Source organism: Copidosoma floridanum, unplaced genomic scaffold (assembly GCF_036245765.1).
Source record: "Copidosoma floridanum isolate Cflo_tuat_1 unplaced genomic scaffold, Cflo_Japanese_pri ptg000030l, whole genome shotgun sequence".
In the NCBI taxonomy this organism is placed as follows: domain Eukaryota; kingdom Metazoa; phylum Arthropoda; class Insecta; order Hymenoptera; family Encyrtidae; genus Copidosoma; species Copidosoma floridanum.
Genome location: NW_028321907.1, coordinates 10,187,148 through 10,331,326, shown reverse-complemented (window position 1 = coordinate 10,331,326; position 144,179 = coordinate 10,187,148). Strand labels below are relative to the sequence as shown.

The window sequence follows — 144,179 nt, the reverse complement described above, 5'->3', positions numbered from 1 at the left end:
AGCAAAAGATAGATTGTTAACTTGCCGCCAAAAACACATGTATCGTTATTTTTTCATTTTATAGCTTTGTCATTAGTTGCGGCTGGTTTATAATTGACTAAATGACTCTAATCCTGAATGCTCTGGTTGAGAATTTTAGGAGCCACTTTTGGCCAAAAAATAAAGACCGCTAGATGGCGCTGATCCAAATAACCACTACTACTTATAGTAGAGCCACGTAATCAATTATAAACCAGCCGCAACTTATTTTGTTACATACAAAATAAAAAGTTAACGTTGTTGATGCTGTTTGCGGCAAGTTTATAATCTATCTTTTATCTGAAAATCTACCTCTCAAAGTATAAATATTCTACTTGTCTTATATGGCTTATAAAATCGACCATACGGCACTACTTGTGATAAAAACTTATGATTACTACAAAATGATAAAATCCAAAGTAAATATATATGTGTAAAGTCTCTTGAACAAATCTCTTTCCCACGTAACGATGTAACAATTATAAGCTGTACTTAAGTAAATGAAATAAAAATTGTCTGCTTTGCAACTTGTTGTGTGCGCGCTTTCGTGCACTCGTACTTGTTTTTGATCGCGCTTATGCGTTTTTATTGCAGATGTCATGATTGTGCTCACGTAGATTTGCCACTCCGAGCTCGTCAGCCTTTTTCATGCTTTTGGTGTTTAAGTATACGTTTGTGTCTCCGGTTGCACAAATCGTAACAGATACACATAGGTACCAAAACAAAGATGTCCTGATTAATTTAGCGAATCCTCCGTGGATCCAAGACATCGATTATTAGCGTCCAAACTCCCGAGTTTCATGGGTACAGCACATTTATTACCGTCTCCAAGCGAGTTGAATGTACGCGCGTAAGGAGGTCGGTTCGACGAGACGTGTACGTATACGTATTCGAAGTCTTGATTTCCAGATAATAGTTAACGACGGCGGGGACCGAGCGAGAGCCGTAAACCGTAAATCGCTTGTATATGTTCCCGCGCTCGCTGGCCGCAAAAAGGAGTTCCGAGAGCGCGTGTGATGAATACGCCCACACACGCCATTGTTCATCGGGGGTTTGTATTTGATCTTGTGTGGAAAATCCTTGTATTCAATGAGAAATTGTAATGCTCGCGCGAGAGTCTCCATATGGGCCCGATGATCGCGATTTAAAACCGATAAAAGTTCCAAATATCATCGGTTGTGGTGTTGGGCCGCACATATCGTCCCTGTGATTGTCCGATCCCGAGGCAGCCGCAACAAGTTGGAAAGTCAACTCATTTAAATTTCAACGAGCTCCGGTCCGACGAAAGACTCGACGAGAAAACAACGGCTGCGACAATGCCGCGTTCACGAGATGTGCATGTGTAAGTACGCGCGGTGAGTCAAAATCCAAAAGAAGAGATGGGCCGACTCCTTGGGGATGACTCTCCCGGTCCTCCGGGCGACAACAGCCGTGTATGGCCGTACTCGGGAACCCATTGTCACCACCGCAGCGCGTGTTTATTCTCCCGTAAAAGAAAGAACGGGGCACAAAAGAAGGGAGCACAAAAGTCTTGCCGCCACGCACCCATGCGAGAGACTATTGGCTGATAGCTGGCCGTAAGAGAGCACACACGGGCCGTGGGTGGATTCGTCGCATTCCATTATAGGCCGTGAATAATTCGGGAAAGCTCGGAGCTGCCACCTCGGCTCACGAAAATTATACGCCCTACGTGCCCTTTGGCGCGCGCGATGGGTCTATGCATTTTTAATGCAGGATGCGGGGGCGGGGGAGGCGAGAGAAAGAGATACAAGAATCGACGATGGAGTGCGCGTGACACATTGTGAGTGTTGATGGCTGAGAGAGAGGACTAAGAATTTCGAGTGACTTTTGGAATGCTTGTCGGGGTGGGTGTGCGCGGAGATATTTAAAAAGCCGAGTATAGGCACACATGGTAAACGGTCGAGTGATGCGCGGAGTGTTTATTTTGTACCGTTGTGTACATAATTATATGTAAAGTGCGGGATGTCGACTGTTCTTGCCCAACTATTCTAATACATGTGTGTTCGTTTGATCGAAGTAATGGTTCATCTTGTAGATCATTGGTGCATCCGAATGAAACTTGACAAAATTTTCCATTCCCGTAACTTGACAATCGTGGGGCCTTTCCAAACAATAACCCCGATAAACCGACCGCTCGTATCGCAGACGAGCTCGAACGGCATCCGAAGCACAATCATCATCATCCCCAATGCAACACAGACATCCCTTATACATAGATCTCAGGGACTATTAACCCGATCGTCAAAGCTCTCATCGCCGGTTTCTCTTCCCGATGGCAGCGCACTCGGGAAAAGCAATTTCATCACATGCACATCATCTCGTAAAACCCGATCACCGCTCCGAAAACTCCCGGTGCAGCATGTGCGCACTTTCTACCTCTGTCTCTCTTTATGTTTCTCGGTATCGGTATCGGTATCGGTAATGTATGGTATATATACGCGTGTACACTACATTATCTATAGCCAGCTGCACGAAATTCTTGCGAGATCGATCATCACGTTTCTCTGTACGTTTACACACACACATACACACAATCGATGCCGATCGGTAAACTGTTAGAGATGCAGAGCCTCCTCCTCCTCCTCGAGTTCTCCCTTTCGAGCAGCGCCTGCTCTCGTATACAGTATGGGTACACAGTGGCTCTCAGCAGCAATAACAGCGGATGCTGAGCGCGTACAACACACACACACACACACACACACGAGTAAAAGAGAGAGAGGGAAAGATATCTTATAGCTCGCGCGGAAGGCTGTTCGGTCGGCTGCGGCTGGTCGGTGGGCTGCACTGGAGGCTAAAGCTGCTGCTCGAGCAGTACTTACCTATACGTATACCTATACGCCGCGGTTCTCTCGCTCGTTCGCTCGCTCGCCCGTAGAGGTGAGTGGCCGCTCTCCTCTCTCCTTGGAATGTTGCGTCGTTGCGTTGCCAGCCTCCTCGCTCTTTTTCCCTATATCTTTTCTCGATGAGTAACCTGCGTATATATGTACAAAACGAGTATACCTCGGGTTTAAGTGTTGCTAGCTGGCACTTGGGTTTAAGCGTATACAAGTGAACTTTGTGTCTGCCCACACGCGGTACTTACTACCGATTTTTTGGATTACAATGCGCGACTCTTGTAATATTCAGTTGAATGAACGTGATTTGCAAGATGCTGTTTTTAAATAAATTTATCGCTGAAACTTTGCTTTCATTTACAATTTTACAGTCACGGTGTGGTCACTCCCGTGGGGTGTAGCTTTGATCGTTGCGCTCGATGAAATCGTTATTCTCGAACTTGAGTGTTGATGTGTTGATGCTTCATTGATGCGGTGAGACGAGAGAAAGTATAGGAGTACTCATTTTTTTATCGTCTCACTATGTTGTAGGTATACGGCCTACGCTTGTGTAAATGACGATCATCAAAGCTTACCTACTTACATCTTTGCTTCTAATAGCTGCTCACTCTCGCAGTCGAGTATGAATCATCGACTGTCATTGTTTTTATATTATTACCTTTGTTGTTGTCTCGACAACCTTTTTTTTTTTTTTGTATAATATACATGTACATGTAATTCATATCTTAATGAGAAAGTGATATTTTTTTATAATTGAGTCTGCTGTACGAGCCAAGGTAGAAAATAATGATTCAAAAGATTATATGCTTCTGATTCATCACATCAAGTACAAAGTATAAAAGAAATGGAACTGACTCGAGAAATAACTTTTGACACAAATCATAGCAGTTTATTGTAGTTAGGTACTCGTTAGCTGTACTTAAAAAATAATCATTAGCTGATTGGGAACACGTTGGTAATTTCACCAAATTAATTATCCAATTAATTTTTCATATGATTTGTACAAAATGTCGATCGATTTGTATACTCTGTTATGTTCTCAGGGTAAGTTGAGAGCTAAGATTTTAAATAGAGTAATGGTACTCTTGAAAAGTTGTACAATTGGTTGGAGCAACGTTTTAGGTTGAACATGAACTTTTAAAGACTCACTTTATTGACTGACAGCATACATAAAAAAAGACCATAAAAATACAAAAGTGAGAATAAAATGATACACGGACTAAAATAGAAATCAACTATTTTCATACCATATCTTTATGCATGATATATTACCTATTTGGTGTATTTGTCTGTATTTTTTGTGAGCGTCGTAAATTCCTATTTCGCCGATATACTAACTAAAACAGACTCACACAAATATCATAGTTCTGAATGGGCCAATAGAAAGCATTGCTCATTTACTTCGACAACTATACACGAAATGCGATCCGATTTTCGGCTCTCTTTTAACGAGTGTACGTAAAATTTCCTCCCCACTATTTCTTTTTTTTTCTCCAGTCGTCACTCAAGCCATCGACTACTGTACAGTATACTTTGACACGTCGAGCGTTGCGTTGAGGGTTCTGTGTCATAATTTTACTTGAATTATTTTTTTCGCATAAGCTGAACGTAACAGTTGCTCAAATATGACAGGACAAGACCCCCCCAATATTTCGTTTGTTCCTCTGGAACACATGAGACCGCAGCCTTCTGCAAGTGGTAACTCAACCAACAGACCAGCAAGTGCACAAGGAGCCAATGCGCCCGATAGACGCGGTGCAGGTCAAGGCTCTGGAGGACGTCCGTTCGCCAATCAATAGTTTTTTGGAGAGATGGTATACACCGAGGAATTGTTTTCAAAGAATTAAAAAAAAAAATTGTTACTCATAACCGTCAGTATGTAACAGAATAAATTTCTTACTCATAAAACTATTTTTGTCGTGTATTTTTTTTATCATTGCCATCGTTCATTATGTAACGGTAACATCTTTGTTTTTATTTAGTATTTGTCACCTACGGTACTTTAAAATAAATATTTTAAACAAGTTTTTTACACGCAAAAGTAGCTAATGTTTTAAACAAGAATTACTTTTCAATTATAATCGTATGACCTGCAGATAACAACTAACGATCAGAGTTTTTCAATTTGTATTGATAAAATGCACATTAGATGTATCGAAAGTAACCAAGTCCGTTGTCTATGTATTTTATAAAACACGCACCACTAAGTACGTATACAATGCATGTGTAAAAGATAGCTAAATAATCTCGACTGCAACACAGAGATAAGTTTTCAAATTAATTCTTGATTTCTGTGAGAAAAATTTGCTTTGTCCATACAGCGGGAAATATACTTTACTAACAATTTGTCCGTTGTAAATTATGAAGGAACTTTTTACCTAATTCATCGTATCATTGATAAAACTTTTAATATTTTTAAACATGACACATGGGCTCTGGATTTTTTAACCACTAAAAAAACATTAATGCTCAAATAAAAGATGTTTTACAGTATAAGTAAAAACTTTAATCACTAAAAAAGTAGATATAAATATTTTTTATTAAAACAAGTACGAGCGAAAAGATTATCGGAAAAAACGTGTCACCACGACTAATACTTGAGATAAGAGCTTCGAACCCCAAAGATTTCCGTACGTTTCCCAAAGTTTTAACTTGCTCATGCGGGCTGGCGTTCGATTTTCTTACAGTCAACATGATCATCTTACCTGGGAGCCAACGCGGCATTTCCGATTGCACTTCTAATTTTTCGTTCAATAAATCGGTAGTAATTATTTTTAACTATAAAAAAGAAAACAATGGCATCCGATTTATCCATTTAATTAAAATGAAAGCTAATTAATAAGGGAAAAAAAATGTAATTATCAATTAACTCACTAACGACGTTTCACAAAAAATCGAGTCCCAACTTTTTGCATATTAAAACTTTGGTACATAAAAACTGCCTTATCGCTTTATTACAATTAGAACCTATACTTACTGCATGAAATGCAGTACAAAAGAAATATTCATAAAGATAGCCTTCGAGTGGCTACCATTATCAAGAATAACAAAACATTTGGAGTAATTCCTCGATTGAGTTAATATAATTTACCCCATGGTATATTATTAGGCGTACTTCCCGTTACTCATCTTCTCTCTCTTTCTTTGTTACATCCAAACTTTGCTTCTGCAGGCTATAGACACCGTCCTAATGTAATAGGAGTGAAATACTTATGTATAAAAATAATAATTAGCACTGTATCATTTTACTTACGTTTGATTTAAATTGAACACTGATAAGCATTCTACAAGTTTATCAGATGGGAGACGAACGCAAGTTCGCAGCCCTAAGGTCCCTATCGTTAATTTAAAAAATTACAGTTTGTGGCCTGCCAACTCGGCGCCTTAAATTCTTTACCGACCAGCCCCGCATTCACGGGGGGCTGCACCGTTACGAAGCCAGGGGACCCCAGACCCCCCTTCCTGGCTCCGACACTACCAACTCGGGTTGTGATGAATCATCAACCCCCCCCGCAGGGGATCCACTCGCAGTCACCCTCTACCTGCATAGTATGCGTTGAGGGATGTACTCTGGAATGTGGAGAGTTAAACCGAGGGTGGTGGATAAATCGTACTTATAAAGTTTAGACGAAGTAAGTACTTGTGGGTTGTACGTAGAACACGTGGCGCCACGTAGCGGTGAAAATCGGTACCGAGCTGTACAACCCCTCTCCCGGTGGGAGGCTCCCACTCCTCCGACGAGCACAGTGAACTGTGCGAACGACTTGCATCCAGCAAAAAAAAAAAAATACCAAAAATTGCGGAATCGTTTGCAGGTTTTGCAATTGCTATGCAAAAAATTGTCAGAGTGTTATTTTTTTGTAAAAAAAATAAAATGTAGTACGTCCTGCGAGAATCTAATAAAACTATTATTTCGCCTCAACGGTAGAGTTTCTACTATTAAAATTATCACCAGTCGTTTGCAATTTAATTTCCAGTGCGTGTAAGGATCGCAAAATAGTCGAATTAGTTATATTTATTAAATAAATAATTATATTTATATACGAGAGTAAGTCAAGTCATCTTACTCCCACCCCAGGCCAGGGCGCATGCGCACTACACTCGAAATACCAGCGATGGGATATAGACTGACGTATTTCGAGTGTAGTGCGCATGCGCCCTGGCCTGGGGTGGGAGTAAGATGACTCGACTTACTCTCGTATATAAATATAATTATTTATTCAATAAATATAACTAATTCGACTATTTTGGGATCCTTACACGCACTGGAAATTAAATTGCAAACGACTGGTGATAATTTTAATAGTAGAAACTCTACCGTTGAGGCGAAATAATAATTTTATTAGATTCTCGCAGGACGTACTACATTTTATTTTTTTTACAAAAAAATAATACTCTGACAATTTTTTGCATGGCAATTGCAAAACCTGCAAACGATTCCGCAATTTTTGGTATTTTTTTTTTTTTTCTGGATGCAAGTCGTTCGCACAGTTCACTGTGCTCCTCCGACGACTCTGAAATCCGAAATAGTGTGTGTATATCTATACCTATCAAAAAAGAATTCTATGCATACTTACTCTTATGCCTTGCTCGCTTGTATTTCTTGTTTTTGACCATTACAATGACGTGTATGATAATGATGTGATCGTCTTTGCATGTGATTTCTAAAAAAAAAAGGGATGGATTAATTCGGTCTGTATAAAGGGTTATATTTATCGTGCGATATACGTATATTTATGTACTTAAGTAAAACAACTGCAGTGATCGCCGATCGATTCGACATACCCCCGTACAAGGAAGGAGCGTCGAGATTTATCACACACTCTGTACATCCATGCGATACACGCACACCACCCACTCTTCTTCTCTTCGGGCTCGATATAATTTGCGATTTGTCATAATATTTTCGCGCATCGCGCAGATAAACAGTAAAACGGAAACGCAGATCGATAAGCAGAGGCAAACGCGTTTCGCGCTTCCTTTCCATATATTTATACCATTCCGTTTTCCTCTTATCGTCTACACGCTTATGACCTTCTTTTTTTTCCCATTTCTCTTCGCGGGCATAATGGTTATTGGCTTCACTGCACGGTATTATTTATGGTCACGTGTATACGAGTGTATGCGTGTTTAACACACACGGAATGAGAGAGTAAGTATAGACGAACGATCGGGCGGAAGGATGGTGGTGCGCGCTAACGTGCGCTCGTAAGTATAACGCATCGGAGGAAAAAGTGTATAGTTTCCCTCTCTATGAAGGTTCTTGGCCTGTGCCGTGCTTATTCTTTTGCTTTTCCGTGTGTGCACGTGCACGCGGTTGCAATTACTATTACACGTACCACCGAGAACACGCATTATGCAAATAGCGCAACATTTTACAAGTACATCTTTTAAAAGTCTTATCTTTCCAGCGATAATTGCTTCTTTTTTTGTTACGTCGCTGTTTTTGTTATTGTTGTTGTTGTGGTGATCATGGGAGTTTGTTTTTTTTCTCTGTGCTTACAGTTGCAGAGTGTCTGATTCCGGTCTCGCGAGAATCATAAATTTTACCGGTTACGATAAGTACTAACACACACAAGTATTTAATCTTATCGCTTGGCTCCGCTTTGGAATGGAACTTTGAGAAATACCCAATGGATACGCGATCGGCATTGCGAGCTCATTTTTATAATAAGCTATGGTACAATTCTTTGTATATTTGTACTTGTTTTATTTCATGGGGAATGCATTGCGTCGACGAGCCAGTGATACTTGATTTTATTTTGATAGATAAAAAGTACAGGTGCATACCGAATAAAAATTAATAAAACTTGTAGTAATTTTAAATGGATCAACGAACACAAAGAACCACAAAATAAATGGATGTATGTACAAATGTACCTGTTGCTTCAGAAAAGTACAGGTGTACAATTGAGATCGGTATACTATAATGTACAAGAGGTGACTTTTCCACTGGACAATAAAAAAAAAAAAAAAAAGGGTTAACTCGATTCAACGAGGGAACCGGATAAACCTCCAGGTGAAAAAGAGACAAGTCCAGTCTTTGGGATTATTAAATAAAAACAAACAGTTGTACTCGAACCCATTCATTTATTTTCCAAAATGCTGTCATCGTAACATTACGTGATACAATCGCTATGTTTACCCTATAGGTATATCTTTCGTACGCACCGGTTATCGACTGCTCCGAAAGTTATCACGTACAAAAGAAGGTACACAGAGACCAGAGCTCCGCTCGCGACTGGCTCAGCTTTCCTCCTCGTTCTTTTGAAAGGACCGCGCGAGATACGGACGCAATCTTCCGGACGTGTCGCCCGGCGGAAGTGGATCGTTAAACGTCGCAAAAAGCAGCAGCGACGCGTTCCACTGGGTTGACGGGAAAAGTCAAGAGAGAGAGAGAGAGAGGGGACAAACAGCTCCGGCGTAATGCGAGGGAAAATTGAGGGGTGTGCAGTAACAACGAAGGCGCTGTGTCCCTATGCACGCTCGAAGTAGACTCAAAGGACGAGTTAGGATCTCTCCCGAGGCTCATCCGTTCGTGTCGCAAGCGTCTGTTAAATCGGCTTGCGTTTTCTACTTACGGCATCGCGCGAGGGGTGGTCCCCTTGATTGCACACTCGCGGGTACCTCCTCTCTGGTGATGATGCCGCGAGTTTTCTTCCTCCTCTCGACTCTTTTCCGTCGACCGGACGCGGTTGAGTGTACATCTGTTTCATTTTTTTTACCTGTTTTGATCTGACCGTCGTCACGATCTTTCACTAGAATCTCAAAATGTTTTCTCTGGTTAGTTTTAGTCAGCGGCTTTCCTAAAATTCAATTTTGTGTCTTTGTAGAGTAGGTTCCTTCAATCGTTACGCTCATCTTACTGTATACTAAGCTAGCCTCTTTATTTTACAAGCTTTATTGCGTGTATTATTATGCATACAGTTGGGAACGAGAGATAATCTTTTTAACGACCCGAAAAAACTCATCCTTTCGGACTTGATGACAATTTTTTATGGTTTAATACATGGTAAAAAAAAAAAAAAAAAAAAAGAGATGCCGAACAAAGAAAGTAGTGCCCCGGGCAGGGGAAGTAAATTGAAGCTCCGACGAAGGTATTATCATGCACACAGGGAGTTGCGTGCGCGCGGGACCGGTTCTTGATCACGGGGCATTAATCGGATTTCTGCCCGCGCGCGAGAGAATCTCGTACAGTTCATTGCTGCGTCGATTGCTCATTCACGCTTTGACTTTCCTTTCATTGAGAGGAAAAAACTGCCATTACGATCAGTACTTGTTGTACGTATATTTGTTTTTTTGTTTTGTTTTTTTTCTTAAAAAACCGACATGATGAGGGTACAACTCTGTCTGAATTTTTCTAAAAGTTTGAGTACAAAAAGTTAATAGATATGAGTAGTCGATTATACTCTGTGATATATTTTGAAGTAGCCGTTATTCGACGCCACGAAAAAAAGATACAACCATCCCATTCACTAACTGTTTTTTCTTTGGGAAAATCTGTGATTGAATAAGTTACTTGGAATCGAAGATGTTGTGCACTTTAATTTCAGGCAAAAATCTACATAGCGAATTTATATTTTCATTAAAAATCGACATAGTACCTTCTTGCAATAATTTTATTGCATCTTGAAACAAATGAAAATAAATGTATCCATAAGCATTATACATGCAAATGTCTAAAACATTGCGCAATTCACGCGTCGCGCTAAATACATCATTATTATAATAGACGCGACGAAGGAAAATCAGCAAACTTGAGTGACGTGAGAACCCACACGAGAGTTCCCGCATACACACTCTCTCGCTGTCTCTCTGTGTTTATCCTGTCTCTTTCTCTGAACCAGAGCATCAACTTTACGCTAACGACCGCAAAGTACATACATGCAACTGTACGGTGGATACTAACAAAGAGACACAAGAATATAAATAATGGTTACCGCGTCGTGCACGTATAGTAATATATATATATTTCATCATCCTCGGCAAATCGCGAAATCTCCCTTGCGACTCGCTCAGCAAGTACTCGATCATTTCAACTATTTCAAGAGATATTTCCGTGTCTAATGCGCGCGTTGCGACTCGAACCCTTCCATCATTATTATTTATCCCGTACGAAGTGTACGTGCGTAGTTCTCATTGCTGGTTAAAAGTAAAATTTAACACAGAGAGCGTTTTGTCCTTCAGAAATGGCAAAACCTTGGGCTTTGTTGCATTGCACATATTGTACAGGTTTACATTTATCGAATTTCTCAAGCACGCAACTGGTAATCGGTTTTCCTCCTCGGAATCGAACCTCATACGATTTTCTCGAGTGTAAATTAGTATTATTTAAGTGCCAACTTTTTTTTTAAAGCGAACTATCATCTGGGACTGGTTGGACCGAGAAAATCTTTACGTTTCGCCAAGGTGAGAATTCTCTGAGTCAAAAGTTAAGGGTTGTCCTTTGACATTGTTATGATATTGAAAAAACAAATTTTACGACAAAGTTTCCTCAAGGAAAATGCAAGTTATGCTTACTTCAGATTTAAGATACACTTTCCAGTATTTTTTTTTTCTCTCAGCAAAACGGACGTTTACTTTTTATTTGTCCTCTGTGCAAGCTGACAACGGACCAGCAACGCTCAACTCGAGAGAGACGTAGTTGCGATCTTGAATTGTAAATACGCACTCTCCCCGACTCATAATATATGTGCCTAAGCGTCAAAACGGCGCGCGTACTTATGTGAGTAAAACCTTTGTATCCTTATGCCACGCTCTCGACCATCTAGAGCTTTATACCACGTATAAGCTTTTGGGAGACGCCTTTGTGCTGCGATACACGGATCGTGTTTTCTTTACTTTCAGTTTTAACGAGTGAATACTTTTTTACCTTCCATCTGATAAAAGCTCCTCCCTGTTCATTACAAATAATAGCACTTTACATATCGATCCCGTATGGATGAATGTCATGATTAAATAATATGATATTGATTTCATTGGAGTTCATGAGAAATTTTTTTCATCCCCTGTCTTTGCTGTTGTTAATACTTTATAAAAGTTACTTAAAAATAATTTCATGTGGTTTAATGTATAGTGTGAGCCGTACCAAACATCTTCATACGGCATTATGTGTACTAGGTATAATGCAATTTAAAAAAAAAAAGTGCAAAAAACAGTATACTTATGCACATACGCCTCACTTTGAAGTGCGAGCTAATGAATGAATCGATCCTTGGTTTATACACCAAAAAAAAAAAAAAAAAAAGGGAAGGAAAAAGGTTAAAAAAGTTATTTATTCCCCTGTGCGCGAGTTTGCAAGAAATAAAAGTCGACCGAGAGCAAAAGAAACAAGAGAGAAGCGGTACGGTGGCAGTAGCTTCGAGCCCCAACATCCGGCGCGTTTCCGGTGCACGCGGGACGAAAAAAGACTCCAAAGCCGCACTCATAATCTTTTGAAAGAAGCAAAGTAAAGCCAGTGGCTGATGGGTCCCCGGCGCAAAAAGGAAAAAGCAGCGCGACCGCATTAACACTGGTAAAGAAATGGTCGCGGTGAGGCAAGTTCTCTGGGAGTCGAGGGCAAATTGTAAATAAATCCAACGTGCAAATTAACGTTGTTGGGGAGTACCACCTGGTTTGCCAAGGGGGCACGCAGAAACTTTAATTTCCTTGCTTTTAACGGCACCGCTTACACATGTTACAAGTGTGAGTGTCTGCACATGTGGCCGAAATGTGAAGCTGCAGCTCTCGAGTGCGATTCGAGAGTAATTAAAAGAAAAAAGAAATTTTAATTAATTCACTTGGAGATGCTCTTAGCTTTTATAAGTTTTAATAATAATGTAGAATAGCGTGTAAAAATAAAAAAAAATAAAAAAAAACTGGAGTAAAACGAAATACTTTGGTGTTTCTATTGGAGAATCAATAACTCATGTAACTTTTCTGGAAAACCAAGTTATGTGCCAAGGAGGATGATGCTATTTCTATGAAGATTATAAACCAGCATTTATTACATACTATTGGCTGAAAATGTTTTTCCAACCACGTACAGCTTCGTAAAAATTTTTCTGTGACCAAATATTTTAATGGCGAGTAGTAGTGAATTGAAAAAAAGGCTCATTTCACCCAAACTCTAAACATCACGTCTTTTCTCGTGATATCAGTTTTATCTTTTTTTCTTTACTCTACGATCACGAAGAACATGTATATAACGGATAAAAGATAAGATACGAAGACTTCATAGCTCCGAGCCGCATTTACTTTGCAGCCCCCACCCCCTTGGTATTGCCCTTTTGATAAACATTATAGTGTGTAACTAATCTCTGGCCTGTAAGGCACTTAGTATCTGTTTCGTTACCGACGCTCAAATAAAAGTTTTTTGACACAGTGTTTTTTCCAATCAACCACCGTTCGAGCGATAGTGCAAAGATAATCGATAAAAAAAACCCCAAGTGTGCACCGCACCCATTCAACATTGATTGTGAGCAAAAGCGTACAATTGCTTCTTTGCATTTTAAGTAACCGCACAGAAATTGCACGTAAGTACCAAATTAAACCGACTCTTCAATAAAGTGAGTCGTGACGTCATTGTACACACACTCGGTTGCGTGTATCCTTTCACTCTCATGGATCCTCCCACCGCGGCTAATTTCAATTGCGCAATGAAAATTCGGACGAGGTCCAAAAAAAAGGCATCTTGAAGTTGGGCATGTTTCAAATTCGGTACTGATAATAGTGTGACAAAAAAAAAAAAAAAAAAGAAAAATCTCGTCCAACTCATTGGAGAAGGGAGTCAAGGGACAGTGTCCCCTTTTTCCCTCCTCCCATGTATAGACAACAGCAGCAATGCTTTCTTTCTCTCAACGAACCGGAAATCCACAACGTATACTTATAGCACGCAACGAGGGGGGTCTAGACAACCACGGCAGTGTATGGGGTAGGAGGGGGCAAAAAATCGACGATAAAGTTCATGACACGTTATACCCACCATGCAGTGCGTGGATATTCACGGGAGATAAGCTATCCCAGCGGCAGCTCGCCGGGCAAGCTCAACTAGAAAAGCGAGACAAGGATACACTCCCTGGGAGTCGAAAAAATACAAATACACGTGTAAAGTCACGTATGTAACACACACCCTCTCTCCATACCACTTTTAGCTCTTGCGTTTGCTAATTTGTTCCCTAGCTCGTTTTTATCTAGTTTAACGCTGATTTGCTCTCGATCCTGCCACAGTGTGCGTGGCTTTTCCTACAGGTAGTCGATTTTTATCCTCTTGCCTCCGACCCCCCCTTGGTGCTCTGGATCTGGATTTTATCGAGTGTACAGTTTTCTCATCGATTACGGTTGGATTGGGAGGTAAAACTGAATTGATTTTCATACAATATTTTCATCCCAGTCAAAGTACATGTGAGCATCTACACCGTGCATCGCGTAAGCCACTTGTTAGTAAATATGTCGAGGACGTTCACGAATTATACATTTAAGGTTTTTCTGTTTTTCCTACTACTTTGTGCCATTGCACACGAGTCTATTTTTGGATTTCTTAACGCGACGTTGCGCAACTATACTTTCGAAAAAACTTGTCATCCTTCCAACACTCGTTTCAAGAGTCCATCCATTCAAATCATACTTCGATGTATGTACGTGAAAAGTTGTTTCAACGATAATGAATGCAGAATAACAGGCAGAGCTATTTCATACTCTCTTCGACAACTCATAAAACGATCTATGCAGATTTTATATCCCGGATTGGCGTTTGCAATCCTCACACATTGCACCGGCGATCCCGAAAATAACGGCGCCAAATGATATTGCCGTCAAAAAGGATCTTATCTCTTCTTTTTGCAAGCCCTCCGCTATTGCATCGTTCGATCAAAGGAGCGCGTAATCCATCAAAAAGACCCCTGGTCCCCAAATATTGGAGCATAAAAAACAAGAGGAGAGAGCTTCGTTTCTATATGCGTCCAAAGTACAAAAAAAGAGCGCTCGTCTCGCGTGCGTCTCCCTTTGACTCCGTCCATCGTCTTTGTATCTCATCTTCCTCCTTCGACTTCCTCTCTCTCTCTCTCAACCCAACGACATGTACGTACACGAGTGTACATGGGGAGGAGGACGAGTATAACCAGACATGTGTTCCCTCGGCTCCTCCACTGTACCACACACGCATGTTGCATACATACATACACACACTTACTCCAAAGAAGAACCAAGAGCATTAGCCATCATCGGTCCGTCTGGCTCCTCCGGGAGTTGTTTCTTCTTCTATATACTCCTCCTTTCCGTCCCTCTCTCTTCATCAAACGTATATACGTACATCCACGTATAACGTGCATGCTCGACTCTCCATGTGGCCTCGGCTTACGCACGAGCTGTCGCGGATCAGTAGGCTTTCGAACTCGCACGCGGCCAGCCGGCGTATTATAACCGTCGTCTCCGGTAAATGCGGACTCTGGCCGCGAGTGCGCGTACTCGTGGGTAATACATGTCGCGTACGTGCCCGGAAAACTCGAGGAGTCGCGCCTCTCTTGCGCAGTGCAACTTTTCCCCCCACGACTCGGTTACTATACAAATATATATGTGTTACGCAATGTGCGATAACGATCCTTCTTGGTAATGTATCGAGGTGGGGTGGCTCTTTTGCCTTACCTTTGTTTTCGAGATTTTCGGCTGGACGAGTACCGATTTTTCCATACCGATCGCCAGTGGCGTGATTTGAAGCTGACTTTCCGAGAATCACATTCGCAAACGTCTGTATGTACGTAATCGACTAGAACATCATTGGCTGCGTTTCGTGTGCCAACAGTACTTCCTCTGTGCGAAGCAACGCATACGATATTACGTGTGCGCGTATCCAAGTTGCCGAAACTATCGGTATAGTGATGAGCCAACGATCTCTGATAAAGAAAAGTAATGATAATAAATCCACCTCGTACCGGTCATGAAGTGATGATTTTTTTTTTCCTCCTTACCGATCTCCCGATAGAAAGAAGTTACATCGGTTGTACTTGCGAAAATTCGATCCTGCAATTACCCGTGTGGTAAGTAAGTAGTGTACATCGTGAGATCGGTATACGAGCCGAGGAAAGAGGAGCCGGTGGACGATGTATTTCGTTAATCCCTCGATTCCTAAGAAGGATCGTTTCAGCGGAAACGACTGAAAGACTATATGTGTTCACACACGTGCGCCGGGGGATAAAAAAAAAGCAGCATCTCTCTGTTTCTTGTGCATCAGCTAAAGTTCCAGGGCAAGTGTGTGTATAGCTCTGAAACTGCAACAGTCGCGTGTTTTTACGACGGACAAAAAAAAAAGATAGAGTATCCCGTCGTCCCGTCTGTGTTTGTGAGTGCTTGAGAGCTCTGCGGTGTACTGTCTTACTCATTTTTTTTTGCTCATTGAAAAGTGTTGAAACAACTGTTTTTGCTCCGAAGCTAGTGGTGGAAGTGATTTCGTGACAGTGATTACGATGATGATGCATTGACGATCGGTCGTCGAGATCGAATTTTCAAATCGAGTTTTTCAACGCGATACCGATCGCATGGAAAGCACTTTAGGTATCAAAAAATCGCGTCACAACTCCCAACTCCATGGAGTTGATTAATTCTCATACATAGCATAATATATGCATCTAAACGCATCGCATTGCACGCCGATTCGCATCCGATTTTAATACACAACGATTATCCTTCCAAGAGAAGAGGAGCCGTCTCTCCTCGTGGTTACAACACGCGTGACGGATGTTGAAAAAAAAAAAAAAATAGTGATTTCACAAACGAATAAGTAAAAAGCTCCCGGTTGAGTTACCAGGACAAACTGAACGAGACAGAGCCAACGAAAATCCGATCTCGACAGTATCGGAAGCGAGTAGACGGGACAAATTATTTCTCCATCAGTGACAACGGCCGCGCGCTAAAAGCGCACCACCACAGCGGCCCTTGAAAGCTGCATCAATCATGAGCCGCTGCCAGCAACGGGGACACTAAAAGTGAATCCAAAAAACAAAAAAAAAAGAATAAGTACTCAGCTCCCGAGAAACTCTGGCGAAGGGCGGCTAATAATAGACGGGATGCCCAACTGCTGCGGCGGCGGGTGCCGCGAGTTGCGCGCCAGCGCCGGCTGCGAGGCTTACCAGCCGCTCCAGCAGCACCGGCCGTCTTTGTTGCAGCAGCAACTGCCGGGACTCGGGGGCTACGGGGGCAGCAGCCTCTGGCTGTTGAGGCAGGAGGCCAGGCCTCGCACGCCCAAGGATCACGTGCGCAAGCTCAGCGTGCGATACGACGCTGTGAGGCCTGCCGGGGCTAAGGAAAGGTACTTTACGTATATAATTTATTGATGACCGGGGGAAGTCTTTGGTGGGTTTTTTATTTTTGGAATCGGGAGAGGGGATTGATGGATGAACTTGTCGGGTGGGTGACGACCGGCGTTGTGATTAGTTCCGCTTTTGAATTGATTGACCCGTGTTGTGTATAGGCACTTACGGCGATGTAAATAAAGGTCCGTGACACTTGGTTATTTTTGTCTCCCGCGTTTGTATATATTTGTAGCTATATGGAGGAGGTGATCAAGGCGCTTAACTGGATGATTTGTCTCGAAACGCGTTCAGCTGTTGTGTATATATTTTTGTGTGCCCGCATTTGACAATATTATGAGGGAAGCTACGGATTTCATTGATCCCCCTTCTTGTACAAGAGTTATCGGAGTATCCGTACTTATCTTGACGGAGAAAATAAACATTACTTTTAACGCTGAAGAAAAAATTAATTACGCTTGATAATTAAGTAATTTTATACCGTAAAGTTAAATTAGTCCGTTCAATACACTGTTGGACTTTTCATTGAAGGTTCATCAAGTTCGAGACAAGGGAATGATAACCAAATACCCTTCGTAAGGGACGGTAATAGCTCTCACAAGTGCGCAAACTTTCAACCAAACAAGTTGGTAACTACGTTTAATCCAATTTTTTTTTTGGTGCAGGTGAGTTTGGCTATAACTGGCGTACAAGCACTTTCGAGTGATAAGCAAAATCATTGATTTACTGAATATTCTGAACTTGACGAAAGGATCTTTTATGTTGAAAATTTAGTGCTAGCTATTCAAACAACTAAATAACCAAGCTTCTCTCGTACACACATATGTAAATACCTGGTTGGTGGTAAATGGCTGTCTAGTCATGCTCGATAAAGTAAAAGTTCGGAGGGAAAGGCAGAAACAAAAGAGACGAAAAGTTCGCTTGTTTTGGCAGCTGCTGTCCTCCGGCCGGAGTTTCTCAAGCGTTTGCTCGACATTTGGGACACGCGCGACTCCTGGGTAAACTTAAAATCGAGAAATTAACTCTCCGAGCTCGAGAAACAGTAGCAAAGCTTAGCTGTTAAACTTACTTTTTTTTTGAGGACACCCGATTTTCAAAGAATGTCACTTCTATCGAAATTTTATGTGGTTTTGGGAAACAGTGTGTGTTGGTATATTGGGTGATTAACCAAAAATACCAGCAACAGAAAAAAAAAATTGCACAGTTTTACGTTTCATTCATCCCAAGGAAAATACTCTGCACTGGAAATGAAAGCGTGTCATTTGCAAAATGTATCATCATAGCGATGTTAATAAGTACTTAAAAAATAATGGCATTCATCTATAATTAACTATTTCACCAGACCTGTCGAAGCCAACATTTTTTCACAAAAAAAAAAAAAAAAAAAAAAAATTATAACAATAATAAATACACTAAGGCCACAGGATGTGAAATATCCTGTCATAAATCGTAAAACTGTGATGGATCTGTTTTGCACTTCATATTCTTACTTTGTCAACTATGAAGAAAAAACTTTTTCCTGTTTATACAGCTGGTTGAGTATTTGGTAATGTATTTTTCATGGTGCCTTAAAAACTCTTTATTACCTACCTCTAACGATCGCATAAACCTATCAACACTTTCATCTGCTCCCCGTATCTGCATCTGTAGAGTGCAATGATTGCTTTGCAACAACAATTCATCTGGATTTTTATTTTTCAATACATTTATTCCCGTGTATACACTTCATATAGTATGTATATTTGTTTGTTACCGATCTCATCGTAATAAAAATTCCTTGCTCCCCCAAGGATTGCGATTCTTGGATTAATGTTTGATAAACAAAAGTCGTCGAGCAAAACGAGACCGAAACATCTCGTTTCATAATTCACCTACTCATTAATTAGCGCACCGACATATACGGACACACGTCGCACCGCATAGGATTAACAAGCGGACCACGCGCTCTAATCAAACTGTAATTATCGTGTTCCGTTCTCCTCTTCCTACCCACCATCCACGCCTGGTCATAATTTATTCTTTGCGTTTGCTCTTCGATATGGCTCGCGGGGGCCCATTTAACTTTTACAGCGCGCCTCCTTCTCAGCTTCCTTTCTGTTTTGTACTTGCCGTGGATAAAATCCCGGCTAAATCCAATCACCGTGAAGCATCTTTCGGAAAATCGAAAATCGATGTACGAGCTCGACGATGCGGCAAACTACTGTTACGTCCTTTCTCTCTTGCCCTCTCGTGTGTGTTGGTGTATATGTTCATGCATGACCACTTGTGCTCCGGAAATGCATTGAAAAAGCGAGAAAAACAGAAATACCGGGAATAAAATCTCTTAAAAAGGTTGAGAGTGCCGGAGAGGGCTAGAAAAAAAAGGAGAACTGTACCGTATGAGCGGCTGCACCGCGAGTTTAAGATAAGACACGTGAACTAGCGTTTTTGGTTTTGGAGTTTGTAGGTGGTGCATTAGTACACGTGCTAGCGACCCGTTGCTTGCTCGTGAATCTATTAGTAATGCATGGAATGCATTTGTATAGATAAATACCTACATGACACATTTTCTTCCAAATGTATCAGATAATTCTCTCGTAAATTTTTTCATTCCTCGCAAGTTCGTGACAAGGATAGCCTATTGATGTAACTTTTTTTTTTAAGATTTAGATATATTTAATAGATAAACATACGGATGACATGGATCTACGCATTTTTCACTTGGTTCTAGAATTGATTGATTAAAAAAAAAAATTTTAACTCTACTACGTAGTGTCTCGGATTTACTGCACGTTTCTTGTCATACATTTCAAGCCGAAAGTTTACTCAGGATTGCCAAAAGTTCAATAAGTCCATCACCTGTTTATACATTACCGTAAATTGATGCATTTGATATTAAAAAATTTTTAATTTCTTACCATATTTTAATAATATTGAAAAACCTGAATCAGCTGTCACTTTCGTGTAATGCAAAAAATGTTGAACTGTTAATTAAAAATTCAATCTGTTGATATATTGTTGTTTCAAAATTAAACGATAAAAAATTTTTAAAATACAAGTAGGTTTTACGATCAAACTGACGCGAAATTTTCTTTTTTTTTTTAGATAACACCATTTTTATTTTAATTCCCAAACAAACGAAAGGCGAAACTCATTGGCTCATTCCGGCCTGAATCCTTTCCGCAAACTCAATGCTATCGCGAAACCCAGTCATCCCAATTAGCTCGTTCACTCGAAAACTAACAAACCCCCCTTTCGCCTCAACTGGCCGCTACAAAAGCTACCTGGCTACTAGTGCCGAGCACTACCGGATCCCTTACAATACCTAAGCTCGCGAAAAATCGGTATCTTTCCTTCCCAAAGACCTACAAAGCCTTTTCTCGGATCCAAAATCCAATGCAGCCAAAATCAACCCTCGCAATCTGCAAAAGCCTCACGTGCGTTCCCACAGCCAACTAATATCGATCTGCGGCAAATCAGCGCATACATACCTATCAGGGAGTCACGAGCGACCGCGATTTTTTTTTTCCTCCCAGCTAGTATTTAAACAACCGACTTCCTCCCACGAGTGTGTATACATACCTGGCCATCGGTATAGCGATTCCATTGACAAATAATTGCACGACAAATACGCCAGGAGGTAAGGAAGGTACAGGGAAGCGATCTCTCTCAAAAATCTCAATTTTAGGCCATAGATATATATATATACCTGTAGAGGGACTCTGGCAGATCCTCAGATTCTAAATTGGAACAACGAAAGCGTAACGTGGATTCCCTTTGGTTGACTCAACCGGTGATGTTTTATTAGTTTTTTCAATCTGGATTATTTTTTATTAAAATTTTTCTCCCTCCCTTTAAATAAAAAAATACAGAAGCGCGTGTCTTAACTGACCTTGAAACACCATTAGCCTCCACTTAAAAACGACTTGTCGTATGTACCGGAAGGTGTGAACAACAGTGACGTACATAGCTGCTTACGTGCCGGAATTGAAAGTGCGAACAAAACAAAACTCGGTTAATTTACCATCACGAGGTGCAGGAAAGAAAGAGGAGGTTGGCGTGCATGCAGCAAACGAGGGAATAGGTATACGCGGTGCAGAGGAAGAGGAGAAAAGATTACGGTGGCACATGCGCTCTTTTTACGAATACCTACTCCGTTGCGTGGTGCTAGCCGCCGGTCGACCTTCAGTCGCGGCTAGGCTGCCGCACCGCGATTTCGAGAGTGTCCGGAGGTGGGCGCCTCATTTTTTTTTTTCCACGGCAAGATCACGCGAGTGAGCGTTTGTAGACTCGTGATTATTTATCTGGTGCTTACAGTCAACTGTGTAGGCAAGTGACTTTGGAGATGATGCACGCGTGGGATGAGGCAGGCTCGCGTTGCTCATCGAATCAATTGTCATGAATTGTGCGAATGAATAATGTATTACAATCCAAACTTAGGATCGACACGATTTTTCAAAATACGCGTGGCAATTAAAATCCAAGTGAATTACGTTGTGTAATTGGAGCGAATTTTTTTTTTTCCCCCTTTTGAAATAATCCAAGTTCGACGGAAGAAATTATTACAAATTACGTCGTCGCAACTTATTCGCGTCGCAATTTCTAAATCCCAGCAATTTCAAAGCGAAAGTTTTAATAAGAAACGTTAAACGCAATGTTATATCAAAATAACCTACCACGTCGGTTTTTGCCATCATTTTCCACATGTACGTGTGTATACTGGAGTTACCGAAATCGCACATTTTTTTGTTTCGTAAAAAGAAAATTATCCGTCAATTTTTTTTTTGCTCAAGTACAATTATCTGCGATAATTAGTTTAGGATCGCAACGAAGATAATAATGATACCTTGTAAATTCGCCGATCCCCTCGGCCTAAGTATATACCTAATAGGAGCAGAGTTTCCAAACTTTCCCAATCCCTCCCTTCAGTCTAAGAGTAAACGAGTTACTCCCATCCTGAAACTACCCTCATTTATATGATAAATAGGAAATCGCATCTGCCGGAAGTCTCAAGTCAATTAAAAAATAAAAAAAGTGAGAAAGAGAGCTCGCTTCATCCCAATTTCCCTACGTATGGTGTATGCATGTCATTAGCCCACACGCGCGCGCATCGAACGGCACAACAATAAGGAACCCATCCACGCGAGCACATTGTATCAGACAAGGCCTGCAATGTACAATGTAACACTCTCTTACCAGTGAAAGTGAGGGATAATTGCCTCCCACGCGCCAGAGATCCGTATCCGGGGCAATAATTAAGCAGCGAAGCAACCCTCCGTGGAATTGTACTTTTCGTGAGATTGTAAAAGACACGTACGCGTCTGTGTGCTCGTTGTTGATACGTGTGTAAAAGTGCAAGTGGTATATATTATACCCACGGAGTTTACGTTCATACGCGCATGCACGTGTCTCTGACCGGTACTGGAATAATTCGCGTGTCACGCGCGATCGATCGGCAGAGATCGGTATCTATCTTCGCTGCTATATACGCTGGATACCAAGCCTAGGTAAGGTGTTTTGATGTAGTTTTTTTTTTTTTTTCATCCGCACCGATATATTCTAGTAGACTTTTTTTCTGTCTTTTTCTAATGCGGATTGTAAATTTCACGCAGCACTTCTCGAAATGGTTGGGAGATCGGTAAGATGAAACAACGCGTTGTGCCGAGTTTAAGTAGCTCTGCTTCTTGGATACTGAAGAACTCGTGTTTTTTTTTTTTTTTTCACATCTTCCACGTAACTTTTCCAACTTTTTTGCTGAGACGGAAGATCAGCTAGAATTTCTTGAAACTCTAATTAAACTCCCATCAGCGTCAACGTGTAAGTTTTTTTTTATAAACGACTTGCATCAGCATTTTTTTTTTTTTTTTACCACTCCTTTTGTAAACACTCTATTGCACGTGTACGGTACACAAAATTTTTCACATACTCTAACAGCTGGGAATGTTCTTTGAAAAAAAAAAAAAAAAAAAAAAAAAAAAGAAGCGACCGAGTCTATGAAAAATTAGGTGCATTCCGCGGTGTGTATAAATATATATCCGTGTAATGGTCTCGCGAGAGGCGGCGCGCCACTCCTGGCATTTTTCTTCCAGAAATTATGTGGCACCGTGAAAACTTGGCACTTTATCTCTAGCTTGCGGACACACGAGCCCACCGGGGCTCGATTAATCATCCTCCAAAGACCACCTTTCAATTAGACGGCAAACTTTTGTCACTGTAGGTTGGCTAGTTTTTCCCCGGCCACAATTTATTTTTGATAAAGAATTGAGAGAGATTACAAGTAAGGTTATCATCACTGATGCAGGGCCTTATCCATTTCTTCGTGTGTTTTTTTTCCTTCTTTTTTTCAATATCAATTATAAAACCATAGTACGCTATTTGATGGAAGTTTCTTCATATAATTTGATTTATGATTGGATTAAATGGTTACGAAAGCCGAAGATCAAAGATTTATTGAAACTGTTCATTCTTTGTGCATCGCTGGCATAATTGAATCAATAAATCTGATCAGGAGCCGAGTTACAATAGGGGGGGGGGGTGAAAAAAAAGTATCGATGCCAAGTCCTACTGAAGATTATCTGTGGCTCACGACGGGAGCTATTTATGATTGAATGCATCACTGTATACGAGAAATTTTTCCATTGTAAAATTTCACACCAGCTGATATTATGCACGAAGTTATTCTTGCAAAGAAATGATTTTCAGAGAGAGAGAGAGAGCTATTGTATATAAAAGGGGTATTATTATCCAGCTCCATGCTTGTGCTGATTAAAAATAAGTGGCTAAATTTATGCCAAAGACCAAGCTTTTGCACGTATGGCGCGTTTCCTTGTACTTTTGTATCGGAAAAGCAAAATATATTGTTCTAAAAATTGAGGACTCTTATCATGGTACTTTTTATTTTTTTTCGTTGATATATTTATTACAGTAAATGATAAATTAAAAATAGTTATTTCAAATAATTAGAAAATACATTTTAAAAAACAATGCTTTCCTGCACATTGGTTTGACGAATCATTATTCGGTTTGAGCCATGCGTAAGTACCAAATTTTAGTGGTAATCGATAAAAATTTTACCTATCCACATAATTATCTTTTTTTGTATATACATGCACAAATTCAATCGTTTCGATAAATCTTCACAATAATCAAACTGTTTTGGCTAAGAAAGCTCACTAGGATCGTTTTGAATGCCAAGATACGAAAAAAAAAAAAAAAAAAAAAAAAAAGTAAAACTGGGAGTCAAGGTTTGAACACACCACGTATACGTACACATATATGTACATGATATGTAACAAACTAGTGACCCGATTGCACTTTGAATTGACATCCTTTCGGAGACGACGTGGGACCTCACTTGCTGCCGATCCTGAGATATTCGCTGAACTTTCGAGCTTTCGGCCGCTACATCTCTGCTTCTACACTCGGCTCGACTCGACAAGCCACCACCTACTTTCTCTCTTTGGCTGCGGAAAAGTCCGTGTGGTCCCTTCGATGAAAAGTTTTGTCGCGTCAGTAGGGATGAGAGATCGATAGCGAGTGGGGATTTCGAAAGATTCCTGTTTGTTTGTTCGTCTGGAAAATAGTGTTCGTCCACCGTGAGAAAAGATTAAGAACCGATTTTTACCGATACCTTAAACGCTTCGTGTGTATACAAAGATCACGAGTCGGTAATGAATCGTTCCTCATATTTCATGGAAAGCTGTAATTTGATGACAGGCAGCGAGTAGACGTCAGTTTGTTTCAATCTCGGTAACGATCGACCGAACGGGTCGGCGCGAGCTGTTGATTCATCAACTCGCCGAGCTAACGCAATCAAAGAGCGGGTAGCCGAGCCAATGAATTGCGACGGGGTTTTAAATAATTGATTGTCACGGTGCGTTTCAAGTACATGTAAAGGCACCGACAGCCAGAAAATCTGTTGGCTGCTGCCACTGCCGGCGACTTGGCGCATTGCCTTGGACAAGCAGTATCACGTGTACGTGCATGACATGTGTCGTGTGTTTATTGTGATGGGGAGAAAAAAAGAAAGGGCTTCGCCACTTGTGATGTGAATCGCGATTACAAGGGGATAGTTTGCAGGAGTAAAATTCGAGGTTTGAAATTTACCATTATTCCTGTTGAAATGCGATGAGAGACAATATTTTAACGCCACGTAAAGCAGAGTATACTTTTGTGTAAAATTATCTCTCATAGCAGATAGAATTTTTACATCACGTGCTATCGAGCGATACATATCATGAAATCGGTATCGTGTACCGGATTATACACTTTGATGTTGGAAGCAGTTCCACTCCTCAACCAAATACTAGATAGAGGTAGCTACTGTTAACACTAAATGTCAAAGTTCTGCCTACGTTTATGATCTTAGTATCGAATCAAAAAATCACGAAAAACCACACGCTATCTTCACACTGTACCCACTTAGACATCCGAATTGTTTACTGAGCAATCATTAGCTACAACAAGCATCGTTGCGCAACACGAAAATTCGCAACGCTGGTCCCTTCCCACACGCGCGAAAGTCGCGAACATTCAACTGTAAACAAAGAGCGAATATCCCACCGGTGCGAAAGCCTCGATGGGCCATTGTTGTTTCGACTCCGAAAATTTTCGTAACGAGGAATAAAGGCGAGAACTCGGTAATTCAACGCGTCTTGAAAATGGTAAAAAAGTTTCGAGGGAGACTAATAAGGTTACAGAAAAGAAAAGGGTATTGGGCGATTATACTCTCCCCCCCCCTCCACCCACACCTGTGTATAGAAACAGTGAGCTGAAAAAACTGCGAAAACACCTCATTTCCCTGCTATTGCGCGAAAAAGTCACGTGAAAACGAGCACACGACGAAACGAATGACCGTGAGCCGCTTGGCGAGAGAAGAAGATTTGCACAGTGGTAATTTTAAGTGCTCGCCAGACCGTGTGTATGCGCTTCTCTCCTCCTTTTTTTCCCCGTGAACGATCTTTGACGTCGAGAGGAAAAAAAAATTACTTTCACACACAGACACGTGACGAAAGGAAAACTGTAGCGGTTCGAAACTCTCGTGGTCTGACGTCGCAGTGCAGCGGTAATGGAGTAGTATCGTATAGAGTTATTTTTAAGAGTAGGTACGTCGAGAGCGGTGTGTCTTTCAAGTTTTTCTTTTTCTAAGCACCAATTTTTTTTTTTTTTTTTTTTTTAACGCTCATGAGGAAATTTCCAAGTTGAGGTAAATTTGTTCTTTCGGAATAAAAGTTGCCATTGTGATTAATGGAGTGCGCCTTTGGTACTTTTGGTACATTTTTTGGCTGTCAAACTGTAGGGTTGTTTCTTTTTTTTTCTTACCATATATACAGTGGCACGAAAGACTGGATGGAATTGTGTTGGTTTGGTCGTACGGATTTAGTAAATGTGTCGTTACTTTGTCAAATATCAAACTCTTCTTAAACTCTGTTGTCTCATTATTAACGTTGTGTTCCTCTTGTCACACTTAAATTAAAACTCTCGTAATTTCATTGAAGGTGTTTTAGTTGAAAAAAAAAAAAAAAAAAAAAAAAAAAAAAAACTCAATTAAAAATTCCACTCGCGAATTTTTAATCACAACTCTGATTATTTCATCCCCATGATTGGCGTGCTTCAATTGTTCTTGTAACGAAGTCTTTTTTTGTTGCGCATAGTTACAGCATACTATGCAACAAAGCAACAAAAAAAATTGCGTACACGTGAAATGAAATGAAAAATATATGGGAGGAATAAAATTTATTCTCGTCGCATTCAATCTGCAATCAACGATATCTCTCGTCTCCCTCTCTATACGAACAAACGGCTCTCTTTTTTTCTCCCCTACTAGCATACAAGAAAAAATCCCATCCACTCCCCTGCCCGCGAATCTCCAATCCCCTCATTAAGATGCGCTCCACTGACCGCGAACTACATACGTACGCGCACTGCACCAGACCCCCACTGCACCTATAACGCAGTAGGTACACCCACGCGTATCCACACTAAAGAAGAAGTGTACGTCGAGGTGAGGTCAGTAACAAAACAGCCCGACTCTTTGGCCTGTGCGAAGCGACCTTGCACACTCCGGAGCTACTACACCTTAACCCATTGACGAAAGAGGTTGTGCCAACACGAGGCAAAAAGACGACTCATCTAGCTTTCACCTGCAATGCTACGGCAAAATATTCCCTCCGCGCCATCACGGTCTCTTCGTCTTCTTACATCCGCTACTTATACACCCATTCCCTGGAGTAAGCCTCATGCTCGCAGTGTACACGTGCCCTCGAAAAACGGCACATGTGCTATGAGATGAGACACGGCAACGAGTGTATGTCCGTGTGCTCATACTCGGAGGTGTTTGCATCCCTCTTTCCGCGCGCATCGTTTTCCTTACTCTCCGTTTTTTTCCCCCATTTTCCAAAGCTCATGCATCACAGGTACGTCGAGCGATTTTGTTTGGCCGTGCCCAACACGAGGAGCGAAAGAGGACGAACACGTCCTCGGGGGGGGGGGGGGGGAAGAATTTAAAATTTATGATGCTGCTTGAGTCTCCGCCGGCCCCTTTTCATTAACCCTTTCTCCCTTTGTCCACCCCTACCCCGCGTGTGTGACGGATGTACTCGTTTTTGGATTATTTATAGAAAAACGACGAGCTTCCCTCTCTGATCGACGTGGCTTTGGATTTCTATGATTACATATATACGTTGTTCTAGTTGCAAGTGGATTGATATTGATTGCCCAACAATCTAGCCCTGTGACCTCCGGAATGAGCTAATTGGTGTACGGTATATTTACCCACCCCCGAGGATTGCACAGGGTTTTCATCCTTATAAGATCAAAGATGAATGTAAACAAAGGGGAACAATTCGCCTCCCGGAAACTTGGCGGCCAGGTGTATCGAATTCCAGAGGGAGCACAGGCCTTGCCTCTAGACGCAATTATAAGGGCTACGCCTGCGAGAAGAGCCTGTCTATACATGGGCTGCACAGCGTTGTCCTACGAAAGCTAATTGTAGAATAGGGTAATTTCGCCCGGGTGCATTGACAATACGTCTTTTGGTTTGACAGAGTTATTGTTGTTTGATACGAGCCACTGTTGTCCAAAGTATATATTTGAATAAGAGGGTATGTAAAGGATACGAGAGTTTTTTTTTTTTTTTTTTTTTTTTTAATTATAATGGAGTTACTTTGTAACGTTTGAGCCAACAGTGTTTCCGGTTACCGCAAACATTACGATATCTTTGGAACACGTCAGGAAAGTTGAAATGGAGTGTAACGTATAAGGAAGAGGAAAGGCAGGAGGAAGGGATCTCGGGAAAGAGAAGCAGTGAAAATGTACGAAGGTAAATGAGAAGAAAAGAATATGAGAGATTAAAATGGTCTTTTGTTGAAAAGAGAGTGCCCCTCCACCTCTGGGTCTCCTTTAACGGTCGACTTGAGCCTATATATGTACATAGGAAAACCCAAGGAGGAAAGATAAGAAAAGTCCAGTTATATCCTGTGGTATCTATCTCCCTCTGTCTCTCCTCTTTCTTCTCGTTTTCCCTTTATATACGCAGTCCCTAATAATGAATCCCTAAGACTTCTTGAGCTCAAGCTAAAGCTGGTTCAATCAATCTGTTATTTCGGCATCAAAAAAGTGTTTAACTTCATTAAATGTTGTCCTATTTGAAGGTGCTTGCGTGACACATGCGACACACTATAAATATATGCACATGAGAAAATAAGCATTTTATCATCATTTTTTAATTATGTGCTCTATAAAAAAGCACACATATTACATCACAACGATCCGACCACTCGGAGACATCCAATGCATTTCGATCGATCCCCACTTTTTTTTTTTTTTTTCATCTCCACTTTTGCTAAATCAAATCAACAATATAGTACACTGTATAAATACACACACACGTGCACGCGATCGGAACTACATAGTTAAGCCGACGATTGAACGTCTTAACTGCCATTGCAGCTACAACAATTGGATCACTTCAAGCCCAGCGATTCCGCATCTGTATAAAATAGAGTCTCGTATTCCGGCGCACAACCAAAGGATTTATCGAAAGTCACATTTATATAGGTGTACACGGATTATATATACGTATACAGGGAGAAAGAAAGACAGAGAAGCGTCAGAACGAAGTGATGCGTGCAGCAAAGTTTCCGCCTGGGGGAGCAGCAACGCCGGCACCAGAGAGTGAGAGGGGCCCAGCCCCGCGGAAGCCCGACGTAAACGTCAAGCTAGAGAGAAGAGGCAATGGGATGGGGGACGGGGGAAATTCTATGCCGTGGCAGTGGTGATGAGGGCACTGGAGGAAGCTATATAAATGAGCGAGGTGGGCACAAGGTGCCCAGAGGATTTGCGGCTGGATGGTCAAACGCGGGGCTGTGTGTCCCCCGCTGCCTGCACAGGGATTTTCCTTCTTCCCCCACCTCTGTATATATACATATACGTATTTGTCCCTGTCTGTCTGTTTGCCTGTGTACCGAAGAGAATGAGCGTATTGTTTATAGATATACACATGTACGCATGGCGTCTCGAGTGCGAGTGAGTCGATGAGTGTTGGCATTGTTCACCGGCTGGCCTTTGAATTCGACGCGTGTGGCTATCTCGACCTGTCCGCTCGTTTATCACGGCCGAGTGTTTGATACGATACCCCCAATTGTTTCGCGGTTTTTGTTATTTCAAGTATTTTACCAGCTGTGAGGGCCAAGGGTTGAGTAATATCCGGAGATGGAAAAGGAAGAAAAAAGGTTGATGAAGGATATATATATTAAAGAGGCGACCGTTGGATTACAAAGTCGCGTAAAGAGCCGTACAACTTGAGAATCGAATTTTCCTAATTTTCAACTTAATTTACGTTTATACAGAGTTCAATTAGAAAGGAAAAAAAAAAGTTTAATCCCAAGTCAAACGAAACTTGTAATTCGATTTCACGGTATTTGACGAGGAGTCGTGACTTTTAATTTCGTTTCCTTCGTAAGCTCAACTGCGTCGACTTAAATGAGGTACTAAGGAAAAAAGAAAACAAAAAAAAAAAAAAAATAAACAACTTCACTTCCACTTTTATTGTTTAACAGGTGAATAAACGAAACCGCACTACAAAGTTACAACCTCAATACTGATCTCGCATTGCCGTTTTGCTAAAATCGTATTACATACTGATTCTGAATTCACACTGGCCGAAAAAGGGAATCCCTTTAGAATAGACTAGTCAAAGGACACGCAACAACTATCGTTAGGAAAAAAATAGTGGGAGAGAATTTAAAATACAAAAAAAAAAAAAATTTTCTTATATCTTGTTTGTAATCAATATCATAGTAAAACAAGTAGCAAAAAAAAAGATAAATTGTTCATCTAACGAAGCACAAGTAAACATACGTAGATAGTTTAAATACCCACAGCCTCTCCAGCTCACTTTCTTATGTAGAGCTTCTGAATCGGTTGTTGGACCACCTCCCGGATTTTTGTCTGTTCGACTGGTCCATAACAGCAGTATCTCGTGGTTAACGATAGGAAGTTCAAGATCCCTCTGGCGCACTCATCCCTCGAACTATTGTCGCATAACTAAGGGCAATAATCAAAGTTCTCGAGCGCTCGTTTTCCTATATATACGTGATGGCGCAGAACTCAAGTGGAAGTTATATTACACAGCACCACCTTATCGTTGGATGGTTTTTAAAGAGATACACTGTTCGGGATATGGCGATAGTTTTTACGATGCCAGAGGGAAAGAGTGTCCGTATTTGTGCAACAAATAAATGGTCGGATAAGAAAGGACCTACCTTGAACCCAACATTCTTTAAATTGCTATCTTTATCAAACGTACCCATGTTGTGGTTGGTCTTTAAACGTTTTAGAAACAACCGTAAACAGATTTATGATTGATTGTATTCCTTCAACTCAGCTAAACTGCATTGGGCACAAAAAGGCCGTATATAAGATTTCATTAAAACTATTAAGTATTGCAGAGTTTTCTTTTCTGTAATAAATAAAATGGTTTTTTTTTGTTTGTTCCAGGTACGTCGACAATACCACTACTCCGACAACGTAAGTAAAATGTCTAACCATCACACACGAAGGCACCAATTAATTATTTTAAAAAACACTAACGCGCCGCTCGGCGCAATAACCGCGCGCAAAATTGCCTGGTTAAAGCTGTCCTCGGCTGGTCCACGTTCCCCCTCACTTGGGCCATTCCAACCCCGACCAGAAGAGCGGAAATGGCCAAAACGTCCGAGCGGATATTGCGTGCATAAATTTAGCTTGCGAAGAGACCTGAAGAATCCGGTAATTTATTATCGGCACTCGAGTACCCGGGAGAATAATGTACGCCGAGTTATTGTCCCCTTCCCTCCGGTACTTCTACCGAAACGAATAATATACGTTGCACTTTCGATATTTCGCACACTCATGCCCCTCATGTGACGATACTTGCAATTTTTCATCACTTTTCGCACACGCATGTATACACACGCAACGAATCAATCAATGAAGGCTTGTAACTTTATCAAGATGGAAACAAATCTGAACGCATGTGCCACCGGGGGCGTGATTCTTCTTTTTTTTTTCCCCCAACCCGTATTGTGTACGACGATGACGATCAGAAAAAAAAAACGGGCCACGCGATATTAAATTGTTCTGGCGCAAGGCCAATTGCCCCGCGGGCCGGCGAGTGCAATTAAAGCACCTTACACTTTTTCGCGCTCGCGCTTCTCAAACTTCTCTACCACACCGCGTATTCTTTATCCTTTTTTTCAACCAAAGAGCCAGAGGGGGGGGGGCAAAAAAACCGCAGCTTCTCGTATTGATTGGGTCCATCTACAGGACTAGGAGAGCAAGGTATAATCCGTCCATGTAAACACGAGTCCCAATCCCTGGGAAATAGCGAGCTTTCGATACGCGCGCGAGCGTCGTCTACTTCCATGCTAATTGCGGATAAGCCTCCAAGGGTGGGGGGTGGGGGCTATTTGCAATTCATATTCGCGAGGCTGCGTCTTGAGCGACGACAATTAGACTCGGTGTTTCGCGAAAGGGACGAAAACCGGGAGGAGTGACGGGGGCGTTAAAGCGGCTCTGCTATGGCTTGCGAGTAAACTGGGGCGTCGATGGGTTATATTGACGTGGAAAATACTGCTTGTTCAATCGATAAAAGAAATTACTTTTACGTAAAATGCGATGGAAAAAAACAAAAAAAGATTTTTCCCAACCGATCCATCAGTGACACTCGATGTACCAAAGATATTCTAGGTACACTCTATTGCTACGATCCCATCACGCTAATGACAAAAAGCTGCGCCAGGAAAGCAGTGCACCTCGTCGCTTTTCCCCGAGTGAGCCACAGGCGGACAAAAAAAACCCATCGGAGTACACATAAAGTCTCCCCGATCGTACGGGGGCGGGTGTTGTATATGTACATACATAGGTATAGCGACGTCAGCGTGAATCCATTTCCTAATAGCTCCGATGCCTCCTCCTCGCGTTCCAGATCTACATGTGCCGATGTATATGAGTTTTAGAGGCTCTTTCTCCTCCTCTTTGACTCTTTGGTTACAAGGGGTAAGGGGCACGGAGTGGCAGGTCCAGAAACGTCCAGCGCGTGTATGTGTCTCCGTCCTCCCTTCCTCTTGTCTCTGGCTTTCGACTCGTGACCCGCTTGCTGGACGCAAACGCGAGCTGCATACGTAATGCCCTGAAATGCATTTGTCTCCTTCTCTCTCTCTGGGGGTTTTCTATACATGTATATGCTCTTCTTTTCTCCCAACGTGATCCTGGGAATTGCTCGGAGGAGCTGAACCGGTCTGGCTCTTGAAAGCGAAAATGGTGCTTACCTCGGGATATCGGGGGTGGGGAGGTGGGGCGGGAAGGATGTAGGGATTTTGGGGTGTTTTTTCGAGCTTGCGTCTGGTGGTCGACGACATTCGGGAAGAAATACTCGAACACGACTTTGGCCAAACATTTTGTCTTTTCGACTTTTTGGTGATGCATATCGAACATACATGTATGTACGTCGATTCATAATTTGGACGATATGACTATACAGGTCGTAGTTGCTTTTTATTCGTAAATTAACGACAACTTTGTTAGCTGATTGCGAAGAAAGTGGGACGGCTGTGGGTGTACAAATATATATTTTAAAAAGTTGGCAGTTCTTGACTGTTAGTGTTGAGGTTGCGACGATTAATTAAGCTTCTACAACATTATTTTTCAAAGGATTACTTTTGAACACTATCATATGATTAATTATCGTCATTCCAAAATCATACGGAAATTGCAAAATTGTCAATTTGATTTTGTACACCTGCAGATGAAAATAAAACTCAAACAACCAGTGACTTCTACAAGTATAATTTGAACGCAAATTTAACACACCAAATTACAATATTACGTAATGAAATTCCAAAAAGTCAATAAACTACTGCACGGGTCTCGCGATTCTAACGATGTTATTACATTCCTCAAACTTGAAACTTCTTTTTTTTTCTCCGACTATCATTTGAATACCAATGAGAAGGAGGAACTGAGAGCTAAGAACGAATGGTGCCTTACATCGGATTCGGGAGGTTTGATTTTAAAAAGAATCTGTGAAGAGACTTTACGAATTAAAGTGCAAATTGGCCGGAAGAGTTGGGGAAAAAATTGTCTAAGAAAAATGCCTAGAATATAGTAAAAGGAAATGTTGAACTGACAAGCTAAAGAAAACTTTAAAAACGACTGTCAAGAAACGTATTCATGTAAGACTCTTTCTCGAAATTTTTTCGTATTTTTAATGAGACTGTTGAATCTGAGAACCAAAATTTTTGTACAAAAAAAAAAAAAAAAAAATCATTAATTTGATTACTGTAAAGGAAAAAATGACAGCTCTCGCCAGGAGTGCCTATTTTATTTTATGGACGCGTATCAAAATTTCACTACGTCACACGGTACATAAGTTATTCATATTAACACCCATGTGGATGACCTGAAGCTATCGAACAATAAACGCCGAGGTAATAACTTCGCGCTTGTTCAACACAGCTGGTTTTTTTTTCACATAAATTAAAGATTAACTGTCACGTAATTAAAGCTTTTGTAGCCGTCGTGAAGTGATTTATTGAAAGTCATCAATGCAATTATTTACGAGCAGAGTTTTTTAAATTAAAAACTTGAATGTCTCGTTAGGGAAACTAAAATCCATGTTAGCAGTTGCCATTAAGCAACATTTTTTTTTGTATTCTACCTTATAAATACAAAATATCGAAAAAAAAGGTCATGTAATTGGTGTTACAACAATTTTGTGGATCATCTATAATACGATGTAACGTTTGCTGAAACGCAAAACAACCGGTATTAACAATGAGAGGGCACGAAGCGCATATCTTATCCAAAGTCATGGGGTTATTTCTGATTGAAAAAGAAAATCTCTCTGTGCGGGTGGAGAGATAGGCCTTGCACTGGCAGGGGACGAGGACATGGAAGGCGAAAGATTAAAGGAGGAGAGAGACTCGCAAGGGAGAAGGAAGCTTTCGAGAGTTTCGCGAGGCACGGGAAGCGGATGTTCAATGGGAAAACTTTACGCCCCCGATAAATTCTCACGAGGCTCTGGCTCAACGTCGCCGACCTAACGCAATACCTACCAGTGTGTGGAGAGCTATTCGAGAGGAAGGAAGTTGAAGGGTTGGTGGTAAGCTGAACGAGAAAACTTACAGATATCAAAGAAGACGCCCTGTTTTTTTCTTTTCTGAAGAGTCTGTGTTAATCTATGATTTTTTTTTTTTTTTTTTTTTCTAATCACCTGTAGAAAAGAAATAGATGTGAAAAAGTATTTTTAGCCAAGAAAGCCTGATTCTTACACATATTTTGCAAAGGATATGTATGTACTGTGTAAAGGTATTTTTTCTTTTTATGAACGTTTTAATTGCTTGCTCCGCTTCTTTCAAGGCTTACAGTTAAATTCTTTTAATTTGTTTCCCCAATTTATCCATGAATACCTATAGCACTTATCCAAGATAATAATACTTATGGACATTTTTTCATGTATCCATGGCTAAATTTGTAACAGGCCATTGAATGTGACAGTTACACGCAATTGGATCGAAACAATTGTACTTTATTCGACGAGAGAATGTAATTTTTTGACAATTACACATTTTGAAAAACCACAAACTTCGATAAATTCACGATTAGGGAAGTCACTCGACGAATCGGGATAAATTATACCGAAAGCTCGTGAAAATTTGAAAATTCCGGTATTCCTCGTTTTGATTAAAATTGAGCGACATTAAAAAAGAAATAAACCAAAGTGAAAAATGCGAAATAACGCGGCAATGAAAAATCCATGAAATTGCCGTGATGCACAAAGTTACGGGAGAAAAAGGTGCGGCAACAAGCGCGAGAAATTTTTCAATTTCAAATACCCATATATACCCCGGGCAGTCCGTCTCTTCTTTCTCCTGGCGCAACATCCGTCATCCATACGTATATATATTATATGTACACGGCACAGCGCCCAGGAGAGCGAAAAAATGTATTCAATAAAGGTTGAAGCAAAAATTCCGCAGGACAGCCTATTCTACCGCGAGTAACCGGCTTTCTCGCGCGAGGGAGGATCGACTACCTATTGTTGACGGCGTCGCCCATATTTTTCGTCGATTCGAGGATTCCTTCTTTTCATTGATTTCGCACCAAACTGTCGCTTATTTCGGTGATACGAGGAGTAATTTCATGCTGACGCTGTCGTTCGATTCTCGTATACACTGTATCTCGTAAAATGTGTATTTATCATCAACACTTGTCGGTTAAAATATGGGTATTGTTTGGTTGGTTAATTGGGTGCTCAATTTGGGGGTGCCAACGAACGTCCACTATATCAATTATTACGGCCAGTACGTATGGCCTATAATAATCAATTAGTGCCTATCTACACTCAAAAAGAGGAAGCACATGTCCGTACAAAGAACTGAAAATTTTTCACCCGCATTTACCTACGTATTGATCCAAAATCGTTCGATCCTATACTTGCTCTCCCAGGCCGAGATCTCAAAAGGAGCGCGCGAAAAGTTTATGCTAAAGACGGGCCGATGTACAGCTGATGCTGTTTTTCTTTTCGGCAAAACTTTCTTGGCGTACATATACGTATGGATCTGCTCACAGTTAAGCGCCTCTATCGAGAACTGGGCCGCGAAAAAATTCTCTTCGTCCTTGGACCCGCGTTAACTTGGCTTTTCCTTTAAACTCCTTTCCTCCAACGTGTACTTGTACCAAAACTTTTGATGCCTGACGAAATTTGCCCGTGTAATCTAACTTTTAATGATTGCCCGGTTATAATCACATTTCTCTAAAATTTCTACTCAGAGAGCATTCAAATTTTTTTTCTCTCGCTATCACCATCCCCAGTTACTTTTTGCATCCACGACTTGTACGATAAAGATTATATATCCTATAAAAATAACGCAAGAAAAGAGCGTCGAACGATATCTAGCGGAAGATAATAGTATGGGGAGGGAGGAAGCGCACATGGACGGGAGTTCGAAATGATAAAAATTGGGTGGCAGCTGCGTCGTACGGAGGAGGAAAAAGCAGCGGCACAGTGCACGCACGTATATATATATACGTACGAGACCTCCGTCACTTTTCATGGCTCGCGCGGGATTCGTAAAAAATCGTCCCTCGTAAATCATAGAGCTTGATAATGCCGCGATTCGTTGCACAAGCCGTACAGCGTTTTCTCCGTCTACTTACCGATTCATCATAGTTTTTATTTTTTAACGCGTACGTAAAGGTATATTTCAACAATTTTTATTCCTGATACAAAACCAGCAAACCGAACACACACCCCACGCTTCAAATGGATCATGAAATATTTTTTTTCCTCACCTCAGCTCGATTGTTGATACCAGTTTACTTTTATTCTCTTTACCGATACGGACAATTTTTACACGCCTCTTCCTCACAGCTAGCGAGGAAAAAAAATAAAGTTAGCTATCGCATTGCCTTGCAGAACGAGCGAGTGATTCATGTTTTTTTTTGTTCCAAAAAATTAATTGGCCATCTCGTCTTGGGCTAATTTGTCGTTGAGTAATTAGTCCGACGTCGCAACTCGATTCTCAAAAGAGACGCGTTTGACGACACTCGATAGATTAAAACCGTTTAACAGAGTAAGTACTAGCTACTGAAAAACTACAATTGAATGAATCGTTAGAGACAATAGTATTACTATTTTACAGTTTCGAGTCAAAATACCATAATCGTTGAATCCACTGCAGGTGTACACTTCAAGTAAGAAAAAAAAAGACACCCCTGTATAACGAGTATCTGCATTAAAACGCGAACAAAGAAGAAAAAACATTTCTCTAACAGGTGTAAGAACAAAGTTTCCAAAACATCCTGCAACACCAAAAATACAGTTCACGAGGTATCGCTGCACACCCCGAGAGCTTTTCCTTAATCCTTTTTCAAGCACCTCTTGGCACAGTTTCCCACCGCACACGCCACACCGCGAGTCTTTACGATAAGACCCTATAATAGGATACGCAGCTAAGTTTGCATGGAGGAATTAAAAAAAAAAAAAAAAAAAACTCTCCTACGCGTGGACGTAATCTATCCTGCAGTAGACTATATATGGTTAACAGGAGTGCCCTATGAACGTTTATTCTGCTGCACCTCTGACTCTCTTTCTTTTAAGCAGCTTACCATGCTGTACATACTATATCACCTTCGCTCGACGAGTCGCCTTTGAGGTGGTACCTTCATCACCATTCCCCCTCGGCTTCCCTTTCTTTTCTTTCATCTCGTCTCTGTACATTATACATATATATACGCGTCTTTTATTTCGCACTTTTCGTTTTACTGGGCACTTTTGCATTTATTTCCCCTCCAGGGTTCCGCGCTCTCGAATTTTCTCCTATCCGAGAGAGGTGATGATACCTTTTCTTTTTCCGATACCTTTCCCCAAAAACGACTCGAATGTCCCACCCTTAATCGAGCACACGTGAGGGATCTTTCAACGCCGACGAGGGGTAAAATTTTCTAATTTCCCAATTCCAAAAAATTTAGATTCTTTTGTTCCCTAATTTCCTGCAGCCGGTGGCGATAAATCCCCCCCTCCCCCCCGTGCGCTTCGTTTTTTCTCCCCCATGCGCGCAACTTTTGCATTGTACAACCCGGCTGGGTTTGGGGAAGTGCTGGGAAACTCCGTAGCCACGAACTTTTTATTAAAATCCTTTCACGAGGAAAGTTCGTCCATCGCTCGAGGACGTGTATTATATATATACATATACTTGTAGATGCATCGCACTTTAATTAAATAATAAAAGTTTACTTGCTCGCTCGCACGCGATTTTCACCGAGAGCGACCGAGTGTATATTATCATATACAGCTTTGACCCCAGGGATGTTGAAAAATCGCGTCGGATTCTCGTGCAAAACTCCATTAGGTCCAAAACCATCGCGGCCCATGTCCCGTTGTTATCCCTAATACTGCACGTAAAGGAGGTTCATAAATGTACCTTATACGTATCGGACAAAAGAGGTCCCTTTCAAGCTCTTTGTGCGTATCCGCATTTCAATGCGCGTAAGACCCAAAATGAAGTAACAGGAGAAAAAAGATTCACTGGCTGTATGTAGCTTATGCGAGTATAGTCCCCGTCTCTTTTCCGGCTTAGCTACTCTTGGAATCGGCAGTGATGGTCTTGCGGGACCTGTTTCTCTGTAACGTATGTACGGTGTGCACGTGACACTATAGTATAGATTTTTTTGTGTTGAAAGAAAGGAGGAGGGATAAAGACGTGTGGAGATTCTCGAAGAGTCAATGCCAGTGTGTACCGGGACAATGGCTAAATATGTGTGTTTCTTCGGACTCGATTGAAGAAAGGGTGCGGCTGTGAGTCCACTACTCGATGACCCACGTGATGTTGGGGATTTCTCGTGTATTATATATACGTTAAGTGATTCAATTAAATTTGATTTAATTACACGTACCACTTGCCTTTTGCCTCCGACCGCAGAAACGTGAGATCCGCGGACTGCTATTACGAGAGAGCTCACATTGTGCGTCGTATGGAAAATACACCTAAAGGCTTTGTAAACAATAGGTCGAGATTACTCGAGCACATATATATGTATAGGTACGTGTGTATTCAATGTACCTATACCTATTCCTCTAAAGCATCTGTATTCATCGAGCCGCGAACAAAATTTTGTCCCCCCTATTTCGCCTGTGATGATAAATAATAATGATTCAGTCGTAAAGCCAATAAAAAAATTCAACCAAAGAAACAACGGACGCCTCCAAGGTACAAAGGAGCCGAAAAAAAGTGCACCCGAGAAGTTGTATCACGCTCCTTAGCTCCGCGGGTGATGGCACCTCGGGTGCACTTTTCTCTCGAGTTTTCTCGCTCTCCTGTAGGTCCCTATTGTTTTTCACAATGCGGCCCCCGGACAGCGGTGTAGCGCCACTTTGGCGTCAAGAAGTAGCCGGCAATTTGCTATCCCCCTCTCTCCCGCCGTGTACGGTATAATATATATACGAGTCTCGGGAGGAATAAGCCAGACACGAGTAGTATATATAGATCGGAGTTGGAAAAGGGCAGATGCAGGCGCATCTGTGTACATACCTGGGCTTGAGAGTCATTGGGTGTGAACACCCTCAAAGTGAGGAAGATCGAGGACGAGTGATGGGAGAGGAAGGGACGACTATAGGTGTGTGCACAAGGAATGGAGATCAAAGTTTAGCGATGGCTGTATATATACCTGAGCTCAAAAATCGCCTGCACAGCATTCCGAGTCTTATCTCGCCTTCTGTTTGCGTATGGTTACGCGTAGAGAGATTAGATTAACGCGGGGGAACGAAACATCGAACGAAAGTTTATACTTGTAGATTTTTCAACGACTCTCCTGTGCAAGTGAAAAAAAATAGAGACACGAGCATCGTCTTATACAAAGAAAGCGCATTGTTACGGCAAAGAGAGAGAGAGAGAGAGAAAAAAAGGGCACGTTCCAGGAGATGTGAGGAGGTGCACACGAAGGTCCCCCGGCAATTATACCTACGCTTAGAAAAGGCCGTGTAAGAGCAAAAGAGAGGGAGGGAAGATGGTTGTTTGGCTCACCTGTTCGAAAGCCCCGTCTCTCTCGAGGGACCATCTCGGACGCAACCTATCCTTCGCCCCGATTTTATTTTCTCTTTTTCTCCGAAGGTGTATATTTTGATGTACGAGGCGCATTTTTGGACATACCATACTTAAACGCCTGAAAATGAGAGCAATTTTGGACCACAAAAAGCTGCTGCTGCCCCAGCGTTTATTCAAATGCGAGTCTAACTATATATGATTGCGTATACCCTTTTTCTTATTTCTTTTGGATACCGAAATATTAACGTAGAGAGAGAGAGAGAGAGGACGCTAAAAACAGGTTCTAAGGCCCGAGTCCGTTTGTACAAAGTGGTGATATCCGCGCTACCAAATTATGACGTCCCGGACGCTTGTGTTGCTATGTACACTGTACTAGTGGATTTTTTCACTTGATGAACTATATGCATACAAAGGAAAGAAGGAGAGAGAAAGAGTTCCAACACGTAATTGAATGGTACGTGCACGCTCGCTTCTCTTTTTTTCTTTTTTTTTTTTTTTTTTTTTGGTACTCTTTTCGGTTTGGCCAATCGAGGCGATTGCAGGAAACGGCCACTCGAGTGCCATTAATATATCAAGCTTGGTGCTTTGAAGCAACGATTTCGAGACGATTTGTTTTTTAATAAAAATAAAATGAATAACTCGAGAGTTAGGGGGTGTGAGCGAGAATTGGAAAAACACACCCTCGTGTCTTTATAGACCGAGGACCAAAACTTTCGCGAGTGGTGCTCAAATAACCCAACACCTGTTGCAAGGTATGTCGAAATCGGTACCACCTTGAATTTATGAAAAAATCGGGGCTAAAATAAACAAACGAACCGAAAAATCGGTAAGTCCTGAAGCAAAAAACCGATCAGGCTAGGAGGAAAGGAAAAAAAAGGGTCCCCATAAGCAACGATATCTTCATACACGCATTCCAGTACGAAGGCACCACGTAGCCGTAATAACATGATCCATCGTCGACTAGCCACCATATACACATGCCATAAAGCTACCGCTGCAGTATCTATACTCATCCTCTCGAAACGAGCCGGAGTCTAGCAGTAGAGGGGATGGCCGGAGCAAGGCGCACATATACACACACAGGCAAACCCAGTGCGTTCCTCCGGCGCGCGGCGCAGCCAAGAGCATCCACGGCGAACGTTCGCCGAGCAGTCGGTGCGGAAACACGCGTCTAGCCGGATGCGTCTACCGGGGCTTTACCTGTCGTTACACACACGCATATGGCGTGTTTGCGGTGACCGGTCCCGAAAAACTTAATCTATTGTTTTTCAACGCTGATGCCCATGAAAATTATTTCACCCAAATTGGTGTTTGTTGTATTATATATACCCAAGTGTACGTGGTTTTTGGTGCATCTCACTGTGGTGTGTGTGTGATAGAGTGTGGTTACAAAGCTGATCGCGATCGAGCGATGATCGGTAATTCATTCATCCCGTGGATACACGCATGCGAGTGGATCTGCCAAAGAGCCAACGGGTTTGCAGCTGCTTACTGATTGAGAGATGGTCAGCTTCAAGACCAACAATGTCCCAAGGTACACATCGCCGAGTTTGTGTTTATCAATTGAGGGGTTCATGAATTCTTTCTCGATTGCTGTTGAGATCGACGATCATTCATATCGATTTTTTTTTTTTTTTTTTTTTTTTTTTTTTTTTTTTTCTATAAAAAACAATTGCAAGTGACCGATCGGCGATTAATCCATTCGTATGTAATATTTTCGATGGTATAGGCTCCACATGGAGTACGAGTAACAATTGTGCTCTTCACAAAGTTAAAAGTGCCCCCAAAGGACAACCAACTCGCTCTCGTTTCCCCAGCATTAACCCGCAAAGTATACAAACACAGCGCGTCTAATTAACGATCAGGCCGATACAATAATAGCCGCTAAAGGGCGCGGGACGCGTTTGTGCCTCCGTCCCGGGGATTATCTCCCTGTCCCGTTGATCTCCTAAATCGAGAGAGAGAGTCCCATGAGCTGGCCATAAATTATTGTACAAAAGCTCACCTGTCTCGGTTTTTCCCCCCTTTTTTTTCTCCTTCGGACAAATTCCTGCACGCGCGAAGATGCAACAGAGCCAGGGACCGTTTCGCACTTCGCGCAAGATAAAACACCCAAACGATTCGTCCCGAGCGACAAACACGTGTCGTCTTCACCGCACACGCGCCCCTCCGATCCTTTGGCACGGCTACGTCCATCTGTTCCCGCAGCTAATGTCCAACGCGATACGCCGTCCGGATACACATCGGTGGGTATACTGCTCTCTCGATCTTCTCCACACTTTTTTCCGCTACGTGTGTGTGAGTTTGTATACGCATGTGGGCACGCCGTACAATAGTCGCCCAAAGTGCAAAGTCTGCTCTCTCTTTTCTCATTCCTTCGGCTTCTCGCTTCTTCTTCTTCTTCTTCTTCTTCTTTTGTCTCGTCTTCATCACGTGTTTCAGAGATTTTTCCTCTCCTCGACCATCGAAAGCCATCGCTATACACACCAGGCACTGCCTTTCTCCGTCTACGGATCGAATTTCCATCAGAGCTCTATGCTATGGTATTTTTCTCTTGTCCTTTAACCTTGTAATTAAATTTCTTCAAAAGAGCGACGTAATCCTCGTATACGATCTTGGCCACTGAATCAATGGCGAGAGAGAGAGTCTCGATATAATTGTGCTTTTAAAATTTCCATCGCAATTACTACTTCCACCCTGCGAATAGGTACCATTAATACGAAAAAATGGCCTTTTTGTGTTGGCTGCCCTGCTTGAGTTTAACGACACGAGGATAGTGCCGGAGTCCGTGCGAAGCTATGGAAGCAATGCAGGGTTAGCGTTGTTTTCGAGAACGGCTAAATGGCCCGGGTATGATTGGAGTTGATGTTGCGTGCGCTGCTTGAAACTTTCTGGGTATACGATGTGTTCTGATATTGTGCCGTTTAGGGGCGTTTTTATGGATGGTCGCTGGTTATTGGCTAACCAATTTTTAGTTTATTCCATGCAAAGTGTCACGAGGCAAGAATATTGATAAAAAGAAGCTTAGGTACTGTATGGTCTAACGCTTTGTTGTTCCTCAGTTGTGACGGCGAATAGACATTTAGGGAATGTACTTGTAGAGCTTGCACCTCGACCAAACGTATTTGAAAAGCGATAAAGAAAGTATTTTGTATTTTGAAGCATCTGTTAGAACTGTGAGCGATAATCATAGTTTCCAAATACTTATTATTCATTTTCTAAATAAATAAATAAAAAAAAAAAAAGGTCTAGACTTTTTTCCCTCATGTCCATCCAACTCCATTCAAAATAGCCCACGAAATGTACAGACGCACATGTGCATAGGTACAGATGAGCCATTACTCCCCGACCCAGCGTACGTTTATAATTAAATAAGCCCCTCCCGTGAACACAGTACTTGCATGTATAACCTCCTTGCACGCGGGTAGTGCGGGTACACATATTATACAAGTGCCTGTATACAAGGATCGTACATGCACATCGGCCCCGTTCGCAAGACCGCCAGCTCGTAAAATTGCGGTTACGTGTTTGGCCTCCGTATATACCACCTCCGCCTCATTCGCAATTTTACCCCGTACTCGCTCTTCTCGTACACGCGTATCCTCATTTGTTCGCGTAGCCATTCCTCCTCTGCCTATAAGTATTTTTTTTTCTATCAATCCCTTCTTTAATTTTTTTTTTTTTTTTTTTCCTCCCAAAGTGGCAAAGTAGATTTGATGCTTCAAAAGGATTCCTCTTTGGGCCTTGTATCGGCTCGTGGGTGAGGCTCGAACGAACAATGCGCTGCGGGTGAGAATGGACGGAACCGGAACGCGTGTCTCATGACTCACGATGCCCATACAGTATACATCAGTTTTTCTCGTCTGACTAGTTTTTTTCTTCCATTCTTCTACCATTGTTTTGGCTATCTGTATTTCTTGCTCGCACACTCCTGTTTTTTTTTTTTTTTTTTTTTTTTCAACCAAGAAACCTTTAAAAACCACTTTCCTTAATATTCCAAGCGATGCGTGAACTCGACGACCAAATCGATCGATCGATCAAAATATAGCTAAATTTCAACAATTGACAAATATATTATCAGCATCGTATATATATATATATATATATATATATATATATTTTTTTTTTCCGGAAAAACTCGCTTACGCCCACCCTATGCCTTACCAATACACTCTTCCTCTCTTTCGTACTGCACCAGCAAAAACTTCCCAGCGTGTCATCCATCACTTTTGTCTCTCACCCGCGACGGCACTGCAGCGTCAGCCTCCTCCTTATCTCCCTGTCCGAGGCAACAACGGAGAGGAGTTTCTTGGGCCACATCGCACCCTTTTCTCCCTCCCCCCCTCTTTGTAAATAATTTTGTGTGACCCTGGTAAAAAAAATATACGCCATAAAACCCAAAGACGGTGAGCAAGTGCCAAAATCATATATTTTTTTTTTTTTTTTTTAATACAGTCGCGCGTAGGCGAACAAGTCCAAGGTCGTGAGACCGGAAGAGCCGAGCAGCCGGGCATGTCCGATTCCGATGTTACAAGTAGACTGCCACGTGTGCAGTTTGTATCATTTTCGTTGTCGCACATCAAGTGCGGCCGATCCCTGGTTTCTCGCGGCAATAAAAACTATTATCAGCGTGCACCGCGATGCCGAGTAAAAATAATTTAATGCATCGAGGAGGCCGGCCCTGTGTAATACCGTAACGGTTGCACCTCTATTTTCTCGGTCATCCGGTTTATTGTTGACGGTCCTCGGGGCATAACCGAACAACGACTAAAAAAATATAAGAATCATTTTTCTTTCTTTTTTTTTCTTTTATTTATTTATTTTTTTTTTTAATCTACGCAACTTATGTATACACACGACATGCGGTGGCTCTTGCCAGAGACAAACAGTTCGTTGGGCACTTATCTTTCAGCCGTACACTATACATGGAGTGGCAAGCGATTCGAGGCGACGGAGCTTCTTTTGCAATTGTTGCGATAAGAACTGCGAGTCATCGCCCTTTATTTGTGCTTTTTTTTTTTTTTTTTTTTTTTTTTTTTTTTCGTCTTTATTACAACTATACCAAGATTACAACACGTCACAAGCGAGGGTGCGAGTATATACACAAATTGTTTGTACATTGGAAAAAAATTCCTTTCTTCCGAGATGCAATTACTACAGCCAACAGCCGAAGCGCAACACTTGGCGAGCTTTTGCATAAATTTACACCAAATCACAGCCATGGAATACTGCAGAGCGCGCAATAAGCTACACGTGTACGTACACTCGAGTGGATTTTATTAAATAACATGTACGTACAAACGAGCTTCGAAACAAAAAGTTCGTTGGTATACCAGGGCTCCTCAACCATACTATCTGGATTTCAGGGGAGAAAGAGGGACTGATGTATATAAATGTGTACAGTTCTTGTTATTGTATAGAAAGGGAAGTTATAGCAGTGGTAGTTTGGGGCTCGCCTTCCGAGTTCGGAGGCGCGTTGCATTTCCCGTCACGTTCGACGACTCCTATATGGTTTTATACATATATACGGATGTATCGAGCTTACCGAAGCGAAGACTCGACGGCCTTTTCGTGCCTGGCGTTGTAGATACATGTATATACTATACCTCGTGTCTCATCGCAGGTAGCAACTCGGCACCATCGCTGCAATACTTACTTCATGGGCGCAATTTTCATTTTCCACGTTCCACATGTACACTGGGATATATGTATATATACCTGTACGTAATTTTTCCTTCGCTTCGCTCTCCGTCGTGTATATGTATATGGGTGCGCGTACGTATGTACAAGAGGGGCAAGAGAGGCCGGGACCGATAGTTCATCGCACCAAGGAGGAAATGCCGTAATCGCACTTTTCTTTTTTACTCGACGGCTCGCTCGGCTATTCGCTGCTTATTTACGCGTTCGCGTTTTTCGATCGAGTTCTCGTGCTTCCTCGGCCATCTGTTAATTACAGGTGTTTCGAGCGAATGGTTTTTCTCCCCCCCCCCCTCGTTGCATAAACGAGTGGACGGCCCGACACGTGAGGCATGCGAGCGATTGCCGGTTGGGTCGTTGCTGCTGACGAGAGATGGGAGAATCTTCGAGGTTGATGGATCAATCGCCCCGGCTCGAGTGACATTCCTCCGAGTCTTTTGCGCCGGTGTCATCGTTAAGTTTTTTCATCGCTATGTCGATGCTTTGGACACTTACTTGCACATCTTTACTTTTTTCTTTTTGACCGTCACTTTGGCCATACCATCTATGTATGACTGGGGTGACACTGAAAACTAGTATCAGTCGCCACGAAAGGAGTTATCTGTGAAGCTGCTTGAGGTCTCGTTGAAACAAAGTACTCATACAGACTACTACTTTATTTTGGTACAAATTGTATCTTATGAACTGCTGAATTTACTGACACAACGTGTTACACTTTTTTGGTCTATACGGGCACAACTGCACATAGAGATCCTTTTTATTCAACAACGCAATTCGATCTTCTATATACAATTGAACGCGTTTCTCACATTCGTCTTCGACCGATACAAAGCTATACCCCTACGAAAAGGAAAAACTGCACGATTTCTCAATGCTTTGACGATCCCCCGTATTTTTCACGTAAAACGAGATAGGACGAAACGAACGAGCAATGATTAACTCTTTAGGGTTGAAAAAAAAAAAAAGAAACGCAATAAGCGACAGTATGGCTCATTCCTTGCAAAAAAAAAAACACACCCAACGAGACCCAGACCCCACAAGTACTCTGCACTATAAATCCACATCGCGCGATAATCCTCGAATCTAGCTGGAAAAAAAAATACACGAGAAAGGTGGGAGTGAGTGGAGGGGCGTGCAATTTTCAAGCGAACGCGTATCCTCTGAGACGAGCTCTTCCCAGGGATATTTCGCGAACGGCAGATCGATAAAATCGTCGAAGGCGAGCAGTCTCACGAAGCTTATCCGCTTACACTTCCGCGTGGAATTTTTTTTTTTTTTTTTTTTTATCATCATCGCAGTTGTTGTTATTACTACGTAACTGGTGCCACATCGCGTGGGGAGTACAATGAGGGGAGGAGAAAGGAAAGGAAGGCTATACAAAAACGGTTTTTCAGCGCCAGTAGCAGCTGCTATGGGACGCCAGGCCGGAAGTATAATGCAGGTACAAAGCCGGCGTTCTTTCGCATGGTTTGGTAATTGGTAGCAGGTGAACGAGCGATGGCTCGAGGAAAAAAAAAAAAAAAATACAAATATTACATCTATACCCACTCTGGCACTATCGACTTTTCTAGAGGGAAAGAGAGAAAGGGTGAAGGGGGTAATTTTTGCGCCCGTAGGGATATAACGGAAGCCTGAGAACATTCGGACTAAAAGTGGTACTTGGGAGGGAGTATTTTTTAATTTTTATTTTTATTTTTTATTTGCCAAAGTTTACCCAAAACTCCCTCCACTCTCCCTTGGAGCAAAGTAGTTTGTAGTTAGGTAATTATAATTTTACGCATGTCGAGTTTTCTTTTTACACTCTCGTAAAAGTTCAAATTAAAAGTGAAGGGGTATACATACCTTCGTAAATTTTTTTTTTTTTTTTCATTCCATCCAGCTAGATTAGCGCTCTCGGAAAACTACCATCCTACCTTTTTTCCGTGGTGCCTTTGAGGGTTTTTCGAATTTCATAAAAATTTGCATTACGCAGCGAACATACTTCGAAACACGCGTTAATACCACCAAACTCTGGATGCTTCAGCCCTTCGGTCGAGGACATTAGGCCACTCGTCGAGTACTACCACGTTTGATCTTTCAGTTGGAGAAAGTATTAATTTCAACCCCCTGCTCCGAAAGAGCTAATTTTGTTTGTCCATACTTTTTCAATAGCCACATCACATGTATTGATGTTATACGCATTACAATTAAATTAATCAACACTTGGTTGGATAAATCAACATAAACATACACACATTTATATCTCATACCATGCAATCAAAGAAATAAACATACATCTCTTGAGACTATTGCTACAAGATCCGACAAAAAAACACTCGATGGCTCTCAATACAATTAAAGTAAAAAAAAAAAAAAAAAAAAAAAAAAAAAAGAACCTGTACATTTACACCCTTAATAATGTCCAAAATATCCGCAGCGAGCAGTTGACGCCACATCGCCATCTGCCAGGAAGTCTGCGCAGCTCGTTGCAGTTGACGCACAGCGGCGGCGGCAGTGCAGGCCAGCATCGTCACCACCAGTTGCAGCAGCAAGCCGGCGAGCATCCCCACAGACATGAGCCAACGGCCTTGTGCTGCCAGGCGCCACCCCCGACGACCAACAACTGCAACACTGTGCCGCGCGGCTGTGCCCTACATCCGCGGTGAGTAAAGTCACTATCCGACTTATCCTATCCTCCTATGCGCTATTACGTGCTCCGAGCTTTCGAGAGCTTGCGGCGAAGCTCTGGTGTGCGCTCGATGGACGTATACATTTCTTTTTCATTAAATTCCTGCCTTTCGGTCAAGTGTAGCGAAAAATTGTTTTTACGCCAGTGGAACAGGATTTCGGGCAAAGAGATACCATCATCACATTCCGATGCACAGGCCAGGGCTGTATGAATTATTTTTTTGACCAATAATTTTACTTTGCTGAAGTATACTTTGAAAACGGACAGCGATGATGCATTTTACATATCAAGTGAACTTTTCAAATCTGTGAGCTTTCGATTCTGTATGTTGAAATTAACTAGACAAAAGTTTTTTTAGTTCAAAAAGTAAATTATTTGTAATCGAAGGACTGCAGGGTGTGAAAAACATTGGAGCTAACTTACTTGTTAATGGATGAATTTTATTATTTTTAACTAATTTTTACTGCATTATCCTCCAAACACGTCGTTTTTCTACAACTTTTTTTATTTAATCTTCTAGTAAGACATCCTTTATACAACTGGTTGCTTTCCTTTCCTCGCAATTCTACCCTTTTTTTTTGTTTTTTACCTTTTCGACCATTTGTCAGAGCATAATCAACATAAAAGTCGCAAGAAAAATATAAAACAACAGCAGGCAGAGCAAGAAAGAGGAAAACACAAAGTTCAACGACTCCATCGCCTTACAGCTTGACCGCGTTACTTGAAAGTTTTCCCTCGTATATATACAATCAAGTCCGTCAATCGACGCAAGTGCTCGAACGGTGTTTTTTTTTTTTTTTTTTTTTTTCGTAAGCTTATGCCAAGTAGGTAACGATGTGTCCCGTTAACGACTACGAGTGTGTCGGACTCTCGGACAATAAAGTGTCATCATAAAATTATCCAGTTTACCGGCTCTTTGCACGGAAAAAGTACAAACGGAAGCAGCATACAACTACCGTTCCAAGTGCGCGTGTACTCAAGCTCGGGATTTCTTATACATGTAAACTTTGCGCAAAACAGCCGAAACCCAAAGTCAACGAGTCTCCGCAATTAATTGCACCCCGGAACTCTCAACTCAGGCAACAAAGTCCCTGTGTCTCGCGACAGGGTATAACTTGCAGCCCAGTACACGCGAAGGAGGAATCGGCCCGAGGGTTGGCGCTTCTTTGCCTCATATTTCCGAAGCGCCCGGGAGCGTGACGACGACGGCTCTCGCGTGCGAGGCATTGCGACGCTCGTAAATAACTCCTCGTTTGCTCGCTCCTTCGTCTTGTACTTGTTCCGACCGCGCGGGGGGTTGAAATTTTCTTTGGGAGCTGATGTAGATGCGTCTCGTTAAAGTTCACGTGTTTCCGTGGTGGTGTACCTATCGGGAAAAAAAAGAGCTGCGGATGTTGGACGAGTACTCAGGGAAAGTGCGTGTTCGTGTAGTGTACGCGAAAAAGGGATGGGTGCCGGAGAAAAGTTGGAAAGAATTTTTTTCTACGTGGTTGCTTGTGCTCGGGGTGTGAGGTTTTTCATAATTTTCTTGTGGCCCTCTTGCCACGTGTGATTACCCAACGTGATTCATTCATCGTGCCTGTCATGCAGTTGACATTCAAGGAATTTTTTCCACACTTTTTTTTAACCAGACTTTTAATTTGCCATTTTGTGTAAATCGTAAAACTTAATTTTCTTTTCCTTCCACGTAGGTATAGACTTTAATTTTTTTCCCTTGAATTTCATAGAATCAACTTTAAAAATTTGATTTAAAAAATCATACGTTTGATATCCGTATTATTGATAAAATTACCAATAATCAAACGTTGAGTACAACTGTTATACACTTCATGATTTCTCGTTTTGATAAAGAAACATGTTTTTTAAGAGTACTCGTACTGTTCCTAAAAAGTATACGATATGTATCATCGGGTGCTCAATAACAACGAAAAATAAAACTACAAAATTTGTAGAAGCAAAACAGAGCAACCTCGGTTTCACCATTCCAATTTATAATGTCTTTATCCAGAATTTCGTCCCTTACTTCGTCACACCATGTCGTATACGTATAATGACACGTACGGTCAACCCGGCCTTATCCCTGACTTTGATCTTCGGCGCTTGGGCGGAGGAAAGAAGCCGGTGCTTTGGGGTTTAATTTCAAACGGCGCAGCCAGCCACGAAAGACCGATAAGCTCACCGATGGCTACTGTTGTGGCCTTTTTTTTTGTTATAACCTGTAGAATCGTGGAACTATTTGTACTTTGAAGAAATTCGCGTTGGCTCTCCGGCACAGGGTTCTGTGTGTTCCAATGTTTGATCGTACCAAAAAACGCTAAAACGAGTATCCTTACATTAAATTATGTATGATTTATTTAACCATTGTTTTAAGGCACTCACCTGCTTTGGATCTATAGTTTTACCAGAGAAAACATTCCAACGACTCATACGTACACAATGAATATTTAGCAGTTGAAACAAATTTAAAAAATTTGCTTATCAAAATTTTTTTTTTTTCTTTAAAAGAAGTTGTGTAATAAACGTTAAAAAATATAAAAATCAGCCAGTCCAACCTTATCATACAAAGGCGTAGTGTTATTCTTCAATATTAATTTTCAAAACTACATTCGCTTAAAAAAAAAAAAAAAAGGAATAGTTTATCATCCACGCAACTAGCTCAAATAAATCTAATAGTAAACCTTATCCAACGCAAGTAAGGCGCTCAGAGTGAAAATTTGCGCGAGCGGCGTAGGGGTGCTAACCGAGTTCGCATTAATCGAATAGCGGGGAGCCTTCCCAGCTTGCGAGCTCTCGAATGTATATACACATACACGTACACGTATTTTACAGAGGGGCCATACTAGAAAGTCCGTATACGGACTATTACCGTCAACTGCAGGGGAGGATATAATTATGATCGAGATGAGTTTTCGGCAATATAGCCCGACGCATCTGGATGACTCACGTATTACGATGTTTTAAATTGAGTTTGGGCTTATACCCCGTAAATATTTTTAACCTTATCCCGTGACATTTATTGTGAAAAAATAATAATTTTGCATGAGTAAGAAAAACAAATCTTTGCAAAACGAAGCCTATAATTTTCAAACACCCTTATACTTACGAGATACATTTGCATTCGGTACGTTATGCAGTCACTTTCCAATCTCAACGGAAGCCGCAGCGTCCGAGGAACCCACCATTCCCATACCTATACCTACTGGTGCACTACGGACTTTAATTAAGCCATTATCGATATCCATCTGCGGAGAATTTCGGGGACCATTTCCTCAGAAATGGCATAGCATCGAGTCCACTGGGACGCGTAAGTTATCTCTGCACGCTTCGGCTGTTATATGATTCATATCTGCGTGCGAGCGGAGGTTCGCAGGTGTAGGGGACCGTTTTTGCGAGTTGCCGTTTGATTTATCACGGTAATACTCGGGGTTTTATTTCTTTTCGAAGGATTTGCCATTAAAGTATCGATTGTGGATGATGCTATTTAGTTTCGAGGTTTATATACCTACGTGTATATTAAAAAAAAAAAAAAAAAAAACTGTTATTTCCCATCTACGAGACAAAAGAGTTTGACCACGTGAAAAACAGAGCTAAGCACATCTAGTCCCTTTCAAATCAACGCCAATCTAATTTCGACTCGATCAAAGACCTCGAAAGGGCAAAGAACGCACAAAAGTGCCAACCAAGCGAAACAAACGCGAAAGGATAGGGGGTGTAATGTGGGTCGCGAAAATCCGCGACTAACCAAGAAAGAACGAGAGCTCAGCGGCTGCAGTGGGGTGGTTGGTGGTAACTAGCGATAACAAAATTGTAAAAGATAGCGATGGTGAAAAAGAAGCACTATAGAGTGAGGAGGGAGTGGGGCTGTACGTGTGGGTAGCAGCGAGGTAGAGAGGCTCCGAATAGTTGTTGGAAGCGCACCAAATGTAAAAGCTTCTTAGCTAAACCCCTCCCGGCAAGCTGCGTGTGACCCCTTTTTCTTACTCACGTGTGTTGCGTTGACGTCGTTTTTTCAGATTTCTCGAGCCAGTGGCGTTGTAAGACTCGGGTTTTCCTGATGCACCGAGACAACGACGTACGACTGCGCCTTTTGTACGTGTCTCGCGGAAATATACTGGGTAGGTACGTTCCACCTGCGATGGTTTTTTTTCCCTCTACACGTACACACGAGAGGGATCCTTTTCACTTCTGGGCTTAACGCGCCGCGTTAGGTTTTACCTTTGACTTGGAGAAAATCTAGGGATTCTAAGCGAGGATTTACGTACTTATCGTTCTGTTGATAAGTTATTTTATATCCGGGACTCCTCTTTCACGGGAATTCTCCGTGCAGGGCTAACGTTTACAAGTTCATCAAAGGCCTTCTTGTGCTTTTTTCAAGTTTTATTGGTGTTGTTTGAGTGATTTCACGTAATCCTCCATCTATAAAAAAAAATCTTAAGCAAACCATTGGCAGTTTTAAGCTTTAAAAGCTGTTTGTCCGAGAGTTATGATTTTTATCCTCAGACCAATAAGACTTCTACATTGCCCGTAAACTAAATTGAAAAAAAAAAAAAAAAAAAAAAAAAATACTCCAAAAACCCAATTTTATTTTAATCTGAGAAATGTAGACTACCCTAACTGTTTTTAACACACACTGTACAATCTTCCTTTACATTTAATGAGTATTTACTCTACCAATAACCCATACGAGGACCACACGGGCCACACAGAGCAAAAGAGAGAATAATAAAAGTGGCTACATCTAGCAGGGCACTAAACATTCCAGAAATCCAAGCCACAAGCAAGCCGTGCTCTTTTCTATAGCCCATACACATACGCGCAGACACGGTTAATGAGACTCGTTAAAATCCACGGAAACACATTTACTCGTAATATTTTTCTCCTCTCGGTCGTATATTTCTCCCTAGCGAATTTTCTTCCTGCTGTCTCTTGCACGCGTAAGCTCGCTCTCTTACGTATGTATACGTGCACGTGGCGGGGAACGTTGCAAACAAAAAAGAGGAAGCTCGAGCTTTACCGGATGTAGTTACGCTGCTTACGAGCTTATCGGAGATGATAAAGAGAGTAATGAACCGCTAATACTCGTTTGTGGGCGAATGATTATTAATACTTTACAGATTACTACATTTTTTAAATCATTTTTTCTAAGGAAATAGTAAATAAAAAAACGTCTAGGGAATAAGAACAATCGCAAGTGTAATAGACGATTCAAACAAAAAAAAAAAAATGAATATTCTGCGTATTTACCAAAAACACTTTGGTACGTGTTTCCATTACAGTGCTAATTATTGCAAATAATTATAAAGCAAAAAATAATGTGTCCTCTTGAATCCAATTAACAATACGAAAGTCGAAGAAGAAGAAAAAAAAAGAACCACCAAGCAATCGATGCGAACCGAGAGATCTGAATAATCGGATGTCTGACCAAACGCTGATATTTTCCCTTAAAATCCAAAAACCCCGTGCTCCTCGCAAATAAGTAATTCAAAGCCCTTGGAGCTTTCGTTGGGCGTCTTCAAATAATCCCAGGGCAATCAACGAATCCTTCAAAAGCTCCTCGCGTGCCCTGCAAGCACCAGATAACCGGATCGGAGGGAAACGAAAACCCACAAAAGGACAAAAATCAACGCCAAAAAGAGCTTTTGCCCGAAAAAACGCGCTCATCCCCCCGAGGAAGATAAACGCGCGGAAAAATGAAAGAAACGCCTAAAAATACTCGCGAACCCCCTTCGAAAAAGGAGCAACGAATCACACTCGAACCGACACAAAGAGCACATTGAAATTAGAAAAAGGAGGTGGGGGTGGGCACCGAGAGATAAAAGACGGCACGTATAGGGTGCCCCTGTCGCATACGCGTGCAAGCTCCCTGCCACGGACAAACGCATTATATACACACACCCCAAAGACCGTATACGGGTGGGATGAGCGCTTGCGCTCGCGAAGCGGGGAAGTTTGTACGTAGGGTCGCGAGGGAGGGAGGGGGGGGGGCAGGGACCGTGAGCACGCCTGCCGGCAGGCAAGCTCCAGCCAGTCGTGCCCCCGTCGCGCTTTCAGCCAACTGCATCGACTCGCGGCTGCTACTCTCGGAGCATCGAATCTATACAACACTAGTGTACAAAGGACACTCACCCTCCCACTTCTGAACAGGACGAGAGTACGTACGCAATAGCCGCGTGCTTTTGGCTCATCGTATATTATTATCTCGCGTGTGAAAAAAAAAAAAAAAAAAAAAAAAATGAAATAAGGGACAGAAAACGCGAGTGCAAGCAAAGGAGGAAAAGGAGGAGTTGTGTAGGTGCCGCAAAATCCGCCCGGTGTTTCCCCACCCTCTTTCCATCCTGAATCTGCCGGGACTGCCGGTGGCGTCATCGACCTCCGAGAGCCGGATTGTATGTGCAGCACGACTGTCTCGCTCTCTCTCGCTCTCTCGTTCGCTTCGGAGCAGACACACCGCCAGAGCCTCTGCCTTTTTCCACTCACCATCCTCTAGGACCTCGAGAGGGTGTTGCGTGTACATACCTATTGTGTGCACCGTTGTTATCGCTGCGCCGAGAGAGGGGCAATAGTGTACGCGGGGTGCAAAAAATTCGATTGCACGTACGAGTGCATCTGAGAGGATGTGGGAGGAAAGTTCAGAGTCGCAGGTACTGGTGTGGGTGTATATGCGTGCTCGGGTAAGGAGCTCCTCGTGGAATAAGAGAGAGAGAGAAAAGGGGAGGCGTGCATGCACCGGAAAGCTTGCAAAGTTTCGTGTACACGTCGATAGGTCGGTGCAGTTTCAGGTACGAAGGATGCGCTAGGATCGATGGGGAGTTTTTTGATGCTGTATTTTTAAATCAGTGTATTGTGAGGCCATGAGTACCCAAATGATATCTTACAAAAATGGCCAGTCTTTGAAAAATCACAATAACCACTGGGAGTTTGTAGCTCGTACGCCCATCGCTAATGGTATACGGATGCGACTCGGTGCTTACGCGATCCACAAGAGCGTAAAGTGTGAAAAAAAAAAAAAAAAAAAAAAAATTAATTCCCGCTGAGACTCCGTGGCTCGTCTCCCGGGAAATGACGACCAAGTGATTTTACGCGTCTCGAACGGGAACCCGATGAATAAGCCGAATATAGCGAATTACCCTTCGCTGTACCAAGAATTTAATTTAAGTGCTCTTTTTTATATGATACAGGCCAACGCTTTTTTTATTGGAAAAGCGCCCGGGCGTACAACGTATTCGCAAACAGCGCCCAACCAGAGGGGAAAAAGAAATAAATAAACGTTATGATGAAAGCTCTTCCCTTTCAACTCGATTATTCACGAGCTCTAATGCACAACTTTATGTCCTTTGCAGCGGTACAAAAAAAAAAAAACAGACCCTGTCTCTATTTCTCTCCCTCCGGACCGGCGGCAGAAATAATAAACGAGCCTCTACGTGTGTCCAGAAAAAGTGTTCGTGAGCCAAGCTAATCTAGCTCGTCCACCCGCGCGATTCATCGGGCGACTTGTACACCTCCAAACGCGCACTGCCGATGGGATTGTAATTGGCCAAAGGGGGATCAAAGCGCGCTATTCTCAAAGAGCACTGGTACACAATTTTCGTGCCTTCGCCGATCGAAATTCCGTGGCTCTCGTGTTCACCTCGACGTCACTTTTCGAGACGCGGCTGTTGGACAGCGGCGGCGGGGGGGAAGATGTTACGGGCGTGCGATCGACCGAACGCGGGGGACTGCTGTGTAATTCGCCGAGAGTTACTGCCGGCTCGTGCACCCTTGTGTTTTGAATGCTAATCGCGCGATCCCCTCCCTCTGGCGCGTCCCGAAGGGGATTTTGCATCGCGTAATTTGAAAAGTCATCGGGACGGCCTGGATTTGATGCTTTTTGCGTCTGCGCCATCGTTTCGTGCAACGCGAACCTACGTTTTTACTAATGCAAAATATTCCTTGCCATATAAACAATCGTACGATGTGCCACCAAAGAGCAGAATAGGTATATCACACAAAGGGACGTAAATTACAGTTTGCTTCGATTGAGCCATTAGCCGCGGAACTCCCCTCTTGTGCTCCACGTATGAATGATTCCCGTAGTAAGCCTGTACGAGGGTGGAGGCGAGAAGCCGATCCCCGGCATTGTCCCCCGTTCCTGCGGAAATTCCCCGATACGAAGCCGCGAAATGCCCAGCGGGGGACCGATACTATACTGCACTGGATGTACATGCGTTTTCGCCCCTTCGCTTACTCATTTTCATTCACAATCTCTTCAGTATTTGGATTTGTCCGTATTTTTATTTTCGGTAAGCGCTGAAACGATGATGATAAATAAAAAGGGAAAAAAATTTTTGGCATACCGATGTGAGGCAATTGTTTCTCTTTTTACGAATACTCGGGACTGGATACAGAGGGAAATAGCTAAGTAAAAAATACATTTTTCCATCTGTGCTTCAAAGTCGGTGACATATCACTCGTCCGAGGAGAGAGTTTACGTTTAAATAAAACGTTTTCTCCCCAAAACACCAAATACCAAAGTACACGTTTTCTTTATCCTTACAAAGCATAACCACCGCCACTATCCCTAAAAAGTGCATCGCATGAAAAACATTGAACAAAAAAACCTCTCAGAACTCAAAAGTTAAAGAAAAAAGGTGCGACGAAACTTCGCTAAAAAGAATCAATGGTGAATATAACCAGAAGCAAAAAAAGGAGCCTTCAGGAGGGGATGGAAGAGTCGGCAGGCCCTAGGAGGCTTAGGAGCTGCTCCCACTGCTGAGAAGGCAAGGCCTAATCGATCGGCTCCTGGGCTGTGCTGTAATTTTCGGACGCTGCTGCTAGAAGACGGAGAACCAGGCAATCATTGTTCGAGGCTGCCTCGACTACCGGCTGCCAACATGTTCACGTGTCTTTGGAATTTTTTAGACTGGTAAGACACGCTGGTGGTGCAATGTGGTTGGTTTCTTGGGAGGGAAGAGATTTTTTTTTTTTATAGGGGAAAAAAGAACACAAAAGTTTTACGAGCGCGGAAAAAAGTTTGAAATAAATGAAATCCAGCTCAAGTCCGATAAGAGCGGATGAAAATTTGAAAAGGGGTGGCAGGGGGGGGGAGAAAGTGGACTGCAGATGAGGGCTACGTAGGGGTGGCTTATAAATGTTGCAAGTCTGTCTCGGCGCGATGCAGCTGTGCACTCCAAGTTAAAAAAGCTTTAGGATTCTGGTAATTTTTTTTTTTTTTTTTTTTTTTTTTTCATTATAGACGAGTAAAAGGAAACGAAATGAAAGAGTGAGCCGGACAAAAAGTCTGGACAGTTTAAGGTGAATTTGGATTGCGACAAAGTGTCGGTGGGAAACGCGGTCTCGTTTGCTCTCAATTATTGGTTAGTATTTTTATTGGAATGTTATTTCTTTGAAAAAGAATATGGTGGTGTTTAGCAGATCTTAAATCACTGAAAATAATAGCGATGGCTCTTTTTCACCGTGTGCTACACAGTTTTCTCAAATTTCACACACATTCGGTGATTATTGACCGTAACAATCAATAGCTGACGTATAATTGGAAATTCGAGTGACATTATTCACAATAAAAATAGAAACGCACCCACACGCGCGCTACATTATTCGTAACGATTCGTCGACATGACGAGATTAATTTTCAAGCTCTAAATTTCGTATTTCTGGAAAAGGATACAATCAGCTTAGCCATTACCGATATATGAATTGTTTGATCTGACGGGGCCAATGTACACAGAGATCACACAATTGGATATATAGAGCCCAAACAACGTAATAGCTGATTCAATTTATCATCCGCGACGACAAACACTGAAAGATAAAAAAAAAAAAAAAACACGTACTGTCCCAATCGATTGTGCCCCTGTTTATGTAGCTGATTACCACATCTCCTACCACTGATCGATTTGCCAAGTCGCTAAAACGAGCAATAATCCAATTTCGAACCATTGCACCATCGTCTCGAAGAAAAGGGCACATTTGTTATATCATTTCACAATGGCAACCCAGTGTATGATTAATTTACCCTATCGCACAATTACAGTAGAGCAAATTATCGCAAATTATCGTCCCAAATTTTTACGTACCCAAGAAAGCGTAGAGATTAATTTAAAAACAGCACATTTTTAAAATATACACAAAATTTCCTTAAAAAATTACGGAAAAAATAAAAACGTGGACACTCGACCCGTAGGCGCACGATCCATTGATATCGAGAAAGAAAGAAGCGTCCAACAAAATTTTTCAATCCTCTCTCGGAGAAAGAGAAAGAAGAATCTTTTACGATCGGCCATAGCACTTTGTGTAAATCGTCCGGAAAAGTTTTTGGACGAGAGCAAGTGACACTAGGTATAGGTGCGGCGGGGATTATCTCAGTATCTCTGATTTTATCGCGCCATGGAATAATGTGTCATGTGTACATTCAATCCTCAGTCTTATCTCGGCTTAGCTATCAGTTATCGGGGCCATTTTTTCTCGCTTTGATTAGTTTAATATTTTTCGTGCACCTGTTTTACTAGAATTTTGAGCTGTTTGCTCAAAAGCAACTGCAAAAATTAAAGGATAAATGGGGTTTAAAAAAGAGTTCACTAGACAAAGGAGTATACGAGCAAAGAAAAAAAGGCAATAATGGCACACCGAAGAAAGTTTTTTAAAGGTAACACTCTCATCGCCGAAACAACGGAGGGATGAGTCGCTACCGCGAAAGTTCAACAGCGGCGAAATCTCTATGCAAATTAACCGGTGGCTACCGCTCGCTCATCCCCTCTCGAGGTAATATTACCTGAATTTTTTTTTTTTTTTTTTTTTTTTTGTCACCGTTGTCAAGCCACGGCCGTAAGATGCGTTGGTAACGTTGGTAATTTTACGAGCTCACTCCGCGTACTTTTTTACGCTGCTCCACTGGTTAATAAGATGTCCCCGAGCGCTGCAGTGGAGTTTTTAATTTTAAAAAGTCATCTCACACTTGTGGTACTTGCTCGTATACTTTTTCTTTGAATACTACTTTAAATTGCTTGATTATGGACAATTTTTTTTACGATATGATGTTTTAAGGGTGTTTTAAAAGCAATCAGGGTATCTTTTTATATTGAAGCTTTTCCGATAATTCAATTCAGCCGAACTCGGCACGGGACAGGGTGCAAGTGAAAAAGTGGTGACCTATTGAATTTGCCTCCAGCAGCAGTTGGATTTTCGGTCCCTTTACTCTGTCCTACGTGCAATTATTTTTGGTTTGATACAATATTGGAATATCACTTTGATGGAGGTTCGAGCAAAAGGAGGTTTTAAACAAAACTGTAGTTTATACCAATGGAAAAATTGCAATACGTTTGATGGGTACTTGGGAAGTTTTAAAAATATGTCATGCGTAAAATAAAAAAAATATTTTAAATATAGATTTTACAACAGTTGGATAAAATTGTATTGTCAAATGCTAGTAGAAATCGAGGAATGTACAATCATTGCTAACATACGAGAAAGTCTCAGTGGGACTGAAAAAGGCTTTGTATTTATTTTCGAAAAACAGGAAAATCCCCAAGAAATGCGAGCACCGCTGTTTCAAATCAAGACCCTCCAAAGACCCCGACTTCACTTTTCACGCGTGACAAATTTAGCTCAGAAATACCAATCTTTTAGTTAAATTCTAGCAAGTAGAGCTTGGCACCGTAATCAAAGGATAAAGCCACTACTCCTTAGAGCGATCCCAAAGCCATCCTCCTAGGGGGGATACATGCAGGCGGTCAAAGTGCGCCCACGCTGTGCCTATATGTGCTGGCGGATCTCATTACTCGGCGCGGGACTGGCAGCCGCTTTGCGGGCAACCGCTGGCCCCGGCGTTTTCAATATCATCCGAAATTCTCGCGCTGAGAGATATAGTTCACACGTTAAGGTGTGTGCATGGGGGATGTAGTTGCTATACGTATACCAAGCACCGTTGGCTGTGGGGCTCGAAAGGGTACTATGTACCTTTTCCTCCCCATTTGCGGGTTTTTCTGTGTTCCCCGTCAATCGAGCACTTGCGGGGCAGGGGTTGTTATGTCGTACTTGGTGTTCCTTTTTCAGATAAAGTGATACTTGAAAAAGGTGCCTACTATTGAAGCGATCAATCAATCCACACTATTATTAAGCGCATTGAAAGGCAGCGATGTAAATTTTGATAACCATGACAAAATATCCATACTGTTATTTGTAATTTTGTATTTTCATCAATGCACTCACTCGTGTGTTATTATTCAAATTTAAATGTGTTATGGTGGTTATAATAATAATAATAGTAATAATAATAATAATAATAATAATAATAATAATAATAACAATAACAATAATAATAATATTTCTTTGTTTTTATTTTGCAGGCTTGACCAGCCGGTGACCAATTCAACCTCCGGTATGGACAGCAAAAAGGTAATTTTGCACAATAGTTTACGTACAAGATGAACCAAAGGTGACTGATTCCATAGAGTAACACGAAGCTGTGGTAAAATTACTCACTTCACTACTTCGTTGGCCTAATTTAATATTCGTAAAGTGAAATTGAACCTCTAGATGTGCATATATAAAATATATTTTTATTATTTGCTGAGCCTTAACATAGCTTGTAGAATCACAGGTTTTGTCTTGTCATTTCTCGTTACTGATAGAAAACATATGGAAAATATAGAAAAAAAAAAAAAAAAAGAAAAAAAACTACTCTATATACTGTACATGAAAGCTTCGACAAACGAGTACACGCTCACATCCAACCCAGGGGAAAACCATTTCCCGAGCTGCCAATCTTTATTTTCAGGATTGCACATGATTGTTCGTAATCCAACGTGGCCAATTAAGGTGAATCCGAGGAAAGAGCGAACACTCCAATGATAATACCATTTTGGGCGCATAGCTAGAAATATCGCATTTGTTTCTGATTTGCTTGTACGTTGTATTCAATCAGAGAGAGTGACAGCTTTTGCATTCATTTCACCCTCGTTTATTTTCATTTCCAGCTTTTCATCAATTTTTAAAAGCCATCATTGTACTCACGTTTTTCCTCCATACTCGTATGTGCTTGTGCAGTCCCTACAAGCCCTTGTGGCGTTTCCACGTGGAAAGCATATACGTCTATTTACAACATTGTAAACACAAGAGCAAAAAGCTCCAAACCTTATGCATAAATGTATCGAAATATATCACCGACAGGCGTGCCTAAATTTGCAAGGTAAAGGAAACAACAACCGCAATAAATTCAAGCAGCTCCATCCCACGCGTTACAAGACGCCGAAACGGGGGTGTCTCGTGCATCATCCCTTACATGCATAACCCAAGACACCATCGGGTGGCAAAGCTATTACACGCAACGTGCCTATACATACACGTAGGCAGCTTGCACGTGTCACCCGGCACTTACCCTCCTCCTTGCCCCCGTTGCCCGATCTCGCGGGCGTGGCTCTCGTACTCCTCCCTCCTCGATCGTGCACTCGGTGCATCGTACTTGCATACCATTATATTATATCGTATATTATGGTCGTGGTAGCATCAGCCAAAGCAATATACTTTTGTCAATACTTTTCGCGCTTCTCATCCCTTTGTTCGTCTTCGGAAATGCTATATACATAATATATATGTATAGCACAGGAATTGTTGTTTTGTCCTCGGCATCTGCTCCTCTGGCAGCTTGTTTTCTCATGTCAGTGACGACTATGCATGGGCACGCCCTTCCCCGTCTTGCAACGACGTGTTTTTTCTATCTCTTCCTCCGAGACAATAACCGACAGATGTAGGTCGCGTCGACCCTTCTTTTTTTCCACCCAAAACTTTATTCGGCTATAATGTAGGAAGAAGATTACCCTCTGTCTGTCCGAAAATTGCACTGCCAAACTGTTGATTCGTTTTGAGCCCCCGGGCCTCGCTTGCTCGTCTCAATGCCTTCACGTGTATTGTTGCATATTACTCTGAAATCCGCAAAGTCCTAAGGTATCCATCATCTCTCGCGGACCTTTTAGCACACCTCTCCCGATGACACGCGATATCGTATATAGGTAGCTTATTTGACAAATCTATACTGCGTACATAATATATATGGTAGAACAATGTCGCGAAGTTGCCAAACAGTATGTTAAAATTAATATTTACCAAAGAGAAATTATCTTACACGTGCTCTTCTTTTGGAACAATTGTCAAACGATATCAATTTGGCATCGATTCGTCTATTTGTGTAGGCAGTGAGATTCGCGCATTGCTTTAGCGACCAAGGAATAATTTCTCAAAGGGCAAAAACACGATTAAAGTAAAAGCCACCCATCGATCTCCTGTATGCAGTACATAGGGGAAGACGATGAGCGTCTCCTAGTTTGGCTTTCTCTTTCGACCACCTCATCCCCACGGTAGTTGGCATAAAGTTGGCGACGCACGCGCGTGTCTGCACGACAAGAGTTGCGGAAAGCAAGAGCTTACTCCTATGGTACAAGTCTAATGAGGCGCAGAGGATTCCGAACGGAAGGGGACAACCGTCCGGGTGATTGCGTGCTAAAATGCAAATCCAAAGACGGCCCTCTCTCTTCGGGTTTCCGGCGCAGTGGGTGAAATTAGCACGATCGTAATCCCCACGTCCTCTCCATTGCGCACACCACCTTTGGCCTCTCATCTCTCCTGTCTTTTAGCTTCCTCTCGACGTAATTTCCTCGAAAGCGCTTTAGTGCATGCGGCAATTCACTGATGGCTATATGGGAATGTACGTTTATTGGTCCGAGCCTCTGCTGGTGTTTTATTGTTTGGCGATTCAAAGTGCGAGGAGGATGAGTCAAATACCGGTGCGATCCTCGAGGGACCAACAATAATGTTGACGGACACTTGTTTCATGGGTGATGCTCCCGCGCGTCAGTTTGTACGTGGAAAATGTTCATTGATGACATCGGGAGGGAGATCGGATGGAATCGTTTCATTTCGCGTTCATTGTGTGCTCGTGAATAATCCATAGGAGGAGGAGAAATGAGTTTTGACGTACATTGTATCGGCTGATTGCGAGCACGCGTGCATTATTCATTCGGAGATGGGGAGCATTCTTATTTTTTATTTTTTTTTTTTACTGTGTAGAGCTTCAAGGGGGGGAAAAAAATGAAAATTATCTGAAAATATATCCATGCATTGCGTGGGTACAATATTACATCGGAGGAGAAGCCAAAAGAAAGGAGCAGCGAAAGAAGAGGCATAAAACCTATAGAAGGGGGGGGGGGCAGAAAAGGAAAAGAAAAAAAAAAGAGGGTAGTATAATCCGGCTCGGCGGATATATTGCGCTCGGCCTCGTGCTCGGGTGCGCTAAGAAGGCTCTCTTGCATAATTCCGAAGGCGCTGCCGCACTACACGAGAGACCCGCGAGTTCGTTCGCCCGATAAAGGGAGGGGGGGGGGTGGAGAAAAAAAAAACAGAGTCACTCCATATACAGTAGGGTACATCCGCGACGATTGCACCGCGATAGCGTTTGGGCCGGGCAAAGCTCGATAATCGCTTTTGTCGCATTCCATCGTATTATATTATATATGTTATACAGCCGCGAGAGAGAGAGAGTGCTCGCAGCGAACTATTATATTCTCCGGGGGAGATGAGGTAACTTGAGAGGGGGATTAAGGAGGAGAACAAGTGGCGCGGAAGCGAGCTCGATTTCAGGCTGCTTCTTCGAGTCGATTAATTCGACGAGAGGGGGGGGGATGCGCTTCCGCGACCCTGCGATTGCAGGTATGTATACGGAAAAAGGGGGGTGGGACCCTGTATACGGGGTATTAGCGAATAATTAAGGCCGAGACGAGTCGAGTTTGATTGCATCTTGGGAGTCGTGGGGGGAGTTTCTTCGTCTCAGAAATGATATATCGACGCTCCGTGGACTGATGTCGTTTTTTTTTTGTTTTTCGCGAGGAGGGTTCTGGGTGGTGCTGGGAGTGAATTTTAAATTTCTCAATATTATTTTTAACGAGAGATGACGGCAAGGGGTATCCCCCGGCTTCCAACGAGTATCCCCGATCTCGGGCAGAGTTCCCCGATCCTGAAAGTTGTAAACCGATTGACGCCGGTGTGTACATACTTACTTGCTTGCTTGCATATATACTTTGGGCAAACGCACGCGCCGGGAGTCTTTAACGAGTTACGAAGGGGGGGGGGGAGATCCCCTCGATCTTCCGTATGCACATCGAGCTTGATTGGGCTGTGCAAACCGGGAAGGAGTTTCTCCTTTGATATACCTCGCGGATCTACATCTCAACTTTGGCTCTCGCTCGAGCGATCTTCAATCAAGTCTAGGCCGGGAGCCACTTGTTTGCCAAACGAGACGTTCTTTTTAGGCACGTGCAGCTGAAAAAAAAAAAAAAAAAAAAAAAACGACCGATTTCTCAATAATCCGAGCGTGAGTTGTGCAATGTGTATAATAATATACTTTTCAGCCTCGGTTGTTTACTCGTGCCGTTGTTGCACCATACGTTGTTGAATAACGCCTATTTTACCACTGATCGGCAAAAATCTCGTTGTTCATGTACTCGCACTGGATTCGCTTCTTTCGGCTCTCGACAACTTATTAATATGGTTACATATGATTCCAAGGTTGTATATGTCCATCGTATTCATGATACACGTGCAGGGGCATCGTCAGCAGAGGCTCCGATGCCGTAATGCAGGACGTTCAGGCAAAGGTGCAATATCACCCCTTGTCGTCGGCTCGTTTACTAAATCTAGTGTACTCGGTTGCTTACCTGCACGTGTGCACATACATCGTATGCGTATATATGTACATGGTCAAAATGGTATGGAGGCTTGTCGCGTGACTTTAGACGCTCGCGTGTACATCGGTACCGTATAGGCGTCCAGGTTCGATTGAAAGGACGCGACTGGCCCTATACGTGTCGTAATACTACCGCGAATCATTCCACCGATCGTGCAAATGTGCGTGCAGTATAAGTTGGTTTGGATGGGGATGATGGTCAGTGGATCATTGGGAATCGCTCGATTTTCCCAGTCTGTCGTATACAGAGCGATTTATACAATTAAATATAGGTGTGTATCGTAAATGCCTCTCGTGTACCTATATATACTCGCAATTATTTAAATAATGGTAATCAAGCGCTTGCTTTCGTTAATTGGAAACGACGCACGCGAGTGGCGTGGGTTTTGTGAGCTTTTGCGTTGGCGTATACTTAACGTGATGTGTGTGCATTTCGATCAAACTTTGTGATTTTCGTTATACTGGACGAGCTTTCGTTGACCCATTATGTATTATCCGTTTCAATGTTAATACATATATCATACAATATGACCGGTATATCGTTTGCGAAAACAATCTCACGTAAGTACAATGACGAATTTTAATCATCCTAATTGACGAAATGCGTTGTACTCGAAATATTCCTCGTAGAAAATACACCAATTGATCATTAGTGAAATTATCGATTTACGGATATTAGCATACATGATACAGGTACTTTTTGAACAGCCATTGACACGTTTAATAGTACATCCTCTGTTGAATACACGTTATACATCGAGAGCTCTGTATGGAATGGCTCGATGCATTGATATGCGTTGCTGCTGCAAGTATAATAGGAGTGTATATATACGTCGACGTATAATGCGTGTACAGGATGAGTCTGTACACTGTGTTTGGACTCGTAAGTCAATACGAAACACCGCTGGTATGCGTATACGTATAGGATAATGAACAAGAAGGTGTTTCATGAAAGTAGCCCATAACATATGGGAAATGACGTGATGCGTGTATATATATACATCTTGAAAGGGTTATTGGTGTTTTTAAAGCTGCAATGGATGCTTTTTTTCTTTACCCATACACTGCGGATTAAATGGAAATCGCGTTATTGTCTGATAAAATTTTAGAAAAATTTCTTTTTTTTTCAAATTTTTATCACTTTGCTTTTACTTATTTCACACAGAAAAGCTTGAACATTAAGGGTAATATACTTTTAAAGCACAACCGTTCCGAAAAAGTGCATTATATTTATAGTCTAACAAAAGATTTGTTTTTTTAACAAACTTTAAGCCAAAATTAAATGTGGACTTTATTTTTTTCTCTAAAAACTAATGGTTTGCAACAAAAAATGTTCTGTTATGGGGAACAAAAATCCTACTGATTTTTAAAGAAACAAAAAAATTTTTTTTTAAATTTTAATAGGCGTTTAGAATATAGTCAAAATAATTTTTTTTTTATATTACTTTAATAAAGATTACACATAAGTATTTTTTTTCCTCAAATGTGCAAGAAAAAATTTAAAAAAAATTGATACCAACTTACCATTTTATTTTCCGTGAGCCGTGCCCGGGGATGGTATCGAACCTTCGCCCTGCGGGATAGGAGGCTGCGACGTTGACCGTTGACCCATGACGTCTCTTCGAGCACTGGTTATTAATTAACTTCCTTATACAGTATCCAAGAAGTGGAAAGCCATTAAATTTTATACTAAATATATATATATATATATATATATATATATACTCAAAGTATGCAGAGCTCCACATTAAATCCTTGTATTAATCCTAACAAAAAATGGAAAAATCATTGAATCCCATTTTTATAATTAAATTCTATTAAAGTCTTTATAAAATTAAAAAAAAAAAAAAACCAGTAAGTGAATTGTGGTAAGAACCTTTGAAACGAAATATACTTAACGAAAATCATTCGTGTATCGAAATTGTCACTATTCTCACACACCGTACCACCTGCACCGTGTGACACGTACACGAAGTAATGAGCCCTCGCAACTAACAACGTGTATAATACCAATATCTACTTAAACACACACATATATACAGATTATTGCACTTGTAGGTATTCCACGACTCCGTGATTCTATACTCTTTACATCCCACATGCGCACACCCTCATTTCTCGCGCAAAGTTCAGTCGTCTCGTCAATCATCCGGCAGCAAAAGGTAAAAAGAGCTCGTGCAATCGATAAAAATATACAAGGTAATATGCGCGTGACGCGTCTCTCCTATAATAAACTGAACGCCGTACGTATAACAAACACTCCATGCAAAGCGAAACCACCAGCGTGAAACTGATTTTGCGCAAGCACAAGCAATGACCGCGAATTTTTCGTCCTTTGCAAAGTTTATCGACCCTCCTCACGTCTCAACACATAATTCGCGATGTATATGTTAAAGCACAGCGTCGCAACTCCATACCCTCATCCCCCGAACTAATTTAATTATCGACTCGTTGCCCGTTACCCCCATAGCTATACACTCCCTCTCCGGTCCTCATCCCGTGCAGCTTAAAACTACCACCCAACCACACCCCCCTACACACTTATGGCGACACTTTATTCCTCTCCCGCACATTTTCTCCTTCCCTTCGCCAAAGGCGGGACGTACAAGATAGGAGCTTGACGAGCAAAGGGTGAAACAGTCGGGGGGGTGGGACGACGCAAAAGGCAAAAGTCAATGGGTAACAGGTACCTGATGTGTGGAGGGCTCGTGACACCCTACACCCTCTACACCCACACCGTACCGAGAGAGTGCACGCAGTGAGCATTAGCAGGATACGTGCATAGAGGAAGGAACCAGAGCAGCAGCGCTCGTCGAACTAACGAGGGAGGAAGTTACTCCTTCCGCTTTGCTGTAGGAGGGACACGTTATATTTTCAAGCGCTTTACGGTTACGGGGTGCCTATGGGTGTTGGCTTGGAATTTCTACCCCGCGTATACTCTCCCCTGCTGGAATTATATATACATGGATCTTCGTTAACTGCGTCTTCATTTCGGTCAAGGATTTTTTTGGATTTTCTCGTGGTTACAGGAGGTGGAGGCTTCGTTTATTTTTTCCGATTAATTTTACGTTATCCTTAAAATTCTCAAAATTAGGAAAAAAAAAAAATCAGATAACCGCATGGATTTCGCGCGGAAGTGCAACATAATCTGTGGCAAGCGGTTGTAAATTACCAGCTTAACAGTCCCCGTTAGAAAATACACGTAATTGAGCCTTAAATCACGAATGGGCACTCGAAACCCCGCCCAATGTTCGTAAATTTTGGGCTAAATTGTGCTAAAGGAAGAAGTTGGTTGGATCATAATTCATTCTTGTAACTTGCCAATTGTAATCTCCAAAAAAAAATGATATGAAAATTTCGCGCAACCCTGCAGTATGTATATATACGTCCACTGTCCCTTGATTGAGAACATCGGCGCTGGAAGCCCTCCCTGTGCATCCCTAAATACCCAATAACCTGAATTCCAGTAGATTCCGCAGTGCACCTGCACCAATCTCCCGTGCACAATTAAGATATATGTATATGTACCAAGGCACGCAAGAGAAGACCGACGAAAACGCGAGATAAGTATGACAATGCCCGCCGAGGGTTCATCCCTATCGCGATCCTCCTCCTCTGCACTGATAAACAATGAACGCCTTCGCCAAAGCGAGTAGCCAGGCTGGCTTTGATTTTGCGATCGGAGCGTCCGATCGGTTTTTCCGCGGTATCCTTCCCTCCCTCCTCTGGACACCTCCATTGTCTGCTTGAGAGAAAGAGTCGGCGCGATGTATAATATAATGCTATTGTACACGTCCACCCGACCTAATCTCGAGCTGTACGGTGCAGCTCAGCCGCGTTTGGATGACGGACGGACCGTTACGAACGAATGGCAAAGGAGTGGGGGGCACGGATGCACGCGCGAGATATATTATTAACGGGCGCGTTATTGGAGGTGTTAAGGCGCCTGCGGACCGGAGAAATACTGCTGCTCTCGCCCGGGAGAGGAAAGTCAAGGAGTGATTTATAGTACGCCGCTGCTGTGTTTCCCTCTCTCTTCTTCTTTTTATTTTTTTTTTAATTTTTTTTTCGCCACAAGCGCCGGAGCTTTCGCGTTTGGAGCGTTTCACTTTTCGAGCCAAGCTCCCGAGGTTCGGTAAACGGTGGGGGCTTGCTGCTGGGATGATGTAGGAATATTTTCGTGTTGACGGATCCTTTTTTTTTTCCTGTACTGACGAGAACGTGACTGCGACGGGCGATGGTGAAAAACGGGGTACAGTGTGAAACGTGTCCCATAAATCGAACAAGTAGAAAAGGTGCGGTTCGGTCGGACGGTGAGGATGTGTAAGCTTTCGCATGTGCACTGTAAACGAAGGATGTGATAACCTCGTGGAATATATTACACGGGCCGTGTGTTGTGGATTCGCGGGCGCGAGGACGGAAGAGAGTTGACGGCTCCGATTTGCATGAGTCTCGTGTGAAAATCATCTCGAGGGGGCACACGAGTGATTGGGTATCGGGAGAAACAATGGGTCTCTGGAAACACGACGGCATCGACGAGAATCAATTAAGAAAAACGAGTATATTTATTGGGTCTCTGTATGCGTGCGTGTTTGTCTCGATTCATACGTGGTCTGGATATGTGTTTGGCGTAGTCGTTAATTACCACAGGTTCATATTATATATTATACACACAGCGTATCTTCCATTTAACATCCCGAGTGAATGAATCAGAGATTGTACATCGAGGAAAAAAAAATGAAACGTCGAAGCGTCGATCGATTGATGGACCGTCACTTATATTATCGTATTGATTCGTATTTTTCGTTAAGCAATTTCCGATGACGTAACTGCGTTGTTGTGCAATACGAAAAAAAAAAATCGCAAGGATTTATCCTTCGGATAAAAGTGTCCGTGTATATGATACGATGATGAGTATGGTTTACGGTAAATCAGCGAATTCGGCTCGTGTCACCATTCAGTGCCATCATCCTACTATTACCATAATCAGATGCCATCACTGTTGGCTGTTTGTACGAACCGTAGCAGCAGTGATATGTATTAAGCAACCCACACGTTTGTTATAATCACTGGTTTGAAAAAAAGTAGAGCCTTCGATTTATTAAAAAAAATGGTAAACGCAGCACGAACAAAGGTATATATGGCAACTAAAACTTTAATTTAATAAAAGTCCCTCGTGTAAATATCACCATCTCAAATCTAACTGGGGCAAGTATAGCACTCCCTGTACATATACACATTTACATTTCGCAAGAACAATCGGCTGTTCGTCTTGGAGCAGCGCACTCCTTCCATATCCCATGGCAAGTATCAATCTTCCCTCTCTCGGTTCCGCAATTCGCGTGCATCCTCCGATCTGATAGCGGTAGTAGTAGTAACAGAAGTAGGCACCAGCAGCCCACAGGTATACACGTATATAATGGTAAGGCTCTCGGCCTGATAATTTATTTCCTAGCGCCGAAACCGCTTTGCGCCGCAGCCGTCGAGGAAACAATTACTCGGCGTCGCTCCAGGGCCATCGGCCTTCTCCTCTTTCGCGGTGGTTTTCGATTTGTCGGCTGCCCAAAAGGGAGAGGGGGGGGGAGAAAAATGAGAAAAGGCTTTGTTTATCGAGTAAAAGGAGCTCCCTCTCTCACCGCGTGCGCCGTAGCTATTAGATTTTGCTTTTCCTCTCTTTCCGTTTTGCGATACACCGTGGCCGGCGTGCTATCGCTCAATAACCAAGTTTGCCCCGTCGAGCTTCGTTTTCGATGTCGGGGGGCAATCCGACTCCGAAGGTACCGTACACTTGACTCTAGGATGGATGAAACAATTTCGCTGATGCGTTTTGAGTATATTACATTTGGGGCTGAGTATCAGCTTTGAAAAATCCAAAAGTATAACAGTAGGGGCCAAAAAAACATGGCAAAAAAATCCTTGCCCTTCTCGTTATTATTTGAGGCGCAGCTTTTCCGCGTTGCAAGAAAATCCGATTGTTTCGAGGTACTTATTTGGCGCTGCTTTGCCGTACCAAGGCAGCCTGTAGTATCTCTAGAGGCGAGAGCTCACGATTTCGCCTTGTTATTTTAGGGTCGAGACGCAAAGCTGTGTACCGAGAGGGTTTTTTGTTACGTGATTGTTTCAAACAAATTTTATTCAGTGTTTCTGTAAGTTTTAAATTAGATCACGCATAGTTGGGCATTTCATTTTGGTGTCAAATGAGAATCAAACGAAAAAATCAGACTAGAGCTTAAACACAAACTAATTAACTCATTATCTTTGTGTATAGTCCTAAGTTTAAATGTTTTTGTACAAGTACTCAATTCAATACAAGATAAGGGACAAGTTGACAAATAGTCTTTCTATCAGTGAGACACACATTTATAATAAATACTTCAAGTGTATTTTTTTTTTTTCAATTCTACCTTAGATAATTGATTTGATCATAATAATAGATCAAATTACAATCATCCAACTACCCACACCTGCGTCTATACTCGATTTGTCGAAGATTGCAATTATTGTGAGGAGTATTACGATTCATTCGGCGAACCCCCACAATTCAAACACTCGATTGTACTCATTAGCGCTTCAATTAATTCTTCACATGTACCGCACACTCGACGAGCAAACGTGTTTGATCCCACACATATGTATCAGTTACTCGTGTAATTTGATTATTCCTGTTATCAAAGCAAAACCGATAATCCCGCATTTGATATACTTAATTTTAACCTGTCGATTGTATATAACGATGGATAATAATACATAAAATTGCAATCCGATTTACCGTAAAAAAAAATGAACCCAATACCCATAAGTCCCACACTCATCGTGGCTCTGTTTTCCAGGTTGTCCAGGCGACGGGGTTGGTAACGAGCCCTCCCGCGCCACCTCAGCAGGGGCAACAGTTGCAGCAGCTGCCGCTCCAACTGCAACAGCAACAACCGATCCAGCAGCCGGTGCGCGGCAAAAGCGATGGGCCGTCGATGTCAGGGGTCCGCCGGCGGAGCGGACCCCACCAGGGCTTGCGCTCACCCGCGGCTAAACGGCCCGTCTCGGCACCCGTCGCCCTCCAAGGCTGGCTGCACAAACAGGGCTCGGAGGGCCTCATGCTCTGGAAGAAGCGCTGGTTCGTCCTCTCCGAGTACTGCCTCTTTTACTACAAAGGTACCGTTGGCTCATCTTTGACTCGACAATTTAATATACATATTGTTATTTTAATGTTATTCGAAAAAAAAAAAAAAAACAACAATCCAATGTTGCAACGTAAAAAAGGGATATTGGTTTTTTCTCGAGAATCCATCAGCTCCTCGAGGGAGCAAAGGCTTCTTTCGTCTCTCACGCGAGTCGTAGATCTTTGAATCTTTCAAAAGATCCTTCCGAGCGATAACCAGCTGGCGCACTCGCAAAAGGACGGGAAACCAAAAGCCTCGGTGATGCATAAATTTTCAAACTTCGAACACTGATATCCTCTTGCGCTAAAAGCTCGCACGGAGGAGTATACATACCCGTACCATCTTCACGTCACACGCGGGCAAGGGGATTCGGGGTGATGGTACTCGCGGTGCGGAGAAAATCCTCAAAGGAAAGGAAAAAATACAAAGAGAAAGATAAAGGGCAAAGGATGCAGTACAGCTTCAAGGAAAGGGAGGGGGGAGGCAAACAAAGGGGGAATCATTAAAAGGGAATGCGCGCGCGCGTCAAACGATCGGCGAAACAAAAGGAGCACTCGGGAGGGAGGGTATCGGTGCAAACGCGTACTTCTACATGTATTCAAAGGTTGGAGGAAAAATCATCTCGCCGCGCCGAGAATTTAAATTAAGAGGGAAGTCGCGCGATACTTAACACGCGCGCGCGCCCGGGAATTCCTTTGCTCCGCACTTACGTGTACTGTAAACTCGCGAGGACACGCGTATCCTTTTGCGCGGTCACACTGCCGGTTTTCGTCATTATCGCCTTTGTATACCTTTGCAAAAGTTAAATTTGAGCGCACTGTATACGAGTTCCTATTCCTTTCAAGCAGAATGTACTTGGTACTATAAATTTACCGATGCAACTTTACAGTATAACGATGGAACAATTTCACGAGCGCGATGTCGTTATACAACTGCAAAAGAAAAACCGTGGGACTTGTAAAGACGTTAATGTACACATGTATATATGCGTAATGATTTATTTTTCGTATACCTATACCTACTGCATCGTGATATCTCTTCTCATCCCTGAAATCGTCCTCGTCGGGCTAAATACTCGTCACTTCCGGATTTGACATTTATATACCTATTCGCATATTATGCACAATTTCAAGAAAGGAAAAGAAAAGGTTTTCTCCTTTGACGCGCTAGGCTGCACGAACTTCTTTCATGCGTTCTCTCACCGAGTGTGTTTCCAGAGCTCGGAGCTTTTGATGGGGCGCCGCGCCTTTCGCTCGTAATCGTTTTCTTTATCCCGCAACGGAGCTTGATTATACACGGGGAAAAGCGTACAGTCGTTTTGTTCCACTGTCTGGCGCTGGATCTTTTTTTTTTCCTTTTTTTTTTTTAGGATTCAAAGAGCAAGAGAGTAAACGGTTATTCCAGTCGAGAGTGAAGAGATGAAATGAAACGCCGGTTTGTTTTGCTCATTGTTTTGCACTCGAGCCGAAAAGAATGAGTCGTACAATTTGCGCTTGTTTACTATGAGTTTATTAGGTAATGAAAAAATAAAGTGAAAAGATCGGCAAGTGGTACGGACCACTTGTACGTGTATATAATTTGTCTTTAATTGTTCATTAACAAAAATTAGAGTGCACGAACAACCATGAAAAAATCCCGGTCATCAACGCCCATGCATGTATATATGTCCGTAGGTCCCGAGGAGGAAAAGCTCCTGGGCTCGATCCTGCTCCCATCCTATCGGATCACGGTCTGCAGGCCCGAGGACAAAGTCAACAAGAAATTTGCCTTCAAGGCCGAGCACGCCAACATGAGGACGTACCACTTCGCGGCCGAAACGCGCGAGAGCATGAACCAATGGGTCAACGCGCTCACCCTCGCCTCGCTCCTCCAGGACCCGAACCCGTAAGTTTTCGCACACGAAGAAACTCCAACAATTGTTATAGGGTATACTTTGCTCGGCAAACACACCCCCCTCCCCCTGTGTTAGCTTAGAATCGCACACCCCCCCCCCGCACGTGCACTCGTCAAATTACCAATGGCCAATTGTGATGGGAGTATTCGAGGCACACCGCCGAATCAATGGCTATACTGATTCAAGTACTTCCGCACGAGAGACCACGCAATAACCGGCCTGCGTATTCATTTCCTTATTCTTGCAGAGTTTGAATATTCATCCGGTATAAGCTTTGTACTGTTACCTTATCATCAATAGGTGTTAATTTAAGCAATACGTGTACGACCCGAAAATTTGCAAACTCCGAGTGTGTTGTATGGGTATACTTGGTCGGTTTCCGAAAAGTATCGGAAAACCCTGGCCAAATGAGTTCGCGTGTAGGTGAATGCAACAACTTCGTGGTCGCGCTGTAACTGTATCAAACATCCCCCTATAGTTGCATGGTCCTCCGTCAATTCGAGCGAAAGTTACTCTCCGCGCGCTTCGCTGCACCGTACAAGCGAGTTGCATGCATCGATAGGGCCACGTTGGAGTTCTGTACAATATAGCTTCGCCAAGAGTTGACAACTCGATGAATAATGTTTTCTCAATTTTTTTTTTTTTACCGAGGTCCGATTGAAATGGAGTACACCCGCGAGTCGAGTGATTTTGATTATATAACATTTGGCCCGAAATGGCCCTCGGGATAAAAGTTAAGCCGATAGAGGCTCGTTAATCTCTCATGTGGATGTAAAACGCGCTTATTCGATTACGTTTGGTACTAAACTTGCGTTTGGCCAATGGGTTGAAGTGGAAAGCCGAGAAAATTTGGAAATATCTAACAATACACGGGTGTTTACACCGTCTAATTATTGTATGATATTGCGTAAAACGGCAATTTTAAGTACTGGTGACGTAAGGTATCTTTCGTAACAACACTACGCAAAACATCTTGGATGTATCTTAAGGTACATGCACAGACAATAACGTACAAAATTAGCTTAATAATCTACAAAAATTGGGGATTACGAGTGTACGTGGTTTTGTAAATGGTAAATTGAGTTTTGTTCCACAATTTGTAGTTGTTATGAAGGGAAAAAAAAATTGCGATTGTAAAAAACTCTTTATCGTTAGGTCCCATAATCAACTGACTAAATTAACGCAGTCAGTGGCATTAGATGTTTATTTTTCAGGTGTTCATACATACCTTGCTATAAATACTCTTTCGTTAGATTTCACTTGATCACCTTTGCCCCATTCATATGTTCCATGGATTATAAAACAAAACATATTAGCTCACTTTTTCAGTATTAAATAAAGTATTCAATGGCATTAAAAAATAAACGTTTTTTTTTTTTTTTTTTTTTTTTTGTTTCCAAAAAAACAGCGGGGGAGGAGATAAAAACAACGGGTCCGAGGGGGCGAAGCAAGCAACGGGTGACGGGGACCGTAGCGCCCGACCGAGCGTATCCTCGATCTCGTCCATGATGAACCAGAGCGCGGACGACAGCGACTCCGGCTTCCACGGGTTTCAGTCCCGCGACGAGCCCAGCCACGCGTCCAACAACAACTCCAGCCCCAACAGCGTCAACACGGGCTCCTTTCCCGGCAGCAGCGGCAACAACAGCACCACCACCACCACCACAAACAACAACAACAACAACAACAACACCAACAACCCCAACAGCAGCGTCACTGCCAACAACAACCACAACAACAATAACAATAACAACAGTAACACGGTAACGCCGCAGCCAATGATGAATGGCTGGATGCAGCAGCAGTCGCCGCAGTACAGGCAACATCACCCGGACGCCCTTGGGAACAGTCCCTACAGCCACCCGATGATGCAGGGGGTGATACAACAGCAGCCCGTGCCCCACTCGCACCAGCACCAGGCGATGCTCTACCAACACCAGCAACAACAGCTCATCCAATCGCACAAGCAGCAGGTGCAGAGTGTCCAGCCGATGCCCCGCAATTACGGCCAGCCACTGTACGCCAACGCACCCCCGAAGCCCCGCAGGCTGACCGAGAACTCGAACGACTACTCGACCCCCTCGCCCGACCCCGACTACCGCAAGTCCCCGGTCTCGCCCGACGTCAGGCTCGCCAGCAAGAGTCCCATTTCCATCGTCGAGTACGTCGACGCGCGCAACCCCACTCCCATCTACGGCCAGAGGATACCCCTGCAACCACCGGCCCCGAGGACGGACAAGTCGGGCCTGAACTACGGCTTCAACCAAGCCTCGGTCGGACAAGCCGCCGAGAGGCGCACGCCCGACACTTACGGCAGAAGCAGCGTGAAATCGACGAGTCGACAGCAACAGAGAACCATCAACGGGGACTACGAGGACGTGTACGGCGTTGCCCCGCCCCAGTTGTACCAGAGGCCCGCTGGACCGGTGGGCTACACCAAGGGACCCGCCCCTGCCCCCATACCCATACCGGTTTACGCGCCCCAACAGCAGCCGATACATCACACCCAGTATTACCAGCAGCCCGTGGCCAATGGTAACATATTACATACATATATATATATATTATGTACACACACGTGTGTTTATGAATCGAGAGTGCGGTAACCCTGTGTGTTGGTGGTTTTTGATTGGACAGTGCCGGTTATGAGGCAGCAGCAGCAGCCAAAGTCACAGCAGCCACCGAGGCCGCATAGTGCCGATTTTCTCGAGTACGAGTCGAACCGGAGACCGGTCCAGACGCCCACGCAGTCGGGTAACGTCGTTGGACAGCCGAGGTGCCCCCAGAGGCCGAAATCGAGCCTCGACATCGTCGCCCCGTCCGAGATCGGAGCCACTAACGACAATTACTTCTACTCGGAGGAAAGGTATGTATATGGTTTCGTGTATGTACATGTGTTGTTTGCTCAAAAAAGACGGGTGTGTGTGCGAAAGATATTGTCGTCGATGATTGCACAGCGATGATTCACTCGCGATTACACGCGAAGCTTCCGCTGGATAGCGCCGGCAGGGATAAAAATAATTTCCTTATCTTTTTTTTTGTTTTTGTTTTCATAATGCCAATGGTGACGTTTGGGTTCACAGGTACGCGGCCCAGATGCGTCAGAGCGCCGTTTACCTGCACCAGACGCCCCAGCACCTTCAGCAGCCGCAACAACAACAACAACAGCCGCAGCAGCAAAAGAACCCGTCGCTGTCGAGGGCGACGACGCCGTCCAAGTCGAGCGCGATCTCGAGGGACACCGAGTCCGGCATCGGCACGCTATCGGAAATGTCGTGCGCGTCGATTGGACGGCCCCAGAGGGACCATACCCACCAACCCCATCCCCTTCAGAGGCACACGGAGTGAGTATGATGTACTTGCGTACAACGCATAATTTTACTACCAGCTTGTGAGATGACGAGCGTTACTTTTATTTTTTATTTTTTTTTTTTTTTTATCATGTGTTAATTTAAATATAGTGAATGATCGCTTGTTTGTTACAAAAAACGAGATGAAAAAAAAAAGATCAAACCAACAAGTCCCGACAAACGCTTCGTTAAAGTGAAAAACACATAAACCGCGGCGATTCCCCGGGCTCAACAGGTTCCCGAAAAGTCCGAGCTGAATGAAAACAAACATAAACACCTACGCGCTGGCTCCTCGAGAGCCAAACTCGCACAGCACCGGTTCCCTCTCTCTCAGTCTCTTTTTGTGTTCTCGTTCGAAAAGAAGCAAGAAAAAAAAAAAAAAAAAAAAAAAAATTCCTCCAGGCTAAGCACGAGCGAGGCGGCACATCTGAGACGATCGCTGCGCGAGACCCGAGGCCCGGCTCTGATTCACACCGATCACTCGCCCGGCCGTTCGTTGCCTCGCGACTACGAGTCGGCGGGCGCTCGAGCGGCTCACGTGGCGGCGAGCGGAGCTGGCAGCAGACGCTGGTCCGAGTCGCAGCAGCAGCAGTTCGCTAGATCGGCAAGCGCGAGGCTGCCGCGCAACAGGCATCCCGCGGCCATCATCGACTACGACGACGACGACGAGGACGATTACGCGGAAAAGTCATCCGGGCAGGACTCGAGGGATGGTGAGCGCAAGATTCAACAGGTGAGTGGTTATACCTTTTTTTTTACCCTCTACAAAACCGTGGAAGATCGGCAAGTTTTCTCCATCAAAAGGCGCGCAGTTGCGAAAACAGAGCTCGGCCGATTGTTTTATGATTAACGCCCGCGATGAAGCGTGTCGACGCTGTTTGTTTTTTGCCGCGCGTTATTTATTGGACATTGCGATCGGTCCGGCGCGCATTTCAAGTATTTTTACGCGGTATTCCGTTACTGCCGAGGCTGCACGCGTACGGATCTTATATTATGTGGGTCATTGAAAAAGTACATGGGTGTGTTTCACAGATACCATCTAGTTTTTTTTCTTACCTTAGCTTACACTCAGAAAGAAAAAATGGCAATTTATTTTCATTTCGTTATGCAAGGAGTTTCTCGAGCCTTTGCGACGACTTTGAAAACCAAAAGCCATATACCCTCGGTACGGTCGCCCCAAATGGGGCATCTTTGGAAAAGTCACGTAACATCGACGCCAACGCAGCGCGCTTTATACGTATACAAAGGAAAAAAAAGGCCATTTCCAACAAATCGAGCCGCGCGCACGAGATTCTTTTCCCACTGGATCGTTTGTGCGAAAGTCGAGGGAAGGGGGGAAAAAGCCGATCTAAACGCCGCGTGCACAGCCTTCTTCCGCGACAGCAGGAAACCCGTCACTCGCCACTCGCGTATATACATATACATACGCGTATGCCCACACGTCAAAACAAGCTACTTACCGTTGCTTGCAAGTCTCCGATCGGTTACGTGTAAAAAATGTACGTACAGGTACGTGTACCACGAAAGTCGGGGGGGAAAAGACAAAAAAAAAAAAAAAAACTCGCCACCAACGATCGGATGGAGAGCTCATCGTAGAAATGAGCAACCGATGAATCACACGCATCGACGTAAGTGTACAGACGTGCACCCACGTATACGATAAAACGCGGAAACAACAACAGCAACGACTGACTTTTAAACCTGCACTCCTATGTTATGTGTATATATATGCAGTTTCGTCTTGTATTTCAGTATCTGTACGGCCGCGAGCTCGTCAGGGCAACCGCGTGTTATACAGCTTTCACCTCTCGAGTATACCAATATATATATGTGTATAAACCCCTCGTGTATTGGGTATTCCGTTTGGTCCCCCTCTCGCGTGGCTCGTCTCGCGTGAATCATCGGTATTTCACCTGGCCGATATAAACCGCCGACATCACGATGTTTTTCCATTTAAGTGCATGATTTGAATTTTTTTTTTTTTTTTTTTTTTTCATGTGTTACTTTTTTTAAATGGTCCTGTTTGACGGGTAAACTCGTTTCTCACGCGCCAGTACACCAAAGTGAGGGGGAGTACTTACGGCAGGTACTCGCCAAAAGTGAAATGGACAACAGTTTGTGTGAAACAATGACCTTTTTTGTTCGTATTGTACTTTTTCCCGTGTAATTTTTGCTCATTTTACAGGGTTTTTTCGCACGTTACAACTGATGTGACCATTACACGTATATTCTCGGTATAGGATGACATTTAAAAACAATTTATTACCCAACCGGTTTTTGCTACGACTTGCCTATATATTTTAAAAGCTGAGTAAAACGCGCATAAAATTTATTCACTTATCTGCACACGATAGCCATTTACGGAGAGCCCCGAACTTGAGTAAATAAAAAAAAAAAAAAGCAGCCCACCCTAAATACAAACTATGAACCACGATTCCAGCGCGAAGAGTCAATGAAGCGCTTACTGGAGTGGAAGCAGCGCATGCTGCAGTCGCCGCTGACGCGAAAGCCAAACGTCGCCCCGGCCCAGCGTCAGCAACAGCACACCAACGATCTGGCCAATTGTTACAAGCAGCAAACCCTCCTGGAGTTAGCTGCCCACGAGGCCGCCCTGGCAGAGCAGCAAGCGGCCGTCAACAGGCATGCCTCCCGTAGACGCGACGACGCCCACCACAGACCCCACCATCCCCGGAGCAAGAGCACGGACGCGAGGAAAAGTGGGGCTGCGCCCCATCACAGCGCCCTGCCACGGTACAGCAGCTACAGCAGCGACGACGAAGGTAAGCACGAGCTTTTACTTTTCATCTGACACGCTACCACATCTGTACCCTGTTATAATAACTCGACGTTATTATTATTATTATTATTATTATTATACACACGTCGACAAACACGTTAATAGCGATAAATATCACACACCCTACTGTTTGTCACCTTGGATTTTATTGGCCCTCGCTTTGACACGTGCGCAAGTCGAGGGATCTGGAGAGCACTGTGTGCTCGATTCGATGGATAAAAATTAAAATTAAAACTCGAGTAAACAAAAGTCATCCAGGTTTTTCGACGAGTTTTGCGATTTAACTCAAGCTTGTGGTGGTACACGACACATTGTCAAATGTCACGAAGGATATTCATGTAGTACAATCTTTTGCAGGGTATGCACCGGAGAGCCTTTTATGACGAATATTTTTCGAAATTCATGATACACCGCTTATAATTTTAGTAAATAATACTTTACAGGTAAATTTAACATGAATTCACCTGATGATTTCGGAATAATATTCTCAAAAGGTCTCTGGTTATGCCACGAACTTTGAGTTTCGACAGGCGTCTTTTACTCGTGTTTTTGTCTAACACCACTGTCTACAATAATTCGCCATTAACCAGCTCACTAACAAACAAAAAAAGTGCTATCTCGATTATTGTAACTTATTTGACTACTGCCATTTTTGTCCAACCCCCTGAGTCCAGTATGTATATGAAACATATATATATATATATGTATGTTGTTACACCCCTCTGTCATAATATTTAGATCCTATAGACTAATCAAGCGTGAAAAAATAATAATAAAAAAAAAGTGCAGCGCAATCTCCTTTCTCCGAAATCTTCGGGGGAACCTTCCTCCTCTGTGCGCCTGTGTGGGGGCCAAGGCTCTGGGCTTTTTTGGTGACTGGATCATATTATATTGTATTAACACTTTGGTACTTAACAAACGATATTTACTCTTTCATGCGTTCCCATCCTTTGTCACTGTCAAAAGACGAGAACTCATTTAACGTAAACCTTGTCGTGATTTCCCATTCCTTTGCATTAATCCGTGAAATTTGCTTTGCATGTCGCATGTCGCAAAATAACTAATAAAGTAATACCCGTTTACTGCTTGTTATTACAACTACATACGAGGGTAAAAACATTTTTTGCCCTCTATTTTTTCTTTTTTTTTCCCCCCTTTCATTCCTCTTTCTTTCTTTCTTTTCTGTGGCTTGCGGTCCTTGGTATATTTAATCCTGGTATCAAAAGGGCTTCACTTTCATCGGCATCCTCCTCACAGTAAACAGGTTGTTCGCGACGAGACCTTGAAGTTTAAGAATGTTGAAAAAAAAAGTGCCATACATTGCGTTTTTGATTTCCTTTTTTTTTTTTTTTCTTTTCCTTCTTTTGGGAGAAAAATTGATAAAGTGTTGTTGATGTTACCCTTTGAAATTTGATTTTAAAAAAAAGCTAAAAGTTTCAAGGTCTTACTCGTTCAATCCTGCAATATTAAATATTAAATGGTGTACACCAAACCAAAAAAAAAAAAAAAAAAAAAAAAAAAAGTACTAAAGTGTAACGAAAAACATCTTTTTTTCCAAATGTTCAAAAAAAAAAAAAAAAAAATCCAGAGTTAAGCGACGTCCGCCGGAAGCGCACACGCAGGCCTCCACATACAGGCAGAAGCCCCCGAGGTTTCGAGAAGGAGCCGGCCCATTCATCGTCACCCGCGAACTGCCAGCCGTTCCAACAACGACAATCACCTTCGCCGATCATCAGCGTAAAGCCACAACCGTCGTTGCACCGGCCCGATTTCGGCAGCTCTGCCCCCCTAGACACGGGTTACGAAGAAATGTCGTTCCCACCAACGAACCCTCCAACTCCCTACGTCAATCCTCAAAGACCAACCTCCAAGCTCGACACCTACCCCATACGGGAAGCAAATAAGCCAGCACGTCCACAGCAGGTACCTCCCAAAAAGCCACTCGGTATCCTCAAAACCTCTGGATCGTACACGACTAATCATCCGAGCACTCGTCATGAGACCGGTAGACACAGTTCATTGGCTAGTTACGTGCCCAGTGAGACTTGGCCACACGTGCAAAAAAACGTGCAGTGGAATTCAAGCAACGACGAAGACAACAAGGCGGACTTTGATTCCAACATCGACGAGAGCCAAGTGGTCAAAGAATTTTCGTACCAGTACATTAGGCAGGATGACGCGAAAGAAAGCGGGGCCGAGCCGATGAAAAGTGATTCGGTTAATCTCGTGCAAAGTCGAATACGATCGTTCGAGGGCAATAAGGAGCAGCATTCGAGTCCCGAGAAAAGTAACAATGGAATGCAGGAACCATTGAAAATGTCACCACCTCAAACGGCAACCGAAGCTCAAGTGTCTCGTTTGGTTGATTCGCCTCGCAAATCGAGTGCAGGTGTGATCCGTGACTTTGCTTTGGGTGACCCAAGAGCTCAAAAAGCCGAGTCCGTTACGAAGGAATCGGACGATGACGACGCGAAACTGACGGATCGTAATAAATCGGTTAAGGATTTGCTTGCCGATTTCGAAAGAAAGTCTCAGCAGCAGCAGGACCATGAGCAACACAAGCAACAAAAGGAGTCGAAATGTCGTGGCGATGGGGAAACTCATATGTACGAGATGGGAAGTGATTTCGAACAGTTGGAAAAGAGTTGCGATGAGAAGGAGCCTGACCAGATCGTGCCCAATTACAAAGAGTCTGCCAGTAGGGAGAAACCCCTTGAGGTTCAACGTGGATCTGTCAAGTCGTCGATTGATTTGTCCTCGTCAAATATTCATTCGCACGAAATAAACGTCGACGAAACTATTAATCCAGCTTTTACACGATTGAGCGTGACGGAATCTTTGGTGACTCATGGAGATCGGCTGTCGGGAGAAAGTGACAACGCTAGTCCGATCCCCAAGCAAGTCGAAGATCCAAATTTGGAGGAGCACTACCTCCCGATGACACCAAGGAAAGCCATATTAGATCCTAATAACGAGGACAGACCGATGCCAAAAATGATGGAAAGCCTATTTGCGAATCTGGGAGAGGAAAGCTCGTACGTAGAAATGACGCAGAACGGAAGTTCGCGTTCGCTTTTTGCACCGGACAGTGGTGCTAGTAGAGGGGGAAAACAAGATTACAGTGATTATTCAACTTTGTATAATACACATTACGAGTTTGTTTGCGTGGCTGATAACAAAATGGAACCGGTTTACATGGAAGTTAGTCAACTCCAAGCCGAGGAGACCAAAAAGAACCCATCGATACTAAAAAGTTCGATGAAAAGAAAAGAATCAGCGAGCGAAGTTTCACAGAACGCCAGAGCTGGTCTTCCCGATATCCTCACAGCTTTAAAGTCAGACAGTTCAGACGCCGATGACGAATCTTCGAAAGATTTAGATTCAATCGATGCTCCACGCCATCCACGTTTTAGCTTGTCCGACACCTTCAGGCCGGCTTCTTACTACCTGGGGGCTAGTCAGACACTCATTGCTGAACTCCACGACTCGTCGGACAGTGAATTGGTATCGCCGCCACCGATACCAACGTCACCACCGCCGTTGGATGATCTTGATTCGTTAGAAATGCAAGATTCTCTAGAGATGAAGAAAATGTGCTCCCAAGTCTCGCACCACGACTACAACAGCCAGGAGGATTCGCCTAAATCCTGGAATAAACCTGCCGCTCAGGTAGAAGTACGAAGATCGCCGTCCCGGTACTCGGATGCGACGATAAACTCAACATTCCACGACAGTCGGATGTCTCTAGAAAGCGCTTCGGGTAGTGATTCCGTGGAACTAAGGAACCCCGAGGAAGAGGCCAGACATCGTCAGTTGAAGAGGCGCCCGGTCAGTGATGACATGTGCGAGGTTCTCGATAGTTTGGATGAGCTAGAATCTTTGGGAAGCCGCTTCGATGGTACCAGTATCGATCTAGATCAGTACCTCGAAGAATTACAAGCTAGAGATGCTTTCAACGTTGATCTTTATACCAAAGATCTAAGTTATAACAGCATTTACGGTCTGAATGAAAACATGCTTGTCGCTGATAAGTTGCAAAAGTCTACCTATCCAGACGCGAGTAAAACGGCGATAGCAGCTACCACAGAGTCCAACAATAGCTTGGATCGGCCCTTTAGTTACGGCACAAGGAGTAAAACGAGTTCGGCGAGTAGTTTGCCTTCGATGCGAGTGAGCGAAATGCCACCTACAGGTCACCAGCATTCACAATCGTTTACCGGTGATGCTCATTACGAAAACGTTTCGAGATTTTCACCGCTGCATTCGTCACCCACAGCAGCTGTTGCTACGGTATCCCCGAGGCACGACAGAGACATGATTTATCAACAGCAAGAGCACAATTATCGAGCCAGTAAGATCGTCCCATCGCCTCTGGCAACAGTTGTGGCAACGCACAGCCGGGATTCCAGTTACTCCTTCGTTTCCGGCACTGCATCAGTGGCCAATTATTCAGCTCAAAGACCAGCAAGTGCTCAGTCCTCGCTGACGCAATCTTCTCCAACGATAGCTACCGTTCAGTCAACCAATAGTTACATCGAACAGCGAACATCACAGCAGCCACAGCCACAATTCCACTCTCGATCAGCGAGTCAAGATTCAGCCCGTTATTCCCTGTCACCAAATCACCGTTCGTCCTCCAGCCAAGATTCCAGCCAATATCCAGCTTCAACGTTCACAGTTGTTCGAGCAACGTCGAATCCACCTCAGGGCGATCAAGGTGGAGCACCGTACTACTACTCCGATCTCCAAGCTGCTAATGCCGAGTCTCAAAGGTCTGAGATTCTTCAACACCCAAGGCCCTGTGCCATAGCTCAAACTTCAAGATTGCCACAGCTCAACAACCAGAGAGGAGATTCTGGGCCCAACAAACGCAACGACATCGGTAGGATAATCAACCCGATCGTGCGTCAAATGCCTCGGCAAATACAAGTTGATGGGATCGATGAAGCGAGACGCATAGCTGCAGAGTTGAAGAGAACGACGTGTCAATTGCTGGCAGAGGACAAGGCTACGCTAGTCGATCAAAGAAACTTTTACGAGGCAGATACATTGAGAAGGGTCAAGTCAACGGACCCCGTTTCCGAAGGATCTTCGAACGCCTTCAACGCGAGGAACCTCTTTCCTCATGGCTTCAAGGACAAATCCGGCAGCCAAACTCAACTGAGTGCGGACAACCCAGCCGGCAACGAATTCCCAAGTACTTCGCAAGCATCTCATAGAAGATCCAGATCGTTGGAAGGTCTACTCGATGATGCCGGCCTGCAAGCTCTCGTCGAACAAAGAAACATGGCAAGCAGACAACAACAACAACAACAACAACAACAACAACAACAGCGTGAGCAAGCTCAAGTTGTGACTCAACAAGCACAGCCGCAATTGGAAACGCTTGGCACAAGCCTCGCGGCGGAAGCCGGTACCGGTTCGCCTGCCAACGGAAACCAAACCTTCCAAGTCGGGGATCCTTGGGAACAGGACAGCCTATGGCGGGAGAGTCTCCGCAGGGTCAGTCTACGTCACGCCCGATCCCTCGACAACCTGGACACACCGGCCTCGGCTAGAAACGCGACCTCTGCCGAAACGCAAAACAGAGGCCGGGCAAAGATAACCAGAGGAGTCACCTACGTGAACGACAGCGTGGTCAACTCGGTCGAACGGCTTAGAGCGAAACGGCGAAGCGACGAGAGCAACAATGGGGACAACGAAAACGGCAACAACACCCCGGAGGCGAGCACCTCGTTGCCGAACGCCGACGAGGAGGACGATGCGTACGAGAGCCTAGCCATGGACCGCATCGGGGCTGGAGGATACATCTGGGATCCGGAGAACGAGGCGTACCGGAAACCCGACACCAGCCCGCAAAACCAAAGTAGTCGGCATTTTTTAGCGGAAGGCAACCCTGTCCCGGCAGCAGTTCGCAGCCAACACCGGTTGAAGCATCAACAGCAGCCATCGACAGCAGCAGGCAACGGCAACAGCTTCGAGCTCGATCGCGAGAAGCTGCGCCAATGGGATCTGCTGTCGAGCGCCTGCTCACTCCAGGAACAGCAGCAGCAGCGCACCTCGATGGCGCTGGGGGATGGATGCAGCAACACACCGGGACGAGGGTTGCCAGTCGCAACAGTTTCGTCAGCAGCAGCTACCGGCTGCGCGAGCGGCGCAGACGCTTCGTCGAGGCCGCAGCTGGAGTCAAAGACGACGAAGATGACGATGACCACGAAAGTAATGGCAATTGCGGAGGCCGAGCCCACGACGACGAAGCAGCGTCGCTCGCAGCATCAGAAACAACAGCCGTGCGCGGAGAGCGAGGGGATGAAGGAGTTGGTGGAAGCGGTGGGTCGTAGCAACGGAGCAGGTGAGTGGCTCTACCGGAGTGGTGCTGGGCTCGCGTACAAGAAGTGAGAGAGCGATAATCCTCGAGCATTGTCGTCTTCGTCGTCGTCTTTCCCGTGCCGCTCTTCGTTCACCACTGCTTCTTCATCCTCCGCTTCTGTACACCACTATCACGACCAACTCCTCTTGCTTTCCGCGGGCTGGAGTACTTACGCCGTACCGAACTGTTCTTCCAGAAAATACACAGTGGTATCGTTATCATTATCATTGACACTTTTGCACACACGAACGCAGATATGGGAGAGAGACTCGAACCAACTACCAAAGTACCTGCGTGCAAGACCGAGAGCTTTCGGTTGTTTTATCTTTATTTTTGCACTTTGACAATAACGACGGCGTGACGTATTTATTATTTGTACATGTAATGCGTGAACAATGATTCGACAATACATGATTAAGTACTGTGAGCAGTTAAAAAAAAAATTTTTTTCTTATTGAATTTGCCTCTTTGAAGGCCTAGAACTGACATAACAATAATCATAGTAACAATAATAATAATAAGATTAATGGTAAAAGTAACGAAAACGAAATTGTTTTTATTTTTTAATGAAATTTTATAAAAATATTGTCTATATGAAACAAGACGTTTATTTTCAATCGTTAAAAAAAAATTATTGTACTTATAATAAAGATTATGTAGCTTAGAAATGGTTTTTTCAATACTCTGTACATAAATTTTGATATTCTACCAAGTACATGATGAAAAAAAAAAAAAAAGCAAAGAATAAAAAAATTAAGACCAACAACTTTTTATTGTGATTGTGGTGGCAAACAAAAAACAAATATTTCCTAATTAATAATATTTGTATCAATATTTTTGTACGCTTTCAAAGCAAATATGTTCAAAAATCGTATTAGCCTAGTACTTACGTTAATAACTCATAGAAATTGCATTTTACACTTAATAAATTTACAAACGATTAACTTAATGAAAAAAAAAAACACCCTAGTATTGTCCATAGTTAGACACAAGGTAGTTGATGTAAACTTTTATTATTACGTGTACATTGAATTATATATTCTATATCGACACGTTATTACGATTTTCGTTAAGCGTTCCATCGCTAATTCGTCGACAAGTAATATTTTTGTAAACGTTCCTTTGTTCCGTTCAACGTTATCTTTGTAAATCCTAATATCATACAGATCGCGCGTCTTTTTCCAACTTGCAACTGATTTTTTTCACATCCTCTAATATTATCCATTTGGATTGAAGCAGATTATCTCTGCACGCGTATAAATTAATGATTTCTTTGTTGCGTCTCGGCTCTCTCTGTCCCCTTTTGCTCTCTGTATTTTTTTTTCTTCTTGTTATTCATACGTGACCGAGTGAGTTGCGAGTTGGAAAGATGACGACGAACTGAGGATACAATTTTGACGAATGTATGCGTGTGTATCTTTAATTTCCGTAATATTTAGATTGAAATTCATGAAGAATAAATATATTTCAATGCATGATAAACGTGCGTAAAAGCAATCATAACGAGCTATAACAATTAAGCATTGTAAATATTTTGTACATTTATTTTTTCTTGAGAATTATTTAAAAATATATATTTATGACAATTGAAAAAAAAAAAAAAAAAGATGTATACACATGATTAATCCCAAAATCTGTTAGTGCATGGAATCAGTGTGTCCAATGAAAAATCGACTCATTCAATTTATTTAATTATACCCACAGGAAGAGTTGAAAAAATGTTTCAAGCGCTTGAAGCTAATTAGAATCTTAAGTGGTTAAGAAACGACTCTTGGATTACCATAACGGGAAACAATGAAACTTTTTCACGCTTTTAATGAAATAATGGCTGGAATCATTATGCTGCTAGGTAGTTAAATAGTATTTTTAAAAGAAAGCTTTAAAAATAGCTTTAAATTAGTCCGTGTGGCACGCGATGAAAGGACTGTCCATTGCTTCTCGCGTAAAGGTACATGTGTGGTCACTGAAGTTGCCAGTTTACGATTATTCAAGGTACAATGGACGAATAATTAATTTATTACCCTTTTTTAGAAGTTGCAAAGAAATTAGACGGTAATGTTGTTTAACGGTGTGGAATGTTATGACGAGGGATATACGCATCAAAAATATAAATACGTTGTTGAAAATTTGATAGAGTAATTGTGAATTACTATGTTTTACCTTTTTTAATAACTTGATTTTTTTTTTTTTTTTTTTTTTTTTTGTAATAATTGAATTAAAAATTGAAACGTTTACCCCTTTATAGTTGCGTTGTTTATCAACCTATTTTACAAATTAGTTTATAATGGAATCGTTTTTCCTAGATTAAAAAAAAACTTTGCACATGAAAAGAATATCAGCTAGTAATTATACCCTTTCTGTTACCCTTTCAGTTTCACATTCACATCAGCTTTTATATTATCTTAAAAACGCGATAAAACATCTCATGTGACAATGGAAAAACATTACACAATATACTTAACGAGTAAAACGCCTGTCTACTGAAACTCTAAGGTTCTATAAGGTTGTACATGTCAGTCAGTATTAAAAATTATTTTATTAGATTTAGAGGGCACTCGAATAAACATTTACGTTCATTCACACCTATACGTACACGATCGTACCAACAATGATTTATACCAGAGATAACTAATTTGACTTCAGCTGAGCTGCATCATGGTTTCATGACGATTCTGTGATATTGGTACGACCATAAAATTGCACTTATGACTGATAACATGAATTAAAATTGTGATATAATTTACAAGGTAATGATATAATATTTACTCGTACATTTGAAATTTTTCCTTCGACTAGTAAAATAAAAATTGCACGAGATTTTTCGCAAATTTTGTTCTCCTTCAGTACTTGTGGTTCAAAAAAGTACAACGTAATGACCTTTTTTCCTCCGACACGTTGCCTTGATTTATAATATAATTGTAAAACTACCGTAGTTTGTAAGTAAGTAGGTAAAACGAGCCTACGTCAAATACGAAAATAATTACAGTCACAGCGAGCGAAAATTTTTTTTCCACCAGGCTGCAGTACATATACAGCAATAAAGAACCGCTCGGGGCAGAAAAAAAGCACACGTTGTTATTACACCGTTGTTATTAATTACAAAATTGAACGTGGAGTCATCGGGGGCAATTTAAACCTCATATACAACTGGACTGTGCGCTCGTTAATTATTGCGAATCATGTAAGTACGAGGAGAAGGAAAGAAACTCCTTCTCGGGATGATTCGAGCGAACCTTCGAGCAAATACAGTACGGAATAAGCTCCCATTTTTCCTGAAAGACCTCCGGACACGATTGTTTTATACATTATCGTATACTCTGAGTTGCATTTTTTTTTTTTTTTTTTATGTAATGCAACAAATGAAGGTTTTAAACAAAAGATGCAGCACACGAATGCCTACATAAATGTTCCTTTTACCTATAAATATACAATTTCCAAAGCTGAAGTAAGTAGAAAAAAAAAAAAATAGATGCACGCTCGAGATCCGGCATTATGACACTTGCATGTTGGGCCGGTGGTGTGCAACGAGGCAACCACCACGGTTACAAAATATCTCTGAGAGAAGGAAACCAGTTCTCGCCCACAGCCTATTATTATAAGTTTTGACTCTCTGGCAGCATCGGAGTCTTCCGTTTTCGTGCTCCCAAATGCAGGGTATTTCTCAAGGAGCCCACGGAAATCGGAGGCTTTTGCCGCTCGTGAAAAATTAAATCTGCCGGATCGGAGAACGCGATTGTCATCAATTTTTATTCTCAATTCATTTTCTTTTATTTTCATATCGACGTAGCAGCATCGACTGTACGACGAAATCGTATGTATATATAAACAAAAGGATCGATCCCTCCGAGGACGAGAAATAGTTTTAATTTTTTTTTTCCCCTCTCTTCTCCTTCCGTCTCCTCTTGCTCAACGATACAAAGGCGATCTTTGCAATATACGACCGGAATAAGTGCACGCGTACAATACACGCAACAAGGTTCAATTAGGACATTGGCTCTCCTGCGGATACATTTGCGCGCCCGAGTACTTTTGCTGCGGATTGAATATTCATGCTTTTCGGAAAAAAAAAATCACGCATCGTACGCGTAACAGCTCGTAAAGAAAAATACTCTTCTGTACGTATATGCGAACGAAGAGAGAATAGATAACGCGAGCAGCACGTGATGAGGCGCGCGCACCCTCGCTCTCGAAGCGTGTATCCGTAATTTTTATAAAAAAAAAAAAAAAAAAAAAATTGAAGGCCAATCGTGTTATTACGAACAAGATTTTACTCTGAGTATCGTTAAAGAGAGTATATGTACGAGTTTATCGTGCCGAAAAAAAAAAAAAAAAAAAAAAACACTCACGTGAGTGCAGTGTAGTTTTGATGGGGTTCAACAACACTTATGCTCGTTACAATACACGTAAGCTCGAGAACCTTTGGAGATTTCACGCTGCTACGGACACTCGCACGCGGAAAGATGTTTGCCGCCTCTATTTTTCTCTTATAAGTGTATAGTTGGCAATAGGCACATACATATACGTATACTATGTGTACTTGCATCGCATGCATAATATCATTGTATACGTGTATGTACAGCTGATGTGCATCATCAACAAGTAGGCTGGTACGTATATATAATATATACATGTATTATGTAATAGTGGTTTGCTCGGTGATGGTTACAAGATGTGCTTCGGTGAGCGCATTAAATTATTTATCCGTGTTGGATGAACTCGTGTATACCATATAATGTAATGCAAGTGTGTCTGTTTGTGTCTTGGATCTATGACCTTTTTTTTTTCTTTTTTTTCTTACATGCATATAACAGTCTTACGTGTACGAGTCGCGTGGTATAGGTACATATTAGAATGTCTGTAGAGCCTCGGACAGGATCGATTCGTCGTCGAGAGGTTGTTGTACCGACTGGCTACACTGTCACCTTTCTTTCTCGTATTAGTGTTCACAAAAAATTTTTTTCCATGATATTGGGAAATGATTTATTCACCGCAAAAGAACATAAGAGTGGACAGATAAAATTTTGCCTATGGAAAATACTTTTTTTTTTACCGATTCCATCATCATCGAGAATTTCATTCGGAAATCTGCTACTTGTATCGGTACTTTACAAAGAAATATTTTATGAGTGAACATTTCTATCGGTTGTTATTTAGTTGTGAGATTCAAAATTCCATACATTTAATCGATTTAATGCATATTTGTTTCCTGGCCCTAGTATCTTTTACTGAAAATTGTTAAATTATTTTTTAATCGTAACAAAAAGTGTTTGTTTACCAATTACTCGTCAATTGTTTTTGTTTGCTTCCTTGTACAGAAAGTTTATATCAGAGAAAAATAAAGATTCTCGAAAGATGTATTGGAAACATGTTTTAGTTTTCTTGTAGACGCATAAGTAGAGGCTAAACCGGTTCTCAGATAATCAAAAATGATAGCGCATCTCTATTCTCTTTTGACGAGATTGTCTCCGTCGTATACTGAATTTCACAAAAAAATGTTATTCGTTACGTGATTCAATTGCTTTAAAAAAAAAAAAAAAAAAACTCTACGGGTAGTACTGAATTTCGTCTATTAAGAAAATAAATCTTTTTGTTGTTACCTAGCATGGATTTTTATTCAATTGAATCCAAGGTGTCGTCTGTCCTGATAATTTTTTTATTTTAATCCCGTTGATTATTCCATTATCTCCGTAATCTAAGCAACATTAAGTGTTTTACAGATCTATAACTTAATTTTTACCATTAGATTCAACGAATTATTAATTACATTTTTCAATTACTTGTTTTTTTCAATAACAATACAAGTTAGAAAGACGCACGCACAAGTGAAAGTTATTAAATTATAATGATCGATCAAAAAGTAGGAGGTGTGTGTATAGGATCTCGACTGCTGCTGCTGTTGTTATTGTTGTTGGGGGGAAGGCGCCCGCGAGAGTGAGAAATAGATCGGCGCCTTGATTGATCGCAAGTTTCACGGACCTCACATATTAACACAATGTGAAAGGCGTCTGTCATTGTTCATATATATATATACACGTACACACTGTGCATACAACACACGCCGAGAGTCAATGCGTGCAACTGTACATAATAAACGACCTTATCACTTTTAATTTTCCCACATGGGTGACTCTTTGTTTATGCTATTTCACGCTATTACGACTCCCTATTGTTCCACATACGTGTGTTAGCAAATTTTTTTTCTTTTTATTCACTTGGCCCGCAAAATAATGTACGCCGAAACATGTGCCACTCCAAGCCCTTGAAGCACGTACGCGAGCCTATTCTTCTTTTCACCCCAACGAAACTGTCCCCGCACTTGGAAACCCGGACGATTATCGCAGCGGTGGCCTCTTTATTTCCTCCTTCGACAAAAGAAACGAAAAACTCAGCGCCACGAGGGGCCGCATTGACTGGCCGGTTGAATGGCTGCGATAATTGCCGATTTCGCTCAGCTTTCGCACACGTTGAAAGTCAATCGTTATCCAAGTTTTTTTTTTTTTTCTCTTTTCTCAACCGATCGTGGTGAAAAAAAAAAAATCATACGTCCATAGAAACTCACATCCAAACCCCGCGATTTCTCAACAGAAGCGTCAATCTATAATTAATAACATATTATGGATCTCAACCAAGAGATTACCCATTTGAGGGAGTGAAAAATCGTGTTGGTTTTTTTTTTTTTTTTAAACATATAAATAAATCATACGGCTGCTCGCTGATGCAAGCAGAGACGTCGGGGTGCAAATTGAAAGATTCAATATTAACGAAATCAGGGTTGGCCGCCCTTAAAATAACGCCTCACCTTTCAACCTACAAAACGAGAGACAGATCCGGCAAACCCCGACATTATATCCATGATTGTACACTTGTACATATACCATCAGTGAAAAAATATCCAAACGATGCAACATTAGAGATTAAAACGTCGCAATGGGAGTCATCCCCGGGAGGAAAAAAAAGCTCACTCAAAATGCAAGACCCCGCAAGGTCACTTGCATTGTGCGAAAAAAAATCAACCTCGTGCCCAAAGAGCGCGGCGAATTTGCAAAAGCCAACTCCAATTAAAAAAAAACAAGCGCGTTGCAGTACATTGGCTTGGATGTCAAATCGCTCGATCCCCCCCTCGAGAGCTTAACGCGCAGCCTCCCCCTTGGTCCGATCATCAGCCGGGCGTGAACAATTTTCTCTCGTTAACTGCACGCGGATGGATGGAAATAAAAAGAAAATGCCACCGAGACATGCTGATGAGGACGAGGGTGGGAAAAAAAGGGGGGGAGGAGAGAGAAGGTGAAAAGCTCGACACGCTGGCGCATACCCTGCCGAGGTAGAAAAAGACGGTGCACAGGAGGAGGGAGCAGTAGAAAGATCTGCTATGTACGTGTACACCCGGTAGCCCGCGTGGCGTAGGGATGTATATTTGTATATGTGTGTACGGGCACATGATATACATAAGCGCGCAAGTGACACACGGTACGTGTACGTATATACGAGCTTCACGAGGAGTTGCAGAGACGGGCGACGGGAAAGAGAGAGAGAGAAAAGAGAGTCGGCGGTCGGCGCGCGAGCGAACGCCGATATAGAGAGGCAACCACCAGTCACCCGGTGGCTTTTGCCGCGACGACAACGCGTGCATGTGTTTGCGTGCCGATGGGCTTTTTAAATATTGTACGCACGACTTTTACGAGTCTTACTCCTGTGTACGTGCGAGCGATCGCTCGGACTCACCTCGTCGGCTCCGAGAGCCAATGCTCTGGCAGTGCGGTCGTGACAGCGCGCGCGTACGTTAAATCTCGCACGGGACGTTTTGCCGATTTTTGCGCCGTTGTACGGTTCGGTATGCGGACGATGTACCCGTCGACAATGAGGTATCAAATAATGGCCTTGTCAAAGACTGCGGACCAATCGATTAACGGTGACAACCGGTTGTACATGCGGTGAAACTCGTCAATCGTCAGTGATAAACACCAGATCCAAAGTGCTTTCGATCCGCGCCCTCTTACCGATATCTTTCCTACATACTCACGAGGGTCCATCGGTATCGAGTCGGGCAGACGTCAAAACTCAATTGCCCGATGTCACATTAGCGAAACCAATCGGACAAGCAACAATCCCGTGCGAGAGAGATCGGTAGCTCCGCGGATAGAGAGAGAGAGCGATGGACCGTGGCTGACGGTGCACCGACGAGCGGGAAGGAAAAACACATCGCCGGCTGCAACGCGAGAGAGGAATGTCCCGTTAATCGAATTCCCTCTCGGCTCTTTGCCGCTGCTGCGTGCACGCACTCCCGGCGCTCGCCGACGCGAATTTTCGGAGCGCGCACTTATTACGTGGACGGTGTCCACCAACATATTTGGCTACTTTGGACAGGGGTGTATTATTCGCGTGATGGGTGGAGTTTGTGACGCGTGTGTGTGATAATAATACAAAAAAGAAAAAAAAAGTAGGAGACGCACCAGGTTGTGCACGTGTCGCGATGGATGCAGGATGTATCGCAACGAGAGCGGAGGAAAACAATAGCCAGGAGGTCCCGTGAGGAGGGGGTGGGCTCGCTGCTGACACCATTGGACCTGTTTAGAGGACAATACGCACGGGAAGGTGGTTCCCGCCTCTTCGTCTAGTCGCAGCGCGAGTGTATACACATGATACGTATACAAACAGACACACACACACAGAGAGTCGAAAGGAAGGGGAGGAGTAAACGGTGCGTTGCACTTGTGGCTTTTGTCACCCGGTCGTTTGTTTGCTCTTCTGTTACTTCTTTTGACATCGTCCCGGGAGTGTGGAGTATGACGCGCCGGGACGGTCCGCACGGAAGATAGAAGGAAAACCGGATAGTACATACACACAAATATACCTACATGTCCATACAGAAGAAGATGGGCGGCAAAGTTGCGGGTCTGATATGCGGCAGCTGCTGGTCCGGCAAGTACAGTACGTATTGATCTGTCGCAAACTGTTGTACATTGGCTATTTATATAGGCATATATATACATACGTAGCCGACGGGGGGTGGTTTCGATATTCACGAGAGTGCACAGTGACCTGATTCCAAGGGACGAGCGGTGAAGCGTGAGTCGGATCGGTGTGGTTTTATTATCGTTGTTTTCGGACAAATGCGGTGGGACACACACTGTTATTTTTAGCTTTTGGCACAAACTCGTTTTTCGCGACTCGGTGGTACTGACCTTTGGATTATTCGTATTCTTATAAGCTCTTTGGTGTACCGATTTTCTTTCGATACCGTAGCTTTTTCGTGTTGTATCAAACCTTTGAGTCACATTAATAGACGATTTGTGGAATAGAAAATCAGACGCTTATCGGTATAGGATCGCATTTCAACCGATCACTTACCGATTTCTTCGATAGAAAAATTTATTTTGACGGAAAACTGACTGTAATTATAGAAACGCGTAATAACGACTACGCGTGAGCAAGCATTCTCTAAAGTCAATAGTTTACATGTGTGTATGTTAAACATAGGAGTAGAGAGACGCCCAACGACATTGTGATTGCGCTTCTGAGAAACCGCAAGACGAGAGAGCGCTGTAATCTTCTTATACATTTTACGACTTTTCCGTCATCGTCGGGCCTCGAGAAGGATTTTTCTAAGGTTTCCACTTGTCGCGTCGTAAGACGATACGTCACCTCTTCGACAAGGTCGGCAAGGTTTTTTAAACCCACCGTACAGGAATTTGAAAATCATTTCACAGTAGATGTAAGCACACAGCAACGTTGTATTTTTACATAATTTTCCGATCCGATCTCGAAAGATCGGCATTGTTGACTTTTCCTCGTGACACCTCACCCCAAGCACTTTAATAACAATTAAATTTGATGTAAAAATCTTGAAGTGTCACTGTAACCCTTCCGGTCAACCCAATCGAAACAAAAAGGAGATTATACCCCGGACGGAGCAGCCCAATGACCCAATGCGCCACATATCGATACGCGTATACACCCGATGCATCGGGAATCATGCACGCCGCTGTTTCGAAAGCCAATCGAGCCTTACTTATACCCACACGTAAGTACACCTGTCCGCTTCGCGAGTTGCTCGGCCTCCAAGATATACATCTGTGCACGCGATTCACGGCACACTCGTACAACAGTAGACACCTCTTATTCTATGTGGTACGGCAGTGATGGTATGGTATATATACCTACCCAACTACTATCGGAGTCCCGTTGTCGTATGAGCCGATCATGCATGCGTGTATACCTATACACGACACACGCGAACGCTCCCTCTCGTCGGGAGAGCGCGTACATGTACGCGCCCACCTTCCTCGGTTATTTGTTGTACATGTATAGCCAAGTCGCACGTGGTTTTCTTCATCCGTGTGCATGTGTAAATATACACAAAATACATGAGCATCAAAAAGGAGGAGGAGGAGTGAGAGATGCTGCGTCTGAGCCTCGGCTTCGGCTTACGTATATGTAGCGTGTATGGGTGTGCGAGAGTGTGGTATAGCCAGCGGCGGGTTTCTTTGGCCTCCTTACGTTACGGCGAGTCGACGGGTGACGAGAATCGCGAAGCTCACGCGGGAAAGGTAGAAATGCAGCTTATTTCTTGCTCTCTCTCTCTCTCTTTACCCCCTCGTTGTTGTTGATTCTGCCAAAGACACAAGTGTTTCTACCGTAGAGAAAAAGAGAGGAAGAATTTTCCAAAAGCGCGTATATATGTATACCTACGTGTACGGGTCAGTTTTAAGTCCAGACAAACGTCAATGACCTCAGTAAAATACATACATGTACATGTATACGTGTGTATGCTCGATCGGACGAGAATTCCATTCGCGCCTCGGTATACAGTATAATATATATCTGCAGAAACGCGCGATTGACGCTTCGCTATATGAGTGAAAGTACTGTTTATTGTTGCATACCGATACCCCCTAGTAGGCGACGATCGAAAGGAAAAATGACGCTGTATACTTGTACAGTTGCAATACCGATCTCTATACCAAACTTGGAATCGGCGCGATCGGTTCTTGCAAAACGACCCGTGTCCCTTGCTAACGCACACATTATACCTATGTATGAGTATACATCTGGTAAATCTACAAATAGGTGTACCTACAACTGTCGTCCCGCTCTCAGAGTGCAATCGTCCTCGAGAGGCAGACAAGAAGGGTATAACGTTATTTCGTCAGCGAAGGTAGATTCGCGCTCCCTCCGTTCCCTTTCTAACTCCAAGAGCGCTCGGGGGGGTTCTGCGCGGGTGTGGGTAAGTGTATATATATATGCGTTATTCGTACGCCGCAGGAAAGACCGAGAGGTGAAATCGATTGTTCCGAGATCAAGGACGTTGCTGAAGGCCATTCCTCGGTCTATTGGTGCGGGCGTTTGAAAAATTTGAGTCGGAAAGCAAAGACGGGCTCTTTGACCGCGCGTCAGGCGCTATGAACGGTTTATAAGCACAAAATTCAACTTTCATGATTCCTTATCGAATTGGAAAAATGTAAAACCAGGTGGTCACCGGTGATGATAAAAGTAAGCGATTCTCGATCAAAACCGGCCTCCGCAAGTGTAGGTATGTATACACCGTGGTGCGCGTAAAATTAGCAATTACTGTAATTACACATCAGGTCCGAGCGCGGCCACCTCATGCGCAGGGGAATAACGGCACGGTTAATTTTTCAACAGCAGCTGCCTGTAACTCTGGAATCGTGTAGCTTACAAATTCGTGTATAGTTTATCGAAACAAAAAAAAAAAAAAAAAAAAAAAAAGACATCTGGGGCACGCCAACTAGGAAGTTGCGATGGAGCAAACGGAATCGTAATTGTTGGAGTATAGTATTGAGATCACGGGGCAAAATATCGTGTCATCGATACGCGGGATGAATTACCTTCACCGTTACGTATCCGGCCGACACGACTCAATCTAGTTTGTGTAATCGCATGCGCAGTCCTCGCTTTTTACTTGCCAGCGGTAAAAATTAAAAAAAAATAATAATAATAAGCCACGACCACGCTCGTGAAATCAAGCACTTTACGACCGATCTTCAAGAGAACCGTTCACCCTTGTCTTTTCCTCCTTTTTTTTTATTTTTTGTTTTGCTCTTCGTATCTCGATCTCGACGCGTGCACACACTTCACGGGCTTGATCGTGTCCAAAAAAAATATGTCTAGTCCTCTGCTGACTACTTTGCTTTTCTTCTAATCAAGCCGTACGTATGTGTGTGTAGCTGACCACGATGAGAGGGACAAAAAAAAGGATGCACCACTGTAGAACTCGTTAGGCCAGGGGGAAAAAAGATTTTTTTGTTGTACAATGACTGTGCGCTCAGTTGAAACCCACTTGATTACCTTTCATGTCTCTTGGATTTTGTGGCACGTCAGAAAGGATCTTGAACATTTTTTTTTCTTCCAACATTGTCGCGGATAATTAGCATGGGTACGAAAAAATTCAACCTCTTCAATTGCAAAAGTTACCTTATAACTGTGTTACATTTTTTAAAAAACCTTTTGGCGTTTCCCAATGATAATCGACTTTATTCGGCTTTTCTTGACGATCGACAATTTTTCCAACATCAACAAACCATCACGAATTAGGTACGTCACATTCATATCCCAGTAAAATCCAAAAGGGCCTTTTGATAACGAAGGTGTGCATCTGCTCCACGAGAGGGAAAAAAAAGGGCGCAAAGGACGTCTCATAAGCTTGAGCGCCCGTCAAAGCAAATTACACGCGTCAGCCATCGGCGGCGTCGTTTAATTTAATTTTCTCCACGCGTGTTGTTGCGGAAAGAACGCACGAAAACATTCGCAGTGCGCGTATAGGTAATAAACTATAAATACAGAGGGACCGCGACGGCACACGTCCGTATAGGTATAAACCTTTTTTTTTTTTTTTTTTTTTTTCTCATGCTATAAGCGCGGAGCTTTTTTTTTTTGCTCATGTGCGAGTACTGTTTACATACACACGCCTGCTCGTTCTCGAGGTGTACAACTGGATTTGCAAGACGCGCGTGCTGTACACGACCGGAGGGAAGAAAAAGAGAAGAAGAGCCGGAAAGGCCGTGCGCGAAATGTCTGGATTTATGGTCTCTCGAAATTCGATACTTGTCGCGTCGGCGCTAATTTTTCAATCGAGAACATTTTCGATTCGTCTTACCTACACGCGAATGATATTCGTTTATTGGAGAATACGTGCCAATGGAGTGCCGATATCGCGCGCACACGTGGAATTTATTGGGTTACGGTGGCGCGTTATTTTTTCCACTTCCACACGAGCGATTGAATAATTCATCGCTCGCCTTCGGTTATGGAAATAATTCGGGGATTCCCCCACTTGTTAATATCGAAGCGGGCGCGGGTGAGATTTGTTTCTCGGCTCAAGGTGTTGACTTTTAACTTGTGGTTTTCCACACAGAGTCTCGCGATGAGAAAAAAAAAAAAAAAAAAAAAACTCTCATCGCGTCGGTGTTGTCATATACGGAGCATATAGAGGCGAAGCAACCAGACTCGCGGTATGAAATGTATGTACACCCATAGGCGCGGAGACCGAGTGCGTGAAAGATCCATCGATCGGGGAAAGGGGGTCGGTGGTATCGATACATGTCATACGTGTGTACATTACAGGTACAAGAGAGCCGTCGGCGAAGAGGGGGAATCTGCGAGCGGGAGAGGGAAAGAGAACGCGGAGCCTCTCTCTAAGTCAGTGGACTACTAATGATACCGTTATCGAGCCGGCCCCGCGAGTATTAAAACCATAAGTATGCGTATGTACGTGTATATAGTGCCTCCTGCGGCAAAACGGCCTCTGCTACTTTTCTCCCGATGATGTTTTTTTTTTTTTTGGCAAAATCATAGCTGGTTTTACGGACAATCGAGTTGTGTATACCTTTTTTTTTTTTTTGCTTTTGGCTAATTAGAGATGACAAAAAAAAGGGAGGATGCAGGTATGCTTTCCTCGGATTTTTCGGTGGCCACTTTGGTATTCGCGCTGTATTTGTTGTATACTCTAATTAGAATAGAAATTCACTTTCACGGCTGATGTACCGTTTGAGAGGGGGAAAAAAAAAAATTCCCACTCTTGCTTCGTGCCGTGCCACCTGTATCCTTTACCCTCCTCTTCGTGATTTTCAGCAATTGTGTTCGAACGATGTTTGTTTTGAGAATCCAAGTTTTCATGTACGGGGGATACGGAGAAAGAATTTTAATGATTCCTTTGACGTTAGGTTGGGCTATTAAGTTTATCTTTCGAGAGGCCAATAAAACTCTGACCTACAAAAACGCTCGCTCAAAGACAAAGGTTTGGTCCTGCGGAAAAACACCTGCCATTAGTAGAGAAATAAAAAATAAAAATAAAAAATAGCCAAAGAGTGAAAGATTACATCGTTCGATGGTTGTTTTCTCCGCTGATTTGTATATTTTACAATACCTGCAAGTAGCGTTATATAGACGCGCTGTTTTCCATTTTATGATGACAAACGTATCGAAATCAAAGGTAAACCAGGCAAACGACATTAGTTTGGAGTTTACCACCACTTTTTGAACTCTCTCGTGAATTTTCTTCGAACTATGCTCACGTGATCATCTCTAGCCAATTGCATCGGGATAGGATATAAACACCTTACTATTTTATTCCCTAAAAATTTTTAACAGAGGATACGCCTGCAACAATCCGAAGGAATCACGAAAAGGAAGGGTGAAATTTAGAGCTGGTCTCGATCGGCCGTGGCGAGCGAGAATAATTTCATCCTCGAAGCTTCGCACCCCCGCACGTACTCGCAAAAGAGATTCTCCGGTTTTACGAGGTGCCGTAAATACAACGTTCACCTTCACACGATCAGCCTGGGCTGGAAATTTTTTTTTTCGCTCGCAAATTACAATCCGATCGTTTTGGTTTTCAAACCGATCGATTAAAAAAATCGGCAAACGTCGGATGGATGTACTCAAAGTTTTGTTTTTTTCCGTACGGAGCAAGGTATACATGCTTTTAGAGACAGCAAATCCGTATTGCATTAACATAACTGCGAGTTCTAAGTGTAGTATGCGTCGGCGCACAATATTTGCTCGTAAAGTCTTTTCAGCAAACGCGAGTGCTCGCATGTATAATGTAAGGCATTAAACTCGCGAAACTACCCCGAAATCGGGCGGATGGATGAACGGCGCGTTCGTAATCGGTGCTCTTGTCCTCGAAAACCTTAAAAACGCATCGAGTAATGGGCGTGTAGCTTCACTGGGCTGGGCACTTCAATCCATAACGGGAAGCAACGCTACCACTCGGGCCATAAAACTTCGTTCTTTATCTCTCTCTTTTTCTTACTTGGACGTGAAATATTTGTTGGCTCGACGATTTTCCATTTCCCAGAAAAGCTGGGGGCACCTGGAGCTACCAGGAGCGAGAAAAAGCTCGCGTCCAGTTACCGCTGGGGAAAAAATTGCACCAACGCTCGAAATGAAATTATACAAGTAATCTACGTCCGATACTTTTTGTACAGGCACAAATGTAAGGCAGCTGTGTACTCGGTTACCGGTAAAAATGGCCCTTTGAGGGTTTTTAAAACAATTTTTTCAGCCGTAACACAGCGCCCTTACCTTCGAACACGTTGAAAAGAGAGAGAAAAAGAAACAAAAAAATTTCACCCAAATCTTTTTCCTTGCAATCTCGTATAAGCGTTATACATAAAAAAAAAAAAAAAAAAAAAAAATGAAATCAAAGGGAGAAAAAGGAATAGACACACATCGATTTCGCAAGTAGAGCGTGCGTTCTCGCGGGCGCCGATCCAACTGGGCTAGCCGAATTGCAATGGCGCGTACAGAATTCGGAGTACACGTATACATATAATTATATAGGCCTAGACCCGCTGATGCCTCGTTAAGGGTCCAAGTTGGCCCTCTTACTCGCCTATAATCTCTCGCTCCGTCGGAGCGCCCCTATAATCCTACTAGTGGTAATTGATTCCGCGTGGAAAGTTTTTCGCCTAATCTCAAATTTTCCGGGCGCCCAATCACTTGTTTTCCTCCTCCTCGATGCAGCTAGAAAAAAATTTCCTTCCGTTCTCCATTGTACGTACTATTGTACGATTCCACTTTCCGAGAATACGGGGGAAAATTCTTTTCAGGAAGGGTCTGCAGTTGTTTCTTTTTTTTTTTTTTTTTTTTTTTTTACTCCCAGTGAGAACATGCCATGTGAATTCGAGCTTGATAATACCTCTTCTTTTTTCTTCATCACACTTCCGCCTTCGCTTTACGGACGGCCTGGGAAAACTTTTCGGGAGATGAAAACTGGTTTTCCGACGGTATACTGCTCGTCAAAGTGCATTTCCATGGAAGAGCCGAAGTTTCACCATGTCGAGCTGCAATTTTTTCCCCCCCGTTTCCCGAGCGACCCTTGACACATTCGAGTTTCCAGCGATGGAGTTTGGAAAGTTTCGCTGCGCGTGTAAGCTTTCGCGTAGCGCGTATTCAAGTGGAAAACCAAGCGCATGACCTCAAGGGCTCACTGCGGAGGTTGTTCCCTTGGCTTTTCCATGATTAGCTCGATCGCGCATTGAAAAAGGCCTTACAAGAACCCTCAAAAACCAAGCCGAGCTTAAACACGAGCTTTGCCCAATTTAGGTACAGCAGGACCAAGCTGTTTGTATAAAAAAATTGGGTCAAATTACATTTTTCTGTACCATCAAAGTTGAGAGTACAGTCGATGATTCACGACTTTTCCACCATTGGCGTATCGCTCGAGCAAACGATCGCCACGTGGGCTCTTGTCCGTCGCACCAGCATCCTTCTCGCGCAATCATTAAAAACACACGCGTCGTTTGCTCAGCGTTTTCCGTCGGCAAATTAACTTCTCCCCCGGCAGCATCCCCGTCATCACTTAGTTCCACATTCTCGCCTAACGCGCGCGCAGACGCGTAATATACTCATAGTCTTTACCCCCCGCCCCCCTTAATATAACGCGACGGTCTCGCTGGATTCTCGAGCTTGCAATTAATTGCGGGAAATTCGGAGCTTTCGTGCAAATATACCCCCTAGCGCGTACTCCGCTCGGGGTGAGCTGTACTTCCATGGAAGCCCACAGAGTTACGTACGCGTGGTGTAGACTGCGGTGTCTCTAGTTAGCTCGTCTTTGATCTTTCCTTGGCTCGATTTGGATTTGTTTGCCTCGCCCCTGCCAAAAGCTCGACCTTTTCATTATCTCTCCTTTAATTGAATTCCCACTCTGCTGTACGCTCGAATTAGCTTTAATTTTCACTTGTTCCTCAATCGTTGCGGGCAATAAACGACGTTATAGAGACAGAGGAAAATAAACCTACGTCAACGGAAGCGAGCGTCAGCACCTTGCGACTGCGAAAGAATTTTTTTTTCTCCCACCCGACGCATGGGTGCACCTATACACCGTGTGAAATATATATTACGTGGTAATCTATTTACGTGTATGTATATACTTCAAAGACAGACATGTGTGCCGTCAGCTTTTGACCCCCCCCCCTGGCACGTCGCGATCGGCAGTGCATATCGATCGAGCCGAGGCTTTTCTCACACAACATATATACACTCGTGCTTTGGTTGCGTCGCTGCCAAATGGGACGAAAGCTCGGCTATATTTGCAGAGGCATGCTACGCTCGAAAGAAAATTATGTTCGACTCGCGCGTATTTTAGTTTTCAGGTTCATCCTCTTGGTGTTGGAAATTCACTGACACACAATTAACAAACCCTACATGTGTGTATATATTATTACAACGAGAATCGCGGACAGATGGCTCGACAGCTAACTTGGTAGAGCACAAAAATTGGACTTACTTCATTAACAAAAAAACATCGTGGTCTAATCTTCGTCGTTTCCGTTAGCAGAACGTATATCGAAAAGGCAGCAGAGCATAACGTGTTACTGACGTTAGCATCTCTCAAATGTTTTCATAAAAATCGTTCGCGGCTGACAATAATTTTTTTTTGTTTTACAAATGCGATTAAATTAGAAAAAATACCCATCACAATACATTTATGTGTTTGATAATTTTAATCCCGAAAAAAATATATGGAAAGAATTACAAAAAGAAAAAAATCTCATTTGTAGTAACAAAGGATTCGTATTACTAAAAATATTCATTATTATCAAAAAGAGTTACTTGGTTGTAGTTTAATTGTATCGTGTGCAAGCTTGGTAAATAAATAAATCTTCGCGTGCCCCTCCTTCCCACGCACTGCGGACAATGAATTTTACGCTCACTCTCGTGAGTACATAAACATATTATAAATATATCAATTCAATAGTCTCAGTGCCGCATCCCAAAACAAAAATACACTATACTTGCACCCACGGACGACTTCATTGAGAGCGATAAATTGTGTCTTCCGGCAGCTTCGCACCCATTGCCATCCTCTACTATGTATGTGTCCCGCGACTTGGATGACTTCTTCTTCGTTTTCAATCATCGTTATGGAGAGTTCATTGTTCTTTTTATAATGGCATGTAGCAACGTACACATCCAACGCACCCTCATCTGTTTAAAGTGACAAGGCATTTCACTTATAGACACGAATGCAATTGTCTGCATCCCTAGTATTATTGGAAAGATTACAGATTGTGGCTAGCCAACTCGGCGCCTTAAATTCTTTACCGACCAGCTCCACATTCACGGGGAGCTGCACCGTTACGAAGCCAGGGGACCCCAGACCCCCCCTCCCTGGCTCCGACACTACCAACTCGGGTTGTGATGAATCATCAACCCCCCCCGCAGGGGATCCACTCACAGTCACCCTCTACTTGCATAGTATGCATTGAGGGATGAACTTGGGAATGTAGTGGAGAGTTAAACTGAGGGTGATGGAAAAATCGTACTTATAAAGTTTAGACAAAGTAAGTACTTGTGGGTTGTACTTAGAACACGTGGCGCCACGTAGCGGTCAAAATCGGTACCGAGCCATACAACCCCTCTCCCGGTGGGAAGCTCCCACCCCTCCGTGGGTTTCGAATAATCCGAATCCGATAAAAAAATACTTATTATTATTTTATGCGAGTGTGTGTGTGTCTACGTATGTGTAGTACATCCTGTGCTTTACTCCTAGTTGTTATCACGATGTTCGACAGGACAATGCGCGTTGGGCAAGTTGAACGGGAAGGTATCGCTTAGCCGCACTAAGTAGGGACATTATTAGGTTTGTTCAATTATCCACCTTGGAGCGCCCCTTACGTTACACAATGCCAAGGTATTAGGATACAGGGGATTAGCCGGGATTCTCACAGGTTACACGCGCCTTGCGTGTGTAAGTATGTAATTATACACGTCAGCCGACTGTACATATAGCTATCTGCTTGACTAAGTAGTAAGTCGCTATATAGGGTATACATGCAATGTTTTGGACTCGTGGCAATAGACTTTTTGTTTACGCTCTGTTCCACAATACGTGCCATCGTCCATTGTAGCCTTTTTTTTTTTTTTTTTTTTTTTTTTTTTTTTACAAGTACGACTGCTTCCTTTTTTATTTATCTCAATTGGTGTGGGAACGAAAGCGAACGAGTAAATTATGTGTATATAAATATAAGTACCGTCGCCGGTGAGAAAATGTAACGCGTGCGATGTGTTTATTTCGACGATTGTTTTGTCTATTTACGTTTTTTTTTTTTTTTTTTCTTTTTCTTCTTTTTTTACTCTCTCTTACAATTCACGATGAGATGAATATCTCAGGAAACGGGGCTTAATTGTTACATTAGACGCCAACACGTACGGAGAGCGTGTTATGAAATCTAATTGCGTGTTTTTTTTTTTTTAACTCGTGGATTAGCATTTCCTTGGTAACGTGTGTTTCCACACTTTTTTTTTTTGTCATACATACTTATAAATACCTATGTTTAAACTTTAATTATTGATGTATCGTTTGAATTATTGTTTCTATATTTGTTTCAAATTAACAGTCCCATGTGCAATTACAGCTTTACACCGGTTTTTTTTAAACAATCCGATGAGACCAGCAAAAAAAAACTGCCTATACAAAACCGACGAGATCTCCTTCTCCATACAAAATACATCGCATGCACAAATCGATAATTTCGTAAGTATATAAATGTCAATTCGTCCCCAATCGAGAGCTCGTCCGGTAAAAATCGCTCCCCCAGTGCAATTAGCGTGGAAAACAGTTCGCGAGAGCACGACCTCGCATCGGCCAACATCGCCGTCGACAACAACAACAAAATTATCACCCGCTAAACGACGCGTTAACTCAACGTGTACCGCATACTCCCTCGGCGGTAACAGCATCCTCCAATTGCGCGCCAACAGACTCTCCCATCGGCATCACCAGCTGGACACCCCCTCGTTGGCCAATTAATTTTTATTTATCTATGTATCATCATTACCGTCCTCGACGTTGCGATGGGGCGCAACACCCTCGTTTTTTTCGCTCAATTTCCGCGATAACAAACGCCGGGCGTCGCAATTGACAATTGACGCGCACAGACGTTGCAACCAACGCAATTGAAGCTCGTGCACTTTCATCCCGTACTGGAACGCGAAATGTATACACATATATATATAGACATACATACATGCACGTATCGGAAACCGTGACCCACAGAGAGAACCACGCCCAGCCTCTCTGTATGTTGAATATCTACGTCGCACGCAGCGGCTATTGAACGCGGATGGTTAGTTCGAAAAACGTCGGGAAAGAAGGGGAAGCCGACTCGTAAAGTAGTCGATTGTTGTTTTTAATTAGAATCAATTAGATATACATTACCATACATGCTGTACGTGTACCCCATCAGCCAATACCGATTTTACAATAAAGCCGTACTTATTTTCCAACGAAACAATTTTTCTTGTCTGCGTGTATGTATCTACATATTATGCACGTGCAATGTGCTTGACCCGAATGCATAGGACCAAGCCGCTTGGTATGCGCTTGCTGATCCTGACAATGGAATGATTGTGCGGGGCTTAGTCTATTTTAGCCCGTCACCGTTTCTCGTCGCTTCTTCTTCTTCTCCTCTTTCATGAAAAAAAAAAAAAAAAAAAAAAAAAGAAATGACCTTCCGTCGTGTATACATGCAGAAGAAACTTTTCGAGATTTATTTCGAACAAATTATTATTGTCCAGCGCTCCAACAATAAGTTAACATACCAAAGTGGGAATAAGTGATGCCACCGGTAATCTCAGAGCCACGCACCAAGTGACTTTCAAGTTTCGAGAATCTCTTGGGGATAAATGGCATTATATAATTTATATACAAGGCTATAAAATATAGTACCCCGTGCGAGTGCCTGTGAGTGATTTTTATGGCTTCCAAAAAACCACAACCACGTCGCTCGTGAAGCGAAAAAGGACCAAAAAAAAAAAAAAAAAAACTAAGAAGATGCTTCGAGGCGCGACAAACAAGGTATCGCTTACCAGTTATTCGGTAAAAAATCAAATTTGGTTCTTTCAATCGTCGTACTGATGAGTGATTTCATGCGAAACTTTCCATGAAAATTGGCCACCTGTACAACCATGGTCAAACTCTGGATTGTTTTTTTTTTTTTTTTCAACTCATCGACAGAAGTTGGGTCTAGCCGATGTGGTCTCGGAAGGACGCCACGATAAAAAATTCAATTGTGTGGACCAATGGCACGATGTTCAGTTGTTTTTGAAAACATTTGAGGCTCCCCTGAAAACGACAACTCGCGCGAGGGGGGGGGAGGGAGAGAAAAAAAAAATCTCACACGTCGACCCCTCCCTGCATCCGAAACAATTCCATTCATAAACACGCGGCACCCCCCTAGGACAACGAGAGAAAGAACGCCGAGGGAGATCCGCCCACTCGACGTAATCCAACTTTACGCGCGTAATACGTATACGTACGAGTACCTACACCCTCTCTCTGTCTCTCCCCTTGCCTGCGCAAAGAAGTCACGTTCTGCAGTAGACTATACTTGCATGCATATACGCCTGTTCCTAACAATACACTGTACGCATAATATACGTGTATAATGTTACGGTACGCACAATGGCCCAGTCGGTCTGTGACGCGCGACCTCGAAAATCTCTCCGACTTTTCTCCCTCTCTTCCTCTCTGGTGTAGACGTAAGTATATTTGCCATTCTCCCGAGTACTGTATGGTACAGAGAGTTTGGGAGTTTGCGTAACGGTGTACATGCATATAATATATAGGCTCACAAAGGGGACGTGTATGTTGTGCGTGGTGGCGCCAAGACCATTGTCGCCCTCGAGTATGTTTATCAATGCACGTGTCGAGGTGTACATGTGATGTACAACCCTCTCTGTTACAATATATTTATATAGGCTGATTGAGAGTTGGTTCATGTGGTATGGAAAACTGAAGAAAATGGACCTTTTTTTCCCCCAGATGGATTATAATCACCATGTGAGTTGATTCCCATAGGTCATTTGTTGCTTGCATTATGAAAGGTGGAGTCTCAACAACCTATTGCAGTAATTGGCCACTCAGTTGTAAATACATATAAACAGCAATTTGTAATTTGGGACCTAATTTTACTGTATATACGTTTTAGCAAATGTCACATTGCCCACGAAACCGATTCAAAAGTTTTTTTTTTTTTTTTTTATTCGTTGAAAAACAAAAAAAGAATTTCTTGCTAAGCTTTTGGGCTTTAAAGCATGTCGAAATATACATATAAAAGTCCCCACTATATGCGATATTCTAGACCAACGAGCACAAACCTTGCATCTCCAGTTTCAGTGCCACTTTGTCGACACTATTTGAAGCTATGCGTATATAGGTATATTGCACGGGAGTGTAGCTGTAGATTCGCTCGAGTGAATATACTTGTGTGTGTATATATATACACGTGCACTAGTGCACCTAATACTCCGTTAATGAAACTTGTGCAACCACTCCCTCCAGAGCATAATGTATATAACTATATCGTATACACACTAGCTATACAGACCTGAAACTATGTGTGTGCCATTTTTACACGTTTTACTTCTACGCTGTTAAGTGAAAATTGTTTAAACCTTCACAAATCAAATTTGTTAATTTTTTTTTTTTCGCTCTGACATAAGAAAGAGTTTTCATTTCTTATCAAGTGGTACCATTGTACCAAAATAAAATGCTATAGACACCCCAGATTTGGATCTTCTTTAAAAGTCTACCGTATCATCGAACAAATGTCATAATGCATTTAGATAATTTCTCGACTGACGTGCCTTTTCTATTATTATTTTTTTTCCTCAACATTCAATAAAAAAAGGCATACACACTTAAAGGTAAACGAAAAAGAAAAATCACAGGCTAATTAGGCCGCACAACGTATATATATAAGTACAACTGGTCACACCAAAAATCGCGCGACTCTTGTGTAACGTAATATACACATGCAAGCCGGTAATTATTATAAGAAGGTATACACATTTAAATTCACGCAATTCGGGTTTCATATATATACGTGCATGTACGAATTGTACCGCCAAACGGGGCCGCGTTTCCGCTCCCACGCGTACCTACCTATACATTACGTTCTTTATGAAATAAGCATTTTTTGTTGAAGTGCATCCGCACATAAAATTATACAAAAAAAAAAAAAAAAAAAAAAAAAAAAATGGTGGAGGAAGGGACCATTTCCTCGTTTGATTATTCTTATTTATTCAAAAGGCTTCGAGCTTTAATTAAAAAAGAAAAAAACAATAATCACAGTAATAAAAATCGAAGCAGCATCTTTCACAATGTGTACATGATGTATAGATATAACGCGTAAAGACACACGTTCGTCGGCTTTGCTTTATCCTACGAAGAAATATGTCCCATCCCATATGCGTTGTTGCGCAACCCGTGATGTACATACAAAACATGACAGATATATACATACACCACACAATATACGTGTATATATACGCATATAGGTACGTATAAATAACGCTCCACACCCACGTACGCGTATGTATATATATACGCGCGTTCTCGTTACATCTATTCATACTACATAACTGTCCCAATACTTGGGTGTTTATTGCGTGTACATACATACGTTTAGAGATTAGCAAGTAGGTACGTGGGTTATTTTTATACGCAAGTACACACACAAAGTAATCTCATCTGGTTGGTGGGTCGTCGGAATCATACACTGCAAAGAGTACATTTAATTCAAAATTTTATGGTGAAAACCTTAGCAGAAATGTGAAAATAAAGAAAAAAAAAAAGTAAAAACGAGAATAAAACGAAACAGTTATCATCTTACATAGTTAATAAGAAAAGCCAATTCGTGCGCCAGTCGGCCTAGATAAGCTCGGAAAGTAGTTCTTATAACAACCTGTCGGGCGTCACTTCAATCCGTGCACGGGATACACCATCAGCAGAGTTGTATACTATATTTTTTCAAGCGTATACATGCCTCGTGTCTCCTCGTAAGGCTATACTTTGTATTTGTATTCAACTTTGGCTTTGGCGTTTGCGTGAAAATAATTAACACTCGCGAGCTTCCGCTCCTCCCGCCTTTCCTCCCCATTATCACTTGCAAACAGTACATAACTGAAACAGGAGGTAGGTGTGTAGATACATAGAGAACGAGGGTGCATCCGCTATTGGCCCCTCGCCACAAACCTAGAAAGTCACCTTATATACTTTTTTTCCCTTTACAACGATAAAAAAAGCAATACTCGTATTACCAGTACACCCGTTACGCGCGACTATATGATTATTTCGAAAGGAAAAAAGAAAAGTGCTCTCGAGAGACGGAGTGTGCAGAGATATTTTTCGCGCTGCGCGTATGGAAAATCAAGCGAGCGAGCGCTCGTGTTATGATAATTAAACTCGCTGCAGCTGCGTTTGAATTGAGTTATACTCATATTCCTTTCTCTCTGCGTCCTCCTGTTTTCCCTCACACATACATATATACAACAGGTAAATTTAAAGCGACTCTGAAGTATAGTATTACCACTGCGCAGCTCTCAGATATACTATTGTTTTGCTTTCTCGGGAGGGGAGTTCAAGTGCCCTATCCGCACAATACTGGAGTTTCCATCTTCGCGTGATTTATCACTCGAGGATTTGTCAAGGGATAAATCGGTGTTTTGTTTGGAAGGCGTTGTCGTTGTTTAAAAATGTCCGTGTGTTTTTTTTTAATTTTGCTCCGACTACGGGGATTGAGCTTTTATACAGTCGATATATAGAGCATCAGTTGATCCTCGTACGTTTGATTCAGATGCTTTGGAACATTACTTTGTGACGTACCGATACGATAACAATTGCTAATTTTATGTTAACATTTTTTCCCAAGGATTCGTAACGCGTGACATCGATGTTTTTCATTTTTCGTGATCTCTGTACATTATCGATGGAAAACAAAAAAAAATTGTACAAAATATAACTAAGATAATAACAGAATGAAATTTAATTTAGAAAGGCACATCTTTTCTTTTACCCGAGCGTATCATTAGAAAGTACACAAAGTACGGTGTTTGGTAGAATGGGGACGAAAACAATGTCACAGCACAGCTTAATTATTATCCTTCAAATGAAAAGTTCGCGATTGTTTTAAATTGTAATGGAAGGTATCAAATAAAATTTCGTGACTCGATTGAAATGTGTAATTTAACTTTCCATCAACAATTCGAAATTCACGGCACTCGAAAGATAATAAACTGGCAAGCTTAGCGCAAAATTATCCTACAGCAAGGACATCCAAGTTTCCCAACGATAATCTCTCTTGCAAATAGCCAACTTCACTATTTGTGAAAAAAAAAAAATATATATATTTTTACTTGTACGTTCAGACCATATTGGCCTATGGATTAAACAATGTTGCTTACACCATTTGTTTTTCTACAAATCGAGGTTTGTTTAATTTAAATGCACATGAAATACAAACAGTTAAAAGAGAATTAACCCCGTTAAAACAATTTCAATCAATTAAAGTTGCAACAGCTCCGGTTATCCACCTTCAGGATGTAGAAACAAGGAGTGTCACCTCGAAATAAAACAAAGTACTTGAAACATACAAAAATATATCTAATCATCAAATGGCAAAGCACCTATTCGTTTAATGAATTTTTTGTTCCAACTGCCCCCCCATTCGCATTTTCCAACCGATAGCTTTCTCATTACGAACCAAAAGACTCGCCCCTCGCCTAAATACCAAACAAAAAAAAAAAAAAAAAAAAAGAGGCACGCGCGAGTCGGCCCACTGCACCGTATACACCGTACAAACTTCTGAATAATTCAAAACACCATCACCAAGCTCGTAATTCCTTTCCGAAAGAGACACCTAACGCAGCGTCTCTCTGATTACTCGCTCACCAAACCCATACGATTAAAAAAAAAAAAAAAAAAGAAAATACAATACAATACCAAACCAGCACACAAAAAAACGGAGCGAAAAAAAAAAAAAAAATCTCTGGCGCTGACGAATCGCGCTGTACACACAGGTCTCTATTATACGAGGGACGTGGGCGCGTTTCGTACACGGCAAACGATCGACGTCCCTCCCGGTTCATTGTACGCGTACACGTACAATAGACCGATGCACAGAGAAAGGGGGCTGGGGGATGAGGGTGTGATTTGCCAGGTGGGGGTGCGCAGTTTTCCCGAGGGTTGAAAAGTTCCGCGGTACACCACTGCGATGTATCCTCCGTCTTTTGTCCCTCCAGCCTTTTTTTTTTTTTTTTTTTCAATTCTAAAAATAAAAAGAGCTTCCCCTATACACAGTGCACTATGCGAGAACAGATCACCCTTCACCTTTAATCGATTACCCATGGACCAAAATAGCCGTCCACCTGCACGTTGTTTGTAGTGACGATCAAAGGCGCTTTTTCTTCCACAAAGCTTGCCATACATGCATATGCTGTCCCTGGGACCCGGCAAGGTCGGCTCGCGCGTACGAGCTTGCGATTATATACCTTATACGTCCCGACGCTCAGCTTTGATGTCGCCGGATGCATATATACACGCGGACGAGAATTTTGCTCATTGTTTTTTCACAGCTTCATCGCCTCGTGAGCTTTCGCCCATCCTCGAGGTATATATTACAATGTTTAACAAAAAAAATTAGCCCCGGCGAACTCTCACCAAAGTCGTGAGCAGATGGAGGAAAAAAAAATATCGACATTAGCAATCGAAAAGTTTTACGCAAGGATGATCAATCGCGGCGCGCCTCTTGCGAAAAGAATTTTTCGTCCAGTCACGTGTGCGCCGTTTGCTTACCGAGTTGCGCGTGCAGTCGCATGTACAAGGTAAATTTGCGACATGACAAATGGATCGCGGAAGAGAGTGGCTACACATGTATATAAACGACATTCCTCGGGAATCGTCATCATTCACCCGCAAACTGCCTACTCGTTTTATGCTTTTCATTCGTCACACGTTGACTCGAAATTTTTAAATATTGTTCATCCATACGTATATATACGTTTACATCCTGCGTTTTATCCTGTATGCGGCTCAAACGTACCCATATCCAACGGCCTGTGTACTACCTATTAGACGCGCAGCCGAGCACGGTATTAATTACAATCGAGGCAAGTGCACGGCGCAAGAGACTCATTGGCAGACTGTTGTGTCTCTATGTGCACACGGCGCACGTGTACCGCAATGATCTGCAGCTCTCTAATTACGCGAGTGAGCTAAAGCTCGAGCTGTAACTACACTGCATACAGGATGTAGACGCCACGGGGTGATGTTTGCTCTTTCTCTCTCGGGGGGAGAGATGACGAAATCAATCGGACTTTATTGTGTGTACGTACGATTCGACGTTACTACTCGAAAACGTCCGCAATATATTTCATTCCAAACAATAATCAGTGATCGAACTATATACTTGTGGCTTTCTCGTAGCGCGATGATTATCATAAAGCTCGGGTATGCATTGTAGGGTACATTGAGCAGTGAATAATTATTTTTTTCCTCATAACTGTACTTTCAGCGACAACTTTAATCGAATGTATCGGACGAATCTCGTTCGTTTGTTTCCCCATTCTCGTGAAGCGCGCGTCGATTATCCTTCCATTGCCTCGCGTAAAATTTTTATGTATAACCGTGAAAGTCATGGGATGACAAAGCAGACAAAGCGGTGATTCTTTTTTTACAGTTGCATAAAAATGTAATTGCACTCGGGGCTTGTACGGATATTCCCATGTAGAAAGTCCACGGTTTGGTATCGCTGCAGGGACGGTGGGAGGGAGCGCGCGTCTTCCCTGAAATTACGATTATTATATCAACGCGGCTATTACGGACGCCTAATGGTCCCCATTGTGCGGCAGAAACCCGTGTTTATTACCATCCGCGTGCTACGTAACGACGATGTTACGCATTCCGGAGTTGTGTCCTTTTTTTTTTTTTTTTTTTTTTTTTTTGTTGTTGTTGAACAACAGGAAAACAGAAAAGCAAAGTAAGGAAGAAAAAAAAAACATGCATACTCGCGACAGATGTAAGCTTGCAAACACGGCTCCGATGAGTTCACGTTTCACTCGTACTTGTTTCGGTACAGCACAAAAAAGTCCCCCTCTGGAATGGTGCACTCCTACTCTCCAGGTGCATTGGAGTACATATTTATACTTTGAGCGCGCATCAAAAATACAATCCATTTGGACCGTAAGTAGTTGACGCACGTGCAGCTTTGAAAAAGTAAATAAGCGTGCATTATACTATCAGTATGTGATTTTATACGTGCACTGGTTGAGTTCGTTCGTTTTGCAGTAGAGTAAAGCAGTGATGGTTTCCTCTGCGCAAATACATTGCTAGGAGCATCGGTACGTATAGCGACGAAATTTGTCCGTGAAATTAGTGTCATTTAGTAAAAAATTTGAATGATCGTTGTCGTGTGACGGATACAACAGAGCTACACTTGCAAATCACAAATTACGCGACAACAAAGGAAACCCATTAGTCCCTTTTCCATACATCTTCGGTAGCGGTCTATAATAAATTGTTCCCATACGTAAACTTTTTATCGTTGCGCATACATCCCCTCGATTGAGCTTACATAAAAAAAAAGCACCATTCACGAGCAAACTCCTAGCAGCTTTTTTCCTTTTCTCCCGTTAGCGCTTGCACGTGACAGTGGCTCGATTCAAAAGCACATCCAGCCATGTCGTATACTCAAAGTGGCCCGTAAACCAGAAGAGGCGATTCTTTCCCTTTTTTTCGACGCTCTCTCTAAATCGTTCGGGATTTTTATTGCGAAAGTCCAGTTGGTTAAACTACAAGTGAAAAGGAGAACGCGCCCGCGCGACAGTGTACATAAAGAGCAATTGGAGCGCGACTCTCTCTCTTGGATTGATTTATGTGTACGCACCAGAGACTCCCAAGGTATTAAAAAAAAAAGAGAGAGCTGCACGTGAAAGAGACCAAAGTCCAGAGGCTGTCCTTTCATTAGACCTCGGGCACCTCGGCCAAATGGGCGAAAATCGGCTCCGAGAGAGCCAAAGTAAAACAACACGTCGCTGTGGGGAACGCCGAAGGGAGTGGCGTATACACGAGCCCCGAAACTTTAATTAAAGGCTCGTCCAGGAGCTTGTGCACCGTTGTCCTGTACGCAATATTCGGGGCGCCCCGGGGTGTTATACCCTTAGACCCCCGAAAATTTTCAATTACACGACTTTGGATGCACGAGCACACACACCGAGTCGAGGCTAAGCTCCTGCGTGTGTATGTACGTACATTATGTATAAGGGTGAGAAAAGTTTCGATTCGAGGGGGGAGGATCGCTGCCCAGATCCATGGCCTTTTTTTTTTTTTCTTACATTCGCAGCAGAAGGAAAGGATGAGCCAGAATCTCAAAAGTAGCTCTCCATCGGCTTTCAGGGGGGAAATTCGATCAAAATGGGTTTTGAAAAAGCCGAAAAGATCTGCAGTCTGTAAGTGTATAGGAGTTATAGAAGTGAGACTTTAAGTGATTAAATTTGGAAATTGAAAAATTTGCTTCTCGATCCAGGTGGGGGATATGAACATAGAGTTACACATATACGCCCAAGACTAATAGTACATGTATAGGGTCACCCCAAAGTATAAAAAACAACTTTAAACTTATCATCGATATTCCAAAGCGTTGCAAGTCCCATCCTGTGTAAAATAAGACCCAAAAGGAGCCAACGTTTGCGCGGAAGTTTAAATTGAACGCTGATGCCCACGAAGGCGTAGAAAGATAGCCGAGGCGGATTTCCCCTCCAGATTAATAGTCCCCGCCGCGAGGAAATCATTGCCCGCTCCGACCCGCGATCGGGAGAAAACGCGACCACTAATTCCGAGCTGACCGCGGGAAATTGCACTACGGATGGCTACCTAGTCGGATCGTTTGGTTTTTTTTTTTTTTTTTCTCCCTCTCGGGTGGTAAATTAAAAGCACCGCGGACTCTCGATATTTGTGATTGGGGGGGTTTCGCGCGGATTTCGAAAGTTTGAGCTATCGGCTGTGTGCACGGGAACGCCTGGAAAGGAAGGAAGTCGAGTGATTAGCACTTTTTTTTTTTTTTTCTCGTTACTCGCGGACTTTGGGAAATTATTCTCTTGGATACTACATTGAACTGCCTTGCTCGTGTTTCAACAGAAATAGCGATCGGTGGACACGATATATTTTCACGCTGGAATAAGAGAAAAAAAAAAATTAGGGGTCGGAGTTTTCATTAGGAGACCCTCCACGTGGTATTACGTATGCACCACGAAAAAGTTGTCATTTACGGCTCGAGGAAGATATTAATAGTTGACGTTTGCTCGGCTCATTAATAATGTCATATCCATGCAAATTAACTCGGCATCCGAGGCGGGATGGATACATATACCGCGTGCTGGCGACAAGAAGAGACGGACGAGTTATCGGTGAAACCATTTTTGAGGTTGAAATTTGCAAAAAAGACCCGCGCACGGGAGGTGATGCTCACTCTCCGACCAAACCAAAAGCAACCTTTGGTTTTAACGACCGAAGGGCGGCTCAATCTATCGTAGCCTCCAACACAAGCTGGTAACTGTGTCGATGATGATGATGCAGGTGGAACAGTTTCCTCCTCCCCGTATGATTTAATCCAAGCTCGGACTTGTGTGCGCATAACTGAGCTGCTGGACGCGACACCGACTCGCTGTTTTGCTTGATTGGACAAAGACTCGACAAATGGGTGTTTGCATGCATATTCTTGTAACGAGTATACCTTCATGTTCATTATTTTTAACTTCCCCTCTCTTTTTTTCTTTTATGTCGATGCACCTGATACTAAATTCCTTTCCTATTCTTTTTTTTTTTTTTTAGCAATTAAAAAAGAGTGTGTTTCCATGGCAAATGAAATTTATGTGAAAAAACGCGCACAAGCAATCGCGACCATTTCGATGCGCACGGCCGGATTGTCGGAATGCACGCAGCGCCAACAATGAATATATATATATATATATATACACTCGAACGGAAGACAAATGTCGCTCCGAGCGAGCATTGTCCACAGCTAGGCGAGACTATATATACAGGGGAAGCGAAAAAAAAAAAAAAAGATGTAGCGCGTGTCCCTTTTTTTGTTCTCCGTGCCAGGGCAATGCGGTTATTTATGCCACGAATGTAGATGGACGGACGCGCTAGATTATCGCTCGCGCGTTCTTTTCGCGGGAATTTTTTCACCTTTGCGCGTGAATCGATATATAACACTCTGTTCGATTTTTGCAAGTCTCGTTCTAGGATGTTTTGATTAATTTACATGTTAATACAAATGAAAATTTTTCAATTTTCTCATACAATGACTTGCAAGGAAGAAAAAAAAACACACAACAGTATAATTTTATGCTTATGCCAAATGTATTTAAGCCGACAATTTTTCTTGATTTTTCGATTAATAAAGCAAAAGAGGACAATTTTAACCCATAAATGTGCCATAGAAGCGCACGTGCCACGAGAACAAAAAAAAAAAGCCCTCCTTGCAGGTTCTTTCACGTACTCGCAATAACGCGCAACAAATGTCCTGTCGCTACCCCACGAGGATCACAGCTGCAGATTTCGATTCGAAATGCATGAGCTTTGCCCTTGTACAAGTGCAGTGGGACGCCTCTCACGTGGAAAGATTTTTCCCTCCATACGTATTTTTTGCACCAGGTGCTTTAACGCCTCGCTTTTTCCCTTTTGCCCCGTGGAATGGATAATCGGTGCCATGTAGAGGGTCGACGATTGAAAAGTACCTTACACTCGTCGATCGCTTTTTTTTTAGTAGTGTATATATAGAGTTGAATAATAGTATAGACAGCTTTTTTTTTGCATCCCAATTGTTGTTTGCAATTTTGCAACAGCGCACAGTTAGTTATAATTTTGCTTGACTGAGAAAAAAAAAAGGAAATACTAAAAACCCGCTCGAGCGTTGTAACCATAAATTGCTGTACGTGTAGACGCAGGTTTGGTTTGGAAAACCATTTTATGTGTAAAAAAAAAAAAAAAAAAAAAAAAAAGAAAACTACAAAGGGGGAAATAAAGTTCTGTGGATAACTACAGCGGCTCACCGCATTCGTTTCCCTTCGTCGGTTTCGGACGAGCGAACGCTGTTTAGGCGTGTACTCGCAACACAATTCCTCCAACATCTCGTGATAACTTTGAGTTTTTTTTGTACTCTTATACTCGTACAAGTTTATTGCCTGCGAAAATCATATCACTACAAATACGAATTTAATACGCCATAATTGTACGAACTCTACTTAATTACTTGCACTGAGATATCCGAAACTACGACCCATCCCTCTATCGTGTACGTTATTATGGGATAGGTATTTTTCAATGTATTTACTCTCTTCGTAAGTATGGACATATATAGACTTGTATGAACTTACCAAAAAAAAAAAAAAAAAAAAAAAAAACCACTTGAAACCAGTCTCCCAAAATAAATCAAGCATTCAGTTACCCGATGAGCGATTTTCCGGTCTTTCGCGCGCACCGTAAACACCGTTGTACACCAAAACACGAGCAACGCGGCGCAAACGAAAAAAAGCGACACGCCCCAGTCCAGCGCATACAGCACAGCCCCACCCTCTCGATCGCGTACATATTGTCTCTGACCCACTGTGTGCTTTGTTTTTTTGCAGCTTCCGGCTCGGGCTCGGTGATCGGCCGGGACCCTCTTCCACCGCGCGCCGTCAGCACCTCGCAGCTCAACCAGGCCGCCAACGGTCGGCAACAGTCACCCTCGGTCCCTGGAGCCCAGCAGCACCACCTCCACCAGGTGTCCACGCTCCCGCGGCCCAGTGGGGGTGGCCAGCAGCCGTCGCTGCCGGTCCATCAGCAGCCCTTGGCTCAGGACCACCACCTCCATCACCACCACCACCATCGCCACAATGACCCCAGGACGGAGTACGCGAACCACATACTCAAGGCTGCCAGTAGTGGTGACGTCAGGACGTGAGTGTGCCTGCACGACCTTTCACCGATTGTCATTTCGGAACAGGTTTTTTCACCCCCAAAAAATGCCACTGCCAAGTTACTTTTAATCAGAGAAGAGAAAGGGTCGTTATTTCCGGGAATCGGTGATGGTGGAGATGCCAAGTAGGCGCTTGATACTTTTCGCGAATAAAAGACAAAAGCTCCTCGAGTGTAGTATATGTATGCGCTGTTCCGAGTAGAGCGTCGCGAAAATTCCGAGACGATGGCACAAATGTTGGGCTCTCTCGGCTTTTCTTGCGGAAACGAGTGTCCGCGGGGGATTATCCCTTTCTGGACAACAGTAGCTAATTTTCTTTTTTTTTTTTTTTTATTCCGTTCCGAAATGATGGACAACACAAAATCAACAACTTGCTAATCGGGAACCATGATGATTTTTTCCTCCCACATCACAATAGGCTCAACAGCGACTTGAGAGATCCGAGAATAGCATCGCCGTGTTCTGGACAGCGTCTCGTCAGTCCGACGAGCCACTTGAGGGTCATTTCGCCGGTCGACCATCGGGTCTCCAGCCCGAGCGATAGCGAGAGACACGCGCACAGCCAAAGTGAGTACATTGTATGATGTTGCGCATTTTCCTTGTGTCTCTATTAAAAAATATGTGTGTATAAGCCCTGTTGAGATCCAATCAATTGGTGGTGTGTGGCATTTTAATCTCGTTGAAGATGGTCTTTCAAAACCACACTGTAAAAACTTTAGTCTATGAGATTTTTTTTTTTTTTTTTTTTATTGGCTTACTTTTGCTATTGATGTTGTAAAATTTTTTTACCTAGTATTGATGAAAACAATTGATTTTTAAAGTCACGATGCAATTGCAAAGGGGCATCGAAAACAGAAATAATACCAGGAGTCTCTTATCTTATTCACGCGGGTGCGCTCCAATCACGAGAGCTGCTGCACCTCGTGTCTCACCGTGTGTATTACCTAAGGGCCCGAGTGCCAAGTGTGTCGGCTGCGTTTTCTGGAATACTTAATTGAACACAATTGAAACAAACGAGTTTGAAGAAATTGTCCTTAGTGTATAATTTATTGTACGTGGATGGAGGTACAGCGAAGTGTTGAATTTTCTGACTTATTCAAATGTTATTTTTTATTTATTTTTTTTTAATTAACTGCTCCCACTCCTCTTTTGCATGCACTCAAGCAAGATATTCCCCTAAAATAAATGAAAAATCACCCCTGAATCAACACAAATGAAAATAAAAAACTGCTGATAGATTGGCCTTACACACATCGAAAACATTTTTAAAAAGTGCCATTTAATACCCTTTGTTTCAAAAGGTGTGAGTATCTCGACAAAATCATTCTGAATTTAGCCTTTTTTTTAGAATCGCTCATACAGTTACACCTAAACACGCCGAGCCACTTGAAACGGCTATTCTAAGGAATACTGAAATAAAATTAAAAAAAATACGGTCCATCTCTTTCAGCGTGTATACCGATAAAAGACTCGAAAAACGGACGAAAGTATAAGTATAGCCAAAAAGCCGAGCACAGATAAAAAAACAGCCGTACACTAAACGTGTGTGTTACGCGGCTCTTGAAGAGGTCAATGAATTATTTACCGCCCTAGCCTTCAGCTCCGTATGTATCAACATACACGTGTCATGCAAGCACAAACGAGCTTTCGATGGAGGGACTAAAAAAGCTCCCTGCACATGCTTATGGCCCTCTTTCCTCTTATTATTATTGTCATTGTTATTATTATTATTATAATTGACCCCCCCCCCTCTGCTTGTACACGTGACTCTAAATTATTGTTCAAGACCTCGATTGACCCGCAAAAAACCCAAGTATTCAAAGTGTTTTTCCAATTCTCTTTGCACAGGTGACCGAGGCACCACGTCGAGCCCGAACCTTCGGGACTCGGAGCGTGGCAGCAACCCTGCCCTGCGCCAAATACAACGCGGCACCGGCTCCCGCCAATCCGGAGAGCTTCTGCACAAGAGGGTGAGTACTGTAGCTCCAATCGCTGGAATACACATTTATATGTATACGTAGTTTATACAATTATTGTCCGAGAGTGTCCCTTGATGTATGCGTATATTGTTCTCATTGTACCCTCAGTGTTTCGTAGTCCAAGCTTCCTGAGGCGCACTTTTACGTGCGTCGAATATATATATACACGAGACACATCAGCGTATCGCTCGTGTCGTGTGTTTGGTGTTTTTGTATTTTCGCATCATTAGGAGATGTTTCACGAGTCAAAAAATAACTGCACGATAATGGGAGTCGTCGAGCTCTCCGAAACGGTTGCGATTCTTTGTACCTAATTATTATTATTATTATTATATAGCGCGAAAAGATTAAATTCCGAATGAAACAATAACAGCGATAAGCACCATCGAGTGGCGAGGGGGGGGGGAGATAATAGAAACGCGCATCTGCACATTCGAGTTGGGGCTTATCAGTGCGTTCCTATGTGCACGCAAGTTAGTATGCTCTAGACCGGTTCTCTCGACCTGTTTCAATTTTTCTTTTTTTTTTTTTTTATACTCGTGCACATAAGTACCTACTTACGTGCGCACGAGTAATACAAAAGAGAGACTCCGTTGTGTTTTAACAGCGCGCACGTGCACTCGCATGCGAGTCGTCCTCGAAAATGATAATAACGGGTGTACAAAGAGAGGAAAAAACAAAGTAAATTGTACGAATCAGGTAAAAAGGTGTCCTTTTAGTGATACGTGTGGGAACTTGAGGTAGGAGATAGGAGATACAAGAATGGGGTAGGGAGGTTTGGAAGAAGAAGAATCGGGGGTGGATGAAGGGGGGGAGGAAAAAGACAGTGACGGGACGATATGCGGTTACACGGTCAGCGAGGGCACGATGCCAGAGGGAGAATCTTAAAATTAAAGCGATCCCAAGGTCCGAGTCCTGTTTTCCGAAGGAGGCTGAAGAGAGTTTTTTTTTTTTTTTGTGCTTTGAATTTTTTCTGACGAGTTGGATGGATTTTCCGGGGAGCTGAGATTTCGAGATCTAGAGGGTGAATGGATGGATGATGTATGACTTGAGCTGAGTTTTTTTGTTTTAATTTCATTCAAACAATATACGTTTCAGTTTTAAAATAAAAAAAAAAAGAAAGTTTTAAGGGCAACTGAAAAATAAATAGTATAATCTGAAACGGGTTGATGTGTCAGTCGAATGAATTGAAAATTAATGCCAACCGGTACGTCCCGACTAGCACAAATTAGCAACAACTTTATCTGCCGATGTTTCCGTAAACAACAAAACAATTTTTCAATTTTCAAAAGAAAAAACAACCTGTTCTCTTGCACAAGCATTCAGTAAACCATTATCACCCTAAATCACCCTGGTAAGGGTCGTTCAAGCGTTTACTGTGCACGACGGAAACGTCAAAAAACACAAAGTTATGACAACAATGTTCATTAAAGACAATTATCCTCTGATGCAATTGAAAAAAAAAAAAAAAAAAAAAAAAAAAAACCAATCTTTTTAATTACGAGCGTTTCCAAAGCTCTTCTATGGGGTTTCCTACGCGGTACACAGAGAGAATCCGCGTCTCCCACGGGAGCTTTTTCATCGTCTTGGCCAAGTTTCTCTCCGTACGGGCGGTCGAGTTCCCGAGAAAACTGCTCGCTTCCTCGTTCCCGAGCCCGTATATATAATATACCGTCCCAACCATAGTACTCCCCCCTCGGCAATGGCCGTTGTTGCAGTTTCCGCTAACTACTCCCCCGCCAACTGCAATCTCAGCGGTGCGTGCAACAGCTAGGGAGAGAAGCGCGTATAGCGCGCCCTCCGGCTTCCTAGGCCAAATTAAACGCGCGCGCGCGCCTTAAATTATAATTGTCACTTTTCGAAAGACTCTCCGAGAGCATCCGCGCTCCGGCTGGCTATTCCCGTTTTCTTCTCTTGGCTTGGATGTCTTATCGTCCCCCTTTTTTTTTTTTTTTTTTTTTTTTTCACATATATACCAACGGGTAAGCATATACATACTCCTTGACTTCTTAAAAATGATAATACGAAAGGAATCGTTTTTTTATTACTAATCAAAAGTCGGTTATTGGGTCTCGTGATTACTTTTTTAACTTGTATATTTCAGTGAGATGTTGCAAACATCTGGTAGGGATGCCAGACTCTGTTTTACTACCTGTATACTATAATATGTACAATAAATGATCAATCAGTAAAATTTCATGTTGATCGCGGTAATTAACGGATATCCGTTTTCTCTGGGGACAATAACAACAATAATAGTAATAATAATAATAATCATTCATGGAAAGCAGTAAGAGTAAGAAAGCGTGATAAAAAAAAAAAAAAAGATTGCGGGACACGAGAGAATCCCTCGTGTAATCGATTACTCTCGTCTCTAATATCGATACATGCCTATACACATACCGGTATACAGTTTCAACTAGTTTGACTCCGTTTTTGCTCTGTTTATTTCTTGGAGCGTAACGGTGTTTTATGCACATTTTTTTTTTTTTATTTATTTATTTTTTTTTTTCGTCGATACAGAAAATAATGTATCACGCGACTCTTGTGGAACGAATATTGAGTTGTATAGGCCAAATACTATAGCGAACCGTTACGTTACTTCCAATTGGAGCAGGGTAGGGATTGAGCGATTGTTATAGACTCGCAGCTTTTGCAAAATTCACGGCTTATAGACCATGTTATGCTTTTGCCCATTCGACTGGGCGATGATACCGATTTCTCGATTCGGCTACCAAACGCGATCGAACAACGGACTAATTCATCAAATCATCGCAGAAAGGACGATCATCAAGGAAATTATCAGGAAACTCATTTGGTGCGTAAAAAAGCGCAAGGTGTTCGAAGAAAATAGAAGTGACGCACCAAAGGCGATCCAGTTGGACAAGGATCTGTAGGTAATAACGGCGGTATGCTTTTTTTTACCGCGCAATACTTACAGCTCACTTCTAAGGTACCTTTACCTGTAGATATATATATAATCCTTGTACAAGGAGGAGAAGAGAAAAAGAAAATTGTGATGGGGGAAAAAAAAAAAAAAAAAACGATGCTGGGAACTCGGAAACAAATGCACGGAGAAGCAGAAAAGGTCGTAATCTCTCTGAGCGATGAGATAGCAAAATATTAAGCGACAAAAATTACCTACTTACAGCTATATACGTATAGGTAAGTTGCGATGTCTTAAATACTATTCGGATGTAGATGGTAAATTTGACTAAATAACAGCATTGTCGCTGACACGTGACAACAAGACTCTAGTGCAAGATCCAACAAAAGATATAAAATATACATCCAAAGAGCCAAGGAAGAAAGTCCATACGGTCGTATCATAATATGCGGGGCATTAATAAAATAAGCCACGAGCGAGTCGAGGTATATATATACGTATACACGTGTACGAAATTCGCTCGAGAACAGAAGTACGGGCACGAGGAGAGAGAGGGGAGGGGGTGAAATTCAAAGAGAAAGGGCTCCGTAGCATAAATAAGGAATCAGTGAATAAAAGAGAGAGAGAGAGAAAAAAAGAAGAAGAGGAGGAGGTCCGGAGGAAGGAAAGGAGGCGAAGTAAGGGGAGGAGGAGGTGATGTGGCCGAAGAGAGGCTGCACGGAACCGCGATACGGAGAAGAAACAAAAGAAGAGGCTGTGGGAGGGTCCAGCCGGAGACTAGGCCCGGTCCTGAGCAACGCTCCCTCCGAGACGAAGAAGCATAAGAGAAGGCCTTTTTATCGGCAAGCCCGAGCGCCGAGACGCCCAGTGTGTGCTTGCCGGCCGCCCGCGTCTCTTCTTCTTCTTCGTACAATACCTCCCCCGCGCGTATATATTTTTCCTCGTATACCTATCATCACGTATTACGTATAGCAGAGCCGAGATGTCTCTCGAGCCTCGCGTTTTTTCGCCCCTCCCGAGGTGATGATGCTACGCCGAGAGTCGTAAAGTTCTTCCAGTCCACGTGAACGGTAGTTTTTGTACTTGATGGCGCGTGTCGCCAGGGGCCCGAGGTACTTTTCCCCACTAAGAGTGCAGTGAACGACCAAAGGTTGAAAAAAAAGGGGGGGAGGCCCAAAAAGCAGAAAAAGAAAAGTTCTCTGTTGAAGCACACGGTGCAACGCGCAACACTTATACATACGTGTGACATATATTCCAAAAAGTAAGTATCCATACATCCATCCGTGGTATACCGTTGGGTGTCTGTTGTCACAATAAAAAAAAAAAAAAAAATGAAGAAAAAACTTGCAACGCGTGAAATCACGTATTTTTCGCAACAATGCCCTATAAAAGCATGCGTGCATCTATTGTACCAAGGCTGTGTGTTTTCGTCGCATTGCGCGTGTTCGCAACCCGGTTTTCGCACGGGGATATAAATTTATTAGGATATGCGAGTGTGTGCACCCCTTTTTTTCTTCTTTTCTCTTTTTGTGCAGTATACACGCACACATTGGCTACAGCTGTAGTCAACAGCGGCTCCATGTGGAGGTGGGAGGAGTAACTCGATATATACTTTCTCCTTATTTGCTTCAATACAGCACATCAAGGATGGCTTTTGGACGATTGAGACGGTTTAAATCGTTTTGCCGCCTCGTAAATTTCCCCTCTTCGACCGTCGTTGTTTTGAGGTGCAGAGATATTACAACTATAGTGTGGGGCACGAAATCATACGTGATTAAGTGGATAACGCAAGGGGATCCGGGCCAAAAAGACGTGCGTGAGTTCTGTATTGATCACCATAGTAAACAATGACGCGGGAAGAATCAACCGGTACAGGAAATCGTGAGGAGATCGATTGTGGGAGATCACACAATGTCTTGTACGCATCCGTAGCGCGTATGTATACATGCACACGCGCAGGACTCGTCGGTGGGCTATTGCAGGGCAAAGGCGCAGGAACAACCGCGCCAGTGCGCGCAGCGTCGCGGGGAGTCCCTTTCATCCTCTCTCTTGCCTTTTCCAACCTGTTATACCTACAGGTCCTATAAAGGCGGGCACCACTCGTGGGTGCTTTCCGCGATACCTTATCCTGCTTACTGTCGTGCTTCCAGTTGGTTGGGGTACTTTGCGCAACAGACCGGACTTTCGTGGTTGTTGGCTGAAGGGGATGCACTTTGGTGCGTGTGCGATGAAAACGCTTTGCTTGCCTTTGGCGGAAAATTAATTTGGTAGTTGAATTTGATGTGATTTTGAACGCAATTACTATACGTTTTTACATACTCCTGGGGTGTGTCATTACATCGAGAAAGTGTTTTTTGTGCCAATATGAAAACAATTGTCTAGTGAATATATGTAAAATGAGCTTCCCAAATACTGTGTAGCGACTCTTTTGCCAAATAAAGTCTTATCGATGAATAAACATGTGAAATTTTTATTAGCGCGGGCTGATCGTAGTAATACGGTCTTACCAAAATCGTCATTGATCTACTGAACAAAGTTTTACGGCGGAAAACTTTCACAACTGCAATTGCATTTGATGAATATGTTTACAGATATAATAAATAGTAAATAAAAAAACATAGAATGAAACTTGGTGTGTGTGTCTCTTGAATTGTTGCACCGTGAAAGTAGAAAGTCAAAAGTAATGCGATCAGAGCACACTACTTTAATACCGATTTTTCCACAATTTTACCTCACGCAAAAGCTCTGATTTTCACGGTAACTCCCTGGGCTTATTACGAATCATTTTTTACCCCCATCATCTCCCCAGCTTCCGCTTTCGCGTCAATAATCCCAGAAGTGACGATTCCTCGGCAAAAATTTCTCCAAAACCATCCGAATGAACCGCTGGGACTGGCGCTCATTAGCGGGAAATCACGGCGCAGGGTATATATACTTTCCCGCGGAGCTTTCCAACACCATAAGGGTATAAATATACCAGTGTCTCGGGAGAGGAAAAAAAACCCCCCGTCATGCACTGGTCTGTCCGTCAACCAGTACGTATAGGTACATTATATGCTTTCTTATTTTCTCGTGTACCATGTACTGGCCAGCTCGGACTATAATTCCCCAAATTATGGGAATTAGAGAGTAGTCGAGTTTTTTTATTTTTTTTATTTACGAGATTTTAAGAGCGCGAAAGTGGAGTTTGGGAAAGTGGACGATTTACGACCCTGTTGCAGAGACAAGTTCGCTTATAATCAGAGTTTTCACTGGGGCATACCACGTTCATAATGTATACATGATTTTTAAAAAAATGACTCGTTGAAGCATCTCTTAAAGTTGAAGCTTTGAAAAAGTAAGGAAAGAAAGAAAAAAAAGGTGTCCCAAAGGGGGTATAGAGCCGAAAGAAAGAGAAAGAAGAGAAAAAAAAAAAAAAAAAAAAAAGTCTCCCGCATGTGAAACCCCCGCAGAGTCAATCCGGTAGCAGGCGAGGCAGCAGCAACCGAGGCTCCAGCAGCGACAGAAGTGCCGGCATCGGGGGCAGCAGTGGCAGTCTGGTGCATCAGGTGTCGGCGGGCGAGCTGCTCGGCCGTACGCACGAGGAGCTGGTGCTCCTGCTGATACAGCTCAGACGCCAGAGCGCCACTCTGTGCAAGGCCATGGAAACTTGCCACATGGAGATCGAGGCACAGGTGTCCTAACGTCCATAAGAGACCTCTTCTTTTCCTCCTCGACATCATCTTTATCGCCTTTCTTTCTTATTTCTATACTGTTCATTCTTACTTTGAGCCAGTTGGTGTAGCTTACTTTTGTCTGCAGGCTTTTTTTTTCCATTTCCTATACGCTTTTTGAGTTTTGATGCTTTGTGTTGCGAAAGTAAGAGTAGTGGTGACATTCATTGCTTGCTGTATTATATAGTCTTTATAGTGTTCATCGTAGATTGGATTTTCATTTCTATTGCGGGACCAAAAAAAAAAGTCACTTGGAAATCATTTTTTTCTGAATATTTATTCTTTTTTTTTTTTTTTTTCAAAAATCGCAATGAATTAAGCACTATCAGTACTACGCAACGTAGCCTGCTTGATCCACTTAGAATTTGTATCTCAACGATATTTGTATATTTCAGCGAAATTAAATGAAAAACCGCTTTGGTGAAGGTTCCAGGATACGCTTGGTCACTCTTGCTTTCACCATTTAGATTGTAATACATTACCAGCAAAATACAATCTAACATCTAAATTAAGATTAACATTAAGAAATTTTTGTATTAATATTTTTTCAACAGGTTCTCATCATCTAGTCTTTAAATATGAATCAGCGAATTTGTATCTTGAGTTTTCTTTACTCACCAATCACTAAGTTATCACCAAACTGATGTTATCGATGAAAGCTCTACAAGCAGATTTACTAGAAAGTCTTTTTATTCCCTGATTCAGTTTTAAAGAATACATATAGTATTTAGTTTTATCTTTGACAGTAGTTTTACAAATGGAAAAAAAAAAAAAAAAAAAAAATTGCTGCAAGTACAATAAAGACCACAGTTATGTATAACTCAAAGCAGTCACTTTTGCAATTTACGGAAAGTAAATTGTATTGCAAGCAGCAATTTTATTTCCCAAGTATACATCACACCAGACACGCCTATAGTTGCAATAAGCTAACAAATCCATCTTTTCGTCATGAATAAAAAATACTGTCAACACAAAAATCCAATCATCTTGTCTGATCGTAAATTCAAGAATTCCCACTAAAGATACATTAGACATTGGAAAAAAAAACACTTAATATAAGACCAGATTTTATATTTACGAGGGCAACAAACTGCCAGCACGACCCATCGCTTCACTGTCGACCACAATAAAATTTTTCACTACCGGTAAATCTAGACACTTTTCGTACAACAGACAAACAAACAAACAAACTCGACGTACAATACCGAAGGCATCCAAAAGCCACAACCTAATAATGAAATCGCCCTACAACGCAATAATGCACAATAATCACTGCTCGTAATAATCCTCGTTCTTCTCGCTCGGTATGGCCAATGGACCGCGGAACAAAGGGGCGGCAGCGAATAGCCCAATTAATTTCAATTTCATATACCTCTTCCGCGCCACATACTTACAAGGCAAAACTTGTTACTCGTGCATAGAATACTATTTACGTGTTAATACAACTACCGATTTTTTTGATGCGCTTTTAATTGTTGCGTGAAAAATGGCCCACTTTAAGCGTCAGCGCGACGATTATTTCGAAGCTCTTTTAAATCTATTGATCCGAGAGTTGAAAAAAAAATTAGAAATCTGCCAACTCGACACCTCCTCTTGACCGGCCAAATGAGACAACCCCCTTACATCACATATGTATCTCTTTCGGAGCAACGACTTGCGTATCAAATTTCCGCGAAAGGAACGGGTAAGCAGAGAAGTCACTGTGACAGCAAGAACGTGTCTTGGCGACAGCGATCTCTTTTTTTTTTTTTTTTTTTTTTTTTTTTGTCTCTCTCGTATCGTTGGTGGTTGTGTCTATTTGACACTGGACCGCTACCGTTGCAGGCACACAATCTCTCCCGTACAGATATATATGCACCCGTGTATACAGTGCAGGCGTCGGCTTTCCGTCCACTTTGGCGCGTTGACTCTCTTCTTCTTCTTCCTCTTCTTTTTCTTCCTACTGCTACGATCTACCAACTACTTTTCTTCCATCATACATACATACATATGTGTGTATCACACGTAGAGTAGGAGGCTGCACATGCCACGCTCTCTAGGCAGAGCCTCGCAGTAGTCGAGGTGACGTCGGCCGGTGTCCACGCGGCTTCTTTAATTTTCTCTTTCTGTCTTTTTTTTTCGTGTCTCCGGTACTCCCAGCTTGTAGGTACCTTCAAAGTCTTGCACGAATTAGCTCGTTTGCGCGTAAACGGACGACAGTTACAAATGTAGAGATTTTTTCAAAAGATATATTGTTCGTAACAATAACGGTGGAATAATATTTCTTCGTTCTTCGAATCAAAAATATACTTTGGGGTAATTTAATAATTAAAAACCTCACTATGCATGGTATAACTTTGTAACGATCAATTCAAACATGTTCCTCAATGCTTTTTTGTTCCAAAAACATACCTAATATCTAAAACAGCAATAAAAATTAAAAATTAATTTTTCCAACAAATTAAACAAACAATACAAGGGAAAATCTGTCTATACACGTAATATTAACCCATTAACCAACGCGTAAGTTGTACATGATATACATTCACGCACATGTGCGCTCGCTCTTGCACATAAACTATTAGTTTCCATTCAAATGCCCAAAGTTTTGGTGCAAACTTTCGTGGGTGAGGCTCAGCGTACGTGTGCAACGCGGGTGGAGCTGTATATAGGGTGGCTGTGGGGGTGGTGTTATATATACCCTCGAAGTGTGTGGCTGTACGTAAATTGGTTTTCTTTGGATTTGCAGGCTAGGCTGGTTGAGCTGGACACTCCGCGGCGATTGGAAAACTTGCAGAAGCTGGACGATCTTAAGAAGCACCTGATGGACCTCGAAAAGCAGGTGAGTTTTTTTTTTTTTTTTTTTTTTTTTTCAAGCAAATTTATCCACTTTGTAAAGGTTTTTTGTATGGGTAATACCACAAGATTTCAGATCAGCTATTAGAAGAAAATTTTGGCTTCTTTGATCGTCGTGAATTTTACTTTCAAAAGTCGTTATAAGTATAAATATTCACGGAAAATAGTTTTAATTTACTCGTTGTTGTAAATACTCGTTAATTTTCGAGTACCTGCTTGTATGTTACCACTTGCTACAGCTGCATGCTGGTAATTGTCTTTAATTCGTGTTGAGGGTACCATCAATAGAGAGTTAACTAACCGAGTACTAAGTATACTTCAATTCTTGACCAATTGAGGACACTTGATTATCTGGTTGCACAACATTTTCATTTATTCTGTTTAATTTGCTTATAATTTCCTAAGAACTCGATTTAAAATGTAAATGATTCGATTTTGTAGCTATGCACACGTGTATGTACACAAAGTTTAGCCTTGTGTCTTTTCCCAGTAAGAAAAATTGAGACTGCATCAAAAGATGTTGAATAGGTGTATTCCAGACACATGAAATAATAAAAAAAATTTCGATTTTTGTCACCAGAGAAGTTATTGAGAAATGTTATGATTGATACTTTTAGCATAGAACAACTTATTTTTGCATCACTAAAGCTCAGCATCACCAAAAGTTATAAGAATTTCATCTATAACATTTTAATGAAGTTTATATTGACAGATGATGAAATATATAAACGACCATGCAAAAAAAAAAAAAAAAAAAAAACCTCTCCTTTAGCATTGACCAATCGCTCGACCGTTTCAGTACGAAAAGGGCAAGCCGCTGGTAAACCTCGTCGACAACATGGTAAAGCTCGGCTCGCTTTACAACTGCAACCGGGCGAACGGCGTGAGCTGCAACAGCTTGCCGGGCTCGCGTTACGACTTCACGCCGGACAACAGCGCCAGGGAGCAACACCGCGACCGGCTCGAGTTCAACCAGCGCGTCCAGGAGCAGAGGCTGCTCGCCGAGGAGCGACGCGACTGGGACAGGCTCAGCCCCGATCACGGACAGCTGCAGGTGAGCTTTTATATACTTACCTTTCCGAATCATTTTTCCCGCAATTTCAAACTAAAAGAACTAAAAGAAGAGCACCGCGTGAGATTCTTCCAACCCCACGCTCATTAACCCACATAGTATATAAGAGGACCACCCTCGCGCGTGCGTTTGCATTTTACCACGTGCACCGCGCCGTAGCTGATGAGCGACCTCTTCGAGTCACTCTCGGGGGGATGGGCGGCTTATCGCGAAGAGAGCCCACCCTCCCCTTGGTCTCGCTCGCCCCATCGTTGATCTAGTTTTTGCATTACATAAACGTGTATGAAAAAAAAAAAAGGTGATTTTGCAAAAGGTAACCGTGGTACAACTGCGGACAGTCGAGAGTCTCTGGGCGTCCATAGCGAGTATCGAGTGTCGAGCTGCTGGGCAGGGCGTGTGTGCGTGTGTCCACCGTAAAGGGTATCCTCAACCAGATCCCCCGTTCCTATTCGCTTTATGCGGTTGTAATGTTATACATTGCAGAATTCGTGCCAACTACGTACACGTGGCTTTTTATTTTTTATTTCTTTAATGCGCGTAACGGTGTAGCTGTGTGTCCCTCTCCCGCTACTAGAGCCAGTATTTTTATTTAAAAAAAAAAAAAGAGGCTTCTGTTGCGAAAGGAGCGAAGAGAGGGAGACTAGATTTGTGGGAACTAAGGCTCGTGTGCGCTTGGAATTAGCGCAACCGTACGCGTGTGTATGCCATTTTTCTTTCGTCGTGGTTAACAGAGCTGAGTCGGGATTATTTAAAAAAAAATTTTTTTTCTGTAGTGGGTTGAATTTCCCCGAACATATGATAGCGTTGGTTTTTAGCTGCAATAGTACGTGTGTATGGCGTGTACGGTCTTTCTGTACTGGAAGTTTACATCTCAATCTTCTAAATGTACAGGATCTCATGTGTGACGACAATTTGATGAGTAATGTAACTTATAATATAATGTCTTTCAAGTTATCGTATTTTTCTTGTTGAAATATTTAAATTGCAATTAATTTTAACATTGATATATTTCATTACTTGTAATAATTATGATAAGTCAATGCGATAGGATGTAAGGTACAAAAAAAAAAAAAAAAAAACTGCTTGCTTGATCGAAACAGAGCACAAGATGAGTTTCTTTTGTTTTCCCGATTGTTACAGGCGAAGGTGCAGCAGCTCTACAAATTGGATCAGTTGCTTCAAGAGGAATCCGGAACCCTGCACAGTCTGCAGCAGAACAAGGTTCGTATGTATCTTTGAAATTTTGACCTTCAGCGCGACGGCCATTTCTGGAATTTTCTTTCATTCCCCGCTGTGTCGGATATATTCCTTTGGAGACAAAAGGACAATTAGTCTTTTTCTTTCTTTTATTTTTTTTTCTTTTTACTTCCGCAATGAAATTTACAAAAAATAAATAAATACAAGCTCCAAAATGTTGGTGAACGAAAATCATCTTTATTCGCCATGAGTTATTTCTCATCCGTGCGTGAGACGCTGCAATGGCCAAATTAATTATTGACTTCCCACAACACACAGGAACTGTTGGAGAAAGCTCTGGGTGGTCTGAGGCACAAGATGCAGGGCTGCAGTCGCAACAATCCGGCGGAGGCTGAGCGTTACCGGGAGCAACAATTGCTGCTAGAACGTGAGCTCAGCCGTGTTCGCCTGCACCTTGCCCACAATTCCAAGGTATGTGATTATTGGACCTAAGCTCTAATGACGAGAAATATGAACTTTTCCACAAAAATGTCTGTGAGTGTGTGGCGAAGGAAATTCAAGGGTAAGCTTTGTCGTGATGTATGACAACGGTGATTGGGCTTGAAAAAAAAAAAAAAAAAAAAAAAAAAAAAACAATCATGCAGGAAGCGTTGCATGAAAGGAGTTTGAATGTTTTGTTTTTTACTTTTCGATGCAACCTGTTTAGTATACACGTAGGTTGAATTTCAAGTAGGAAATTGGTTCGTTAAACGTGCGCTGTTTTTGCATGTTTTGCATTTACGTGCAGTTTCAAGTTTGTTGAAAAAAAAAAAAATAATAATAATAATAATAATAATAAAATAAAAAAATTAAAAATGCGCGATTTATAATATTGGCTTCGTTGTTTTACAGGTGAAGCCCGTTTTCTTCCAGGTAAAATGTCGCTCTTGAACAAAAAAATTAACGTAGATGTTTTTAATCATAAAAATTTTTTGTTGTTGCATCGTTCGTTCTCGCATTTTGATTTTGTACAACTTATAATTTACTCATCTGTGACATTCGCATGGAAGTTCAAACTATCGATCTTTATGAAAATTTCAATATAAAACTTGGCAAAACTATTCGCAAAATGAAAATATTAAAAATGATAAGATCTTCGTGTACGATTAAGCTTTCGAAGGAATAACACATTCCTATAGTCACTATACATCGGTTAAGGGGTTTAAATAATAAATTCGCCTACCTTATCGAAAAAAGTTTTTTATTTATAATTGTATATTTGTTAATTGAGTAAATTCTACAAAATATACGTATAAAGGTACTTACGTTAACGCTTGATCTACGATATAGTAAGGTTCTGAGCAAACACCTACTTGATCATCTAAATTATTTTCGATACAAATTCTTTTACGCTTATCTAAAATACATCTGCTCAAAACTTGACAAGATAAATTATTGAGTCTCAATTTAGTGCTTTTGTTTTAGTCTTTAGTAAATTTTTTCATTCCCTTGACTTGTTAATAAGAGAAATATTGAAATTAAAAACAAAAAAAAAAAAAAATTGTTCATAGAAAGAGGACTATGCTAAACACGATTAAATCGATCCTCATAACGCACCATCGCTATTCACCCGCACCATCAGCGTATAAAATCGCAATCCATCTTCCGTAGTATTCAAACTAATGTCCATGTCCATCTGCACACGCACAATACAATCATTATAATGTTCTTTTTTTTGCAAAACGTTCAATTGCAGCTTTTATTTACTACACCGCAAAAACCCAACGCAACCTCTCTGTGCTTGTACTTGCAGAAATTGGAGGAAACCGTGGCTGAGAACGCGCGCCTCGAGCAGGACCTCGTGGTCCTTCGGCAGAAGCTCCAAGCATCGCGCAGGTACGCCGGTAACGTGCAAGCGACGCGCGACTCCAGCGGGACCCAGGCCGCCCTCGAAAAGGAGCTTCGTCGCGTCCAGCAGTTGGTCGGCGACTTGCAGCGACAACGACAGGAGCTCAGCATACAGGTCCGACAGCTCACCGAGAAATCCCACAGCCTCGTCCAGCAGATCAGGCCACAGGCTGGCTCCGGTGAGTCACTGCCCCGACTCCCCTCGTCTCACCCCGTGGGGGGAGAAAAAAAAATTAACTTCTTGTACTATTGCTCAGCACCGCAAGTTCACCAGTCGAAGAAGCGCACGCCAAACACGTGGCTCGAGACGGACCTCGACACCGGCCTGACCCACGAGCACGGCCTCGAGCACTCGTCCTCGCCGGCCTCCTCGGCATCCCCCCGCGCCAAACTGAACGGCAGCCCCTACCAGCCCCCCCTGAACTCACCCCAGTACGTTAAGGAGATCGTCGGTCAGTCGCGCTCGCCCGTGTCCACCGCCTCGTCCTCGTCCTCGTCGCAGTACTGCCGGCAGGTCCAGGGCCAGGCAGCCTCGCCGCCCAACTGCACCGTACCATCCGTCACCGGCATGTCCCCCCAACTCAGGGAACAGATCCAACAGCACCAGCTCAAGCAACAATTGCTCAAGGACCAGATGCAGGGCAAGGCCACCGGTAGCGCCCCCAATCTGCACCATCAGCCCAACAACAATAACCACCATCATCATCACAATCACCACCACCATCACCATCACCATCAGCATCACAGCAGCAACAACAGTACGAGTAGCAATAACAGTAGTAACAACAACAACTACAACAACAATGCGGTGCCGCTATACGTGAATGCCAACGTTGTGCAAGAGTCGAGGAATAGGCACGGTGAGTTTTTTTTTTTTTCTTTTTAATTTATAATAATCGTTGACATCGCTCTCTCTCTCTCACATTGTCGTTGCGCATATTACCTTCACGTTTCACTTGTCATGATTCGAGAATCAATTTTTGTTTTTTGTTTTTTTTACTAGTGGTTTATTTGTTGAGTACATTGTTTGCACAACTTTTTTTTTTCCATCCTCAATTCTGTATTTGGTTGAATATCCCCGGATCACGATAAAATCGAAGCTCAATTAAATGTTCATGTTTGGTTTATTAATTGCATATTTTTGATTAATAACATGTCCACGCATAGTCAGCCATATGTCCTCTCTGTGTCGAAACCCACACGTCATCGCATTCGTGTCACATCAGAGTAGTGTCATTAACAAAAAAAAAAATAAAAAAATGTTCAGAAATACACTTGATTAAAGTCCAATTCTTAATTATTTGGAACCGTAGACTTTGGTGACTATCACGCAGTAGGCACTACAGTGTAGTTACCTTGCGAAAAGGGAACCGCGTTAGGTAAGACACGACAAATTTTGCCGAACGCCCGAAGAAACAATAATCAAACAGTCAATTTTTTGTTCACTAGTTACCTTAGAACTTAGCTAGCACCTGTTTCATTTTTTTCTTTCTTTCTTTTTTCATAGATCGATGTAGTTGGAAAAAAAAACATTTACTGGCTCTGTCTAATTATTCGTTTCGTATATGCGATCGGTAAAATTGGAAAAAAAAAAAAAAAATTTGTTTCCTAGCTGCAACGTTCGTTCAATTTAACTTATTACGATGATAATTATAATTTTACTTCATGTGTACATTGTCAATCTAGATGACAATGTACTTACGCTTTTTCGTTTTCTCTATTTGTTACACGTATATATATTATATGTTATTATGCGCATGGATATACGTAGAAGGTACATTATGCCATGTGTCGATGATATGTATAATTCTATTGAGATTGCGTACACGCAATGTTCTTGTGTATGTGAATTTATGGAAATGCTCTTTGCTGTACAAGCTTAGCCATTTTTTTTTCAATGTACACATGACATGTCCCGTAGCAACAACAAAAAATGATGATGAAATGAAACATGAAATTGATATATTGCAGAGAGCGTCAAGGGTCACTTGTACGAGCATCACATGACTAACGGCGCTCCCATGCTACCACCGCCCGAGTACGTGCCACCACCGCCACCACCGCCACTCTGCAGCGAAGATACGACGATCCTGATGAACGGCGGCTACAACCACGACGAAGGTAAACTTGCACGGATGCTTGCTCCAAAGGGGCGCGTCTGGACCTCGTATGTATGTATATGCCAGCCCGACATTTCTTGCTCCACTCCATCGTTAATTTAAACTTTGCTGGCTCCTCCAAGCCGTGGCTTCGACGTATATATATATAACTATAATTTTGATGGATACGCGTACGGTCTCCCAACTAATTGGATTTCCAATAAATTGATCGGCAATACCATACTTGTGCACGTTTTTTTTCGTAAGGAGTGGTGAATTTGTTTTTCATTTCCCAAGGTTCGGTGCACAATCGCGAAAAACAAGAGATCAAGACGGTTCGCATAGTGAAGCGCGAGTCCGAGAGGCGTCAGAGGGACCGGGGCGACAGGACCGGCAACATTGGTATTCCTCTGACAAATGGACTGCAGGCACCGGGTGGCGCCAAGCGACTCGGCGATGACGACTTTGGCGGTTCTCAACACTTTGAGGTATCATTGACGCAACAAGACTCAAAACGTCATGGTATTTATATGATAACCCCGTAATCGTTGTTTGAAAAGGCTCAGCTGGATCGCGTGCTCGAGGAGACGCCGATGGTACATCACGCCCAGAGCAGTGGACAATTGACGGAGCTCGACGAGGCCCAGTTTCAGCGTAGCATGTCACTGCCCCGTGGCTTCGGGAGCCACCAGAAGCCACAACCCAGCGTCCACAAGTCCGGTGGTCCAGTGCCACCGCCACCGCGCAGCGACAGCATGACCGCGCTTAGGAACATCATGGCGCGAAGGCAACGCGTGAGGGTGAGCTTTTCTTTTCCTCCTTTTTTCTTTTTTTTTTTTTGGTCCCTTGGGCTCATGATATACAATTAACGAGCTAGGGTGGGTCATCATTGTTTGTTGTTATGTTACTGCCTTGCTTCACTTAGATCGCACCAAATAATTTTGAGGGAAACCTTTCTTTTTTTTTCATACATACGAGATCAATGGCTAAGTAGGTCTTGGCTGCTGCTTCCGGAATGTATTTTATTCTACACATTTTCTTAATAACAAATCATTGCATTTTTATCATGCATCCGTACGTATCATGAATTTTTAGAGAATGCGCGCAACGAAAGAGCTGCAAAGTTACGTTGTCGTTACATTTTTTTATTTTTTTGTATCGCTGTACATTAAACATTTTCTCACGAATATTTACTAAACATCATGGAATTTGAAGGAAAACAAACTGCACGTATGTAGTAACGCTAAAAATCATGTTTTCTAGAGGATTTTTCTAAAAGCTTACGAAAGTAAGGAAAGATTTTCACCTGGTGTCGTTGATTTTCCTTCAATTTTCAAAAACAAAAATATCTTTGTACATAATATATATAAACGTGCATCCCGTGCATTTTCATGTCAAAAGTACAAACAAGCATCAAATAAAAAACAAATCATTTCACCCCCTCCCAATTCCTCTAAACGCACTGGCTCATTAATACTCATGTATGTTTATTTTTCGTTCGACCCTGCCGACCATATCCTATCTTGTCATGTTCCCCTCAACAACATCACCACATCGAACTCTCGGAAATCAAACAAAACAAAAACGTATACTTACAAAACAACCCACCACAACGACGTCGACAATCACAAAACGAAAAAAAAAAAAAAAAAAAAAAATGACAATCGGTAGTTTGAAAGCCAGGACGCAAACAGCTCGGATGGCACTCTGTCGCCCTACGCGACCGACAGCCCGACCTTTTCCCTGTCCCACCCGACAACGCAACCTATGGCCGCTAGCAGCACCGGCACGACCAGCAGCCTCGTCTCCTCGCCCATCGGCAATTACCACGGCTACTCCACGAGTCCACCCTACAGCCCCAGTCAGAACCAGCCGCCCTTGTACTACATGCCCACCTCGCCCCATCCCTACGGCCCCCAACAGCAACAATCGGCAATGCCACCCCACCAACAGCAATGCGGCTACGCCGGCTCGAGCTCGTCCCTCGTCATGAGCCCCGAACCTGCAGCCAGCGACAAGCTCACCGGCAGCAGCACAGAGCTGCTCGCGTCCTCCAGCCAGAGCCTGGCCGAGCAGTCGTCGCCGGCTCTGTCGCCGGTTTTCAAGAGCGAGGCCGCCAAGCAGATCATCAAGGAGATGGCGGAGAAGAAGCCGGAATCCTTGGCGAGCAGCCGGCTGAGGCGCAGAGCCGTGCCCAGGGAGAAGCGGAGGCATTACACGGTCTCGAGTAGCAAGCCGATGCTCGATCTCGAGGACTCGTTCACCAAGATGGTACCTCTCTCTCTCTCTCTCTCGCTCTCTCTCCTTTTCAACGTTTCACCAGACCGCTTTTTCGTTTGGTTTTTCTTTTTCTTTCTTCCTCGAACGTGTGGTTTTCCGCCGTCTCCCCCTCTCTCGGTCTCTTGACTCTTTCGCTTTGACGTCCAGGTTTTTTTTTTTTTTTTTTTTCCTCCTCGCGCAGGATCGTCGTATAGCAGTGGCTGGCCAAGGATTCTACCTTCGTTCTCCTTTACGTGTCGAAAAACACTTTCATTGTTCTCCCCACTTTTTCCTCCACGGCAACAACGTGCACGCCACTTGCTGTTCAAGCTTTTGCAACAAGTCACGAGAGTATATTATGTTGATCCTTGGAAATTTTCTTTTTTGTTTTGTGCCCATATATATATTTCCTACTACAACATATATATAATTTTAACATCACCATGATAAAAAAAAATTAACTATTGCTTGTTTTATGTTACGCTTGATTGCGCACTTGAATGGTTTTTTTTTTTTTTTTTTTTTTTTTTTTTTACTGTTAAATATTACAACCCGTTAATCTGTAAATATTATATAACACCTTTGAAATGCCTATATGAATCCTCGGGAAGATTACAACTGTACAATTTGTTGTAGTGGCCATTTTTATCGCATTGCAAACTCCCATGATTAAATAATTCTCATAAATAGATGATAAAAGATGAAACGTCATTGTTTAGGGTATGGGCAGAGCACGAGACGATGTGGACATGGAACGAGCTTTGCGGCCTAGGCTCAACGCGCCCGACGTCGTTCGGTCGACGCTGAGCCACAAGGAGCTCAAGTACAACGAGAGCACGATCGACTCGCTTCTTGGCACTCCGAATAAGATTGTCATTCCTGAACGATACGTGCCCGAAAAGGTTTGGATTTTTTTTTTTTTATACATTGTTACGATGTTTGTATGCCATGTCAATGATCTTACATTGAAAATTACTATTTTTTTTTTCTATCACTCACAGACCCCAGAGCTGACTGCGGAGGAACAAGAGCAACGACTGAAAAAGGCCGAGTCGATCAGAAAAATGCTGTCCGAGACTGCGGTCACAGCTTCCGAGGGCACAGGTCTGTAATTTAGTTTATTTTATTTATCTATAACACACCGGGATATGATTTAGATTCAGGTACGCAAACTAGTGTAAAAATGGCTCAAAAAAGGAATAAAACATGTATACATGTCTACCAAAAAGTAATGGAATAATTTTACATGCAATAAAATATGTAAATTTTTTTGTATACAGAAGATGAGCCACTCTCCGAAAAGTCCAACACGTTGAAAAAGAAGGTGGCCGAAGAAAAGCGCCAAAGAGAGCACATTCTCCATCTGAACCAAATACTAGCGAAGCAAGTGATGGAGAAGAGCAAAATGGTGGCTGGTACGAAACGTCAATTACATCCACACGTGGTTTAGTAGCTTCATTGAACCACTACTTATTTATTATTGTTTTATTTTTTATTTTTCTTTACTTTCATTTGGAGTTTCACTCGTTATATGCATGACACAACCAATGTTCTTAAAACGATTAATCTTATTTAGACCATTATACGTACATGTATAGAAGTGTGACGAGCATGTTGATTCATTTTTTTTTTTTTTTTTTATTTTTTAGAAATTTTTTTTATTACTTATTATTGCTCTTATCCTCTGTTGTTGTTATTATTGTTACTTATTTGCTATATTTTGCAATCCTTGAGCTCATTATATCTTTTATTGGCATTTCGAGTGTTTGCTATTTATCAAACAATATTAGTGACATTTTTTTTTGGCAAAAACTCAGTTTCATAGTCAATGACACTAGAAAATCTATTTCATTGCTTCGTTGAATAAGTTAATGACTTTGAAAAAAAAATCTCGTTCACTTCTATTCGTAAGCAACTGTGATTAATCAAAAAGCTACTAATTTCCACTCAGTAGTTTATCAAAATTAATTAGCTTCATGGAAAAAAAAAACGAAAATAAATATTTTAACAAATAAAGCCAAGCTTGTCTGCATTGACGATGAACTAAATAATTTGCCAACTAGTAGAGTGTCGTTTGGAACGTTTGTGCTGTGTGTAGGTAACCAGGCGCACTGACTGACATGCTTCCTCCATCTTCCCACATAGGAAAAGCACATCATATTACTGTTTGTCAGGTTTGTTTCTTTTTTTTTTTTTTCGTTTAGTTACGTTACAATCGTTTTGTTAGTAATTAATCGTTTTGCGATTTTCGTTTTATTTTATTATTTTGCAAATTATTCATAAAAATCTTTAACTTATTTGTTGTAAAAGATGTTTTCGCAATCAATAAGTCAAAGATACAGCTTCTTGAACCAATAAAATAAAAATTTGTTACGAAAAATCATTTTAAAAAAAGCCACTAACGTGATGTCTTTTGAATCTGTCACAGTGAAAGCTCTCGCTACCGTACCCCTGAACGCCGAATCGAGCATCGACGACGACGATCTCTCGCCGCTGACGCCTCTGCCACTCTACCAACAGCGGGAAAACTTTTACTCATAAATTATACCTATACCTGCGAGAACCGTCAATTTTTTCCCCATCGAATGTTATTACTCATCGGTCCATTTGTACATAAAACATAATTATATACATATACCGCAGTGGAAGGGTTACCAGTTGACTATGCGAACCGTTAAGAGTTTACGAATGTACAGTTGCTCGTTGAATTTTTACGTTTTACCAGATCGATTAATATAAGTGACGCGTTTCCGTCGCTCTAGCGATTGGAGCTATCGGTAAACCATCGTGCAATACACTTTATTACGCATATACACGTACAATAATAGAAATGCAATAAAAATTGCTGGAATTTGTTACGCAACCATCGTATCGATGTATCATTCAAAGGGTGTGCGACGCTTGTGATTCATGTATCGTTCATGACAAATCGGTAATTTTAAAGTTGTACGAGATCGATAGGGTATACTAGAGATGAAAGTAATTCGTATGTATAATACAACATGTGTACCAATCACTGTGTAGCATAAAAATAATAACGATGACAAGATTTTTTTTTTTTTTTTGTAATTTTTCATCGTCGATTAATTATAAGAATTTAAATTGTACACCTTGTATATGAAACTATTGCGTCATATCATCGATCACCATGCGATTTTTTAGAAATTTTTCGATTTCAATCATATATATTGTATCCATCCTTAAAAGACTTCCGATTGACTTTTTTTACGTAATGTATATGATAAATTGTTAACTTCAAGACTACGCTGATTAACTGAGAATTTTATTGATTATCTTGAATCAAAATAAATAAGAATGACGTGAGTTAATACAAAAGTCAGTGCCAAAAAGTTAAAACTAAACTGAAACTTGACAATTACGGCGTTATAAAATCAACCACGTCAATTAATCGATACTTGAAAAATTTGTTCATCATCTGTTCACCAAATCTAATCGTAATCCATGTGTTATTTTTTATTTATTTATTTTTTTCTTCATAAATTGTCTTGTACATAGTTTTAGAAAAAATAATGGCACCTCTTTTCTCCGTTTATCAAGTATTCTCTCACTTTCGTTCTTTGTATCACGTTTTTTACCCGTTGGCTCATCAAAAGCCAATTACTTCGGTACAGCTTTAAGAAAAAGTTATGGTAACGCAACTCTTGTACAAAAATCATAAAACTAACTTCTTAGACACTATGGAATGAAATACTGTATTATTCGTGTACAATATAGTATATAACATAAAAATGACTAGATAGAAATGCGAGAATATTAATAATCTTAAAAAGAAAATGGTAAAGCTTGGATCACGTGAAAAAAAAATTTTTTTTTCATTAATAATAAAATTTTCCAATTCATATATAAATATATATAATTATTAGTATTACGAGTCTTTTGTTACCTTTGAAAAATAATTTATAAAAGAGTGATCTCAAATTCACAAATTGCGTGCTCTTATTGGCAAAATACGTAATAATATACTAATTATTTATCGTACCTAAATGAGTATCGAAAAATGAAAACCTCAACGTGTTGGCTTTCGCGATGAAAATTTGATCATTACTTATTCTCCTCGCCTTTGTCATACAAGTGGTGACATTAA

The 144,179-nt window shown here is 42.4% G+C and overlaps 1 protein-coding gene across 1 annotated transcript; it reads left to right on the top strand.

Moving 5' to 3' along the window:
• The first annotated feature begins 41,407 nt into the window (after positions 1-41,407).
• On the top strand, positions 41,408-143,119 carry LOC106639841 (uncharacterized). Its single transcript, XM_089596452.1, has 29 exons — positions 41,408-41,752; positions 48,332-48,556; positions 60,925-60,973; positions 72,143-72,461; positions 74,143-74,353; positions 75,772-76,898; positions 77,001-77,229; positions 77,447-77,707; positions 78,116-78,446; positions 80,154-80,493; positions 119,815-120,127; positions 120,565-120,713; positions 121,995-122,116; positions 128,465-128,686; positions 131,454-131,546; positions 132,360-132,618; positions 133,669-133,853; positions 134,148-134,300; positions 134,721-134,741; positions 135,622-135,895; positions 135,974-136,576; positions 137,688-137,847; positions 138,111-138,303; positions 138,376-138,615; positions 139,487-140,086; positions 140,794-140,976; positions 141,076-141,178; positions 141,355-141,489; positions 142,503-143,119. Exons 1-29 carry the CDS (start codon positions 41,721-41,723, stop codon positions 142,613-142,615), a joined length of 7,245 nt encoding a protein of 2,414 aa, XP_089452578.1. The 5' UTR covers positions 41,408-41,720; the 3' UTR covers positions 142,616-143,119.
• Positions 143,120-144,179: the final 1,060 nt, after the last annotated feature.

Excerpts from the sequence above, each read along its gene's own strand:
- LOC106639841 (XM_089596452.1), top strand. The coding sequence starts at position 41,721 with ATGGTCAGCTTCAAGACCAACAATGTCCCAAG. Across the intron at positions 120,128-120,564 it reads AGTAGTGGTGACGTCAGGAC|GCTCAACAGCGACTTGAGAG; the intron begins GTGAGTGTGCCT and ends ACATCACAATAG. Across the intron at positions 133,854-134,147 it reads ACAGTCTGCAGCAGAACAAG|GAACTGTTGGAGAAAGCTCT; the intron begins GTTCGTATGTAT and ends CACAACACACAG.